This window comes from Corvus moneduloides, chromosome 10 (assembly GCF_009650955.1).
Source record: "Corvus moneduloides isolate bCorMon1 chromosome 10, bCorMon1.pri, whole genome shotgun sequence".
NCBI classification, from domain to species: Eukaryota; Metazoa; Chordata; class Aves; order Passeriformes; family Corvidae; genus Corvus; species Corvus moneduloides.
This window is the reverse complement of record NC_045485.1, coordinates 7,427,153-7,571,331: the sequence shown is the minus strand read 5'-3', so window position 1 is coordinate 7,571,331 and position 144,179 is coordinate 7,427,153. Positions and strand designations below refer to the sequence as shown.

Sequence of the window (144,179 nt, the reverse complement as noted above, 5' to 3'; positions counted from 1 at the left end):
AGCTACTTCCCATTAACATCAATTAATATGCTATTTACAACAAGCAATACATTTTACTTATAGAGCTAAAATAACTAAACCAAGTCATGTAAGGAGGCATTTTTTAACAAAGAATATACCCCTAAGGAGTTTTTAATTTCAATCCTAATTTATGTGTCTATCATGATGAAAAAACTTGAAAGAAGTTATTTTTCCGTATATAAAGCCTATCAGCTGTCTACTACTGACACAGTTTATGATTTTTAATACTGATATAGTTCATCAGGGAATAAAGTGTCTCAGAGATGGGAAGGGGACAGAGAACACTATATAATCAGTATTCTAAGTAAGTACCATTGTGTTAAATAGCCTTCTCACTCTCTTTGGTATAGAAAATTGAATTTGAAAAGCAAATACAGAGGCAGAGAGTAGCAAAAAATTGTTCTGCCTAGAATTCAGAATGCAATCATATCCAATTAAAGTCAATAAATATCATTTGCTGGTGGAAGCCTAGGAAAGAACAATTTGTACAACAAACATTTTGATAAATAATTTTTCATATAAATTTACCTTTTTCTTTAGCTATCGATTACCATTACAGAGCAGGGAATATTGACATGTGCATGAAACCATAACAAGCTAAAATCAAGTTTCAGATAGAGTGTCTTTGGCTTGTCTCCGTGCTTAGAATTAAACAGAAATGCTCAAGTTGTGCAATAGATTCTGTAACTGGCTCTACCACAGAGCTGTCAAGGTTGACTAACCATCCAAGACATCATTCTCCTGTAATCTCCCTGAGAAGCTGTGACAATGCAGAGATGCCAGTCCATGAAGGGGATTTACCTCCCAGCCAGGTTCTGCTGATTACTGGGCTTCTGGGCCACCCTGGCTTCACATACAAATAAAACAAAATCAGATTAGAAACTTTAAATCACACCAGCTCATTGGCAGAGATTGAGGGATCAAGTTTTCTTACTGCCAGAGTCCTGAGCTTTACTTCAGTTTCCCCATTTGCACCAGTGCCTGGGGGCTGTTCATCCTCCCAGGATGAAGGGCCTTACAATTCAAAATTAAGGTCATAATGTACCATTTAAGGTTATATTCTTTGTACACACAATCCAGATTCTCTGCCAATTCATCTGGGGGAAGGAGAGCATCTTTTCAATTGTGATTAAGAGTAAATTCACTACAAAATACTTTGAGACTCCTAAACTAAAACTGAGTAAATTGATACAAATTCTAAGAATTTTTAAAAAAACCTACTGATACATTGAGAATAATTTTTTTATAAAAATCTCATAAAAAATGATTCTTATGTCTGTTTTATAAACATTTTGAAGAAGCATTATGAAAATTCATCTGAGAATTTTGTTTCAAAGCAAAGTAATATTTTAACTCTGAAAAAACCTCCCTTTCTGATTCATGTGACCAGATGAACAGCTAAAAAGTCTAACACCAAGCTAGTCTTTATAGACTAAAGAAAAACCAAAGATAAAAATAAAATTTAAAAAGAAAAAACCAAACACACACAAAAAACAGAGGAAAGAAAACAGAAGGCATTACAGAAGTGGTGACTGCTAGAGGAACACACCACTACTCTGTTTAAGGAAAATCTGGTCAAAACATGGTTTACAGAAAACATTCTCGCTCTGTCAGTCTGATCCTCTCTGTGAAGAATAATATTCTCCAGCCCTACACATGGGTCCTTCTGCTCTTTCCAGCTCTTCTGTCCAGCTGGCCTGGTGAAGGAATTAGTAAAGGACTTTTGGCACCCTTTTGGCACCCTGTGCTATCAGAACAGAGGCCCAAAATTAATTTCATGGATGAACTAAAGCACAATGTATTCTCATCATACACCTCTCCCAAAGAAACCTTCCACCTCAACAATCATTTTGGCTGAGCCAAATAATATTCCTCTTGGGTTATCCATGCTGGTTTTACAGCAACAGAGGAAACTGAGGTGTAACACTGCTAACAGAGTTGGAAATCACAGAAAAACAGAATGGTTTGGGTTGGAAGGGACCTTTAAAGGACAGGCAGTACAACCCACCTGCAATGTGCAGGGACATCCTCAGCTAGGTCAGGTTGCTCAGAAATAAGTGACCCATTTCTGTTTGAAGACCCAGATTCTGAAGTCCCACCTCTATCACACTGGTAAAGAATTGCTATGCAGATTTGTGCTGTGTTTCTAAGCAGACCTAGAGACACCTAAATCTATGCCTCCAGCTGCCTGATGAGTCTATTTGGCAGGTGACAACATTTAAATAAATGCTTGGTGGTTTAATCTGCGCTTCACAGTGAACTTTCAGAGATGTAGTAACCAAGGGATAACCCCAGGCATTCACAAACCCTTGGATAGTTTACCATCCTACTTAAATTAAATATTCATTTATTCAAGTCTTAAGCTTTAAGAAAGCTCTTATTAAGAAGAGCAAACAATGCAAGTTCAAAATTGCACTGAGAAGTACTGATACAAGGGGGGCATTTTAAGCCCTGTGTCCCATTTAAATACAACCATTTCGTGACCAAACACTGGAGATTAATTTTGTCTCGGAGAACAACTTCAGCATTACACCTAAGTAAGGCAAATGTCTACCAATACAAAAATATGAGTTTTCAGGAACACATTAATTTCACTGATGTGGATGGAATTATAGTTCTGTAAGAATGGTTGGATTGCAGGCTGAGATAATTACGGGATGGGGAGGGGAATACCTTATAATTACTGTAAAAAAAAATCATTGTTTATTTCCAAGTTTTCCTCACTAATTCAGAAAATATGGATAATATTGTACACCTTAGGTGATCACACCACATCCTACAGCAAAAGACAAATGAGGAATTGCTGTGGGCTTAATACCCTGCACTGGCACACAGAGCTTGGCTCAGTTCCTGCAGTACAACAGACCTCTGACAAATTACTGAATCGTAACGCAGGAGAGTAATTGGGGAATTGGCTGGCTAGAAAACAATTCCATTGTTGGGGAAGGCAGGGGGAATAGTCACGATTTCACCCTTCTTTTGCTCTATCAAGACAGAACGGAGTTCCTTGCAAAATTGTGCTAAGAAAGACATACCTGTGTGCCCCTCAACAGCCCGAGGCCTTGGCACTCAGGCTCGGCTGGAAGACGGAAATTTAAACAATGTCTGATTTGAGCCTTGAAACTTGAGCTTAGCTTATGTCACATCTTAATTACCCAATTCTGGGTTCTTCTGACCTTCCCTTTCCCAACGCCAGCATCCTGCCTTGATATTGAGACACAGTTTTGTTTCAAAACAGCAATGAGAAAACACCAGGAGAAACCTTCTGTAACCAGTCACTGTGCCTTTTTCTGGTGTCTCTCCAAGGGCCCTCAGATGCCACAAGAGTACAAACAGGAAAAATGCCCAACTTCTTGGTAGCATTTAAAAACATTTAATTCTGAGGAATACTGTAAATATAGATACAGCAGCTGTAATTAGGATGAGGCCATGTAGGATTTTTCAACTGAACAAGTCAAATCCTTTGGCTCTTGTACAAATTATATACAATTTAATGAGAGCTATGCTGGGCCACATTAATTATCAGAAGGTACAAAACGTGATACAAGAAGGCTGTTACATGATTTTTAAGCCTCAACATCTGAGACTTCTCAAAAACATAAGGCCTCCTATTGAGTTCTTTTACAACTGTTTATTCAACAGCAACAGTCTTTTGGGATTCAAAAACTGGTTTCAGGACTGGGTTTTAAATTTTTGGCCCCTTTACAAGATTATTTCCCACAATGACACTTCATCTCTGTGAATCACAACTCTCAGTGAGGAAATCAAAATTAAACTCAGAGTTTTTGTCTAATTCTTTGTCAAATACTGACTAAAGTACTCTTGGTCCACATACTTAGGATTATGCTGTCCTTACCCATAAATAGACAGAAGCTGACCAAACCATGCTTCCTAAAGCTCTCCAGACCTCTTCAGAGAGAGCCGTGACATAAAACAGGCCAGTCACAGACAGTAGAAGGGACATTGGCTTTAAAACTCAGTGCCTCCCAAGGGAACATACAAGTTCCTAAGTGCTCAGATTTTCAATTAGTAGCTGCCCAATATCAAGTACATTTATTGTAAGCAGTGAATAAGCAGCATAAAACATACTAATCAAATATATCTTGTACCTCAATATTATTTCAAGGCCAAGCCTAGCAAAGGACATAAACTCTTGGGATTTTTGGTACCAATGTGACACATGACAGTTCCTCCTTGGAAAGTAATGTCCTGGAAGTAGAAAATTGCACAGAAAGCTGGTGTATGGTTTATCTGGGGACTAGTTTAGGCTTTGGGGGTTTAAATTCAGAAAATTTGTAAGGTTTACAGTATTGAACATGCTGGAAAACCCACCTTATAGGGAAATAGTCTCCTTTTTTTCTTGGAAAAGAAAAATAGAAAATTGGTTCATCCTTTTGAAGAAGCCTCATAACTTTGCAAGTGAAGAATTTACACTTGGAGAAATCCAAACTATTCCCAGAAAACAAAAGCTGAATGTGTACATGTGACACTGCCTCAGCTGTTCTAACATTTTCTTTATTTCCATAATTACACACCATTTTTCAAATAATACAACATGATCTGTGCCTTTCTATATCCTTAGATAAGAGTACAGTGTCTACTGCAGGGTACTGTGCTGCTTATTCAACACAAACAGAATTCATTAGAGCTGTTTAAACAAAAAGGACACTGAGATTAGTTTTTACCTACAGCTTAAACAAAACAAAAAGGGTGAAAATTTGCAGCCTTTTGTCACCTACCTAATTTTGAAGCCAAGCTAACTCTGCATTTTACATGAAGGTGGCTCTGCTGCTAGCGGAAAAAAAATTTCCCTCTGTGACTATTAAATTATTAAAAAAAATACCATAAAGTAAAGAGATCTTACCATACAAAGAATTTAACTTATTAAAAATATTCTGGACTATTATTATAATGTAAATGATATAAAAATACAGGATTTGGGAAAAAAATTACAAGATGTGGCATCTTAATGTCTATAAAATGGATATCACGTTGTATCTTCTATTGTTTAATTTTGCCTAGTCTTAATGTTTGACACTGTAATATGCAACTGAACATTTGCACAGCAAGTGAAACTTGTGGAATTTTCCTTTTCTTGATTTGAGGCAAGGCCAGACACCTGCGTATTGGAAGGCTCCTGAGGAGCAGGTAATGGTACAGGACTGCACTGCTGAGGACATCCTGAGGAGAATTTAGACAGAACAGAGAGGCTGTGCACCAGGCAGGGATGTCTAGCAGGGCTTCCCGTAATTCCATGATCATTACATTCTGCAGCAGCCCCCAGCACCTTCTGCCTGCAGCCCTGGTTATTAAACAAAGGCTCTGAAGCGAATGGTAGCTGTGATTCTTTCCATTTCCCATTCCAGGAACACTCAAGTGAAGAATTAAAGAGCCTTAATACCAGCACAAACCATTTCACCTCAGCATCCCTGGGCTTCTGCAAGGCCTGGTTCTTCTCTCCCTTTCTCCCTCCCTTTCTTTGCTTCTAATGCTTCACAATTGCTGCTACCTCATTCCTGCCAGAAGAGTTCATGGTCCCCTTTCCCCAGCTCAGCCCCACCTTTTGTTTTTTTCCACAAAACCCTGACAAAGACCAGAGCCTTCAGGGGCATCTGCCCACCTCTATGAAAGGACAAGACAGAAATATGGAAATATATCACGCATAACAAAACATTCAAATTTACTATTCATAACTACCTTTTGTTATTCTTGTTTCAACACATTTGCAATTGATATTTTTGAAATATTTAAATCAAGATGTTTATGGAAACAAATACGAAAACAGAATCCCTCCGTAACACAGAAATCAGTGCGAGATGAATTTCTGCAAATAAACTTAGCATGTGGCCTCCTCACACTACAACATCTGGAGAAAAACTCTTTTCTAAGCTCTTCTGAATTTCCTGATCTTTATTAAATATCCCTCTTCTTCCCACCATGACTCCCTCCCCAGTTCTTAAAAATTCTATTTGCTAAATTTTCCTTTTCTTTGGTCTGACAAACATTAGTCAAGGTGGATTATAGATTACTTTATTCTGTTCTTTTTTAAGAGGCTTTCCTGCTGGCACTTGACTGATGTAATAATGTTGTTGGTCTTAAAGCTTTAAGCCTCTAGAAAATACTGTAAAAAGAAACATCAACTTTCAAAAAGTTGTATTTGCTAAAAAAAAAAAAAAAAAAATAAAAGGAAGGACTACCTGAAGGGCTAAATTGAATGCTGAGATACAACCTCTGACAATCTACGAAGCTGGTGTCAATCAAACAGGAGAAGCCAGAATTGAAAAGAATCCATCTAGAATGTTAATGAAAACATATCTACTGCAATGAGAAAATACGGCAACCACAACTATTGTCCAACTCTGGAAGGAACAAGTTTTCTCCTGCTCACGCTCTGCTGAGGATCAAGGTGCTAATGGGCATGTCTGTGAAGTGCAGTCACTGCTGTACCCTGCCAAAGTGGGCAATGCCTTTCCCTTGGATTTGCAGTTATTAGCACTTAGCAGTAAACGGCCCAGGTGGTTAATCTTTGCCTTTCATTAGGTCTGTGTGATGTGACAAGAAGGAATGTTATCGTAATTTAAAGACAACAAGGATTATGTGAATGACAGTTGTTCAAAGGGCATTGAGAAACCTCTTTATGATGAAAAAATCTCCAAAGGCTCCTAAAATCTGCTACACCTATAGAGCCATCTCTCAGAATGGTAAGATACGACATTCTGTACTTACAAAGAGCTTTAGATGAGTCATAAGGAACAGAAAAAATTACATTGATTATCCCTCAGTTTATATGTTATGAAAGATGATTTTCTCTGCCAGTCCAAGAACTTTAGCCAGTTGTTAGACACAGTGAAATCCAAGACTTTAGTTCTCACTCTTTATAGCTTTAAACTCTGTTAAAAATACACAAACAGTGATTAGAAATTAATTCAAAATGCTTCAAACCATTCATTGTCATGTGACAGTCAATTGATCAGGCTCAGTTTTGAGCTCACTTCTGCTGTTTTACCCCAGAACAATATTATTGCCAATGGCGTTGGCTCTGGTCTTCAAGTTGGGAAACCAGTCACTTACACAATCACACACTTGCAAAAGTGTTCTTGGCTTCTGAATTGGTGATGTCCCTCATTTTCACTGAGAGCCCTCAAAAGTACAGGTCTGAATTGGTAAAAAGTAACTCAGTGCTCTTAACTATACAAAATCAGGCAATTTCCCCCCCCCCCCCCAGAATAACACTGGAAGTCTAAAGCATTCCTGCTAAGTTTGGCAATTTTTGGAACATGAGAAGTTCCAGAGAACGGGGAAGAAAATGGAAGGAGAGAAAGAAAGCAACCAAAAACATTTTGGAAGGCAAACAAATGGAGAATGAACAAATAATTTGATGCAGGTTGACATGACCCCTCAGCAAAATAATGGAAAAGCTTTTCATAGATACATATAGAAAATAAGATTAATAATGGCAGCCAACACAGCTTTATAGCCCCCTTCCTTGGTCAGGCCTGCCTATTCTTCATGAGAACACAATATGGACAATACTTTACCTTTATGTAAAGAAATTGTAGCTACCCTAAAGTGCTTCTCAACTTTCAGATAAAATTAATGGGACATGTAATGGTAATTTCTACTAAACTTACAATAAAATCAAGTTCACTTATTTTTGAGAGCATGTTGGGGATTACGGGGAGGTTAACTTAACAAAGAAAAAAACTAATTAGTAATATACCATCCCACAAGAGCATTTAGTTGGTTGAGTCCTTCACCAACACAACTGAACAACTGTCCCACTGTCACACACTCAGTAGTCTTGACTCAAATCTTTCCTTTCCCAGTCAAAATTTGTCAACTTTGTCTTTTTACTGGGAGGTCTTTCAGTAGTGTCTATGAGTCCATTTTCATTTTTTAGTTTAGGAACTTTCTTTTCACATTTTACCATGCTGAGATTGATCCATAACTGATGAAAAAGACAGTCTTTTGAAATTTCAGTGATTTTTTTTTTTTTTTAATTCTATTTAAAAGGCATCACTCCACATCAAATATGTGTGTAACACAGTATTCCAATGTCTCCCATATGGTTTCATAATTAGCCTACTCTACCAGAACGAGCAAAATATATTGCAGGTTTTCAGCTGCTTAAGAATCTGCTGTCATCGGAAGTTAGGTTAACCTCTGAATACCTCCTTTTTTCTGGTTAGTAGTGTTTATAAATTAAAATTGAAGCTGTATTTAAAATCTGATGAGACTTCTGACTATTTGATTCTTCCATTGAGAGGTTTTTTTTCTGTTTCCTTTACTCTTTTCAGTACATCATTCAGAGATTAACCAAGGAAATTTGGTAAAAGGCGTCAGCTTTCTCCAGTGTCTAAATTCTATATGGCTGCTGCTGCTTAGTAGGAACCTCCACAACACACATTTACAGCTTGCAAAGATACAGGTCCAGTGGTCCTGTGAACTCACCAAAGGGTGAGTCTTTTCAAGAAAAGGTTATGTCCACTCCTGTATTAATTTAATAAACATGACACTAAAAAAAATAAGAAGGCTTTACCTCACAGTGAGAAATTTGACAAATTCCATGTATCTCATTAATCAGGAGATACTGAAAAGCATTCAATAACAGGGAAAAGATTCTGATACCAGATGGTTCTTGAAGCACAAAATCTATGAAAAATGAAAGCTGAGAGGTGAAGTGAGACAAGTTACCCCAGAATTAAAACATTTCAAAGTAGCAGTTGGGAAAACTAGGCATTGGAATCATTTTCCTGGTGATGAGGGGGAATCTTTACTATTTCGAGTCTGTACAAAAAGAAAGGAGCAGCCTGGAAGATGCTCACTCTGTTACACTCAGTCACCACAACTTCATCACCGACTTCTGCTTATCCCTTGAATAAAATGGACGTCTAGTGCTATTCTCTATCACCTTTGAGGTGGAACTTTGAGACCCAAGATTTACAGATGGCTCTAAAATACTGAGACACAAACAGTTTGACAGCCAGGCTAAGGTTACAGGTAGGTTTTGTTACAAGCTTCTTAACCAAAGTTCTGTCTTTATGGAGAAGAAAAAGAAGAAAAAACACCAAAGAAACCTCTCTTTTCCTTTTCTTTTCCTCTTCTGAATTAAAAATTGATTTGAGGCCCAGATCAGAATTATTATTGCTCTTATGCCTTTGAATTTGTGCAGAATTCATTTAAAATATTGCAAATGAACATTGGGATAGCAAGGTTAAAGAGTGCACAAGAAACTGATTTTGGCAGGTTCCCCTTGGCTCTCAGGATGATGAAACAATCCTCTGAATGACAGATATGTGCACATGTATCAATAGACCCCTACATTATGTCATGTTCTTCAGTTGCTGCTGTTATCTTCACCTCTGTTCCTGATCCAGATAAAATTACTTTGAAATACACAAAAATCCAGATGAAAATGATGCTCCTGGTTTTTCACATCAGGGGTAGAACTGAGCCTTTTGTAAAACCTTTTATTGTAATCAGAATTTGACTATTCTTTATCATATATTAGTATCAGCCAGAATAGCATTTCCCTAGTGCCACTGTAACAGACTTACACTTCTGTCAAGACTTCCACTTTAGAAGCAATCACTGGAGTTTATATCTCAGCTCTTTTCCAGTCACACAGGGTTATGGTTGAAATAAAATTTGTCAGCCCACATGCATGTTCTGGGTGTAAAAAGGGGGGAAAAAAGAGTGGTGGGGGAGAAAAAAAACTGGTGGGAATTGAATTAACTGACAAAAATACTTTCTTGCTGTAGAACCCTGAAAAGCATTTTCAGGTAGCTGCAGTTATGTGAGTCATGACAAAACTTCAGTGTTAGCAGTTCTCAAAGTTCAACACAGATGTGCCTTCTGCAGTTAAAAACTAACAAACATTAAACAGCAATAGGTCCAAACCCAGCCTCTGAGTTCTGACATTCCTGACAGGCAGATGTGTGTGACTGTGGCTCAGATCCTGCAGCCAGAACCTGCCAGACCACCACAGCTTAAACAGGTCAAATCTGGAAGTAAGAATCCAAATATTTGACGATGTGGGAAAAACAAATCTAAGCTCATTGCTAGAATAAATGTTTGTCCTTATAGAGATATGCAGCAGAACACCCTTATCATTAAATCTGTTATTCTATCACACAATAAATTTACCCTAATTGAGAATTCCTTTGATACTAGGACTTGTTCTATATGGAAACAATTAAGCTACTAGCTGGAGTAATTTAAGGCAGTCCTGAGACTAATCTCAGCAGCATCAAGGGCTACAAGACTGTTCTTGCTCAAAAGTACATTAAGTCTATTTGACATATTTGAAAGATTAACCTACAAACTACTTTTATATGCACCAAGAATCTCCAAGAAGAAAAGAGTTAATTATTTGTGCCCACGTCACTATACTGATAACAGTGTTTTATTAGTAGTAATAGACCAAAATCATTTGTGACCTGTCCAAACTGCTTTTTAACTGAAAGGAGGAATGTTAGATGGGACACAAAGCTGCTCTATTGACTTCTGAATCTTTGCTTTCCTCCTACAGCTTCCAGAAGTCTATACAAACAGCATGGAATGAACCAGGAAAAAGACCACTGTAATGAGTACCATATTTAATTTATTTTTTCCTCCAGTATTTAAGTGGATAAATTATGAGAGTTCTCACAGACAAGAAGGTACTTTACCCATAAAAGCATCAAAATTGCTCATATTTTACTAAGAAAACAGAGAGTTCAGCATGAGTTAAAATAGAATTTGGAATTAGTTGAGCCTGTTACTGACTTTAAAAATTGCCTAAGTAATTAGATGCCATCTAGTGAGTAAATAATGGATTAAAAATACTGGTTTTTTCCATCTTTTATGAAAGCACAATTATGATGGATCCACTTCTATCAGTCTCCTCACTCTCACCTTTAATACTCAAATATTTATTATGCCAGCTCACATTTTCAGCAGCACAGTTCTCTTCAGCCTGTCTCTGATGCTCAGAATCAAGCTCACTCTCAGAAAAGGCAGCAATGAGCGGCTCAAACTGAGCTGTGTTTGTGCTTAAAGGGTCAGATGAACTCCCGGGCCTGTAAATGTCTTGGCATCTCCAAATACAAGTGAACTTTAGTCCAAAAATAACATCCTTCCTTGAGCATTTGGACACTAATCTGTGAAGTCAAGTTGCCATCTCCTAAATAAATACATTGGCAATCCAAAGCTACTAAGAAGAAGAAGAGAAGAAAAACATTTCAGTCTTGAAGAGGGAGCTGGGCTCTAATTGCCACCCAGCTATTAAGTGATCTTGGTGCCAGATCTTATGGTATCCATATGTTTTCCCACTGTCAAGACAATACAGTAATGCCAAACTTCTTTTCAAAAAGTGCTTTGAGAACTACTGATGAAAAAGGAAACATAAAAGCAAAATGTTTATTATTATTACAATTATTTGAAAGTAAATATGGTCCCTTAAGATATATTTGTTCCTGTTCAGGAATTTTAAATTCTTGCTGTCTACTGCCATATCTATGCCACCTGGGTTTTATTTGTTAAGGAAGAGTAGGTACAAGAGGATTTAAAATAAGACATTTTCCACAATAAATGACAAGCACAGTATAGTGCCTGATTTATAGAGACCTAAATTTCTGACACTTCTAGGAAACATTAGGGAGGCTTGGCACAAGAAGGAACTACTTCTAAAAAAGAGAAGCTGTTGGTCAGAAAACAGAGTGCTTTTCTTTGGTTGCTGGAAGTCATGCTCACAGCTCTCCTTCTACTGAAGTCCTGCTGCAGCACAACACGCTCCCCCAAAACACCAACATCCCACTGGAGTGCTGGGAACTCTTCCTAATGGCCCCAAAGAGGCAGCCAGCAATACACTTGTACGAGTTAAGCTGTGAGTGCTTTTTAATGGGAAGATTAACCCTCTTGGAGCAATTATTAGCACCATCTCACACAAGAACCCCTTTAAAAAAACCTTCTGCCTCTCCTAGAAAGCTGCCAAAACCAGCCACTGAATCTGGGGGCCTAAATCAAGACGGGGAGCCTGGTTTACAAATGCTTTCAAAATGTCCAAAATAATGATTATTTGAAATTATGTCTTTACAGATTTTGATCTTATGCGAACATTTCTGCAAAAAAAAGATCTGTTTCAAATGTATGCCACCAATCAGGTTCTTTGCCTTCACTGGTCTGCTGTGGCTGCGGTTTAACACAGGTTGGTTTGGAAACCTAGTTCCAATCACCTTTGCTTTAGAGAAAGCCAGGAAAAAATATAATGAAGTCAAAAGAGCTGTAACATATTTAAAATTACTAGGATGAGAATCCAGATAGTTTGTATATTTCTATAAGATCAAAGAAGATGAGATGAACATAATTCCAGCATGGAAATACAGATAAAGTCTGAAAGGAAATAAAGAAACAGCAAAGAAACCCATGATTCCCAACTTCAGGAAATAAGATGTAAGGAAGGACAGAAAAAAAATCTAAAAGTTGAAGTGAAGAAAACCAACAGCTCTGTTCAACAATACTTTGCGAAATAACCAGAGAATTTAGCATAGCTGGATTGTTTAGACAGCAAATCTATTGTTCAGTGCTAAGTTCAGGGCCATTAAATCCCCAAACCGAACGTGACTCTATTATAGCAGCAGATGTATTTCAATTAACTCATTCATTTCTCTTCCTGAGCTATTGTTCAGGGGAAAGTGAAGATGCTGGTATCCTCCCAGCACAACTCTGTTTCACACAGTTAAAAAAGTGGCTGAATTATTCATAGATGATCCTCAGAATTCTTCTCATGGCTCCAAAACCTCCGTGTTCTGTAAGTTATGATTTCTTAGAATATATCAAAAAAGCATAGCCACTAATTCTACATCTTCTTAAACCACATAAGCATATAGAATGATGAAACTGAAAATTTTAATTCAGTCACCTCAGCAGGAAAATAATTCCAAATGAGATTCCAAAAGGTATTTCATTCATTTTCACAAGTATTTTCCTGCTAAGGGAAGAGACTGTGCTCCTGGAGAATTTTCATCTAAATGCCCCCTTCTCCTACCTTCTCCTCACAGGTTTTTAGTCATTACAAGAAACAAAAAACTGGGCCATTCAGTGAAACAGCAGCTAATGCTGCCCAGAAAAAGCAAGGCCACCTATAATTTAGCAGAATGGGAATGCAGATAATGCCCAGAGACAATGACTATTCCACTCCAAGTCAAATCTTAAGGTTTGCATTATGCAAAGAAACTTGGTCAAAACAAGAACGTGTGTGGCCCCGTGAACACGGAAGGCTGCGAGTCTGCTCTGCCCAGCTCTTGGCAAGGTCTCTGTGCACAGGACCGAGTGACGTTACCCCAGCTGTCCCACATCCAAGGACAGTCCTCTACCAACAAGTTGTAAAGTATGAGTCAGTCTCTCCTTACGAAACACATGTCAAAGGGAACTAAGCTGAAATGGAAACATCTCCACAAGATTTCTCCTGCTGTAAGTACCTAGATCAGGGCTTTACCCAGAACACAAAGAAATTTCTATAGGTTTTACGTTAAAAAAAAAAAAAAATCATGTTAAAATGGCACCACACTCAAAATGGTCCAGAGATTTATGTATTCCTTTGGGATTGGTAAAACGTTAACAGTTTGAAAGGGAAGAACACACAGGGTGTGATGTCCTCGGGGATCAGTGCTTATACCACATAACAGGAAACATCTTGCTTATGCACAAAGACTGCAGTGGTGAATTAAGTTTATTTTTTACTTATTTTAAAGTGAAGTCTTCAGCTGTGCCTCAGCCAAGTCTTGCATGTACGTCACTGTCTTGGAAGGAGGAGGGAGAACAAGAAAAGAAGCAAGCAAGCACCTAGATGCAAGTCAGGCAACAAAATATGTCTACCTGCATTTTTGAACTGATGCCATTTTTTCAAGGGTTAATCTTAGCAGCTCACAGGATAACTGCCTCATTTGTGTGGTCTGAATAACTCTCTAGCTACCTCACTAATTGCAGTCAATCCATGGTGACAGAAAAAACATTGGATCAAAAACTGTATTTTTAAAATGAATTATCACATAGAAATTTTAGGGGAAAATGCCAAATAAATACCCTAATAATTGTTGCAGGCAACTATTTTTAATTCTTTGTACCACTGCGTGAATCCCTTATCTCTATAAAGACAGTGACTACTCATGGCTCTTGCATCTCCAGCTTTCCCCAAAAGACACCCCAAACCTTTCAAAATCAGTTCAAAATTAAATGTGATTCTGGACACGCCTGGTGATCTGTGTCAGGATGATATAAAAGTGACGAGTCTCCACAACAACTTCCACATTCTGTACAATGGGCTTTCTTAGTGATTCTTTCATGTTCTGCTAAGACTGCACAGTCACCAGAAGAACTTAGGCTGCAAAGATGGCTTCAGGCTCATCTTCCTGCCACACTGCCCTGTGTGAAGAGGGCCCAGCACACTAAGAGAACTTTCCTCTATAATTCTACCACACTAAATGCTTAAAAGACATCTCATCCCCTTAACAGAAGGGCCTTCCGTAAGAGTGTGCAGGGACACACAAAACAGTGGCTGAAGGAATAATACCTAAGCTCCTACTGCTTCTCACCTTCTCTAACAAAAGTCCTAAGCTGGTATTTTCTAGGCAAAGCTATAGATAGCCCATATGGCCCTTGGCCCTTGGCACAACACCTTGCAATAGTGAAACTGGCTGTTTCACAGTCCCACTTGCAGTACAAAGATAGGCAAAGCATTTCATAGGTGGTACTTTGTCCCTCACACTCATCCTCCATCATTCCTCTCATGCCTGAAGGCAGAACTACAGCTCTCCTACCCATTGCACATGTTTGTGTCCCATCTCTTCAGAACGCTTGTGTTTCCGTTAAACTTCAAGGAACTTAGCAAGTCTTTGAACTCTTCCCACTGCTTTTCCACCCTTTCAGCAGAGCAGAAAAAACACATTGTGTTCCACAAGTTATAAACAGATTCATAAGAGAACTCTTGGCTTAACATGGTAGAAGTGCTCAGACTTAGCAGCATTTTTTTCTTGCAGAAGAAACACACCCTTTCTTAAGCTCCCTCAGTGAGACTCTGCCTAATGTACAATCATTATCCAGAAAAAAAAAAAACAAAAACGGTGTTTTCATTTAAAATGTTACCTTATGGCTCTTAGAAGCTTGCCTAACTTCCGAATTACAAACACATCATTTCTCTCACAAGGGAAGCTTCTCAGGCTGTTTTGTGATGACTTTTGTGAGCAATCAGCAGCACAACATGCCACTGTATATCCAGGGCTAGAGCTTTGAGTCCATCTAAAATTACAAATAAAACAGAACTAGAGAATACAGCAATAACAAAATCTACAGACGTGATTACCACATGTTTCCAGTTTGCAGGACAGACAGAGGATACAGAATCCAGCATGAACACAGAGCACAGCTATGGCTGTCTCTATCCCATAGCTGTGCTCTCTTACCATGCTAAAGCTTTACTTATATCCACAGAAATTAAAAAACAAGTCTGTGTTCCATATGGTTAAAAGGTCTCCATATCTAAGGATTTAACCTAGTTATGCCACAATCTACTATTGTATTTCAACTGAGGAGAAACAATATAATCATTGTAGTAGAAAAAACACCTTGGTCCTGCAACCTGAAAATGTGCATTCCAAAGCTCGTGTTGCACTCCAAGAGATGGGGAGGAGAGCAAATGTAACAGTGGAAATGAACACATTCATGAAGCTTCTGCTGCTTTATGCAGGAAAAGCTGTAACACCAGCCACAAAGTACTTCATGAACCTTCTCCTACTGAAAGGACTTGTTTTGTTGTTGTTGGGTTTGGGTTTTTGTGGGTTTTTTTCAGAAAGAAGTAGTCTCATGGTTGTTTCATATTCTATTTTCTAGGTAATAATCTAATAAAAACATGCTGAATATCTGGTTAAAACAGTGCACTCAGCCATCTGCAAACACAGATCATTGCTGAAAAAGTCTGGTGCACATCCAAATATTATTAATGGCACCAACATACATCAGAGCTCCCATTTCTCCAACGATTAAAGGCAGATCTGGACTGTGGATATGGAGGGTTTTGTTCTCTGAAGAAAAATACAGCTTTTTTTCTGAACAACATAGAATGAAATGAAAACTAAAGAGATGAAGTGTTGAAATCTACAGAGCAGTACTTCTAGCTTTAGTCACTGACTTGTGACTCACAATCACAGCAGTTATTGGGAATAAAGCCATATTTTTCAATTTAAATGTTTTTCAATTATGCTGAAGCTACATTGACCCCTGTAGAAAGGGATGTGTGAGCACATGGGAAAGAAGAGCCACAATCCTTGAGACAGCTGCCTTATTAATCAGAATGACTTTTGAAGGGCAGTATGAATGCACATAAAATTGACACTTGTGTGAAAATAAGAACACATTCTTATTAGAAAGGAAAGACTAGCACAGAGAAAAAGACAAAATCACAGGAAAAAAAAAAAATCACTACAACTTTTTGCATTGGTCTAAGGCTTTAATTGAGGACCTGGAGTAGATTTTAATTAACATTTTTGCCATAATCTTTTTTTGCTTTTGATACCTGTTTATTTTCTGAGCTCTAAATAGGAACAAAGGACCTTAAATAGCAGAGTATTCCCACCCCATTTAAGAGCAGCTCCATCCACTTCTGGAAAATGGAGTGATTTGCAAAGTTAACAGAAAGGGTGACTAAAGCTAAACACCTAAGAGCTCAGTGCCTCAGGGAACTGTCCATCTCTAATTGCTACCAAAATACATTCCTCCATGGGCAAGGGCATGAGAAACAGCAGCAATTCCCTTCCAGTTAAGTACTAGATTACCAGAGAATAGCTGTATTTACAAAAAAAAAAAAAAAAAAAAGGTACATTTTATATAAAAAGCACATTCTTCCTTTGTTTTATATGGCTTAGATTGTAAAAAGGGTTGCTCAGAAATAAATCCTGTGGCTTGCATTTGTAGAATCTCTAAACAGGCAGAATCTCTAAAGCAGAATTAGGTGATTTTTTTTGAAGTAACTAAGAATCAGGTTTCAGAGACGCTATGAGTAGACCCTAACACCTAATGACAGTAATTGATGTCTTGAAGGGGTTCAAAAATACTTACATTACATATCTACAGTCAGGAATGTGAAACACTGGACTTCTAAAAATCCTGTTTGTGTGGTTTTTTTCAGGTGACTACATATTTTGAAAATCTGTCCCCAAATTACTAAAACTCCAGGTCCATTTAGAAACAAATGGAACATGATTCTTAGGAAGCTAAGCAGAATTTTCACTCAATTTTTAAACCAAGGCTTGAACTGTTAAAGTTATTTATGCTCTTCCAATCCTGTAGGCATTCATGCACTATTTCTTCATGGGCCTGCTTCTACAGTACAAGCATTTTGAAGTGCAAGCATTCTTACATATCTAAGCATTTAAAATTTCCTACATGACTGAAAAACTGAAAATCTGCATTTAAACACGGAAAGGGGAGTAACTGGAGTGTTTCTTTTTAAACTCAACTTAAAAGACCTAAACATCTCTCAGTAAGTGTTATTTAGCCTGTTTTACTAGAGGGTCAAGTATAAATCTGGAACAATTCACTGGTGTAGACTAATTTTGCATCTACAACTGTTACAGCATACTTCGCTGACTAAATTGTAATAGTAATAAGTTGCAACAAACTGTTCCTTTCACATACTGATAATCCCAAATGTGAGTTAGCTGAAGTCCTACTACACATTTGCATTCACCTTCTACAGTTTAGTTTTTTAAAAGTGGATGATAAACAGAAACATGTAACTTGTATTTCCTGTCATTCAAAATGCAGGGGAGAGGGAAAGAAAGAAGAAAACACATGAATTATTCTACTTTTGGATAATTACTTTGGAAACACTGAAAACCTGAATGTGTAAATACTTCTGATACTCAGTTTGGTCTATAGGAGGACAGCTAAGAGGCACCACACTTCCCAGTAAATTCCCCATATCACTGGGACTCTGAGCTTGCTGATCTCTAGGAAGGGTTGCTCTTGGCTATGTTGCTGCCACAAGGCTACACATCATCGTGTTAAGCTCTTTAATACAATTTCTGGCAACAGGACTCCAGGAGATCAATAGTGCTGCTTCCTAGGCTCTAAACCTGCTATTAGTGATTTACTGTACCATCAATGGCCAATAAAGCCAAATGCTGACGTGTCATCTCTTCCACATGAGATTTGTCTCTCTGTTTTCCTTTTTCCCTGTTGAGGAAAAATCTTTATGAATGGAAAACATGCATTGTGAGTAATTCAACCTGTCAATCTCAAAGCAGATAAGGAACATGAAGGACACTCATTCCGTTTGAAATGTATGCCCCTTACATTAAGAACTTCGAAGACTAACAGGCATGGGTGTAACTCAACATGCCACTGCCCATCCCATCATTCCCACCTTCTGACTGGGTGGTAATCATGGGCCATATTATTCTGTGTGTAGAAGTATAAGAAATAAAACAAAAATAAAAACAGACTAATACAGAAAGTGCATACGCTACATTGCCTTAGAATTCAGTCTCACTTCAGCATTTGTACCATAGCACAGAAATAAAAATATAATGATTTTTAATATTAAGTTTAGGAAGTGAAAAACATCACAAGATAGGATTTTTTTACAAATTACTTCTATGTAGTCATACATTCCCAAATTATTTTAGCAGAATTCTGAGAGAATGTAAAGCCTATGTGACATGAAAATACTTTTGGGACATAAAGCTCCCTGCAGAATTTAACCTAATCAGCTAACCAGGCAAGAGTCTGACAAAGAGGTTTGCTTTTAAAAAGCAGTGATGGGAAGCATGGAAAAAAGTAATTTTCTACCATTCCTGTTCTGCCTGCAGTGCTATTCTGCAGAGGGGGGAGTGACAAGCAAGTCTGATGACACTTTACATGATAGTTCTTAAACCTAGAGAAGACCATCATTCAAAGTCCCTGTATAACCTGCTTGTTCTTTACAAGTATTTATCCAATCATAGGTGAGTAGCTTTTAACAATGTGGTAGAAACATCCTCACTTCTTCTAATGAGGATGCATTTTGCTCTGACAGGGGTCAGCTGTAAAGCTTGTTTTGGTGCCCATGGCAGCTGCCAAGTATTAACAATCTTTCATCATGTCTTACTGATTATCACAAAATCACTTTGGAAAAGGTTTATATATAACAAAAACAAACAAACAAACAGTCCTGGCAGGAAAATAAGTACTCCCTGCAGAACCATGAGGTGGTACAATGGAATCACTCCATGAACACAAGTTAGATGAGGTCTGTGTTTCCTATACCGTTTTCGTAAGGCCAGAGTTTTGCTTGGATAAATGACACAGGGAGGAAGGAGAAACAGAATATCACACTGAAAGACAATAAAAGTAACCCCAATGTTCTGACTGTACCTGCAGCTGCTGGAGGATTTCACTTGCTCAGAGAAGCTGAGGTAATGCTGTGTATTGGACAGCTTGCACCAGTTTGCTTTGTTTCTACTAAAAATTATTTTCATCCCTATAGCACGTTTCTGCCTTTCCTTTATGACTTTGCAGGGTCTTCTGCAGAGACTGCAAGAAATAAGGAATGCTCCCCCAAGTTTTCTGGAAATGCAGAAGTTACTTATCCCTGCTTGCAGAATAAGTTAAACACTTTCCCTTAATCTTAAACAAAAACTAGGCATTTAATTTTTCCAAAATGGTAAACCCCAGCTTTATTCTGCTCCCACTGGAGAAATTTATTTCATTGTATTTACACAAGGCTCAGTATAAATAAATACCTTTAAAATCCAGCCCCCTGATTAATATAGACATGAAAAGAAATGTGGAAAATGGAAGTAATCTACGGAAGCAATACATGTGAATCAATAATGCCAACCAGTATTTATGGATCTCGTTATCTCAACATGTGCTTTTTAGGATCATTTTAAATTACTATTAAAAATAGCCATAGGTACATTTAAAATTAATATTTTAGAGTTCAAACGGTCTGCATTTGCCAGTGCAGATATGCATTTGTTATATAGCTCTATTAACTAAAGGAACAAAAGGTATTGCAGAATATAATAGCGTTCTGCGGAAGAAGAGATTTCTACAGGAAAATGATTCAATTATTCTAAATCAATTATTACAGGAACAGCTTCATAGCTCTATATCAATCTCCTTATGTGTTTCTAATTCTTTTGTCTGCTACCTGTGGATATTTAATTGGAATTAACATAGAAAAATATATCCCACTAGGAACAAGATTCAAATCGCTTAGATCATTTTTCTTGCTCTAACTTCTCTTTGTGAGACACACATGAGGGACAAGTCAAAGCCATCACACTTTGTGCAAGCAGCAGCAGTCAGCAACAAGTTTTAAACAAAGCTCCAGGCTCCTCTGTGTGGGACAGATGGATTGGCCATGGACATCATCAACGTGTGGAAGAAACCCACACTAAGCATAGCACCAGAGCTCTGTGTCCAACAAATCTGACAGCCATTATTTGATCAAGAGTCTTCAAAAACAATAGCAAAGCCCTTTCCAAAAGGAAAGCAGACTGTTCAACCCTGTCAGCAAGAGAAGTAAGAGGATTTTTCTTTAGCAGAAGAGATGCAGACCATATGATTAAGAGGCAAAAGGGACACCCCAGACAGAGTATTTTTGCCTCTGAAGCCAGCTTTGCAGGTTCCTGTCAGACTCACCAGCCACAGGGACATAACATGTTAATACAAAGTCTGTACTGAGAGAAACAAGATCCTACCATATCTGATAAGCATCTGCTAACAGACCACAAGAAGAGGAGCACAACAGTGAGCACTTCCTCTTTCTTTTATCAGAAGAGATTGTCTCCATGCCTCTCCCAGATCCTTCACTTCTCTGGAAGCATCAAAGGAGTTACGAAATGAATTACAGAGACAGCTGCTTCTTGGCTGAGAACATACCAAGGTCCTGCTGTACCTACCAGCCACATACAGCATGTGGGATGAGGAAAAGAAAAAGAAGAGAAAAAGCTTCACACAGCACCAGCTCATTCACTTCCATTTCCCTAAAGAGAACAAATTTTATTCCTGTTGGTCCTTCTGTCAGTCTCAAGGGGTGAAAAAGAGGCCTTGATATACCTCTGAGAGGCCTCATGATAAAAAGTCTCCGTGAAATCCCTCTCAGATTTAGGACATCCCCAGAGGGCTGTGCAGTAGCAGTTACAAGTGGTTAAGAGAAGAAACAGGGAAAGAAAAAGGGAAAAGAAGATGAGGAAGAGGAAGCACTAAGGAGACAAAAGTGCAGTTGAAACCAAGATTATATTAATCATTTGCATACTATGCTGGAAAAATCTCAATCTTACTCTGATGTCCTGAGGTAAGAATCAAAAAAAAAAAAAAAAATTACTGTCTTGGTTGAGGTTTGTTAATGAGGCTTGTTAATGAGGTTGCCTCATTAACACAACTGGTAACACTGAAAAAAAGCTTATGAGGAGGGAGAGAATTAGACACCAATAGGTCTCAGTCAAGCTGTGTCAATGCAAAAAATATTAGAAGTTACTACATGCCCCTAACAGCATTTTTAGTGGTCTCATTTGTCTTCTAAAGGGGCAGCTGACACTTTAAAACTAGCATCACCAATGGAATCAACAGGGTTGCAATCAGAGAGACAGGCTTTGGATGGAGATTATGATAAAAGGAGAGACTGGCATTTCTAATATCAATAGAGCCTTGATATTTTCCAGCCTGCAGCCCCCAGTGCCCTGGTGAGCTGAACACTGAGCTACTGCCACATGTACTGCTGTTTGCTGGCACTAATGGCTACATCCAGCACATACACTTCCAGCCTGTTTATTTTAATTTATGCTACAACACTTATTCTCATAAAAACAAACTTAACAACTTCATTTGCACCACACTGAAGGAAAGCAAACTTCCATGAATCTAAAAGATACCATGCTGGTGATCATATTAATGAAGTTATGAAATATTTCATTAGCACATCTTGGAGTATGAATAATTTCTCACAGAATTTCACTTGGCAGCCTCCTTCTCCCATGTGGCCCATCAAGAAAGTGCATTATCTTTTAACTTCTAGAAAATGGGACTTGCAAAGGATGATTAAAAGGCCAGAGCTGTTTATTCTAGAGGAGAGGGTGAAAGGGCTGTGTGACAATAACCTCCAAGTGTGCAAAGGGCTGGTGAACAGAAGGGAATGTGCTGCTTCCCATGTGTTTTGTGTATGAAACAGTAAGGAAAAGGATTAGACATAGGGCAAAGATTTCTAAACACAACGACAGAACAGCACATTGCTGCAGAAGTTTATGGAGTCTCCATCATGGGTAATCTTTAAAGATAGCTTAGACAAACAACTGAAGTGGTGCACAGTTCAGTGGGAGCCTCCTCGGACTGCATTGTTTCTTAAGTTCCCATCTTTTCACCAATATTCCTGTAGAATTCATACAACTAATTTTTACATAGCATGAAGTAGTTGGAAATGCAAAAAGCAGAGAAATGCAGTCTTGTAAAGATACAGAACCCCTCTGTGCAACAGAACCCCCAGCAAGAAGTTCAGGGACTGCATTTCTGCGTACTCAAATACATTCTTCAATGGTAAGATTGCAGTGTTGTTCTCCCCTTCTAGGCCATCACCAAAACAGGAATTGCAGTCACTTCTCTTTCAGAATGGTTGCATTTCCCATGTATATCACATATTCATCACCAGCTTCTCCACTGGCTTATCACGGCCTGATTCAGGAAGTAGATGAAAACCCTTTAGTGTTACTCTACTGATACCCAAATCATGGCACTGCACAGGATGGTGATAGTATGGCTCACTTTTCTTCAAAGTATGTGTCACTGCAGAGTTGCAAAACTCTTAGGTATGTGTGCATAACCACAGTCCTTATTTCCCTTTTGAACCAGTCTAGGTTTGCATTAATTCTCCTAAAAAAACTTCATTTAACAAAGGGGGGGGGGGGGGGGGGGAGAAGAGTCTGTATACAAATTATAATCTTTCTAAGAAAACTTTCTTCTCTTCAGCACAAGAATGAGTGGAAAATCCAGTCAGTTCCAGCCCACATCTTTATTTGACCCTACAGTCTTGTTTAACCTGAGTTATTAAAAGGGAATCCAAATTAGAGCATAAAGGCTAACCAGGGATGTGTTCATGACCTCGCAACTAAACTGTACAAATAATTGAAATTGGCACCACATATCCTACCCTTTAGAAGCAGAAAAATTATCTTTCAATTCTTTGGAGTCCATAATAGAGTCAAATACCAGAAGCATCCAATGGGACAGACAGGCATCATCCTGCCGTGTCCTTTCTTCTTTCCTCTGGCTATGAAATTTTAATGTGTAACCTCCATTTCATCATCACCTTTGTCTCCTCTGCATAAGGGAATGTCAAGAACAGCTTTCATTACTGCAAATTTATTTCCCTCTTGATAAGCTCTCAGCCAAGAGGCAAATCAACAATCTGAGTTTGATTTCCCTTCTTCACCCCAGACTAATAGTACCATAACTACAGCCAGGTCCACACCTCTATTAAAATTAAATCTACCCCTGTGCCAAATAAGTGCCTCCAGCAGGACAAAATAAATCTAGGTAACTATGAGTAATGAAATCATGCTGCAAAAAAATTGAAAATACCTGTCAGTCCACAAGAACAAGTGGTCTCTCTTTTGAGCCCAATTCATATACAGTCTATAGCCACAAGGATTTTTTTTTTTTTTTTTGCTTCCCTTCAAACCTACTTCAGCAGCAAAACAGACTACAATATTTCTGCACCCAGGAAAGCATTTTAAAGTCTTTTTTAACCTTCAAATCACAGTTCAGAGATGTTGTCTGACCTAACTCATTTCCTACAGCTTTGCAAGTTTAAGATGCCCCATGCACTGAGCACAATAAACACTGAGAGCTGCCGTGGCACCCAGCCACCCACCCTCCTTGCTATCAGAAGCAGGACCCCCTTGTTTGGGCAGAGGAGAATCCTGACCACATTCACACTGCTCTCACTGATTGCTAATAACAGTCAGGAATACCTCAGTTGCCCAGGGAAACTGCTACAAGTGAGAGGAAAATTACTGAGCTTTCTAACATCATCCAACAGGTCCTGAATCAAATATAATCTTTTCCATTGCTACAAAGGAGTTGATGTGAAATAGCTCAAATATGTCCTATAATTGCAAATGTTATTCTAACTAGAAAACTCACTATAAAGTCACTCATGATTTGTCATGACATTGTAATAATTTTTGTTACACTGCTAATGTAAACATATACAGAGAGAAAATTTAGCTCCTTTTCTTACATTTAAAATGTGCTTTACTAGTAAGTTTCCACCCCAAGATGTGTAACGTTCATTTTCCTGGAAAACATCAGGTTAATCCAGCTCTAGAACAGAACACAAAGAGGAGAAAACAGAAGAGGAAAACAGCCCTCTGTGACATGCAACTACATGGTATGAATAAGTGAGATCTGGGTTACTTAAAACAGCACAGTACTGCCTCTTTGACGCATTCACAAATCCTGAGCCAGATCCCTAGGAATTCCAAACACAGCTTAAGAACCATGAATTTTACAAAATTAAAATAGTGTGGATTTCCTGTTATTTCCCTATGTGTACTTAAGCCATCGGGATCACATTTCATGCTACATTTCCCCTATGACACTCTTGGCTAAAAAACATTTCTCCTTTATTTTACTTTCACACTGAAAGTGAGATGTTTCTGCACTCATTCTCAGGGCTGGCACCATGGCACAGATGTGTTTGAGAAGTGGAGGCTTGGGAAAAGACACCTCTGTTTAGGCTTTGACCACGTGCCTCAACTCTGCTGTATGCAAAAAAACCAAAATAATGAATGAAACAAAAATTAAGCGTTGAGGGAGTAAATCCTTACAAGAATAATCAAGTTCCTTGGTCCTCTGCCTTTGTGTTTCAGCATAAGTTTTAATTGTGTGAAATTGCTGCAGTACAATGGGTAGAACTGGTGAAATAAACAACTATGCCAGAGATAGCAACAGAGGTTTTGTGGAGTCCCCAGATGACTGGTGGTACCAGCTAAGTCCTAGAAAATTCCCTGTCTTGTATCATAGTAGGTTTCCTGGGAAAGATGTTACAAAGACCCCCAGAGGAAGCACCATGTGCATCTGCTCTGCTGATACCTCTTTGTTCCAAGCACTCACACAAAAGTAGTTTAATGGCAAAGAAGAGGTTAAGAAACAGCATAACTAAAGGCCCATAATTATTTCCATGAAACTCAATTTTTCTTAGTTAGTAAGAAAATAAACTCTTAATCAAAACCAGCATGCTTGTGCTTTTAATTATATCCCCTAACTGTGAGAAGAGCAATTTAGCATCATGCAATACAATATTAGACTGACCTTCAGAATCAAAATTATATTAAAATGTTATCAATTTTCTAAGACTAATTAAGGAGCACCGAGAAGGTGCTCCTTAGGTATGTTAATAAATCTTCTTGCCTCTCAGAGCCGGCCAGCAACTCCCAAGGTGCACAGACTTTATCCCCTTACTCACCTCTGAGTCTCTGCATTTACCTCCTGCCCTTGCCTTAGCCCTGCCTGCTCCAGTCCCACTGATGGGCCCCAGTCTGAGCTCCAGCGGGTTCCTTTTCTCACCATTTCCAGCTGCTCATAGCCTTTCCTTCTCTCTCCAGGAACAGTTCCACAGAAGTCCACACAGGCACCCCTTCTCCTCCTGTCCCAGTGCAGCAGACAAATACCCACAGAAAATCAGCTGTGAGCCACCAAACCCCGCATACTCCCTTGTCACTTTTATCAATACATGTCACAGATGGAATGACACCACAAAGCTGATGGGAATTGAACACCTGGTTCACAGCAGCTCTGCTGGTTCCTTAGGGACAGGGAACTGTGTCACCCTGCCTGTTTCACTTAGGAAAATGAACTTTGGGATACTTAGAGGTCATGAGCATAGGACAAAGTGCCTTATTGCCATAAAGGAAGAAAGTGGCATTGTGTATTTATTATAGAGGACAATCCAATGCATAAGAGCTAAATCTGAGAGCCTACACATTTCACGTCCTAAATCAAAAGGCCTACGGATTTCACATACCTAAAGCTCACCAGTGACTCTTGACGCTGTACAAGAACCAGCCTGAATCAGAATCAGTGCTGATACTTGCATGAGGAGCTCCAACCCACTTCTGAATCTCACATCTCCCAAATAATGACATCAACTTTGTGGGACATCACTTATGCTTTTCTCAACATCTTGAAACCCCATTTCTGTAATGAAATTACTAAGAAATTACATGTCTACTGAGATAGTGCCTTCTTCATCAGCAAAGTGATGATCAGAATTTTTAATTGATTAAATACTTGCAGTTGACTACTGTACTTCAATCCGGCCTTCAGAGATGATACTTGGTTAAAATCAGACATATTCTATATACTTTCAAAACACAACCAGGTATAATGTATGCACTGCTGCTCAGAACTCAAAAGAAACAAATGCAGTCACTAAGTAATGGCTAGAACAGACAGGTAGCTAAAATATTTTGTGATGGAAAAAATGGTTGGATTTCTCCGGAGCAGTTGCATCTCCTGGAGCCGTTATCACATATGGACATCCCTGTTACATCGAGTGCCTGGCGTCTTTGTATTTTGTGAGGACTTTATTTAACTGACATCTATGAAAATAAACTACATCACCACCAACCTGGATACCTGACTTTGAATTCTGTCTTTCCTTTTTCCCAGACCTGTTACAAAAGAGACTCTGAATGAGGTATCAAGAGGCACAATGAGATGGCGCAGCTCACAGAAAGTGCCTCTCAAAGAGGTGATGGCATTTCTGCTGTGCCAGACCACACCAAATTAAACCCATCATCCCTTCAAAGCTGTACCCCAAGGAGCAGGCACCTTGCCACTCCAGCAGATGGGCCAGGACTGCACACAGTCAACAGACATTGCTATGTGCATTAAATGTTTGTTGAGGGCAAGCTTCCCAACCTGAGATAATGAGTTAGCTATCAAGGATGCTCTGTCCATATGCAAAAGGTATCAAGTAGGCCTGTAACAGCTTAGCTTTTAAAAACAAAACCTCATAACATCTATGAAGCAAAGAGGAGGCTTAATCCATCCTGGCAGCAAAGCCCTATGAAGACACTTCTCTAACATCCTCATTCCCCTTAATCTGTCAGAAGCCAGGTATATTTGAGGAACATGTTAAAAGTCTGAAAGCCAGATCCACTTAGTCCAGAGAACAGTGACAAAAAAGCACTCAGTGAATAAATTTGGAGTCACCTGAAGAAATAAACAAGACTTTTTTTTTTTTCCTCAAGAGATTTATTTTCACTTTATTTAAGTAGTTGACCAAAACCCCTTCCTTTCATCAGTGATTTCAGTCTATTTGCACAAGACATTATAAAGTAGGCAGATATAATTACACCAACAAAATGAGGAGTCAATTTCAAGGAAAATGCAATTCTCCCATCTACTTATTGGAAGTTAGGGTCACACACTGATGGCCTGATTTTGCACCCTGACAAAACCAACGGCTTTAACCCATGTAAACTGCTCAAAAAAACCAAAGAAATCTGACACTTCCCCATTTATCATCTTAACTTCTTTTGTCCTGCTTTAGGGAGGACTTCAGGTGTTTATTTTCCTCTTCCTTGAATTTCCACTTGTTTAATTCCTCTGATTCTGTCACTTCAATTATGGTAACTGTACTGTGTTTAGAAAGCTCAAATGCAAGACTCATAAGACCATTCCTCTCATATGGACTTGACATCTGCATACCTGAATAGGTACTGAATTGTTCAAAGGATTTGTGACAGTAGGTATGGCTCTGTGTGTGCCTAGAAGCATTAGGAAAAAAAAAAACCCAATATATTATTTACAAACAAGGCATCCATGTTTTTCCTCAGAATTATCAGGATTCTTCTAATGGAAGTGCTGAGGTTAACTAAATTAGTACAATTTATCAAATGTTACAAACATGAAAGCTCTCCAGGCACTATATTTAGGCTCAACAAGCATCAGACTGAGATTAGCAAAAGTCACCAAACCTCATCACAGTGGAAACATGGATTGTACCCCATTCCAGATGTCATTAATGTTTTCTGGAGGCCTACTGCTGCCAGTCAAGCCAAAGCTATTCTCTGCAGTGGCTCAATCAGCTAACATGATATGGCTGCAGATGTTCCAAAACCGCTGTTGTTTTAAAAAAAAACTAACCTTGTGAAAACTACAGATGTTCTTCACCTTACTTTTAAACAGCTCTTGACTACAGAGTCCACTGTTAGTGACCAGTTATGCTGCATAGGAAATTACCCACCCCAAAAGAATAAAAGCTGAGTTGCAGCAAGCAAAACAAATTCTAGGTAGTCCCAAATTTACCCATCCAGCCTATTCCATCCTTAGATATAATAGCAAAAGGGATGGCCAAGGAACCAGAAAATACATTTGCTGAACTTATGGAACTCCCAAATCACAGTAAAAACCTCAAGGCAGCTCTCTTTTACTTCATGATTACTGACTGAAATCTGTGCTCAGGCTTCACTGCTCCTGTCTACAAAACGCCTCGTAGCTTTCAGCTGGCAGGGCTGGAATCCCGTGTTTGGACTTGAGAACATGCAAGGCTGACCTGCTTAGCATGGTCTCCAAAGTCTCCAATTCCTTTGGTTGCCCTGAACAATTTCAAGAGCAGACTTTTCAACCAGGATCTGCAGTGTGACAAGGTTTATGACCAGAAACTCTGATCAGACTGTCCTGCCTGCCCCATGTCACTAGATGTGGAAGAAATTGTGGAACAGCCCACATGTGGAAAAGATTACTTGCACTATTGAAAAAAAAAAGAGAGAGAACACACATCAGAGTTGCATCTTTGGCTAGTAGAAACCAATGTAATTCCATTAGCTGGGTATTTCACCCCCCAGGAGATCTATACCTCTAAAAATTTTCACCAAGTAACACCTCTCCACAGACAGTGACATTGCTCACAGATGACTGTCGCTATCTTACAGTAAGAAGACAGTAAAAAGCAGAAGAGCTGGCAACACTGAGGGACTGAGTCTGAAGGAGATTGAATGGGGTGTTTTTTTCTTTAAATAATGAAAAATATTGAGTTCTAACTTCAAAAAAATCTTTTTATTGATAAAAGCTGGAAGATGGGATGTAGCCTGAACTTTACCTCTACCCTAGCACTCTATGGGTTAGTGGTATTTGCCTAGGTGCTTTCACGTGTGTGATTTAAGAGCCCAGGTTAGGCTTCACTGCGCACGCAAGGGGGAAAGGCAGGTGCTCCTGGAGACCAAATCAGAACAGCTGAATTATTATCTCTGAAGTGATAGGGGTTCTGGAGACTTCCTTTGCTTTGTCCAGCATCCTGAGTACAACTTCCCTGTGTAAGGAGCAAGCACTTGTCCTTCCTCTACGACTCTTGAAGAAACAAAACCTGACTGACTGCCCCAAGCACCCTGCCACTTCCAAGTACTCTAGGGAGCCTCACATGGGCTGCTGATACTAGGATATTGGAAAGTAACTCACAGCAATTAGCAAAGGCTTAAAGAATACCTCTACCTATCTCTACTGCAGCTTTTGCCAAGCCTCATCGGCTATAATATTTGCCTATCTTTTGAAGATGTGCTCTGATAGCAATAGCAGAGAGAAAACACAAAATGTTATCACTAACCACTACTATTTATTTCTTATAGGCAGTAATTTGAGAAAAGCTGCTAACATGCAATCATTACACACAATTTTTAGACTTTATTTTAATTCATGAAAGATAACAGGATCCAGGAAGGAAGAACTTAGACCACAAGTCATTGTCTGCAACAGGTGGAAGAAAAGGTGTCAAGACACCCTCTCACCTCAGGCAGAACAGACAGGCAGATTTCCTCACCACTTTGGCAGAGCACAGTGGAAGAACAGAGACATAAAATGAATTTGAGTTTCTTTGTAAGGTTAAAGGTAAAATGCTGCTGTCATGAACTTTTGTAACTTTGATGGTGAAACAGAGTTTGTCTGAAAGGCTCCCAATAATTAAGATTGCTGGCCATCCATCTATAACCCATTTTAGACTTAGTACACTTTTCCCAATCCTGTTGGTCACGTTGGTCAGGCAGAACAGGTTTGAATGCTGGCAATATTTTCCTCTCAATGAAGACACAGCAGAATTCATGTTGGACATCAGCCAGAGAAATTACCAGGATGAGGTACTAGTGTTTTGTGAAATGAAGACAAGAGGTATCTTATTTCCCCCAAGACTATTCCATGTCAGTCTAAAAATTACAGAATTAGGGCTTAGCAGTAGAGCAATCCAAATGAAACACATGATGCAGCTGGTTTTGTGATTTCATTTCTTAGCCAGAAGCTTTTTTTGCAAAATCAGCCATTTCTTGATAATTAAAAATCTTCAACCAGTCATAGCAACAGATTAGATAATCCAGGTGCTTGACATTCCTGCAGGATTTCTTCTAAACCTTAGCAAAATACAATAAACTAACTTTTTTTTCTACCAAAACCCATTGCAGATCTGTCTTCCAAAAGGAACTTACTATTACTAGAGCTTAGGTTTGTCAGCAGCTGCATATTAAAAAATGCCTGTATTAGAGACAAAATATTTTCCGTCTCTTATTCCCATCTGCTCTGAAAGTGGAGGCTCTGCCAGTGGAGTAGAAGTCAGTGATTGGATGTGGTCTTCCCAGTCTTTGTGGCTAGGCCAGGGGAATGCACAAGCTGTTCTGACAAGTTCTATGCTGAAAGAAGGATTTAGCTTCTATATATTAATGTCTTGGGGTGACTTTATGATGTGTATCCCCTGTTGCTGCTTCATGCTCAGACAGAGGTGACAAGTAATGAGCTGTCCTCTCTTTCCAATACTTTCCTGTTTTAAGCTTTTCACGAGAAGAAACCAACGTATGTGTTGTACACATTCCCTGTGTTCATCCATGTCAGATAGAAAGATATGCTCTGAACCAAAATGAATTTTTCTTGAAAAAAAAAGAAATTTCCTAGGAACCTGAAGGTTTCATGGTCCTGTCTATGCCCCTCTTTTTTCCACTCCTCTTTTTCCTCTTCCTTTCTTTTCTAGCCAGCTCCCCCTCTTCTTCCCCTGCCCTGTTTGCCCTTGTGTTGGCATGAACAGGTTTGAGAAGGAAGAGCTCACTTGCATCCTTGCAGCAAACCAGCCATAATCAGACACTGTTGCAATCACAACATAAATCCTCAGAAGCCAAAATGAGTACAGCTCAGTCACCCAGAGCACACTGACCACATCCAGGAGTGACCGAGGGTCTGTGGCAGGCGCAGCACTTGGGCAGGCAGCAGGTCTGCAGAGGAAGGAGCCCACACATTCCCACGAGAAGAAAAGGTTACCAAAATGGTTGCCACGCTCACTCTGGTGACACCAGCCCCTGTCAGTCTTGCACCGTTCCCACCCACATCCTCAGTTTGCTCCCAAAAGCACTTCTGCCAAAACACTCCTGAGTACATACAATCTGCACCTCTTTCTGTCACAAATTTGGGCTTCAAAAATTAAACAGATTCGATCCTACTTCAAGAATTAAAACCCCTCCAGTGGGGTTCCTTCATTTTTGTCTTTATATTACCATGCACACTTCTGAGTTGTCTGTAATGTAATAAGGGGAAATTAATCCTAAATAGGCTGTCAAGTTCTCACATCTTTAACTGAAAATGTGTATTGCTTAAAGCAAAAGAGAGTTGGGGAGCAGGGTGGGAGCAAAGACTGACATACCTACTCTGAAAAATCCTTTGCCTCCTTTTACATACCTGCCAGAGCTAAGCTTACAGGGCTTTGTGTTTCCTATTGTATTTGATGACTTCCCTAACACCTAGAGTACTCAGAGGAATGCAGCTCAGGGCTGTTTCAGGTGTTATTTATGTTACCAGCTATTCTAGGGAAATCAGAGGAGCGTGAGGCCCTGAACTCAGGTCTTGCAAGGTAAGAAATTTTCAGTTCTCTCTCAAATAACAGTAACCTCAAACGACTCAGAACTCTATTGTTCAAGTCAGTGGGAGATTTGACACTGAATTTTTTGAGAACATGCCAAGGTCCTAGGAAGTAGTTAATTAACATCTCTCCAGGAAATCTGAAAATTTCCTCTCTCATGAATTTTGACAGAAGTTTGTTGAATAATTCTCAGATTTCACATCTGCATATGGAGTATTCTCCAGTCTTTGGCAAGACTGGATCTCCACTGCCATTGCTTTTCTTTTTTGGCCAGACATTTGTCTTGGTAAGCCTGGGAAAACTGTGTTTAGGAGTAAATATTGTGAGAGTAGAAAATTCTCTGAAGAAAAAGCTTCACTGAATAACTAGAAACAGCACTTTTTACTGTAGCTTTGTTTTCATAAATTAAGAATTAGGGCTTGGAAACCTGAATCAGAAGTGTTTGAACTCGGACATTCCCACCTCTCTTTCAGTCCCAGGCAATATTCTCACTTGGTTTATGTTTTCTTTGGATAAAACACTGGCCCCACTGAACTCAGTGGAAGCACTGCCATTTATTTCAGCAAGGCCAGCACTTCCATTCCCGTCTCTTGGAAGCTTCTGTGGGGTGCATGCAAGTTCACCTCAAACAGCAATTATCTGTACTTCTCTCTTTCTGTAATCATTGTGAATTCCCAGCATTACTGAAACAACAAATATGCTTCTGCTTTGTCTCTCTTTAAGCTGTATGAAGACCTTAACAAATAACCAACTGATACAGTGTTCCAGGAAACTCTCATGAACTTCTGATGAAATAGAAGATATGCCTTTAAATAGCACTAAACAAACCATCCAGTGCTTCCAACAGCCACATCAACTTGAAAACAGCCTTTTTTCCAGACCACCTGAGAAATAGATGGATTTTCCTTGCCACCTATGATCAGCTACTCTCTTCCATGGCAGCAAAGGCTTTTTAAAGGGAGCACCTGGGTCAGAGGCTCCGAGGCCACTGAGCAGATGCAGCCACACCAGAGACTTTGGCAGGGAGGCTCCACACACACAATCCCATGGAACCAGCCTCCACTTCCAGGGAGCTAAAAGCCTGTTTTGCTGATCGAACCCAGAAAATAGAAAAGCCTGAGACTGAAATGGACTAAGTTGTGGATGTGGCTGGTTCAGCACAGCTCACCAGGCACCAAGTTGATGTTGTTACGATCTACCACAAGGGTGACTCATAGTGGACAATATTTGCTTTATCCCAGTGTCCAAAGCATCAGGATAGTTGTGTCACATCTCACTTATCTAGCAGGGAAAAAAAGCCTACAATGACTTTTGTTGAGTTCTGGTACCTACTGTGTCATCATCCAAAAACACCTTTACCAGAAGCCGCACTTAACTCAGTCACCCCAAAAACTGGGTAAACACTGAGCTTCCAATGTTGCTTGCCTCATCCTCAGCCACAGCAACCATCTATTCACACTGCCAAATTATAGTATTTTTGTAGCAAGTGATTCCTCCCCACTGAAAAGGGGAATACACAGCCCCTTATTTTTACAAGCAATTACCTTCTTCAGTGGCATTTTCATAGGGCTCAGTGCATTTAATGAGTAAAACTTCAGCAGTATAAATAAAAAAGAAATTGAAATAAAACAGTATTATTTTGCAACTCTTCTCTGTCTCTTCACACTGTTCATCAGGCCTGATGCTTCAGGCATAAAATTTACAGTTTGGAGTTATCTCTGAACTGGCAGGCTCAGTTTAGTTCCTGCTTCTTGAAAGGAGAGTAGGTATACAAGACACAAGAAGATGTTGTTAACACTTTTGAAAACTTCTCCTCTCCAAGTAGAGCTTACTGAATCCAAGGACACTACAGCAGGTGTACAAAATACAACTCGTGTTTTACATCTAACTCCGTGCAGAGTTTGAGTCTTGGGTCAAATGATCCCATACTATGGAGAGACTGGTGGGAACTTTGCCCCAGAGATTTACTCACTGAACACCCTATTGGGAAAAGAGACTGGCAAGGAAGGGTAAGACAACAAATTTCTTTTATGTGGTGAAGCTCAATATGTACTTACATCATTCATTCCCAACTCAAGAAGAATATATTCAGATGCCCTCACAGGAAAAAGTGCTTCTCCTTGAATTTTCCAAAAGGACTATGTACTAACCTCTTCCTAGAAGCAACAGGCAGGAACCTAATCACTACCTTAATCCGTCTGAAGTCAGCCTAAATCAGAAATAAGCCTGAGTTAGCCAAAATAGTACAGTAATTATTTTGCAACATTTCCTGTCAAAGTCCTCAACAAAATGACTTTCCTTACCTAGTCACTAGCTGCTCCCTAGAGTTACTCCTTCTTCTAAATAACTTTAAGTATTTGAGGAAATTTGTCTCTCTCAAACATGGAACAATATAAGAAGTTTGCAAATCTTAAAGCAACCGGTTGCCACATAACTATTTTGGGGTTGCTTTTGAATGGCAGTCAATAGCAAGAGTCAGAAGTAGCATGAGGAAATTGTTCTGTCACTGCAAGAAACATCTGAAATAGCCCTCCAAGACTCACCATCTTGGATTTATTTCTATGCAGTCCTATCTAGAACAAAGATGTACATGTATTATTCCACCTATTAAATATATGACATTTTTTCTACCAAATTCATGCTCTGAGATATTCACAAGCTGACGCTTCCTTAGAAGGACCACACTGTCACTGAAATACCTACTGATTCAATAAAAATATGCCTGGCCTATATACTGCAAGTTTAGTTGAAACCACAGAAGTCAGAAGTTCAGGTATTCCATGGACCAGTGCAGAAATATGATGCCTATTTTGTTGGACTGTGAGCTTTCTAGTATTACCTGATTAAAATTTGGGTTCAACTATGTGTATTCAATTATCTGACTGAAATCTAGTTGAGGACAATAGAATTTAATGAATTTCATATTTGTTTCCTCATTCCACATACAGCACCTGCATCTTCAATCTTTTCTATGTTAATTCAACATCTAGAGAGGTAGGACATCTGCTGGGAAGCAGAAGTTAATAATGCTCTGGCATAAAAGATCAAAATTTGAGCAATGACATTTAGTTTTAGAAACAGAATTAGAAAAGTTTTTCTGCCCCTTCCCCCCCCCCTTTTACCTACCTAAATAATTTCTACAGTAACAGGATCGACTGAAGTCTGAAACTCAGTCACAAAGTCAAAAATCAGACTTTTTTGTCAATAACCCAACAGACAAAAAAATAAAAAGAATACATATTTTTCAGGCAAAAAAAAGGTTGCTGCTCCTCTTTTATGGCAGAGGAACAATATTCTCTAGGTGAAGAAAGTTCCTGGTCTTTGTACCAAGAGCAAGACCAGTGAATTTGACACTATCAACTTCAGAACCACAGTGACAGAGAATGTTAAATCTGAGTTACGATTTAGGCATAAAAACTTGCAGAGATAGATGGGATTCAAACAGAATTACAGTTGCAAGAGATTTCCCCTGAAATTTTACTCCTACTCCAAAATAGTATCTTTCATAGAACATCCACTTCTCCTGTACCACAGGCACTTCTACCACCCAGGCAAAGGCTACAGAAGAAGAGGATGTCCAGATCTCTCTCCCCTGCCCACACATATTTTCTGTGAGTTTGTAGTTCTTAAGTCCACATTATACTGTGAAGAAAAAAGGCGAGATGCTCACAAGCTCAAATTCTGAAATACAGCCTTTGAAATACCCTAGGAAAATTATCATTGTAGTGTTCATATATTCCAAAGCTCTCATTTCCAATATCATTTAACTTCCAAGCACCAGTAGTGGCTGAGGGAGAAGTTCATTAGTATTGCAAAGTGGTTATTTTTTCTGAAAAGCCATGAAAAATGGCACACCTTTATGATATATGCATGTGTTATGTGAACACATGCTTTTTCACAGGTTTGAAGCAGCGTACACCAGTGTGTCATAGAATACAAAATTCCTTAGCACTGACTGTGAGCATCATATAACAGCTTTTCAAAATCTGTCTGGACAAAACACTGGAGAATTAACTGCACAAAACAATCCTGCTTTGGCACATGTGTTCAAATGATCCTTCACAGTGCCTTTCCATCTGTAATTTCTAGGATTTTGCAACTGTTTAGGGATTCTGGATTCATAAATGCCTTGGCCAAATTGGCAACAGGCTGCAACAATTTCCCACCCTTAAATCAATTGCAGACCACAGACTCCCCCCTTGGAAAAGTACAGAGGAATTAGTGAGAGCTAAACCTACGAGAGGATAAGGTGCAGAGTCCAGGTCTCAATACCTCCCATATCCCTCCAGTGAGGTCAGCACAGGAACATGGGGTGTGACAGCACAGCTTGGGTTCAGCATGTCAGTCACTGCTTCAACACAAGTGGTTTGGCTTTTCAAGAACAAAAGCATTTTACAAAGAAAGGAAGTGGTGTTTCTGTGATATAAACTCAGGCACTGTTCTTGTGCTGCACTGATACATTAATTGACCATTATTAATGAAATACTTAGCTAACATAATTGAAGGATTTGATTTGTTTTATGACAACTTTTATGCCAATAAAAGCTGTGCATTCAGAGGTACAAAGGAAATTAAGACATTCAACAGAACTCATTATGGAATTATGATCATCCTCAAGGTTAACTCTTTGCTGTGTGGACTTCTGCTCATCTCACGAAAGGGGTATTAGAAAGGACAATTCAGCCCCTTTATGCAGAAGGCTTTCCCCAGCCCTAATGCCCAAGAGGGGGTAGTTTAACATTGTTTATGGGTTACAGGGGATTGTTACATTCCTTATGTGTCCTATTCACTCTCCAAAACAATCTCCTCATAACAGGTCCCACATTAACACACGCTGCATGTCAGGGGCAAAGAGCACATCTGTAGGGTCCACAGTTGCAGAAGTCTCTCCCCAAATCCCCTGCTTGGGGCTTTGTACGTAACTCCACTCACATTAATATTACTTCATGAGCAGAAACTTCACCCCCAAATACTTTATTCAATCTCCTCAGGGCTTCATTACTGAGGTCTAGAGCATATGTCATCAATTATATTGGAGCAAGCGAGCACAGACCACAAAAACCTTCAAGTAATTGCACTTCATTCTGGCCTGTATAGTGGCCTCTGGAAGAAGGGTAAGCAAGGCCTGAACCAGGTTTTAGAGGGCCTTTGAACTAGGAAGGGAAAGAACTATCAGTTTCAGTAGTCACCAAAGAAGCTTGATTCATTTTGAACTAAATACATTTCACACATTTTCCCTCTTCAGTCTAGCTACATAATAAAAAATGTAAGATCATAGGAGCTGAGAGATCAAATCAGTCCAAAACACAGTAGATGCCCACAAAACAGTACAGAAAAAGGGAAAACATGCATTGAAATATCCACTAACTCACAGAAATTTGTGCAGTAAGACTCTCCTGTCTGAAGCACTTTCTTTGCATTTGGTTTTTCTTGAGAGACTTTTCTTTCATGAATGACGTGAATCTCCTTTTTAAACCATGTAAGTTTTTTTCACTTAATCTTTCAGTAGGGAAGGCCACAGTTTAACATCACATTATGGGAATAACTCGCACTGTTTGCTTTGAACTTCTCACTTCAGTTATATAAGTTCCTGTTAGTATCAGCTACTCAATTTAAGTCACAGCACAGAAAGGGATCTATTCCAGCATATTGAAGTTACAGAAAAGTGACTTCTGTTCCTTAGTTAAAGAAGAAAAACCAAAACAAAACCATACATACAAATTAGGGTGCCTACACAAAATCAAACAGGCAGAAGGTACTTGTGATATGGAAAATCACTGTATGGAAATAAAATTAAATTATATGACACAGTAGAGCACATGTCCTTGGCACATGGGTGTAGGCAGTAAAACACTAGACTGTAAAGGGTGCAGACAAGTTATTTCCTTTCCCTACCACATTTTGATGCCATAAAATAAAATAAAATGAAAGGTACTTTGTCATTGCTATAAATACCAAGGAGAGAAACAAACAATAGGATTAGTATAAGAATCATCTTTAGAACTAATGCATCACTTAAATACATGTGTAGTACTCTGTATGTCAAATATTAAGAGGGAACAGAATTTAAATCAAACTGAACTCCATCAAGATGATAAAAGAAACTGTCTCAAGAGAGTCCACAGTTTGTTGCTTAAAATGGTGACATTAAGGTGTCCCACACATTAATCCATCATATCTTAGTGTTTTTCCTGGAACTTAAATAAAAAGGCCTGAGACAGTGAACAAAATTAGAACATAACCAGAACATGTAAATGCAGGATCTCTTAGCTAGCCTACCATGCAATTCAGCCCACCTCATAAACCATAGTTAAATAATACTTCTGTATATGGTGATATGGGTTATTGGTCATAGAGTATTAACACAATGATGCCTGTAAATGGGAATTTTACGATCTCTTAAAATGCACTTGTCACTTCACTTGGTCCAATTCATTGTTCCTTGCTGTTATGGATAATTATGGGTGCTGTCTTATATTAGGCAAAATTACAATTGATGTGAGCAGGGATTTTGATCAAAATGAGCCTATTCTGTTGTTCTGTGTTACTTCATATAAATTGATGTCAGAATTATTTAAAAGGAAAAAGCAGCCCAAAAAACAAACAAACAAAAAAACCTAAACACCTGTTCCCATTCCTGGTCCCAAAGCATTCACATCACCAGCAATGTTTTCAGTCACTGTCAGTGAGTTTTGGGTTGAGCCCTTATACATGGTACCTGCTACTGAGCAACACTAACAGACACAAGTAAAGGAGCCAATCTTTTATTCAAGGATGTTCTCCTGAAATCTGAGCTCACTACTTACTTAAGATATCTACTGGTATGAAGTCATTACACAAATACTGTGAGATTGCAACAGTCTGCACCATCCTGAGCTTGAGCCTAGGTGATCTAATACTTCATGTTCAGTGTGGAAAGCTTTGGTTGGTTCTAACCTGCCATTAGATTTGGCTTTGTTGAGAGGACTTGTCCCCCACTGTCCCACCCCCTTTGTAACCCAAGCACCATTTGCTGGAGGTAACAAGAGCAGGAGGATGAATGTATTTACTTACAGTCCCTCAAAAGTTATCTTCTAGAATCTGGTTTTTATGCAGCTTGGTAGTCTTCCAAGTGCAAAGGATTAAATCATCAGGAAGTGCTATCTTCCCATTTTCAATTCCTGTTTAAAATGTGTTATTTTGTGATGCCATCGGATATCAGTAGTGATGCTTGGCAACATTACATATTGCTGTTTAATTGCCTTAAAAACTATTTCCCTGGTAGTATCGTTAATAATACCAAGTCTAAATTGGATTAAGCACTACACTGCTATAAAGTTAATTCACTGTGATACTAATGAAATGTCATGCGAGGCTTCCTGTAAATCCAGCTAAACAGTCACTGCCAAGGATCATTAAATCAATGGCACATTCAGCTATTCTGCTTAGAAAGTATTGTTTTAATTGCTAGCAGGTGATTTTCATTAATGCAAGCATCTTCCATTTTACTGACTTTTTAGGTCTGATGGCAATAAGGCCTTTTGTAGTTCAGTAATGACAATACTTTGCTATTTCTACGACAGGAATGAAGCTCACTTGGGAAAGTGGTTGAACAGGAATGGGAAAATTTCAGCCACAATATTCTACTGCGTATTTATGGAGCACCCAAGTAAAAGACCTGCTGTAATGCTCCAGCAAGCCAGGAGGCTTTGGCATGATCATCTGAAGTAATCTGAAACGTTACATATCTGCAGCTCCTGCAGGAGATTTCCCACTGGACAGCCAAGTTTGAAAACCTTCAGCCTTCACCTCCTCTGCATGAGCTTACTCATGTAGAAAACAGCAGTAACACTTCCCTGCCTTTGTGAAATATTTCTAATTCACTGGAGGAAGGAGTGCAGCTGACACTGGAAGTGCTGGGCTCAAACACTGCTAAAAATGTTTGCTGAGTGGTTAAAAGTATGTCATAACCTTGACCTGCATATCCCATTGTTTTAATTTTATTGTTCATATTCTCAGACAGGACTATCTTTAAATTTAGTTTTGCCCCTGATTCTCATTGGGTTTTTGCTATTTTCTCTCTCTTATTTTTCCAAAATTACAAGCATGTGAAAAACAGCCTTTCCAGAGTATCCTTCGGCTCTGAGCTTTGTTCATAGCAACAATTCAGAATCTGAAGATCTTGGCTCCAATCTTAAACAGATTCTCAGACTGCAAACAATTGGGGCAGGGGTGAGAAGGAAAACTGCTTACTTAAACAGAGAGAAAAGGTAAACAGGAATGCCCAGAGGAGCTCAAGACACACACACCCGCACACCAGCGGTTACACTTTTCAGATATATAAGATAAGAGATGATACAGGCCAATTTACCGTGCAGAGGATAAGTGGGGAAGGTAGGTGTAAAGACAAAAGTGAAGCTGTTTCACCCATCTCAGACTGCTGGAAGTTACACAACAACTCCCACTACTAAAGCTACCTCTCAGCAGCCTCTTATTACCTTAATAGCAGGCACAGGCTGATGCAGTTAAGGGGGCTCTTGACAGAGTAACCTTGCATCTGTCCTGAGAAGATTGTGCACACCTATGATTTAGCATTGGCTGGTCCAGAAGCTGATGAGACTCTTGTAGCCTTCAGTTCCAGCAGCCTCTTTTGAATGTCCAGGAAAGGAACATTTCCCAGAATCTCAGCATTGCTTGCTCCTGTGTAAGTTAGAACTTCTGGAGCAAGCGCTCTCTCTCTCTCTGCACAGTACTCTGGGCAAGGCAAGACATCTCTTGGAACACAGCCATGCTCTGTTCTGCAGCGTCTGCATGAACTTGGGCAGGTCTGAGGTTTACAGAGCCCCTCTTTCCTACCAGCCATGATAAAAACAGCCAAAGGTACCAGGATAATCATTACCCATTTACTACCCTCAAAAATCTCTGACTTCTGATCTGTGCTCAGCCACATATACCTTCAGATCTGAGGGAAACACTCAATAATGGAGTGTAGAATTTAAGAATGTACTCATTACCACTTAGTTTTTTGGGTCCATGTATTCTATATTTTTGGTTCTACATTAGATAAAAAGGATGTAATTCAGTCTGAGTATTTTGCAAGGATTGGTGGAAGAAAGCAGGATTTCACCCACTTCAGTGAGATTACACAGTCCATGTCTCTAAAGGGGAGGCCAACAGGGCAGAAGTCTTACTGCCACTAAACTTCAGTTGTAAACCCTCCTTTCTTCTTAACAGCTCTTCTATATAATAATTTTCATCCAACTCAAGGCAAGAACAGAACCTCATTTCAAAGAAACTCAATTCAGGGTCACTTTTAATAATGACATCACTTTAAATCTTGCTAATTTGACACATAAAATCATTGCTAAAAACCTCCCTCTTCTCTCCAAGATATTCTTCAGCAATACTTACTCTACTTGGCAGCAGTCTTTCTCTTCTCTATGGCCCTGCCTGCCCAAAGCACAGATAATATAGACAAGCTGTAAATCAAAGCATTTACCAGTCAGATCTCATTCCACCCCTCTGATTTGTAGCCAGATTTCCCAGTGGGGGGTCAGAGCCATTGGGCAATTCTTAGGAACAGGTGAAGCATCCCTGAATTACCTGTAAGGGATTTACAATTAAGAATTAATATCTTTACCAGTGAAAATCCAACTCTTCTGTTAAGCAACAGGACTCAGACCTGGTTTTCTATCCCCACATCCACTCGATGACTTTCAGGGATATTTTAATTTTATGCATAATACTTAATTTTTAAATAATATTTTTAAGGATTCCCCTACAAAAATGCAGATTAGCCCAGAACACCACAGTGAAATCCTCTCATACCATTTTTTTAATAACAACACTCCTTCTGGTTAAACACCTGCCCTCTGATATTATAAATCAACTGAAGAAGGTCACAGGTTTCCTACAGCTGTAGTCCAGTTTGTGTCAAGTACAGCAAAAGTGTCTCAGGGACTGCTGTGGCTGGTGTTACAATTACTGCAAGCTCTCTGCTGGCCTGCGGATGTTTAGCTTGTCTCCCGAGCAGTCAGCATAGCCTCTTGTTTTGAAGAGGGCAAACTGAATAACAAGGAAGTCAAGGACGCTACAAAGGAGACTGAAAACAAGTTGCTTGGCCCTGATTTTGACATCAATACTGCTGGAAGCAGAGGATGGCTTTAGTGCAGATGTAACATCTTTGCCTTAGCTTTCACTTTATGAAGCTGTTAGGTTTAGCTCATGCCTATAATAGGCTATGCAAATGCTGATTCTCTTTATTGATTTGTATACACAAATATATGCTTGCTCACACTAGGAAAGTTAATTCTTAAGATTCTAAGCATTCAATTTCAGCACAGTGCTTTGACCTAAAAGTCCAGATAAGCTGAGTTTCCTTTTGACAAAATCTATACAATGGCAGTGATGTTTTTATTCCCTCATTCTTTTCACCATGTACCCCTAGATCAGACTTAAAAGGCAGTTAGAGCACTCAGAATAAACACATCTGTTTGTGTCCTGTGCTGCCTCCTCTTCATTTCTCTGTAGCAGTTATTCTTTTATCGTGAATGGCTTATCAAACGTCAACTCCACATCTCGCCAGACAATTAAAGGCTGTAGATCATATAGTAAACTACTCCACTGTCAGCTGGCATCATAAACCACAAGGAGCCAGTTGTTCAGGATGTCATCCAGCCTCTGACCAGAGGCAAGATGAAAGCTGAACTCTGACCTGAGGGAGTGATTGAGAATACACTATTTGTCACTGTCTAAAGAAAACATGAACCGCCTCCACTGGCATCCAGACTTTCTAAATTTAGTTCCATGCTGAAGTCCTGAGATTATTGAAACCTTTCAAAGACGAGATGATAATGCTTTGTTTTACCCAAGCACAAAGTTCAGTCATGTCCCTCCCAAGAGGACCTTACAGCACATTTCTAAAATAATAAAATTCCGGCTGTGTAAATTTGGACAGGAGACAGTCATTCAGATTTTTTGCTCCTATAAATGGGATCAGCAACCTAAGTGTGTCAGCTCAGAAATTCATCCTGCTAAAACACTCCATCACAATATCTGGCAGTTTACCTTCAGATAATTATGGTGCTCTCTGTATGTGTTTTCAAACACTGACCTTCCATGCATATATTTCACACATTTCTCATGACTCAGGAGGAGCTGCCATTATGAAAACATTCGAGTCAGAACTGAAAGCTTGGTGGTGCTGCTGCTGCAAGTGACTGGCAATACACATCAGTCTGTGCTGGGCTTTGACATAATTTCCAAATGCCCTACCAAGAGGATGAAAACACAGCACCTCCTGTAAAACAACAATCCTTGGCAGTCTCTCTTCCCTCATCTTCTTCATTTTCCCTCCCCAGCACACACTGGGAATTCAACAGTGTGGTGCTCTCCACCCCAAATTTCACTACCTTTTCAGAGGGGAGCCTGCAATCATTCTACACCAAAGCTTCTCCTCCTAGCACCTGCCTATGATCAGTTTCTTGCACCTCCCTCTCTGAAATAACTGGTGTAACTTTTAGCTCAAGATCCACTGCTGTAAAATGTAGAAGTCAGAGATGGAAGTTTAGTGCAGTTGTTCCATTTCCTCCCACACAGACAGGTCTACAAGGTCTAAGTCAATGGTGAAACAGCAAGACTTAAGGATTCAGGAGCTTGATGTTTATTCATCCGCCCCTAAAGCTATCCCACAAGTTGCATATGGGGCTCCAGCCCTCACCACTGAATGCAAAGGGAAGACTGAACTCTTCAAAAATCCTGGACATGCAGCTTTAGAGGGCATCTTCTCTGTGAGGCAATCCTTGTGAAGCTTTCCAAAGATGACAGAAGAAATGTCATTGATATTTTTTCTTCCCAGTTGAGCCCAGTGTTTTCAGCTCAACCCAGAAACTAGGAAACATGTATATAAGAAAATCTAAATTACGTAAATTTTAGGGCATTAAACCCATTATAACTGAGTATTAATGTTTTCTTATCCTTGCCTGTTGCTGCCTGCTTGTTTGAGTGCATACTGCTGACAGTGTAATGTCAGCCTGGGCAGCACTGACTCACAGCAGTGTCACAGCAAGAAAGCCTACAAAACACACATCTTTCTATACATTTATGCCATGAGGACTAACATCTGCATGGCCCTGCGTGACTGCAGAGGTCAGTCAATATGTGTGAACTTGAAGGAGTAGAGTCTCCAAATGGCATGAACCAAACAAATGGCCGAAGGTCAGAGACAAAGTCACTTCACTCTGCAATGGAGGTTAAAGAGTCCTGACTAAATTCTTTGAGCTGACCACTCAACCATGTTTCATTTCACGTCCCTCTCAGGAGTCATTAAATATTTCTTCAAGTGCAGCATAATGTATTTAGTGCTTAGTTTTTATTCTCATAGCAAATTTATCAATTCTGTAAACCAAGTTTGATAAGCACTCCTCCCCCCCCAAAAAAGAAGTCGCTTTTCCCCCCATTTTATTGGGAAAAAAGCTGAGGATATCTTCTTCCCCATAAGACATCCATTACTTATATATCCTCCTAATTTAAAACATAGATAGAAATATTTTTTTGAAATCACCACAATAAAAGATGACCTGGCCAGATTTAAGTTTGTGTTTGGAACTCCAAAATTGGTTTGGTGAACTCTTAAAAGATACTTCTGATAGAAAAAGCTATTGCAGTGATATGACACTGTGCATAAGAAACTACTACGTTGCCTAGCAATTCCCAGCTGCTTCACCATTAAGGTTTTAAACGTCATTTCTCTCTGTTTGACAAGCTCAGCAAAATCCACAAGTAACAAAACTGAGTCAGTTCAAAGTGACTTACACTGTGAAACATCTCTAGTCTCCCACACATCTGCAGAATTACAATATTTTGCTTTCTCTCCTTCCAGTTTTAATTACAACACTAAACTGTTCCACAAAAATACCAACAAAAACAACAAATAAAGTAGATTATGTGCTTCACAGCTTATTGTAATGCAATTACACCTAGGTGACAGGAGCTGATATTCCCTCTGCTAATAGCATAACCAAAATAGGGAAAGAATGTGTGTATATTTACTTTACTGACTAAATCAGAGCCACAGTATTGATCAGGCACTATTTGCTATTTCCAGGCTTCAGCACTGAGACTGCTATTCTGCATATCACAGAGCTGTCTGCTCTACAAGGCAACAGAGTCTAAATACCTGGGGTACTAAACCTCACAGATCACACCTCCCATGCAAGCTCAAAAGACCAATCCCTTCCCATCTCTGTTTTCACCCTGATGTCCTATTCCTCATACTAGCACCATCCTATTATGTCATGATGCAGCTTGTATCCAGTGCAAATTCCAGATCCACCACTCATTATTTCCCCTGTGGGGCTTCAAAGGGCAGTAGATGCTGCATAAACCACAGGGGAAAAGAAAAATTATTAAGATAGCAAGGGTTTGGAATCCAGGCTGCTGCTTCCCATCAATAAAGTAACACCATTTGCGCCAATTTTAGTTTTCTCCTTTTTGCCCCATTGTGGGGTGAGTGACAGTATTGTACTAGCACAGAATGTGCAGCTTGATAAATAAAGGAATGAGAAGAATTTCATCTTATGATGAGAGGTGGTCAGAGCTAACTGTCTTAAACTGATGGTTGACTTCCTGATGAAAGATACAGCCCCCTGGTTCAAGCAGTATGTTCATTTATAAATGTTTACTAAGTTTTCATGAAAATTCATTAATGGGAGCTACATGATCAAGAAAATAAGGTTAGAGCAGGGCAAACATTAGCAGCAATCAATTTATCTGACATGTTTAGCCACTTTTGTGCAAGCAGTGTCCCTTTTTAAAGACAGATTGACCCACTTCATTTTGAAACAGCATTTTAGCTTTCTGAGTTCTCATACATGGGTTGCTGTGTTGCCACAGGAATTGTTTTTTTGTACATGACATGCAACTGGTTAGATAATTTGTTCTCTGCATTTGTATGACATCTGCATGAACACTTCATACAAATTACTTCACCTCTCCACAAGTGTTGTGCATGACCATTCCCACGGACAAGAAATAAAATGGGACAAAAAAATCATCCAAGGAAAGTGATCCTCATGCAAGTACATGGTCACAACTACATCTTTGAAGAAAGTACACAGTTGTGCATCAAAAAGCTGGATGCATCTTGCAGTAACATAATCATCTTCCTCTTTCATGCCTGTGTCAGAGGAAAACACTGTTCTGTTCCACAGCCAAACACCACAGATGCTCCAGAGCTGCAGTGACAGTGACTGAAAGATAGATCACGTATGGGTAGCACCCAAACCAAATCCATAATATCTACAAGCAGCCCCCAAAGCCATGCCAGTCAAGCATCAAAGAGGGAGGAGTTTTGAGCAAGAGACCTTAAATGACTCAACCTCCTGAAATTCCGTAAAATGCCAAATTAAAATATTTCCCTCACCTTTAAATTCCCGTTCCCTTCTAAAATATTAACTAACCCAAACAATGGAGACCAAGGCATCATGGATTCAATTGGAAAAGAAGTATTTGTAATTAAGAGGAAATTGCTTTCAGATTAAATGAAGGGGGAATAACAAAAGGAGAGGAGAAAGAGGAGGAATGAGGAAAGATGCTCTAATTGCTCTCCTGTATTGAGAACATATATCCTCACAAAAGGATTTCCTGCTCTTCAAGAAAGAGCTCTTTGATTCATTTAATTAGTAACAAAGCATGAATATGACCACAATATTTTCACTCCTATATGTCCCTGCCATAATTACAAACCCACCAGGTTTACTGACCTTAGCAAGAAAGATATTGAAAGGATGGGAAAAAAGCCTTCACATTTTATTGCTTCCACTCTAGTACATTACAGTAAATTACAGCCAGGTATTATTTTTAAAAACGTCACAGCAGAAACCAAGAATATCTGTCGATGCCTGAATTTATCTTTATACCCATGAAATAATTTCTATTTAGAAAATTGTATTATTTGTCCTAGGCATCATATAATTTACAGGTCTGCTATTAAGCTCCTGACATTTTTGTGCTAACCTCCAACAATGCTGCTAACCCTACAAATCTGTAATTATTCACAACTTTTAAAGAACGGATTGACTTTGGGGAATCAGGACAGCAAACAAAAGCCTATTTTCACCCGTAGAGAAAATAAGAAAGTCTCAAAATAAATTTCTTAAAATAAGAAATCATTTGGGTTCCCCCTTAGCTGTTCAACATGCAAGGCACCAAACTGCATCCACTTCTCTCGTAACTCATCAGTTTTTGTGGGCTACTGCCCTTTGTAGAGGCTGGTGGCTGATCTACAAATGTATTTGAGCCCTGAGGGTGTGAGCTACTCCTGACCTTTCACAGCTGATATAAGAGAGCAGAGCTGCCTCTCTTCTCTTAGTCACACACGAACTCTCCTACAGAAGCATACACATATATTATACCTCTTTTTTCAGCATGAAAACATTCCTAAAAAATCATTTTCTTACTCTAGTAAGTAAGCATTCCATCCTTTGCTAGCAAAACCTTGATCACCAAAATTTTATAGAGACAGAGCTCTCCTGTGGCAGTGGATGAGGCCTGCCATACTTCTGTACCCGCTACTACAGCCTTTTATACTGTATTTTATGCAAAGCAGACTTAGACCATTTCTGTATCTTATATCAACAGAAACATTCTGTGGTATGCACCATCCACAAATGCTCTGTCCTAGCCTTTAGCCTATTGAGAATAGCTGCTACGGAGCTAGAAAACTACTCCAAGTAACCCAAAACACACTTCCAGAAGGTTTCACTTCCAAGTCCAAAAAAGAGAAAAATACCATTCAACATTATTAAAAAAGAAACAGTTGAAATTGGTTTTGCTTCTAGTTTGAGTCACACCAGGCTGTGCCCTAGAGCAGCAAGTCACAGTGAAAGGTTCATTCATTAGTATTCAAAAGGCACCAAGGAAGACCCTTTTTTTTCTGGCCTCTATCAACATAAAACAGGAAGGGAAAGAGGTATCAATATTGGGAACGTGCTTATCAGCAGGAGAGAAACAAACTTATTCTAATATTTTCCTTACCTTTACTCCAGAGGTATCACAGCAGTTCCAACACTAGCTTTGAAATGCTACCTGGCTTTATATTCCCCTGACATCCTGTGGCCAACAGGCAGAAGATGGCATTAAAGAGTGGGGTAGGTGAGAATCATCCTCATTAAATGCAAAGCCAACAGTTAGAGATAATAAGGCACCAAACAGCAGTAATTAGCAATAATAGCAAGCACCTTGTTTCTACCCTTGCTGCTTCTTTAGCCAAAACCACCTCCTGCGGGGAGAATTAAGAACAAAAAGCTGTGGGGCTGGGATTGAGGATTTAACAGTAAGGCCAGTAAAGCAAATGCTGTAAGTCTTATGGTCCTCTTCCCTCACTGTTGTAGAAAGCATCTAAACGATCTATTTATTGATAAATCAGACACAGATGTGGGCAGGCCCCCGGCAGCCAGAAACCCACTGCTTGCTTTTGCAGAGATTCCAGGGACACCTCACAGCCCCCTTAAGATCTAACTTTTGTTCCAGCTGGTTCCTTAAGGCCAGGTCTTCAGCACGCATAAATCATTCCAAGCTCCAGCGAATCCCTTGTAAAACCACCATCAACAGAGAAACCAGCCTCTTTTACCTCTCCTTGCAATCCCAGGTGTTTGTTTCCTTTTCATCCAGCACTTGTGCTGCTGAATGCTAATGAGATGAGAGGTGATTCATTCCCAATCAACCATCTCCAGCATAATTAGCATGAGCATCTAACCTTCACTCCCCCTGCTTTTTTAGGTACTACACATCCTCTGCTATCCACAGACACTGGGATACGGTGTGGAGTATTTCAGCTGTATCCCAGCTGCAATTATTTTCTCAAGTATTCAAGACATTTTGAAGAATCACAACCACCCCTTAGTGTTCTGATGGAAATGAAGTTGTTATTTTTCTATGTAATTATTTCATCATATTTATTACTTAAACCATCTCTAAGAACAAAAGCTACACAGCTAAAGCAAAGCTTCATTTCACCAGGTGCTCTCCTGACAGTTTGAGGAAAGCTATTTAGGAAAAAAAAAAAAGAAAAAGAAACCCTTTTCTTTTAACATCACTGCTCTGACAACCACAAAGGCTGCCTGACATTCTTGATAGCTCTATTTATGATGTTACATTATCCTGCAACTGTGAGGAATGCTGTTTCTACTAACCAGGCTTAGGTCTAAATAGAGCTGTGAGACAAACTCTCTTTCCAGCCGTGTGACCTCCTGGAGAGTGAACAAAAAGGGAATCAGAAACTACTGAAGGGTTGCAAAGATGGAAACAGTCAGTGTCCCACTTGGTCCCCCACCTGGAGGCCAGTGTGCCTCAGGAAGCCTCAGACAGGGAAGTTTCCCTGGTGGGGAAACAGCAAATCTATCACCCAGCTGTGAACAATGGCAACATACACCAGATTAAGAAAGCCATTTCAGCAGCTTGGATCCTTTCTTTTATATTCCTTCAAGTAGAAGAGATCTTGATGGATTGTGGCCTTTTGGAACTTTAAGACAGAAAAAGTAAGGCAGTAGATTCCAGAACAAGAGAATCAGAGCCTGTAAAACCCCAGGTGGCCAGCTGTCTGCAGTTACCAGATTTGCTCTCTCTTTTAGGCTTTTTACCCTGCCTCACACCCCTATCAAATCACAAAATCATACACAGAAACTTCAGAAGGATGTTCGTATTGTCTCAGTGCCCGCACTCACACAACATGTTTCTTACCTCTCAGAAAATACAGATACAGTTGGATGGAGCTCCATCCTACAACCAGTACAATAATATTTGGTGTTTATAAAGGATTTGTCATAAATAAAATATTTTCAAAGGACATCACAACCATTACAATCATTCTACAAATAGAAAAAGTGACGTAAAGTGGTAAAAGAGGTAAAGCAGGGGGGAGCTGGAACCAAATATTCCATGTTCCTGCTTGATCATGCTGCCAAATACATCCCAGCAGAGATAACTTTTTGTTAGTCTCTAGGGGAAGTTATAAGAAGTTGTATTAGGAAATAAATTGGATAAATAGAGCAAGTGAAAAGGACTAAGATTTTAAATCCTCTGATTTTAAGGACTATGAACTGGGGGTTTTGGCCCCATTATTTAACTGGTTTCAGTCAATTTGTAAGGTTTTTTAGCTCAACTTCTTAAAAGAAAATACACAAAACAGAGCTGGTGTGATTGTGCTTTCTATTCCCACTAATATTCTTTGAATCTGCTAGTTAATTTAAACCAAGTATAGAAAAGGTGTGGAAGTTTCAAAGGTAATTATATTCCCATAGATCTTAAGACTGGAACCAGATTAGTCCTGTCACTCAAAGACCCTGACAGATATGGCAGCTGACAGAACTTACAGAAGAAAGATGACAAAACCATTTTTTAAATCTATTTTTGGTGTTCATTTGTTAATTTATCTTCAATTTCCTGTTGTCACTGTATGCATGAGTTTGCATTTCAGAGTACTGGACAATTTGAACACTGAGAGTCTGTCTAAAAGTGTAGCAGGTTCTCAGTCCAGAGCTATGCTTCCAACCACATTGAAATCCATGTAGATGAGTAGCAGTAAAAATAACGGCTTTAAAAAGCTGTTAACTGGGTTTCTGGATGATTATTATCATTAAACAACTAGTTCATCAAATTAAAATAATTAATTGATCCAATCAAATTTCCAAATAAGCGAACTTTTAAAGCTTTTACTATTTCATAATTACAAGACAAAATTTTCACAATTTCTATTCCATTAAGTTCAGAACTTCAGGGACTAAGCCTCCTCTGTTTTATAAACATTTGGTCTTAATTTGACCAAGAATTTCCAAAATTAGCCCAGAAAGCCACCCATGTCCTGGGCTACAGCACAAGCAGCATGGCCAGCAGGGTAAGGGAGGGGATTCTGCCCCTCTGCTCTTCCCTTGTGGGACCCCACCTCCAGTGCTGCATCCCAACATACGAGGGACCACTGACCTGTTGGAGCAGATCCAGAGGAGGCCATGAAGATGAATCAGAGAGCTGGGGCACCTCTGCAATGGAGACAGGTTGAGAGAGCTGGGGTTGTTCAGCCTGGAGAAGAGAAGGCTCCAGGGAGGCCTTAGAGCAGCTTCCAGTACCCAAAGGGGCTACAAGAGAAAAGGAGAGGACTTCTGACAAGGGCATATAGTGACAGAAGAAGAGGGAATGGATCCACACTGACAGAGGATAGATTTAGATCAGATATAAGGAAGAAATCCTTCCCTGTGAGGGTGGTGAGGCCCTGGCACAGACTGCCCAGAGGAGCTGTGGTTGTCCCATCCCTGAAAGTGTTTCAATGCCAGGTTGGATGGGGCTTTGAGCAGCCTGGGATAGTGGAATGTTACCCTGCACATGAAAAGGGGGATGGTAGGAGATGACATTTAAGGTCCCTTCCAACACAAACTGTTTTACAATTCTGTGATTTCTGTGGAAATCTTGTGAAGCAGCAAATTTTCCAGTTTCAAAATCCAAAGACATTCAGTCTAATACCATCATCTGAGGCTGAGGCTGTGTGCTCTGGTACATTTTGCAGTACTGATACGGGTAAGCTATTTGCTGTTCAGACAGTTGAGATCTCTGAGCAGTTCTGATAACAAGGTGAAGAGTGGAATACAGATGCAATGGTGTGTTCACACACTGAGAGTTAAAGACATGGCTTGCAGAATGCACATTTTGCTGATTCTTGCTTCTGGAGTGAAGTCACAGACATTCTCTTTGTCTGGTGACTACTATTCCAGAGGAAGTGGCAGAAAATGAGTTGTTCAGTCCCATCTCAGCTATGCCAGACAAATAGCTTGGAAATTCACTCCAGGAAATGATTCTCTATTGACAAGGGAATGAACTGTATTACACAATGGGGTAGATTCTGCTTACTCTTACTGTGGATTAACACCAGTGTTGCTGAGATAAAAATATGACCCCAAGGGCCATTTCCATCTCTCCTTCTCATGATCCATTTTCTTGCAACAGAGCCATAAGGTTATGAATCGAGTGACTTATCTGAAAGAGGAGCTCCTAGAGACAATGAAGAAAGTTCTTATTCAAACACATGGATCTTCACTAAAAACAGACAAGGATAAATTACTGTCAAGCTATTTGCTTTATAATGTGCTCCATTGTCTCTCAGAACTAAAGACTCCACTTTTCCACACTTGCATGTGCAATTTAGCCATTACTGTATTGTACTTGTTGGAATGTCAATTTAAGAATCTAAATTTGTTATTTTTCTTTTCTTTTTTTTTTTTTTTTAATCACGGGCAAACAAACTTTCTGTCTCTCTTTCAGTTTCTTTTTCCCTTTTATTGCTAGTTGTTCAATTTCTTCGTAACTCCAGTTTTTGCTTCAGTCCCTGGAAATTCCCTGTTCTTCAAGGTTATCTTGTCCTGCCATCTAGCGAGCCCTGTGCAGGATAACACGCTGTTCACTGAGCCTAGGGACAGCTGAAGAGCTAAAAAACAGGGCGGGGGGCTTGAAAACCTTTATCTCCTCTACATTTGTTCTTTCACAAAACCTACAGATAAAAGGCTCCATCATGTTGTAGATTAATGTATCTTTTCCCTAAACAGCTAAACCTATTACTGTAATTTACCGTTTGATTTTGAAGAGGTTTAACAGGTTCCATCCTGTGACAGGCAGTAATTTAAGCGTTACCCACCGATGTATTCTAGACGTTTTGATGCAGGCACAAGTGTCTCCTTTCAATAGGAGTGTTCCTGGGATGGGGACCTGGGGAGAAAGATTCTGTTGTGCCAAGGTAATGAAACTGCCAGGATGATGTTTCGATGGGAAGCAGGCTACATAGATATTAACGAGAAAATCTTTTGCTGTTTGAGGATAAAAAACCAAAAATATTTCCTGCAAGCAGCTGAACTTCCCTTTGGTTAATAAAGCAGATTTCAGTCTCATTTGGACCAGGTAGCCACTGGTTTTACTGTGTTAGATGACTGTGCTATACACACAACCCACTAATAAGTATTTCTTAATACACTTGCTGTCAGATCCAAAGCCCATTGCAGTCCATGAAAAGACTTTCAATGGCTTTAAACTGGCTTTAGTCCAGGTCCTTATTCACCACAGAATTCTTAATTGAAAATTAAAAGATGCAAGTAAAAAAAACAATCAGGCCTGAAAAGGTAAGAGCATTTTACAACCAAAGTGCTACTCAGGTACGTGTTGGGATTAGATTGGAATTAAAGCCCCATGAATAAGATCGTCACCCACAAGAAGCAGGGTCAGCACACAGCTTAAAACAAATACTAACAGGGTGAAATATCCTATTAGTGCTACTATTGCAGAAACCTTCTTTAAACAACACAAAGTATCTAAGAGAACACCACAGGAAAAGAAAACTATACCAGAAGGATCTCATATTTTCTACCTCCTAGAACTGAATTAACTTGCATAGAATGTACATGGCCTTGGTCAAGATTAGCAGTTTCATTTTTCTATCTGCGTGGGACTTTCTGAAACATACCAGGCAATGTTTGAATGCACACACATGAAAAAGAAAAAAAACAGCAAACTGATCACTTCAATCTTTCATTATTACTATTTGTTTGGGTGATAGGTGGAAAACAAGCACTACTCTCAAATCAAAAGGTTTGGTAATTTCAGAGCTGCATTGCCAAGTTAGCATAATGCCTTTAGGGTCTGCCATGAAAAATTTGTTCAGTTGAAAGTATTTTCTGCCTTGAAAAAGATTTTATAAGCAAAATCACATTTTCACTTGCTGCAAAGGGCATAAAGGTTTTTATCTACATGGATATATACTTTCCCAAGTCCTAAGAGACATGATGTAAAAAGTACTTGAAAATGTACTTCTAAGCTACTTCCAGAAATGTAATATCCTTAAACTGACTGCCACAGTTCAGTGCAGTGCAAAAACATAAACCAAATCCAGAAGCAAACATCAATTTACACAGCAGAAAAGTGCTTTACATTACACCTATTGAAAGCCATTCAGAAAAGCAAGTTTAATCTCAAATCACCTTCCATGTAATCGTGCTCTTTGTAATAATGCAACATACAAACAGGAGTAAAAATTACTTTGTGGAAATGACAGCTACAGCCAGTAATAAATGGGGCTCTTTTCTTTCTCCAGTTTGAGTTTATGAATTTCAACATCATGCTCTTTCATAATGACATCCAAGACAGACCCCACTGAAAATTTTCCCGCATCAAGGAGTTCTGGTTTATTCAAAGCACAATGTTCTAAAAAACTTGAGGTTCCTATGATCATATTCTAGATATATTTGTCTACCTGTGTCTCCATTAGTAAGTTTTGAACTTACTGGTCTGTTTGCAATTTGACAAAAAGGTTGGAATCCAAATGATGTTAATTTCCTAAATCACCAGCTGGAATGAGGAGAGAGATTGATTTAGCATTCTGGAGAGAAAAAGACAGCAAAAGGGATTTTAGCCTGCTATTAGATATCAGCTACTCCACCCCATGCAGGGTATAATCCTCCCATGCAGGACATAAATCTTGAGAAAATCAAGTCTCATCAGCTCTGCTGTTGACAGGAGCTGTTTTGCCTGCACTCTTGCTTGTTGTGTTAACAACTCTCTCACACTTTGGACGTGCCAGTTTATTCGGCGGCAGACTTGGGGTGCAGCTGCCTGAGCCAGGCACTGGGGCAAGCCTGCAGGCCCAGCATCTGGGCTGGGATGCTGTGTGCAAACCCCAGCCAAGATCTGAATCAAACACTAACTGACACGACTTCAGGAGCAATGACTTGTAGTAGATTGCACATCTATCCACAGAAAATCTCTGAGCTCCATCAGCCAGCAGCTGTGCCTTAAGTCACTCCAGTTGACTCAGGGAGCCTGGTAGATGGAGCACAGTAGGAACAGATGCAGGCAGAATCTTTCAAGGAACAAATTCCTGCTTGCTCCAAGAGGAAGATATTAAACACAGAACTTTGCAGCAAAACTAAACCAAGACTCTCCTGAACTTCCAAACCACAAGGATTTTTCCTCAAAGTTTATTAACTGCTAGAGAGGTTGGACTTGGGTGTCAGAGACCTCAAACACGGAGGCAGAGAGATAATGCTTTGTGTATCAGTATTCATTTTAAATGTGGTATTGTATAATTTTAACTAACAATTTCAGGATGCAGGTTTTTACTAATGTGCAGGGGATTTGCTTTGTTTCCATGTGTTTGCTGAAGAGTCTCAGATCTAGTCAGAAATATTTTCAAGGTGTTTAATTTCTAGAATTTAGCCATTTATTTCTTCAAGTTTATGGAATTCAAGGGAAATCCTGGCTTTACTGAATTCACTGAGGAAACATCCTCATACTTCAAACTATCGAATAAATAAGAAAAGTATCTTGATAGGACGAATAAATCTAGCTGAAAAAGATTTTGTACATAGGCAAATTTCCAAGCAGATGTTATATATAGGAAATCCATAAATGTGAAGAAGTCTACTTTGGAAAAGAATTCCCTCATCAGGTAGAAATAAAGATGTATTCATTTTACCATCTCCCTTCACTTTCTTGCAGAGGGCAAGAGAGAAACATTTGTCTCCTGTCTTCTTCAAAGTTTAACATCACATAATGTCAGGACCATGCCAAGGTGAAATTTGGCATAAATAGTGCAACACATCAATCATTTTCTAAAAATCACAGTACATTTTCTCTGTTTTTTCTCTATTTCAGTATTTGTATCAAGAAGTCAAAATATATGGAACCTGTGCTTAAGGGCACTGTCACACATTACATTAGTGCTGTTGCAGACAAATTTTCATTGATTTTCTACTTCTTTTTATGTACATATATATATATATACTTTTATATATTCTTTCAATTAAGCTAGAAAAGATTCAGTCATTTTGTAGTTGGGACCAGAACAGCATGATTACATAGGCTTAAAAGTTCTACTGCAACTTCTGAGTTTGTTTTCTGCTGTTGCCAACATTACCAACAGCAGCAAAAGACCTTCTGAAACTCCCTGGTCCACACTCACATCTTCACACCTGTCTACTGACAAGTGGCACAGAGCATATAAAACTTAGCCAGGGATTGTTGGCAGGTTATGTCCTATGAGAAGCACCCCAGGTCAATTTCAGGACATGACAGAACTCAAGGCATGTCCAGAGGTATCAGAAATTACTGCGTCAAGCATAGCTGTTGAATAAAGAAAAATCAGTGCTAATCACAATATTTTTAGGAGGGGGGAACAGGGAGAACAAAACCATCTGTATTTTAACCCAGCACAAATGCTGGGTTCTATTTCTTCCCACACTCAGAACACGAGACTGGTCAGAGCTGATGACAGAGAGCAAAGAAGGAATTTTTTTCCTTACAAGCCCTTGTAGCAGGAGGGCACAGCTGCAGTCCTGGTACCCTTCTAAAAGAGGTGCTAGAAATCCTGCCCTGACCCAGCTGCCTCCCAGGCACTGAGTGTGGCTGTGGTCTTCAGATGAGCACCAGACTTATGCTGGACAACATTTTAGGCTGGAGATTCCATTGTGGTTTCACGATCTTCCCCCAAGATGAGGGGACACTTCTAAAAGATGTTTGGATGTTTTGCTACCAGATTGTTCAGATAAAAGAGCTCCTTTGTGCAGTGCTGGAGCTGCTGTGGGTATTAAAGTTTTCTGAAAATGCTGTTGTAATAATTCCAACTTGGTGGTACCAGGAACTTCTGCCTTGTAGAGATCAAGGCACTGCTAACTGGTGATACCGTGTCTTTACACACAACCCACTTCACTGAGTTCAGAATCAAGCCTTCACTGTCCAGGAAGACCTAGTTCTACACTTCAGATATGGGGTACTCTGTATCTTGCCTCTGGCAAATTTTTGAACCTTTTGTTTTGCCAAAAGGTTAAAAAAACCTCAAAACAAAACAGAATCAACAAAAAAACCACACAACATAAGAAACCCCTGTACATTTTAATCCAGTAAGTGGTTGAAAACCATGCACCACCTGACAAAGGCACAAGACAGAGTGTGGAATGCATCCTCAAATCAGAAAGAGCTGCTGACCCAGCACATGAAGTCATTGCTGCCTGAAGAGATCCTGGCCAGACTCCCACCGAGAAGCTGAGAGAGCTCCAGTTTCATTCTGATTGCTCTTAGCAGGAACGTAAATCAGGGTGGGTCAAGAAAGGTAAGTGAAGTCTCAACATAGAGATCACACTCAACTCTTGCTTGCCTGTCCTCACCCAGAACTGTGAAACACTCCACAGTGTTGTGCTCTCAGGGTGTCTCCTGGCTACACTTCCTCCCAGGCAGGCAATTTGGCAATACAATGTGAACTTTAGCTAGGAATTGGGATTTAAATAAGACACAACCGCACTGTAAGTCCCATGGAGTATCATGATGGATCTGAGCCTGTAGCTCCTCTAGGATTGCATCAGTTCAGTGTGTTTGCAGGGGTATCAATGTACTACCATAGCAGTGCAAAAGGAAAAGAGAGGTAGGTGGGAAAGGAGTGCGGTGAATTGTGAAATAATGTTTTACAGATCAAAATACTGATACTTCAAACTGGGGGCTTCCATGCAGTGGCAGATTTCACCCTACCAGCTCCATATTTTAGGAAACCTAAACACTTAGCGTTCATCCTTTCTATGCCACCAACACATTATAGCTTCTGTGCCCTTACTCTGCATTCCTGAAAATGCAATCTAAATCCTGAGCAGGCTCCTGTAACAGATTCCTAACTTTGCTCCCTAGAAGCTGGACAGCAGCACGAGGGAAGTGATTATTTCCCTTTTCTCTGCCCTCATGAGACTTCCCCCTGCAGTGAGCATCCTGTTTTGGGGTCCTCAGCACAGGAAATACATGGAATGGTTGGGGCAGGTCCAGAGGAGGCCACAAAGATGATCAGAGGGCTGGAGCACCTCTCCTGTGAGAACAGGCTGAGAGAGTTGGGGCTGTTCAGGCTGGAGAAGAGAAGGCTCTGGGGAGAACTCATTGCAGATTTCAGTACTTAAAGGGGGCTTGTAAGAAAGATGAGGGAACACTGTTTTAGCTGGGCCTGTTGCAACAGGACAAAGGGTAATGGTTTTAAACTAAAAGAGGGAGGATTCAGACTAAGCATAAGGAAGTTTTTTACAATTAGGGAAATGAAACACTGGAACAGGTCACACAGAGAGGTGCCAGATGCCCCATTCTGGAAACCTTCAAGGCCAGGCTGAATGAAGCTCTGAGGCATCTGACCTGGCTGAAGATGTCTCTGCTCATTGCAGGAGCATTGGACTAAACAGCCTTTAAAGAACCCTTCCAACCCAAACTGTTCTATGATTCTAGTTTAGGATTCTATTAGGCTTTTCATGTTCCATGTATGCTTGATTATTCTCTTACATATAATCTACAAAACCAACTTGAAAGCTGGCAAGCAGGCACAAAAATGTTCCTTGGGTTGAGACAGAGATGGTCTAAGAGTGGGCAGAAAGGAACAGCAGGAGTGTTTATGCAATGTTCACTTACACAGAACATGCCATAACAGATAACTGTGCTGAAGCCAGGTGGTTCTTAACAAACAAAACAAACACCTTCGGCAGACTGGCCTTACATGTGATTTCCACACAGGTGTTCACATTTCTTTCCTTTTACTTTTTTTTGTCAAAAGTAAAGCTTAACAAGAGCACAATGCCCCTTTGACTTCACAACAAAATGAAGCGCATCGGAGCTTGAAGTGGGGAAGCAGACTGGTGTACACTACAGTTGAACAAAGTAGCAGAGCCTTCCCCCAGCATGCAAGCTACAATGTCTCTGCTGGCCCGTAAAGCACTTTGATGACTTCCTGAACCATGTCCATACTCAAATGTGTTTTCAGAAATTTGAGCTTGCAACTACTACTCCAGGAAGATGCCTCCTGAAGCTGCAGTCATGAGCTCTGAGGTAGCAGTTTGATCAGCAACTTGCGAGAACAATAAGCACAGAGAGAACCCTGCACAGCCATGACACTCCATGCAGGGAAATTGATGGGGTTTATGCTGAACCAAACAGCTGGCAGCTTCTCCACTACACAGTGTGGCTTCAGGGAAAACAATCAAAACCAGAGTCCCAAAAGAAAACAGAACTGTGCAAGTTCAGCTTTACTGTTATTTTGGAAGCCAACATTATAATTTTAACAGTGCTGTTGAGGAAAGAAGAGAAGAAATCTTAAAGCTCTAAAATATGGTATTTCTCCTGTTTGTTGCAGGGCAACACCTGCTCGAATGGGACACTATTGGTACGGTTTTTATGGGTAAGGACATCAGGCCCTTCTGAGCTCATCAGTTGCAAGCCACTACGCACACTGTGCATTCTCCACTGATTGTATCTTCAGCTTTGTTTTGTTTGAAATCCTAATGTTACCACATTATCTACAGCCTTAGACAGCTTCTTGGCCCAGGCTCTGAGACTTTTAGAGGGTCAGGGCAGAGCAGTAGAGCTCTTTATGATTTCATGACAGACCACAAAAAGCACTGCATGGCTCCCCGCTGGTTCTGTTTACACATTCTTTTAAAAATGCATAACAGCTCCCGTCTGCTCCGCTGCCTGTGCTGCCAAAGGTGTGGCTGGTGTCATCCCACAGAGGCCAGGAATCCCAGCTGGGACGTCTGAAGTGCTCTCTCTCATGCTGGCAGAGACTGTCACAACTGGAATTGCAGAAGTACAAAACAGGATTACAAAATACCAGTTTTGTGGATGATTATTCTAATATAATTCCAAATAAAAAACAGGATGAAAGCCTGGATCCATTGAGATTACTAAAGGTTTTTGTCAGACTCTGAGAAGGGCCAGGCTTTCACAGGCAGCATTACTTTAGCTCACCAATGCAAAAGGGTATCTATCCTATAGGAAATCAATACCATGGAAGATTTAAGACAGCAATAGCTTTGAAAATCCAGTATACCAATGTCTCATGTCCTTCCTGCTCTGAAAACATGTTGCTGGGCTGGTTTACTGGAGTAACCATACCCTTTAGTTTAGGGCTGGGCTCCTCGCAGCATGGCACACAACTCAGAATGGCTAATGGCATCAGAAATGGCCGCCCAGCCTTAATGAAAGCAACAGAATGCCAGAACACTGTGACAGAAAAAAACCCTTGCAGTGTAGAGGAGAAAGTATAGCAAATGTCATTCAGAAGAGCAACAGGAAGGAGAAATAAGTAGTATCTGAGAATGCTCACAAGCTGTGCTGCTGTAGTAACTCTGCTGTGAGGAACTTGGAAGGAACCAGCTGGCTCCTTGCTCCTCTGCACTATTGATGGGCAGTTCTACTGATCGCCATCCCAAAAGGATGGTGGGTGTCCATTGTCCCCCATCCTACACAGGCAGCAAGGCTTGCCACTGAGGCCACTTCTAGCCATGGGTTGTGCTGATCTGGACAATTGTCCAGCAGGCAGCAGAGTGAGGGGGACCAATCAACATGGAGAAAGGAAGAACCAGGAAAACATAAATAAAAATTAGCTGATGAAAGAGAGAGCTGCAGCCAGACAAAACTAGACCAACAGCACACATTGCTGAAAACGCACAAGGAGGCTTGGCTGTGCCAGAAAGGGCTCTGTGTCTGAACAGCCTGGAACACCACACTGTGCCAGGGGCGAGGGAACCACCATGGAACAAGATACCTCAGCTGTAACACTAAACAACCTTCCCCTTGCTATGTAAGGTTTATTTGATAGTTCTTAGATCCAGACTGCAGCTCAGTTAATATCACACAGGTTAGCAATTCTAGCACTGCCACAGTTATTAAAGGCAGAGCTAACCAAAAGATGAAAAAAAATCATTCTTGCGGAAGGTTTTGATTATTTAAATTTTTGTGAAGTTATTTTATAACCAGAAAAAGAAAAAGCCCATTTAAACATCAAAACTTGGCTGTTTGATTCAGAAAATACAAGGATGTAGCATGCATGTCTTACTGCAAGAATGAAATCAGAGAGAGGACAAAATTCAATGACACTGGGGCTGATAGTAATCTTTTATGGAAGATCAGGCCCTAAGAACCTCCTAGTATTGACTTGAGGCGGGGGAAATCAATGCAACTGGGATGTGCTTACAGGAATGAAAGCACATCCAGAGATCCCCAAAGTGGTGGGGGCCCATTCTGCTGCACCAGTTTACTAACAAATACAAACCCCAGGTGAAAGGGTCCTTCCTGGCTCAGGTTGGCTGGGGCACTGCAGGGGGGAAAAGAAAAATTAGGGCCCAGAGTAGTGACAAGAAAATGGGATTTGCTTGAGGTTGTGTACTAAGCAAAAGCAAAATTCCTATTCTCTGTGTTCCACACACATGCTTGCAGGAAGCTGGTTGAATATACTGAGAATTAATTTTTAGAAACAATAAAAAATTCTATTTAAAATGATACTTTTTCACTTTTGATCTTTCAAAGAGATACAAAACCAGGCAACATGTTAAGTATTCTCAGGTACTCTTATATTACCTCTGTGCCCTTTGAAACAACATACTAAAATATTTCACAATTTTTAATGTCAAGCAGGATGTTCACATTCTAACAGCTTTTTCTGAGAGGCCACATTAATGACTGAGAAGCATGGAAGATTTACTACTTATTGCCTTTCTTTATGTTCCAAGAATTAATTGGGTGGGGGTGTCTTGCCCATTTTCAAATGTTCCTTTTCTGGTTTATGCTATTTGCCTCCCTTGTTTCAGGAGATCTTTTGAATATGGGATCTCATCAACCTCGTGTGTTCAAAGCTGTAATTCTAGTTAAGCTTCTGCAAACGTAGATGTTAACTTTTACACTAGCTATAAACTAGAACATGAGAAAAATACATTAAAAAAAAAACAGATGAAACTATAAGAAAAAGAGTACCTCAAGCAATTCTGGAGGATGTGCCCATTCCCACACTTTGCTTCTCTTAATTTGACAACTTCCTTCATGCAGTGAGAAGAACTGCTTATGCCAGACAGCTCTTCCTTGTGCAGTTTCATGGAACAAGGCTACCCAGCACTGGATGTCTCTTCCATTTCATCTGGAGTTTTTTCTACACACTTGGAGCTGATTTCTATGCTTTCCTTCTGACATTTTTTTGTGGCTGACAGCTCAGAATTCAAAGCGGAGCCATTCCTGGGTGGTAATGTGGAACTCACACTTGCAAGGAAGAATCACCAAAAGATTACAACCTGGTCAAGGAGTGGAGCTATCAGAAACCTTCTGTAAACATCAAAAGATGCTTACAGGACACACACAGCTTTTGTTTAAATACAAACAAACAAACAAACAAACTGCAATTTCTTCAAAACAGAACAAAAAGTAAAAAACACAGGGAGGGGTATTCTCAGCCACTCTGTCTCCTGAAGCAATACTGTCTGGTAACTTAATACAGGTCTGGTAACTTAACTTATGAAAATGAATCACTCTCTAGCTTTGAGTCTTGTTTGCTTGTTTTGTTGTGGGGTTATTTGGTTGGGGTTTTTTTCTTTGTTAGCAGAAATGGCGTCAATACTTACAGTTGGGGCCTCCAAGCTCTTCCCATGCTTCAATTTCATTTTCACATCAGTTTCTGAATCTCATTGAGGGATAAGATATTTTCTGCCCTTGTTCTGGCACATTTGCTTTGTTTAAAGTATCCAGATTGAGTTCAGTGCTTACTGCATCATTTAGAAACTCCTCCTTGGAGGCTGACAGACAACACACTCTTGCTTTTGCACTCATCCATCAGCTTCATATTTAGGACCTGTGAATATTGCCAGTTTATCCCCAAAGCTTGAAAAAGATGTGAAAAAAAGAAATGGAAGAGTCTTATGTCTTTTTCAGAGCTTATTTAAAGCACAATAATTACAAAGTTCACCCTCAAGCCTCACTCTAGAATCAAAGTATATTTTTCGGCTCCTTTCTTTTCAACCAGCTATGCACATCAATGTATGATGATGTTACTTTGATACATGAGATCCAAAAAACAAGTAGAAATTGCCTTCAGAAACATTCTTTGGGAACATTCCTTTTCTGGATACTTCCACCAAATGTGTACTTCTTCACATAAGTCTCACAAAATAATTCCAATAAATATTGTCTACAGATGTATCAGAAACTCCCTAAAATGGATGAATGGACCATACATCAACTGCATGAATCAGAGATGGAATTTGTCCAAAAGGTCCAGTTTTTACTCTTACAACTCAGTCTCACCATGCTACAGAAAACACTACATGCTTTTACCTGTCTGGATCCTGGATCAAGCTCAGTGTGACGGGTACTTGTTAAGATTCTGTAAAACACAGTGAGGAAACAACTAGGTGAACCAAGTAGTCTATGAGTAATTTCTGATTTTTCAGCCCACCTGATGGCACTGCCACCTCCTGTGTTTGTGTCAGGCCTTGCCCATAGCACAGCACTAACCCAGAGCAAACTGAGGCGCTCAGAGAAGCCTTCACTAACTGGCTGCCCCTGCTCTTGTGTCAGGCCAACAGCTGAAAGACATGAGAATGGAGTCATAGAGAAAAAAAAAATAAAAGGAAAACAACTCCACCACAATAAAAAAATGCTGGAAAAGCCTTTAAAGGAAAAAATGGAACATCAACATCCTTCATTTCTTTGATTGTTTTTTCACTTGAAAGCAAGTCTGTATGGAGTTCACCTCCTCAGCACACAAGGATCAGCAGGCCTGAAGTTAAAAAAGGGAAAATAATTAATTTACTGCATACTGGGATGGCACTTCCACTTATGATGATAGTAAGTCATCTGCTCTCTAGATGACTGTGCATATCCTGTTGTGTTGATAACTTTAATCAGGACACTTTATTTTTTAATAATATTTGCATTTATTTTTAGCAATGTTTCCTCTCCTTTTGTGCACTTCTCTGGACCCTATGGAAAATGTTACCAGGCATGATATATCCTTGAGATTTGCGTTTAGATATGACCAGCCACCTTTTTTATGGCCAAGGGACTGCAGAAAGGCCACTTTGGGAATTGGGGTGCATTAGACAGACTTGCAGCATGTGCAGCCACCAATTTCCAGCTCAATCTCCAGCAGACAGCGTCAAGCAAGTAGGGAGCAGAGCCAGAATAACCAGCTCATGCTCCTCACAGAAATCTCCAGGTACCTCTAATTCCTGTGGTACTACACCTGGATTTTCAAGCCCTTTCCTCCCCAGAAGAGTAAGAAAAAAGTAAGGTATTTCTATCCAGTTACCTGCCCATTTGCAGGGGTAGAAGAGGTGAGAACGGCCCAAGTTTCACAGCGGATACTCAGGCACAGTCAAGCATTCAGTAGGAACCAGCTACAGAATCCTGCAAACACACTGCCAAATGGGAACAACACACAGAGAAGCAAGGAAACAAAAGCTTTTAAACATATTTCCTTTTCCCAAGGACCACAGAGGTGTGTAATAAGGCAGATCTACCAGTCCTCTTGAACCATGCTACCCCACAGGCAGGTTACAGCTCAAAGAAGCGTCAATCTTGACAGCCTGACTAAAACTTACTTTGTTTAGAGGCTAGATTGGCAAGGGAAAAAAAATGGCAATTTAGTCTTCTAAACCCTGTGAGAAAGGTTTAAGATGTAAATAATACCTTTTCCTGAGGGAGACCTAGAAAAACATTGCTCTTATAGTAGAAAATCTTTCTATTTCAGCTTCAGAATGATTCTTGGGTCCATAATTATTCTGAACTCCTTCCAGGGATGGACACTTACAGAGCAGAAGGACTGGATGTAATGAGTGCTGATGTAACACCTTGGTAATTAAAGGATCCAGCAGCTGACCTGTGCTGCTATTTCTTGACAAGTATGGATTAACTACAGCACACAGCATTTTGCCCCCTATCTCACATACGAATTTTAGACCCCCAGCAAGGTATGTCTGAAGATCTGGAAATCCGTCATGAAACTCATCCATCAGATCCAAATTGTTGCTCATCTCCAGTAAAATAAATTTGCTTAAAACAAGCATTTTCTTTTTTGCCTGCATCAGTCTTTGTGCAGAAAAGAAAATATGAGAGTAATTGCAAGCCTTGGGAGATCAAACAGAAATATATTTTACAGTAACTTCCAGAACATATAAGCTTTGATAGAACAAAGAATCAGCCTAGGGCCTGTCTAAAAATACAAGCCAAGTCATCATTGTCCCCCTGGTGTATTCATGAAGTCAAATTTATTAGCTGAAGTTTGGAATTTCAAAGGCTGCAAGAGAAGCCCCTTACAATGACCCTCAGAAGACAGATGCACTGAGGCTTTTGAACATCTTACTGGTAGCCTGGTGTAAAGGCATTTTCAAGCTGCTTCTTCTGACAGACAGTACCAGTGCGCCAGGATAAAAGCCCACTCACTGTCCACTAGTGGAAAACTGTTTGAATTTACTTTAGTAGAATTATGAAACCTAGCTTGGTTTCTGGGGTTTTTTTCGTTTCTTCTTAAATATCCTCACAGACAACTATGAGTTGTTTCAATATTTACCGGAATGTGCAGATAAACTGAAGAGACCAGTTGACCAAAACTCACAGTAGCCCTTCAGAAATTCAGGTCCATAACCAGTTTTCATCAGGGGAGAGGGATGACAAAAAAAAAAAAAAGAAAAAAAGCACCACCTGAAAGCTTTCCACACATTAGAAAATACTCTTTAAGAAATAATCTTCTCCTTCCCTCCGCAATTTTCTCAACGGGCATCCAATTCTTTTTTAATAAATTACTCTGCTCTGGTGACACAGCAGGCACAAATTTCAGATGGCTTCCAAACCTCCTTGTTTTTAATGACTCATTAGCAACATGGATTCCTCTACATCAGCTTGTCCCTGTGGCCACTAAGCCAAAATGTAAATGTTAAGGTCGGTCGTATTTACATGTCACCACTTATGCTAATCACAATCACAATACCTCGCTCTTTAAGGGATGTTATCAATCATCTTGAATATGATTAAGCAATAAAGTGAGCAAACAGCTCACAAGGTGATCTCCCCTACTCCTCAGTCAATTAATGCTGCCTTGTACTCCATCTGTTTGGAGAAATGCTTCCTATTGAGTATTCCATGCCTCCCCTCAACACACAAAGAAGTAAACATGAATAGCACCATTTTATCATTATTCTTGATAGCACAGACATGCACCTCCAGCAAGCTGCAGCTCCCTGAGTGTGTGCTTTCCCAGATGTAGTCCAGATGCCTCCTAAATGCATATGGCAGGAAATTCTTTGCAATCTTTTCTGCTTCCCGTATATTATTGGTTTATAATTGCTGCTATCCATCATAATTTTTTTTTTAGCTACTGACTACTGCCCTGCTCTGCAGGTGTGTAGAAGAAACACAGGCCTAGCACGTGAGCTACTTTCGCGTCTGTCTTGGTGGGGAGCAGAATAGCCAGTCTTTAGTGTTAAAGGAAGCCTTTTTGGCAAAATCTAACATAAACAAGATATAATATTGCACAGAGTCCAGAAGAGAAATACATAGTACCTAGCAGACAATTAGGCTGTTTTCTTGATAGCTGAATTTATTTGACTGTTGTTTGGCTGGAATTGTGCTAACCAAAGCTCATACCCAGTGCCTGACAGGGAATTACAGTACAGCAGAATGCCACTGCACAGATCCACATCCCAGCTCCACAAGAGCGCGCTTGTCTGTGGTACAACACACAGATTTCATTTCTGCTCCCAGCAGCAGGATGGCTGTATCAACATGGTGCTGTGCTCTGACTGATTAGCCTGGCTCTAGGGCTGACTCAAGGATTCTCAGCAGATACTGGAGAGTGATATCTGTCCCCAGAGAACAAGGCTGGGTTGTTCTTATGGCTGCAAGGGGCAGGGGGGAAGACAAGAAGGACAGACGTACTGGACAGGTACACCCTGAATGTAGAGTCTTGGAGAGCAAGGCTGGGCAGCACCGGAATTGGGAGACACAGAGGCAGAGTTTACTGATAAACCCAGCACAGCTTCTGAAAAAGGAGGGATGTGTGTCGAGCTGGACATTCCCAGCAGAGTACACTGAGTGTTGTCCTAACTTACCTTGGGCCCATTTGCTTTTAAGAGACTGACCCTGTGGTTTCTAACATTTAGTGCTTTGTCTTGCAGCCCACGGTACAGACACACCATGGGAGTTACAATGTGTGGTGTCATCAGCCTGGAGTCCCTGGTTTCCTCAGGTTATTCTATGACCTGCAAAGTTTCCAGTGATTTCTGCAGAGCTTTGCCCTGAAAGGGTAAATTTAGTGCATTTCTTATGCTTGGAATCTGAAAAAACATCTCAGACAACAATTTTACCGTGGTTTTCTCTGGAACGTTCCACTAGATACCTCACCAATCATTAAAACTTGTAACTATGAATTAAGGAGCAGCTTGTTCAGTTTTAATTGATCAAAAAAGGGATGAAAGTCTCACCAGGTTACTCTAAAATTCTCGGTAACTGACACTGCTAAGAACAAGAGGCCAGCACCAATAAACCATGACAGAGAAATATTCAGAAAATAAGTGGCAAGAATAAATAGTAAGAAATCCACGTCTCCCTGCCTTTTTATTTTGTATAAAATCCTAAACTAGTTCCAGCAGATAGTTTTGGCTTACTATCTCTGAGAAAAATAGTAGATCATAAGGGTTTGGAGTGTTGGAGTTTATACTCCTTTTCCCCATCACATAACTATGAAGTTCAGCACACTACTGACTTGTAATTGTGTCTGTACCCCTTAAAAATCCTTCTCAGGCAACAGATTGGATAAAAAATGAGTGAGGACATGGGACCATTATCAGCCTTGCCCAGACCTTTAATCTTGCATGACCACAAAGGTTTGGATGACTAGTGAAGATACATAGATTATTACTCAGTGCCTCTAACATCTTCCCACCCCCACCATCAGATCAGCAAGGAGAACTAGTTAGCACTGAACTTTTTCTAATCTATTTCAGCTATTTACAGACACTTCAGAAAGTCACAGAAGGTATGACAATACCTTTTCTAAATTGGAAAGAAATCTTAGAGTTTATTGAAATAAAATTCCTATCCTTTCTACTTAGAAGTGTATTAAGAACCGCACCAGAAAAAAAACCCCTTCACTACCATATCTCACGTGTGACCTCTACAGCACTTCCATAATTCAAGCTGTGCATGTCCCTGGAGCACAATTTGTTCACCGTACTTATTCTGAGCCAAGATCAGACATTTGTTGATCACCAGCTTCAGTTCCTGGGTGAAATTATCAAATCCTACTTTATCTCCTGACTATGCAAAGTTTAACAAAATAGCATGGAGTTTTATTTGTACCTCTTTTCTACCTGGATTCTTTTGAAGACTATTAATCCAGGAAAATTAAAAGATTCTAAAAAAATCCTCTCACTCTGTAGAAAATGAAGCCCTGAAACCTTCACAGAGTCCTCAATAGAAACATTGAACATCTTAGTCTGTCTCCCAGTGGTGCAGATCTGGATGTCTGTACTCAGGCACAGGGTGAAGAGGAAGCAGTTCTGCTTCACAAAGCCCTTGGCAGAACACAGATAGTAAATTCAGGTAAGAGATTAATGGAATTTTTAGGAATATGTTTCAAAAAACATTTTCTTGGAAGAGAATTCTTGTAGTTTGAATTTATTTGCACACTACAGTTTGCTTAAAAAGTGCAACAACCTCTAAGCTCTGCTGCCTACCAGAACAATACCTGCAGAAAATAGGCCTTTATGAATGATCACTGTCATAGTTTATGTTTTTAGTGATATTGATTCATTTCAGCAATCAGATAGGATGGCTTCAGAACTCAAAAAAAGATCATTTAGTCTGTCAAAACAATGCTCATGAATTATAAAGAGAAACAAATGCGCATTGATTACAAATCTTCATGTATTGTGGATGTGTTTTGTTACAATGAGTTTGCTCCATGTTGAGTTACGTAGGAACGTTCTCCCTTCAGGGATCAGAGAGTAAGAATGACTTAGATCCTGCTCCTACCATGCCTAAAAGATAATGAAGCCAGACAGTAGTCCCTCACCAGCACATATCCCTTGCTCTTGGTGGTTTATGATGTCACATGGGACCTGTTGCATGACAGCAGTCCAAGAAAGCTCTACTCTCCTCTTTTGCCCCATGGTGAACTCTATTACATCATCAGTTTGAAAAAAAATTTAAAAATCATTATAGGTAAGAAGCATCTTTGTCTATAGATTCACACACTCTTTTAAGGTACCACTGCCCTCACAAAAAGCAGATTTACTCGGCAGCTGCCTCTTTCTGACCCTAACAACCTCATTTCTCATCCCAGCAAAAGCATTTGTGCAGCACCATGGCATAAGAGATTATGTAGCAGATGGAGAATAAAATCTGACCAGTCAAAAATAGCACTTAATTTTAACTCAGACTAGTTTCCAGTAGTAAATTCCAGCTAAGACTGCATAAAAAGTGACAGCCTCAGTCTTCCAGCCAAAACATACAAAGACAACACAGACAGTTCTTACCAGCATTTCCCATGAGTTAAGGCTTTCTAAGGGAAAGAAGTAGACATGGAAAAGAGAAAAAAAAAACCTCTTATGATTCTCACTGTTCATTAGAGTGATCCCAGTCCCCTCTACTGAAATCTAAGTAATCTCCCTAAAGCTGTGCAGAAGAGAACACTTCCAGTTCCATGCTCTGAGGATGCTGCATCTCATGACCTGGGAGGTTTACATTGTCTAATCTAAGTGAATTGATTTCAGTGCCAGGATTAAGAGCTTACACCTCTCAAGCTGTTCCTTAGACTCCCAAAGTTATTTCAGGAAACATGAATATATGAGTATACCACAAGCTCTGGAAATTCTGCACCCACATGCCATAGGTGGGCTCTCAGTCCAGGCCACAAAGTAAGATTATAAGAAATATGCTTGCACATCCATCCAAGTTAACATGCACAGAACAGAGATGGTATATGGCCTAAAAACCTCCCTGGACAATCCCAGAGGAAAAGCCAGCTTCTTCAGAGGGCAATTCAAAGCACTGCTAGATCTGCCCCGCCACACTGGTGTCACTTAGAGCTTTCCCCCAAGCCTTTTCATGTCAGCCAGTGCTGCCTTTCTCCTTCCCTTAATTGCTCAGCAACGTTCTCCTGGTCATGCCACTGTAATGTCTGCCAGCCTGGCTGTGAATGTCCTCATCTTTTGAGCCCTTTATTTAATCTTTATATCCCCTCAGTCTCTTCTCCTCTTTATAGCTCTTTGGAACATTTATTCATGCCCCAAAATGGATTTGGTTCTGCTGTCTGCTTGCCCAATCTCCCATCTATCAGCTCACACATTCTTTAATTCAGCTGCACATTCTTTCATCATTCATCAGTCCATTTACACATTCTTCTATCCATCCTCACGTGTCTCCCTCTCTGTTCTTCTCACTTGCTGTTCTGTCACTTCTCTCATTTTCACAGAGCTCTCCTGCCTGTCTCCTGTGGGCCCTGCGGGCCTGGCTGTCCCAGAGTACCAAACAGTGTGTCATTGTATACCATCCTGCACTCAAAATTGCCATGAAACATTTCACAGCTAATCAGACCTGCAAACCCAAGTATGTTTTATACATTCAGTGGTCCTGATTCTGATTTCATTCACTTCACAGTAAATTAAGTCAATGCTAGTGGGAATATACAGGTGTAAAATTAGTTTAAGTAAGATGAAAAAGAACTCATATTTTCTACCAATAACATAAGTATTAAAGAGCTAAAAAGGAAGTTGGATAAGTCAAAATCCAGCAACTGATCTTTTGAGGAGACTGAAAGACAGTGGAAGATTGGACAACTGTTGTTTTCTTAGCAGAAGTGTAACAAAGGAACACTCCCTGAGCTCATGTTATTTAGTCCCAGAGATTGTAATACAATGGAATATGTCTTTCTGACTACAAAAGGCATGAGAAAGAAACACTAAAACTGGTACAAAATCCAGTACAAATACAATTCACTCCACAGAGGTCCCTCTCAAGGTTCACGTGCAAGACCTCTAAGTAATGGAACTAACAGACAGAAACAGAGCTTGTAACAAACAGGAGAATCCATGGAAACAATGGAAAAACAACAGCAACATGGACATGTTCAGCCATCTGCACAGACCTTGCTCTGTTAACACGCAAGGCATGAAAATGTGAGGCAGATTCTCCCGACACACACAGGTAAGAGCTCTTGCAATTGCGTTCATGGTCTAGACATCCACAAGGTATAAGAGACCAGATGAAGATTTAATTTGGTCCTAAGGAATCAGATCTGAAATGGGCTGATCTAATGGTCTTCAACAAAGAGATAGCCACGGAATTCCATTAGCACCAATAAAATTAATCAGGGACAAGAATATTCACTGGAAAGGTGCAAAGAAAAGAGAGGTTCTGTGTCCAACCCTCAGACAGAAGGAGGAAGAAAGATCTTTTGAGGAAGCTGCTAGAGGTGTAGCTGGAGTGAGAAAACAACAATCATCAGCCAAATGGGACTGATGGGAAATGAAAGTCCAAGGAGGAAGAGAATGCAATACCAACATCCAGAGAGTAATAACACACAGGAGAAGAAATGAGAGATGAAAAACCAGAACAGAGTCTTAGTCTAAGAATGATCAAGGAATAATGCAAGAGAAAGGCGTTGAGAACACATTCAGTTCCACCTCCCAAGTGCAGAAAAGAAACAAAAAACTCAAACTACCAAGAAACAAAAAACTGCTCACTAAAAAACATAGACAATGCCACATGATCATGGAAAAATCAGATAGGTCCAGAGTCAACACTACACAATCACTTACCATCAGGTTAAGAAAAGAGACAAGAAAGGACATTGCAGATTAAACTCCAAACACTGATCATAGCATTATACAGAAGTTCTGTCCTCCCATTTTACGCATCTCAACAGTTTCACTGAATTGAGCAGAGTTTGGTGAGGCAAAAGAATTAAATTCAAGCAGTTCTTTCATAAAGAATAGGGAAAAGAAAGCCATCAATACCAGGAACACAGAATGAGGAAAATCAAGACCTGAGAGAAAACACTTGAGAAACCAGCCATCCTCACAAAAGAAGAAATGACAGGATTTTGCTTTCACAAATAGCTACCACACCTTGGAGAGCTTGAAATGCAGTTAAGTGGAACCCAGTGGAGGCCACAGAGAGGAAGAGAGGGCAGTGGAGGTTATTTGAACCCAGGAATATGCATCTTAACTGACATAGAATCATGTTCAGCAAATGTTTTAGAGGTAATGGAATGCAGATTTAAAGATTATGGAAGAATTAAGGGGCAAATGAGTTCAAAGAGACCTCATTGACTCTGCCATTCATTCCTGACCTCTGAAATACTTGCAGCATATGATGAAAGCAGTGACATAGGCTTTGCCATAGCCTTGTTTATTAACTAATTATCTAAGGCCGCAATCATAATGAGAACTACACAAACAGCATTCAGAACATATTGTCATTCACCAGATCAAGTTACAGTCACAGAAAACTATTTTTGTGGCTTCTTTCCCGCTTCCAAACTCCTACAGTATTATGATGATGTGTTAATGGCTTAAAAGTAACTTTAGCAAGTTGGTACAAGGCTCAGCTTTCTCTGACAATCAGCAGCTTGAATGAGCCCATAATGATGCTTTAAATTCAGTTCTGGGCTTTTCCCCTCTCCAGAGCATCCATATGGTTTTGATCTCATTTCCTTCTCCAGAGGAGACTACCCACAGTGTGCAGGAATGGGGAAGAAGGAGCTTAAGATGTAATTTGCATTTCCAGGTGGAAGTTTTCTGGGCTGAATGTTTCCTAAGCCTGCACTCGTCTAATGCAGTTCAACATTTGAATAACGGAAGCTGATGGGTTTTGAAGTAACTGCAACCACTTGGAAGGAAAAAAAAAAAACCCAAACAAATCCAACCAACCCCAAAACTCTCTATATCAATTCATACCTCTGTTCAATATGCATGAGTGTTTAACAAAGTAAATCTGAGGCTGGCTAAGGGACAGTAGCAATATGAATATTAAAAATATTGCAATTGCATCAATTACAACTTACTCTTACTGAGAAACACTCGTTCTGATTATGCTACGGAACAAACAAAAATAACAGTATTGCAAAGCCAGTGATGGGTGTAACCACAGAGATGAACAGGTTTCTAAACACAGATCAAAACATCCAGAGCTACTCGCATCCATGTCTCCAGTGCAGCTCTTCCCTACCACCGTGCTAGACAGAGCTGCACAAGGGCCCATGGGGTGGGAGTCACTCCTCCCTCAGCATCCCAGCAGCTCAGTCAGCACAGCACAACAGCAACTGTGCCACGGCGTCGGGACTTCTGAGTGAAAAAGCCACAGCCCAAAGCAAAAAGCTGAAACTCAAACAGGGAGCAAACAAATGCACACTGAAAGAAATGGAGAAATAATTAATAAACCATCTGAGAGACTGGGGGGCACTGCTAGAGGCTTTTGCAGTCCACAAAACAACTGAAATGAGTTAAACTAAGCACAGAAGCAAGGATCTACCTTCCACCACTATGACAGAACTGGGAAGGGATGGGGAGTGAGAAGTTTATTTAAACTCTTTGTTTTACATCCTGACTGACTTGGACATTGTGAATTTTGTGTATTTATACATTATTCTGGCTTACGTTGTAACAGAATTTGTTTGTTGTTAGCTAAAGCCTTTGAGAAGGGATTATGACAGAAGGTTCTGGCATCTTTCTCACAAACTTTTACCAACTTGGGTTCTTGTCACTTCCCTTTACAACAGGAAAGACGTCTGCAAGCCTCCTCCATAAGGTCTATGGCATGCCACTTTTTTGCATATATTCTATAATTGATGCCATTTTAAATGTTCTTCTCTGCTGTATTTCATGGCAGAGGCTAAAGGGGGGGGACACCTTCCTAGAACTATGTTTGAAAACCAGTCTCAGATTTCTACTGCTGCACGTGACAGATGAAATAGCAGACATGAAAGGAAGGTATGGAAATTTTGACTAATGAGGAGAACATGAAATGTAGTTAGACTCTGGAAATACCTTAAAGCAGCATGTCTATATATTACCCTATGCTCTTTCCTGGTTACACATGGTTTTTATACAGGATTTACCACTGCATTAGCTAAGCATTTAAATACATCACTTCCACAGCATTTTTCCGGGGCACATCTCACTTTACTTGTCTGTGCACACCTGGGACATGGAAGCATTCTAGAAACAGAGTCTGGACAGCGTTTCTGAAGAGAAGTACAAACTGTTCCATTGGGCCCCACTGGGGCACCCCAAGGGTGCTACAGAGCACTGCTTACAACACCTCTCTTCAAGAGACACGAGTACTTGCCTTGAGACATTCAGCAAGCACAATGCAAGGCCAGAAATAAATTTCCAACAGATTTAATTAGAGGCTGGTGTTTAAACTCTCATTTCCCTATCATCTTCCTGACCAATGGCTGAAATCAGGCATGGACAAAAAGAGCTTGAAACTGGTTTCAGGAGATAATTTAAAAACTCTGCTATCTCTCAGCATGGCTAAGGAGGCATATCAGCAACATAAATCTATCCAGTCCTCAGGTTCTGTTTATCATAACTTGTTTGATGCTACTCAAATCATCTTGGGAAGAAGGCATATTAAAAAAAAAAAAAAAATCTAGCATAGGTATTTTCTGCGAGCTGCATCTTTTGTGCATGACCAAAAGAATTCAGCCTCCTATATAAGCTGTCAATGCAGAGGTTTAAAATAAATGTTTGTGTTATTAAATTCACATATGAGGCTAAAACTTCTGGACTGAAATTCTAAATTTAAACCTGAAGTGGTACACTACTAATCACTGTATTTCTGACATCTCATTTTCAGTGGTTGTTAACAAACTCAGTTTTTGTTCTCTCTAAAAGTCAGACCTCTCAAAAGTGCCAAAACATCTTGGTTAGCCAAAGTGCTCTGCTCCTTTCTACACTCTACATCCAAGAACATCTGTACTAGATTTCACATTTCTTCTTGCACAGGCCACTGCTCACATGACTGTCAGCATGACAAGCAAGCCAAGGAGTAACTTACAATTCTCTAAAAGGAAGCAAAACTTTCATCAGCTTTTTCTCACACTTCTGGTAGAGACTTAATGGAATAGCTAGAATTTTCTCACCAAGATGGAAACTCCTTCAGGAGAATCAGTAAAAATATGGACTGTTTGAGAGGGACAAGCAGTTTCTCACTCCATTGCTTCACTCTCTTAACCAACTTCCAGAATCTCTCTCATAATGACTGTTCTTTTAGGCCACCAAAATTTGCATCTCTGTCACTGGAAGAGAGCACTGCACTGTCCACTCTGGGCTGCCATGATTAGACATTAAATTTCCACATCTGGACACTTGTGCTGTAACACCAAATCTTTGCCACACCACCCAAGAATACAGAGCCAAAATTATACAAAAATACGGAGCATGCAGACAGTGACAGAGAGCAGTCACAGCGTGAGTGTAAGACAACACCAGTTGGTCTCTATGAGCATTTTTTTTCATTTGTTCTATTGCAAAGTTTGTATTTTTGTCACTCCACTTCCTTTACAGACTTGGGGACTGCATACCAGTTGTACTGAATTTCCAGCTGCCGCAGCCCAAACCAGGGCTGTTGCATGTCAGAGTTTAGAATTAAACATGCAGAATGCAGAGAACAGTCACAATACCTCCTTTATGATGCTAATGAAAACATAAATAAGGAAATTAAAAAGCCCCTGTCTAAAGTAAAAATAGCAGTCACTGCCATAGAGACTGTATGAGGCAAAATGAGAACTACATTTCAGCAAAAATGCACACACTCCTGTAGCCAGACAAGAAAATCCTTCTCCTTTGCTCAGTGGGATATTAAACTTTCTAGCTGTACTTCTTATTTTTAGATAGTTCTTTGAATGCATAGCTTTTGACTTCCTTAATTTCTTTTGTATGAAGTAAGTTTTGATTTTTTTTTTTTTTTTTTTTTTTTAGGAGCTGCACTGCCATAAATCAGTCCAGTCTGTGGAGGTCTTAAAAAATGTAACAGTTATGACTGTAACATTCATAAATACTTTTATTATCCCTTCTAGGCTTTGTGGAATGCCTTGACATTCATGTATCTGACTTGGCACAATAACCACCGTGTCTTTGGGCATGTGCAAGCCCACACTCACACACACACAGTCTCTCTCCTGCAGGCTGTTCAACCAAGAGCCTGTGCACGCTCCTGGTGTGCAGCAAGCGCCGCCAGCGCTACGGTGTGTGTGTGACACAAAGCAGAAAGGGACTCTCAGGCTCGCTTCTCACAGGGAAGAGCCAGAATTGCTAAAGATGGATTCCGTGTCGCTGGCAGAGCTCTCCTACACCTCCACACAGCCTCCCTGCTCTTTCCAGAGAGAGCAGGCACGCTGGGGAGCCCCGCCGAGCGAGCGCTAATGAGCCTCGGGAAGAGAGACATCATCACGCTTCCCATAACGAGTTGGCTGATGATCTTTCAGCTCCACCAGCCGAAGAAATGAAAATGAGCCTGAGTGCAGGAGCTGTGATCCATGGCCAAGGAGCCAAGCAGGGGGCTGAGGGAATGACCACTTGGCTTAAGATGTAGAGTGATAATTGATGGGTCGGTTCGTAGCTGTGAAAGAGGATCTGAATCGCTGCAGTACACAGGATTTGCAAGTCATTCTCAGGAGACTGGAACCACGTCCCTGTAGGAAATTACAGTGAATGCAGTCAAGTGTTGGCTTTCCTCAAATGTAATCTTTTCCACTGGACACATGTAAGCACAGGAATGTGTGTGATACCACTGCAAGGTGAGTCTCTCAGTCACACATTCTATTAAATGTTAAGCTTCAGACATAAAACAGGTTCATGTCACAAAACCACATCTAGTTCTAATCCTTTTACTGCTACTAAACCAGACATTTCCCTAGTTTTCAAAAGTTCTCTTGGTTCTAATGAATGCTTTGCAGCTGTGGAAAGCATCTGAAAGAATTAGTGGTTGTTTAGTAGGGATCTCAGACGAAACATTCCACACGTGATCCTTTGAGACTGCCACACAGCAAAGGCTGGGAAAGCCAAAACACAAAAGGAAATTCCATGAGGGGCTGTGCATATGCTCACATGGGATGCAAGGGCTGTTACAAGGCTCAGGAAGGGCAAGGATCAGGTCTAGCAAACAGAGCTGGAATAAGCTGGAGAAAAACCCAAATACGACATACAGCATTTGGAGAAACAACTGAACCCCAGCTACCAAGGACACAATGCACAAATTGAACACCACACACACACTACCATCAGCTATCCCTTTAAATCAGAAGAGTTGAGGATGTGAGCCTGGATTTGATTGCCACCACAATTCATGAGCCAAGTCAGGACCAGTGCTTTGATTCAGGTCTAATAATATCAATTTAAGTTACTTCCGTGACATCTGAGCACCACAGAGCAGAAGTCTTGAGATTATTTGTTCTTATGAAGTGAGTCAATGGAGTAGAGAAGACTTCCTTGGACTTACGTGTATTCCCCCAAAATTAACATTTACCACTGCGAAAAATTAACTGCAAATTCCGTTGAGGAGGCATGAGATCCTTCTAACTACATTGAGAATGCTTTTGCAGTATAATATGGATTCTATTAAGCCTCCTATGACACAAACAGTGTTAGCACATATAAGACTATCTGTAGAAGAATTACATAGAATCAGGGGAAAAAAGTATGAGATTAGGGTTCCCAGACTCTGCTGCATTTGCAATTCATGCTGAATGTGTTCACTGTCAAGCTGTCATTTTACATTAGGAGTTAATTTTCCTGCTATCGATCCTCTCTCTGCTTATTCTCTTTCTCATTCTTCAGCTGCCAGGGTTTTGGAAAACAATAACAACCAAAACTATAACAAAGAACTTGAAGTCCCAAACAAATTTTGCACACATTCATTCCACAACCATCAGCCAGCCTGACTTCTACAGCCCCATTCAAGTCTCCATTAAAGTTGCCATGTATTTGAATAATGAGTCACTGTTTAAAGAGAAAAGAGGAAAAGAGGCACAATGCATTCGTGTTGAAGAGGAGTTAAAATCAAATAAAAGTACTTCACAGCGTAGGTGTTTGTAATATTGTACTTGCTGTACAGAACACACCTTGTTTCTGAAAACAAAATCTGACAAGGACAGAAATATGGCCCACAAATTAGGTGTTGCATTTTGGTAAGGATTGGATGAAATATAGGATAGACTGTTACAGAAACAGAAAAGGAAGGAGTGTGGTAGGTACAATTCCCCCAGGACATTTGAACTACATTCTATACTCAACAGAAGGATTTGTCAATAGCAATAATCCTGAAAGTGAAAGAGACATATGCAGAGTCTTTCCATCAGCCTTTTCTAACACATTATTCTTTCTATTTACTCTCTCTGCATTTCTCCCAGCTGGTTTTGGCGGAGCAAGGGAAAAGCAGACCAAAGTGCGCATAAGCCTACATGTGAGATCTTTCTGGCACACAGTGATGGGACACCCTCTCCTGGAGAAACAGACACACTTCCTCTGCTCCAGCAGTGAAAGAATAGGAAATTAGTGATATTCCTGGGATCTAGAGACAAACTACCACAACAAATCTTGACATAATGACAACAAGTAGGAATATACACAAGACTCTTCTCTGGACTGACAAAGACACTGTTAAGACACAGCACCCTTGAGAAAAATCACTCATTCACATTCAAGCAATTGACAGCTCTATTAGAATCATAAAGAGAGGAACCTCTAGATGAAATAAGTCATGATTTTTGACTCAAATTCAGGTCTTCCACAAGAGAGATCCTGTTGGTTGACTGACTCCCTGCATCACTTTGAACCTGGCAGAATATCCCCATTCAGGTGGTTACTTCCTAAAGTTAAAAATTAAAATAGCTCAGATGGAAACAAAGGGTCATCTTGCTTGGCTAAAAGTCCAAGTATTACACATTTCCTCCACTCATTTCTCTAAGATGTCATAGTTTCATATCATTATGGATTATGGCAGTTCTAACTAATCCACTCATATTTGCTTAGGATGTTATCTGCAAAATTTATAAAAGGTAAGGCTACGAAACTTCTCATAGGAATGCCTCCAAGAGGCAAAATAATAACCAAAGTGCTACTGCCTGTGGATAAATAGGAAAGCAGTGAATAGAGCAGGGTTTTGTGGTGCCAATGACCAGGCTACAGGTGACAATGTGTTAAGTTCCTGACTGACTGCAGCCTTTAAAAATGAAAGAACTTTACAAGTACAGGGCTCCCAGATGAGCAGCCTGGATTCCAACATGGCATATTTACAGTGGCAGCAATATCTCAGACACTACAGTGGAACAAACACCTGGGGGATTCCTTTCCCCCCTGAGGTGGCTGGCAGCTCTGCTGTGTGCAGAAAGCAGGACAGCTTCTGAGCAGGACACTGCTGACTTGTATCTTGATTAGATGCAAAAAAGAATGGGAGGAGAGAGACAATCACAATTCAGTGTGGTCACTGATGTGAATTTTCAACTTCATTTGACATTGCTAACGTTGCTCTCATTTGGAGAGCTTCTAACCACGGTCTCCTGTCCTATGACAAGTTTGTAATAAATTACAAATTATCGAACTGCAGGTACGTCTCTCAGTTTGCAGCCCAATTTAGAAAAAATCAGTGGAAGAACAGCATCAGCACACGGCTCAGGCTATGCCTGATCAAAGGGGAATTATTCCTCACAGCTCCAGGAGCGTTCAGGCACTGTTTACCTCAAGGCAGGAATGAATAGCAAGGGTAAGGCACTGAAGCCCCTAGGAAGTCCTCACAGCCTTAAAAAGTCTGCAGAGAAAATTTCTAAAATGCATTAAGCACAAAGGTTCTCAGTGCCCAAGGCAAACTGGAAAATATTCCTTCCCTCAAGTTACTTGAACGCTAAATCATCACCTGCAGGCTCAAGCTGTCATTTCACACTGAGTCGCATCTCACAGTGTCAGGAGTTCTCCTCAAATCATTTACTCTCCCCCTCTCCACCCCAACACACACAGTGGTTTCTTACACAAGCACTAGCAGAATATTAATTACTTCTAGGAAGGAGTGAGACTTACATTCATATATAACATACATTAAATCTCTGATTAAATTCAGTCACAGCCTTCCAGTCACTTCAAACAGTTCTACATACAATTATAGTTTGGGATTTATAAAGGAAAAGAAAATTCTCAGCATTTCCTGGTGTAAGGGTTAGCCTGAGAATGTGAGGTTTAGCCTATAAACAATAAGAATGGACTTTCAAGAACCAGAGACAAGATGCAAATTAAGCACAACCACTTCAAAGAGGCTCCTGTAGTGAAGGCTTTATAGCACCCAACTGGCTCCAGGGGAACAGCCAAGGTTCTGGTGAGGATCAGGGAGACAAGACTTTTTTCTTTCACTGTCTAGTCAAAGCATTTTGTCCAGTTCTTTTCAGTAAAAGGGTCATCTCTTGGTGTACACACACGTGCATTATGGCAGTGAGATCTAATCTCAGCTGGCAGTCTCATGAGTAAAATTACGAACACATTGAAGATGGTGGTCATAAGTAAGGAATTAAAACATCATGTGAGCCGGATTAATGGAGAAGAACCAGAGGAAATCATTATCAGTCTAGGGAATCAAGAAAATCTGAGTTGCATGCAAGAATTTAATGCAGTCTGTAATGTTTCACATCCAGTATAAAGCCAAAATTCAGGCTATAGATGTTGGAGGTCCTGCACTGCTGTGTTAGGAGTAGTGTGCAAGTCACAAATCCACAGAACAGGGAACAATTCCTTAAAGAGAAAGCAATGCAAACCTCTTAACTCTGCTGCCCCATTAATTACGAGCTGCCTTCCTGAAGAGAAATCCTTTTAAAATTGTTAAAAAATGGTAAAGCCAAAGAGCCTTCCAGCAAGCCACCATGCAGAGCAGCCCTTAACCACAACCTACACAATGACAGACTCTGGGTAATGCCTGCATTTACAAAAACACAGGTGAAGGATGGCGCACACTCTTGACATCAGCCAGCTGCAGATTACCTCTTTCTTCCCTGCCTCTTCCCAAAACAGATGAAAAGCTTTCCACTGAAGGTAACTATGCGCTGGGAGCACATTTTTCAGAGTCCATACACACCCGACCAGCAAACAGGACTCAGCAATTGCTCCTAAATGAGTAGCACAGACTCTCTATTCGATCAATAGGACCTTTCTGCTGATCTACTTTTACAAGGAAAGCTGACCTATGTTTCAGGACACCTGATTGATGTATGTATACACGGATCTAGTGCATTTAGGTTTTAAGTTTTGGCAAAACACACAATTAAGTATAAAAATTTAGCATCCCCAAAAAGTTAAATAATAAGCCAGGCTGATAGAAAAAATCGCTTCAAGCAGTATCTCATTTCTGTTGTGCATTTTATCCAGAGGAATCCTAAAGGGACTTTAAAATATGCAGCAAAGCACAGTATAAATTATATAAATTATATTATCATTTCCCTCTCAGATGAGCTCTAGCACCTGTTTGACACTGAGCAGCATCGCTGCACAGCAGGCTGCAGCTGGAAGCAGAGCAGTTTTTTATAAGGAAACTGCAGGTGGAGTTCAAAGTCAATATAATTACAGAGTCTGGAATTTCATCAGAATGCTAAGGATGACATTCCTTTCATTGCTTCTTTTGAAAGTCTGTAAAACTTAAATTATTGAAAAGGTCTTCCTCCAGCCATTTTTATTTTGGATTGACATTTCTTCACTCAACTCTCAATTTCAGTGGTCAGTAAAATCACAAAGGAATTGTGCTCTGGTAGAGCTTCCCAACAGATACTGCATGTTGGAATGAGGTCAGGGTTTTCAATGAGGGTGCAGGGGAGCCTTTCCAAAGTTTGGTTCGAATCTGCGAAGGGACCATGCTCATTACAAGTAACACCCACCAGGGAGGTACATGTATCATTTCTTAATGCAAATAGCATGCTAACATTTCCACCAGTTTCATTTGAAATTGCTTCTTCTCTTGACATCAAGAAAGCAGAATCCCATGGCAAAAAAATAATTTGGAACTTACCTTCCTTCTCTCCTCACAGAGACCTCTCCCTTCAGGCCAGCTGTATGAGAGTATTAGCAGAACCTGGAAGTGGTGCTTTACCTGCACAACATTTATGGACAAGTGTCTATTGATGGAAAACAACAAAGAAAAAAGTAGGCTCAGGATTTTAGAAGCCTGGTGTCTCTGCATTTTTATCTTACCTCTGATCAATTCAGTGTCTTCAGAACATTCTCTAACTTCCCCTGGAGAACCTCTTTACTCTGCCTGGTCACATATTTTCACAAAATCTGTAGAGTTTGGTGACTTCCTCATTCCTGACAAAGGTTGTTGAAATCCACCTAGGTTCAAAATTTACCAAGGGGGAAGCTCTCCCCAAACTAGTACCCGGTGTGATTACAAAAACCCTTCTCTCCTGTGTTAAGAGGCTGCCAATAGACCAGATTGACTCAAGCACCACATTAAAGAACCAAAGCTTTGTGCTTTTTTCTCCCATACGTGCAAAAAATCAGTGATTTACAGAGCAGGCCCAACAGGGTAACAGCAGATATTGGCGTTCTGTCAGCCTGAGAAAAACTCAACAGAGAAGACCTCTGCTGAGAGTGTTTGATAAGGACACTTCACTCTCTTCCACTGGCAAAGTCATTTTCTGTTCCTAACGTCTGAAGGAGGCAACAACCAATGTCTTTGCCTATCTCTGTCCAGATGAACTGTACCAATCCCAGAAGTTTTGATAGAAACTGGATTGATAAATGCTGTAACAAGCTTGAAAATTTTGATCAATATTTAACAGGACTGTAATCTCCTCTCGCAGGGAAGTGTTCTCTTTACAAATACTACATTCCATACAGGGAACCTTGCTGGAAAATCACATAAAGAAATTTTGAAAATTCACATTTAGGAGGGCCTGAGGAAAGAAAACAGTTCACACAGAGCAAAGTGTTCTGTTCAATCCCAATTCTGACTTGACAGATTTGAAACCTGGGCATAAATAAGAAACAGCGAAAAAAGCTTTATGAGAAACCCCTGTAAAATACTGTATTTATATGCAGGCCCACAAACAAATGCACGTGAACTTATAGGCACCATTTGGATTCTGGAAAAGCCAAGCTTTGCAACAAGATTAAATAAGAAGTTAAAAATCATAACTTTATAAGATTTCTAAACAGAGGGATCAGAGATGCAATAAGCCCTTCTCACTTCTGTGTCTGGAAAAGAATCGCCCCCACACACATATCAATATTTTAGAGTTGTCTCAGTGGCCACTGATTTAAGAGAAAAACTTTATCAGCTTCTTTAGAAAGAGAGAAAATTGTGAGGGGAGGGGATAGGTTCAAAGGAAGTAATGAAAGGTAGAAGATTAAGATGATACAGGTTTTTCCCTGAGAAGATTTTTGGCAGCAATGAAATCTACATTTGCACACTCCAGTGGGAACTGAGAGAAACCCCAGCCCTGCCAAACTCTGTAGCTTCAGTTTGATGGATGAAAAGGCTTTAGACAACTCACTGTACATGGCTGGAAGACTTGGGAGAAATGCACAGCTTCCAAATACCCAAATTCATGAGTACTTTGCCAGGAGGCTACCACAAATACATGCCAGAAGTCGTGGACATTAGGAAAGTATTTCCATACAATCAAAGAAAAATAAGGATGAGCAAAACTTAGTAGTCACCTCTTCATCTCCTAGTTACAAAACAAAATAAATGGTCAGGGAGGTGTTTGTATCTCCTGTTCATAAAGACACTGAAGGACTGTGACTTCACACCTCTCCCATCAGTTCATCCCACCATTCTGCTAGGCTTACTCCTACAATTTCTTTCTTAAGTGTCCAACTTCAGTATTTTTAACTACAATTACTTCTAGCCCTAACCATAAGGACATGAGGAAGAAGAGATTCAAATCCTTCTTTTTTTTCCTCATAATAACCATATTTGCATTTGATTACACGCTTCTCCCTTTCCAGATTTCTCTCTGAGATCTGTCTCCCTCCAGGTTGTTCAGTCATAGTTTTGAGCTTTCTCACTGTTCTGGATGTTCAAAAGTGGACATGGCACTTGAGGCAAGTCCTTCACCAGCACTGAGAGAGTGGGAGAATTGCTCCATGCATTCTGTAGGGCAAAACACTTCCTTAGTGCACCATCCTCTCCTCCCTGGGATCTCCCTCATGCAGTCCCCAGACAGCAACATCACTTGGCTCCAGTTCTCTCTCACACAGCCCTCAGGAACACAGCCCCATCCAGGCTCTGAGAAAGACCCCCACTTCCTCCCTTGTCAGTGTTATTGCTACATAGATGTATTTTGTCTTAATTAGTACAGCCTGCAGGGAACTTATTCTTTGAGTTATCCTGAGAGTTATTTTTAATAAATATAGAGGAGAGAAATCTTCAAAGATTGCACCAGGTATTTTAACACCATTTCATACTGGTGAAATAATGTTTCAATGTGCTTGAGAGCTCCAAGAAGCAAAAGGAATTGTGACTGCTGCCATGATAAATTGAAAGCTTAAGAGAATGAGGATGAAACATGTTTCATCCTCAATCCATATTCATTATTTAAAAGCACATAGGATTGAGAAAACATGACCTGGATTCTGTACTGACGAAACAATGCCATTTTAAAAAAGAAATGCAATACTGCATTTCCTATTCCAGAGCAGTAAGTGAATTGCTCATGGTTTGTTTAGAGCTGGAAGTGTGCACAATGAACCATTTACTAATCTATCATCTTTTCATCCACAAATTAACCACACAGGATTACAGAACAGTCTGAGCTGAAGGATCATCAATCCAACTTCATATTTTCAGTGCCACTTTCAGAAATATTCAAAGGGATTTAATAACATATTTCAATTTTGAGCTTTAATGCAAACTGTTCCCCGCACCTGCTGTTACCAGTGGTTAATATTTGACATTCTGTAGCTTTCTCATCTCATTCACATACTTTTAATATTTATGTTCTCTGATCAGACAGCTTCCAAGTCCAACATACAACTACCAAAATATCTTTACAACAGCCAAAGGTGGACGAAATCTATACCATATTTATAAGGAAATAAATACTTGCACAACAGCTGATGACTGTGGAGTGTGCCAGTGCTGGTTTACTCCCCCTACAGATACATGAGAGCATAAGTACTTACAGGAAATAAATCATTTAAAGCTGGGATACAACATCAGCACAGGGCATGAACTCAACCTGCATCCAGAATTTCTGGATGAAGCAAAAGGCTGACTAAGGTGGCATTCCAGTTATTTGAAGGAAATGCTTTCTGAGGATTTACTTCAGGGAGAGGAGATCCTATCTCCGAGGAAAGCCCCGCCTTACACCTTCCATCGGACTTTGCTGCTGCTCAGACCTGCTCCCACAGACACAAGCACACACGGGGCTGCACGCACCAGGGAGAGAGAGCAGCGTGGGCCTCGGCTCACTCACACGGTCACACCCCACGATTCCTGTGCTGTCACAACTTGAACACGAGCGACTTTGCAATGTCCCCTATGAAGCGATTTTCAAAGCCCAGATTAACCCCCGGGTGACCGTAGTCTTCCTGCTGGTCACGTTTTGGGGAAGCCGTGCGGGTTCCTGCAGTGGGGCTCGGTCCTGGGCCCGTCTCCGGGAGACGCTGCCCGAGGAGAGGCGGGGGCGGCCCGGGGGTCTCTCAGCTCCAGCTTCACTCCCCGGCGATTCAGCAACAGCTCCCCGCGTTCCCCGCTTCGGGACCGCATGCCGTCAGTCCATCCCCGAACCGAGCCGCAGCAGCGGCCAGGGCACGGTCCCGGTCCCCTCATGCTCCCACCTCCGGCACCGCGGGGCAGCTCCGGCTCACCGGGGCAGCCTCCGCCCTCCTTCCCCTCCTCCTCCTCCTCAGCCCAGCGCTGCCCGGCCGGCACCCGCAGCCCCGTGCGCCCCTCACTGCCCCCCGCCCAGGGTATGAGACAACCTTACGGGTGGAATTGCGGGATTGAGAATCTGGACCACTTGCAGAAAATTCGACTTTTTGTATCCAATGAAGGAGTTAGAAGACAGTAAACCAGTCTCTTTCCCCGACAAAAAAGGAGGTGTAACATTTGCGTTGTCATCTGATGTTGAGGAAGTAACGCTACAACCCCTAATTAAAATTGCAACCATCAATGACGGCCAAGGTCAGCAAGCTGCTATTAAAACTCTGTGCGCACCGACCGAGCTGCTGGCAAGGCCACAGGCAGCGTTCTTCAGCGTTGGTCCACGAACATGAGAGGATGGCAGCAGTGAAAGGGGAGCAGCTCCAGAACAGGGGCAGAGCCGCGGGATTTAACCTGCAGCGGGGAGGCGGTGGGGCAGCGGGGAAGGTGCAGGGCCCGGGCCGCAGCAGCTGCGGCACATCACGGCTCCAGCAAGAAGCTATCAAGGACACAGAAATGCTGGTTTTTTCTGTCCTGCCACGGGCTTCCAGGATTTGCAGGAAATTTTCTTCCAGGCCAAGCAGGAAAAGCATCCCAACAAAGCATTTTACAAAAATTAAGGATGGCAAACCTTTGTGAAACGGTGAGATTCAGTCAAATCCAGTGGTTTCACATGGATACCGGGATGCATGGGTCCTGCTGTGGCAATTACCTTCCATTCTATGCCAATCAGAACAAGCACTGCCAGAAGCAGCCCAGACTCACAACAAGCCCGTACAGCTAATGAGCCCCTGTCTATCTGTGTTTAAGCTGGCTGCCTTCCTCCTTATAAACACCACTTCAGAGCAGCACTGCCTGCTTCTAGTCCCCTATTAAAAGCAAAAGTATTTTTATCACTCTTCAGCAAGATGCAGTGCTCTTTCTTACCAAAACCCCAATTACCATATCGCAGACTCCAGTTAAATATTAACAGGTAAAACTCCCCCTAAACCTGCTTAACTCTGGGTTCACATCTAAAGGGTTAGGAACACAGCTGAGAGCACACTAATTGCTGACAAATGTCATCTTAGACCAGTCCTATTACATAGTCATGGACACCATTTAATCCCCCTTGGAAGAGGTTTAAGCAAAAAGACACCTCTCTGGGCTTGAGATAGGACTCAAGCCATTATTGTTGTCCACTTGACAGCTAAAAATGACAGTAGCTATTAATCATCCTTCAAGATAAGCCTGAGTTATGCATATATGAGTGTAGCAGAAAAGCACTGTAGCCTGTTACTTATAAAGGTTTGGTTGTCAAAGTTGTTTTTAAAAGGCACTGAATTGGTCAAAAGGCTGTTGATAATAACTGACCAATAACTGGCATTGCTAAAGAAGAACATTACGTATGTGATCAGTTCAAAAAGGAAAATGAAATTAGCAACGAGTGGGTCAATACTGATTCATCTGAAACGAGGCTTGATTCAATCTCTGTTACTCACCACTTTTGGGGACAGACAGACTTTTAAAAAGACGAAACAGTATTACAGCCATCTCTCTCATCATCTAAACCTGCAGAATCCCTTCTTGGATCACTCTGCTTCTGATGACAAAATTGTTTGGGCCTATGCAGTAGCTGCAGCTGTGCCTACCCAGGACCAGCCAGGAGTAAGACAGCATGCAGTGTGTTCAGCAGTTGGCCCTGGACCCTTCAGCCTTCCAGTTACCTCAGGCATTGCTGCATACACCCCAGCATTCACACATACAGCCTGCAGATACCCCTGCAGCTGCCCTCAGACATTCCTTCTGTCCTGTAGCTGGCCTTGGGTCCTCAGCCTCCTGGTAGGAACAGCTTCAAACAGCTGCCTCTGTACCTGCTCCAGGAAAGATGCATGCAAGAATTTGCAACTGAGGCCACATTTTACATTCGTTATCTATTTTTCATCTTGTGTATCCTGTTTTGCAAAGACCTACAGCAACAATTTCAGCTCAAACTTTCCCCTCCTATATCCTCCAATGACCATTCTACAATGTCATCTTAAATACTGGCACAGATGACTTTTTTTCACTCTACCTGTTTCTAGAATGAGATCTGGACTGCTTTGCATTTCAAATGCCATCAGTTTTATTCACCCTACCTTTTTACTTTCAACAGAAGAAAAGCTTAATGATGATTTTGGCCAGGGGATCCTAAAGGAATATCTTAAGTGTAATTCTAAATCACTTTTGAAAATGGTTCTCCAGGATATTTGAAAATAAAGAGCTTAATGGTATTTGACTTTAGTTTGAAGGAACTTTACAAAGTTCAGACTCTATCACATCTCAACTGCTTGAATAAGGACATAGCACTCACATGCAGCATAGCTCCTCTCATGTGAAAAAGGGGCAAGGAACAAAACCGCAAGGCAAGCAAACTGAGACCAAGCCAGAAAACTGACAGGAAAAAAAATACTCTGCTTTATATTTCCATATAGAATAAGCTTTACTAATTTTAAAAATAGCTCTGCTGAAAATTGTAGGGCTGAGTTTAGTACACGGGGTAGCAAAGCTGTAGAATACCTGCAGAATACAGCAACATGAAGTATTCACTTCAAAATACTCATCACAGCTGTCATCTTTATTCCTCCTTCGGTCCACAAGGGTTTGAGCATCTCACATAGACACCTACTCACTTAAACCACAGGGAAGGAGGCCTCTTGCTCAGACTGCAGGACGAAATCCATCTACAACTCTCCCGGTTTTAACTCCTGCTTTTCCGGAGCCGCTCTGCCGCGGTAATTCCCGCAGTGCCGGGCTGCGCCGCAGGGAGCGGCCACGCGAGGGCGCCGCAGCCCCGGCCGCGCTCCCGCGTGTCCCGGGGGATCCGCCTCCCGCAGCCCACCGGCACCGGGAATCTCGCGTTTACACGCCTTCCCTCCCTTTTTTATACACGCGTAACACACGGCAGCTCAAGCCAAGCCATTTGGCACTCGCAGGGTGCAAGGAGCGTTTGAAGCTAAAGCTGTTACGCCTTCCTAGGAATGGCACAAACAGAAGCGAGGAGCGGGTGGGGAGAGACGGGACATCAGCACTGCTCTGGGAAATGAGCTGGATTGGGTGAGGAAGCACTGACAGATTTCATTCACAGTACAAGTACTCAACATGTATAAACATCAGTTTCTGAATACCGTGTTTAGCACACAACAGAACAGCCCGCTCCTACGTCGGTTTCAAGCCAACAGTAAGATCTCAAGCAGCATTCCTTAAAGCAGCAGCTTTTAGTCCTGCTCTATCACCTGATTAAACTGTGCAACTGCTCAAGTCAATGCTTCCCAGCTGGTAGGGCTAATTCATCACTGCACCCCTATAGAAAGGCTATTCATCAATTCCAGGATAAATAAATTCCCACCGATTCCTCTTTTCATTGTTCAGGTAGTTACATCTGTTACCTTAATCCAAATACAAATCCACTTGAAATTGCAAATTGAATCATAAATCAGGTCAAACTTCAAAAGGTAATGATTAATCAACTTCAGTAATGCAGTTTGCTTATTACTTTATCTCCACAGCCAGGTCCAAGATTTGTGAGAATGATCTCAGTCCTGCAGTTCTTTCCTTTAGCACTTCTGGTGGCACTGGAGATGGATCGAGTTTTTCACTGCTGCAGATCCTCTGTGTGTGTGTTTTAGAAGAGATGAGTGTATCTTAATGAACTATGCATACACACTAGAATAATTAGATTTTGCCTTTTTTTTTTTATTAGTATTATTATTATTATTTCTACATTAGAGATTTTGTTCTGCTCACCCAGTGACCCTCAAACATATATAAGCGAGCAGGTGCTGACAACCTGAAGCTGTAACTGAAACTTTAGTTCCAGATTTCCTTAAATTGCCCAATACAAGTTTCTTGTCACTGCCCTGGCCACAGTGGAGGCTGTTTTGCCTGAAACAGCTATCAGTGCTCTTCATCACAGCAGGGCAAGAGAGGTGGAGCTACCAGAGAGCCCCCACTGACAGCCAAGACGACCAAGGGACTGGAACACCTGACATGATGATAGAGCTGGGTCTGCTTAGAGCAGAGAAGAGAAGGCTCAGGGGAATCTCACCAATGTACTCACCTGAAGGGAACTATAAGAGAGATCCTTACAGTCTTGCCCAGGAGAAGAGGCAGTGGGGGCAAAAACACAAGAGGTTCCACCTCAACATAAAGGAAAAGTTATGGGGTCTCTACCTTTGCTACTTATATTAGGCAAAAGGTCCCCTTCCCCTGATTTCCACAGTGAGCTCGCCTTTCAGATTCTCTCCCCCTTCTCCCACCAGCACACAAACAGGGATGACGACAAGCAGATCCAGTCTCTTGGGTAGAAAGGTTATCACTCCAATGTGGTACAAAAGCCCCAAATACTCCATCAGGATTTCTAGTTTAGCATTCATGAAATGTTTAGCTGCTCCTGCCCAGACTGGGGCCCAGGACAGATGCAGTGCAGAAGTTACAAATGCAACAAGCAGCTTAACAACACCCACCTTGTTCCTGCAAACAGCTGAGGAAGTCACAACGCACGTAACACACAAATATACAAAGAGACCCCAGAATTTTATTAAAAGAAACGTGTTCAAATGCAGCATTGAAAACAGAGAGAGCGGAATGCCAACAGTCAGAGAACTTATGCCGAGTTATGTTTTCTTTGACAAACTAGCACCATTGAATCACAAGTCACAGACTAATTTATTTCTAGAGGTTAAAAAACCTCCACCATTATAAAATTTCTATGAATTCTATTAAAAATTGGTTCTCAATTTACTACTCCTACAGAGATGAAAGCAGTCTGAAGTACAAGTTTTCATATCTACTCCTTGTTCAAATTACCCATAAAAGACAGTTTATTCTTAAGTCTAAACATCCTGATCAAGGGAAAAAAAAGTCTAAAAAGTGACCTCCACAAGTCTTTACAAACTAAACAAGTAAGAAAGACCTACTGTGTTATAAATATACACAGTACAATATGTACAAGTCTGGTCTTACAAAAGAAGAGCTCCCTAGTCCATAAAAATACTAACTCAACTATAAAATTTTCTCAGTATTTAGTCAAGCTGTCTCAAGCAGTCACCATAGCAAATTCCTAAAACACTTATTTGTTCCACAGCACAACAGCTTGAACGTGTTCACAATGAGAAAGAGCCCAACACTTCACCATAAAACTGATTTCTAACCCTAATTTCCCACTCAGGTTTAGTGGTGCTGTTAGTGTTATATATTTTAATGCCACAAGACCTTTACATGTTTCTAGACTGTGTTTCAACTATTCAAAGTGCTGAAAGTGCGATCAAAGAGTAGAGTTTTGTATCCCTTTTCCAGTACACCCTTCTCTGGCACTGGCAACAATAGCCAAGGGTTTCTAGGTCTGTGAGGGCCAAAAGGCACACACTCATTTGTACATGCTCGGGCAAGTATTCACACACAAATACACGCACTTTGCTTTACGGACCTGCCCCACAACATCAGAAGGCTTCCTCCAAGTAAGGAAATTCAAAATTTCCTTAAAAATGCATTAATGTAGACACCTAGAATTCATGACCCTGACATGAACTGCTTAAAATGGCAGTGAGATGGTGGTGAAAAAAAAAAAAAGTACTTTTGGCTTTAAACTTATGCTGTCCAAGTATTGTTCTGGAACAGAGAAACACAAAGTCTATGCTCTCTCACTCTATCAAGCAAGCGGCAGGTTACATTCACCCACGTGATTTATCACAACAGTTAACAGCATTTTTGAGCATACACATACACATAACCCTTGGCATTTGTTCTTCTACTTAAGGCCATCTGCAGCCTGAATGAAAATAAAACTATTTGAAGAATGCTTCAACCATTACCCTTCTGTACTTACACATACAAGTACAAGAAGTAACAAAACTGAGTTGTGCCTCCACCAGAAAACAGATCACTGACACAAGTTAACACTGCCTCCTTTCCTCCTCCCTTCTCTACAGTGCTCTCCTACGACATGCATCATAGTAGCTAGTACTGTTAAAAATCAAGAACATATCCCTCTTGACAAAGTTGACAAATTTTTCTAGTGGGCACATTGGCTTGCTGGACCGTTTATAATGATCCTTGCAAAATGAGGTCTGGAATGTGACATCAGCACCGTTGTACAGGATGCGGATAAAGTGTTCTTTGGGCCTCTTCCCATCCTGCCACAGCTCAAAAACTAATCTGGCAGCAAATCTGGGAAATCTGGCCTCTGTAATGCCCAAGGCACTGAGAACAGGGGACAAGGTGACATCATGCGCAGAGTAGAGAACAAACACTTCTTCCTTCTTGCCTTCTGCAATACGCTGCAGTCGATTGACAGTCTGGTTGAGGAGAGGATGAGTAGCCAATAGTGCATACAAGAAGTAAAGTTTCTTTTCCTGTCTTTCTCTCTCATCCTCCAGCTGATGTCTCTTGATTACTTTGAAGTGCTCCATACCAATGCAGCCAGTTTTGGTACATGGAAATGAGACATTATGACAAAAATAGCACAAGAGAGAATCTATTGGGTTAGAAGCTCTCAGCTGCCTGGTGGGAATGCCCACAATCTTTGCCATATCCACATATATTTTCTCCAAATCGTTGTTTTTCACCCGTAAGCTGTACTGCCTGCGCTGCTCCTCTTCTAGGTAGTGGTTTCTCATGGGACAGTCGCAGCTTCCCGAGCAGAAAATGGTGCTCCACTGGTGCCTCATGTTGATTTTCTTCCAGTCAAAATCTGGCAAAAAGGTGTAGAGCAGCGCCAAAGCACTCTGCAGGGTTCGGCTTTTCCCTGTGGTCTCCAAGTAGAGCTGCTTGGCTGTCCAGTCACCAGGGAGCAGTTTGTGTTTGTTGATATAAATTTCTCGGAGCAGTTGTCCATTTCGCAAATGTTGTACAACCCCTGAATTTAGAAACAAATTCACATGATTAGAATCTTTGCAGTTTTGAGAAAAAGAATTACAGCTAGAAGCCTTACTGATAAATGAACAGTAAGTTAAAAGGTTATAAACTTACAAAACTGAACTTCACTTGTGACTGACTATTAGGAAAACTGTCTGAAACATGAGAAACCTGCTATTCTTCAGTATCTCTCAGATTCTAGGAACTAACCTGAAATATAGAAAAGAAGTTGGTTCTATCAGATTTGTTTAAAACCTTAAGTGGTTTAATATTTATTCCTTGGACAGACTGATTGTGTCTAACATGACTATAAAAGTAAGGTGTTTTTGAAGACTGCACCTGAGTCAGGTTTTCAGGCAGGCAGAGAATGCTGTGTCCCTGAAAATTTATGGCAGCCAATAAAACCACCAGCAGTCAGGAAACAAATACACAGAATGTAAACTAGTGTGTAAACTCAAAGAACAGTGGTGAGGTGCAGTAATTGCATCGAACTTCCTTCTCCATCTTCCTTTGGGGAGTATTTAAACTGCTTGGTAATTTATGCTAAGCTCTGCCTTTATCCAGTTGGAAAGGGAGAGTGTATCCTTCTCATGTACCAAAAACCTCTACTCCAGTATTCGCATTTCTTGCACTAACCTCTCACAGCAGCAAAGCAATGGGCATGAACCCTTTATGCACTAGAACACCTTTACATAACTTGCTACAGGCCACAGGAGTCTCTAGATGCCAGCTCAGTTACACAATCCATGTACTGCGTGCAATTTCACACACAACATTATATTGTTAGGAAGCGTTCTGTGATGTCCTGCCTTGCTTTCTCCTCCTGGTATCACTTTGCAAGACTTGACAGTGACCAAGGATATCTCCCAAAGGGATCCCAGAACACACAAGGATCTGACAAGGGAAGAGATGTATAAAGCATTTCCACAGACCAAGCATCAGGTTTGTCTGCTACATCAGCATCTCTTGTAGGGGACAGAGGGTCCCTCTGAATCACAACCCTGTCAGTAACAGAGCACCAGATCTTCCTCAGGAGGGAGTGAACACTGCTGTTTGTCACAAGGGTAACAGTGCAACTGTGTGGTGTGTAGTAACCTGAAGGAAAGGTGCTCTGCCTTGCTACAAAGAAAGTTAAAAGAGATGCCAAGATTGACCAGTGTGTAACAGAGTTGTCAAGCTACAGGACAAAGCATGGTTTCTTGTGTTGGGTTGACCCTGAGTTGATGGACAGTCTTTAAGACCAATTACGCTTCTCACAATTTACATATTTAAACCGCACAGAAAGGCGGGACTTCCCCTTTTGGTCGGAGCTCGCCTGCTGGAAGGTGGGGGGGCTCCGAGCCTCCCGGCCCCGCTGGGCCGGGCCGGGGCCACTGCCCCTTTCCCCCTTTCTCAGCACCACGGCACGGACCCTGGGTCGCTGGGGGGGACTGTCCCAGAGCCGCAGGCAGCTAAAACCAGCCATGGACTGCTCACAGCTAAACCCATCCAGCGCAGCTTCTGGGGACAGGCGGGTCCCTCTCCTCTCCATGCGGAGCCGGCGGAGCCAGCGGGAGCCGGCGGAGCCTCCTGTCTGCAGCCAGCACACTTCGTGCTGAACTGAAGAGGACACCGTGCAGCCAGCAGCACAGAGGGAGCGAGGCTTTCCCCACCGTCAAGCCCGAACAAGAACACCCTTCAACATGGCGGTTTCAGAGTCAGAGAGAAAGAGAAGTGAGTCACGTGGGACGGAGCTGGAAATGGCGACAGGAGAGAAGAGGGCGGTGCCGCGATTCTGGCGCGCAGCTTAAAAGAAACCTTCTTGCATGCCGTGGTAAGAAACCGTAATACCACAAACTGTTTGTCTCTTTAATCCATTTGAAGAACATGGGGGGATGGAGTATCCTCGTGTGCCTATGAAGTTTGTGAAGAGTGCCTATGCCAGGCTATATAGAAGTAGTGAGAGGCTGTTAGAGACTTGTGGCGAAGAAAAGCCTCTGTGTGCAGGCCAAAATAACTTATCCTTAAAAAGATGAATAACCCCATGTGATGGCCCATGTTTTGTAGTATGAAAGAACTGTGAAATTCTTCATGGGAGAGATGTTCTACACACAGCAGACTGTTTGTTTCCGGGCGGGTGTGCTGTTGGTGGCAGTTTGGGAACCACGTGCAACTGAAGGAAAACCTTTTCTTCCTTAAGCATAAGAGAAAGACTTTTCAAGAACTGCAACACTGACTAACATCCCATGTTCTGTTATCCCTTGTGTGAGCTGGATAAAAGGAGAGAAGTGCTGGAAAGGGGGGGGGGGGGGAATTTACTTTAATTTTGTTTTGTTGTTTTCTCTTTACTATTAATTCTGTTAGTAATAAAGCTCTTTCATTGTACTGCAACTGTTTAAGGTTTGTGCCTGCTTTGCTTTTTCTCCTAATTCTTATCTCACAGAAGAAAAATAAGTAAATAATGGATATTTTGAATCAAAACCACTACATTTAATTGGTGTTTCCGCCCGGTTTCGAACTCAACCCGCTACATCAATGGTGGAGAATGCGGGCAATTAATGAGCGCTGTGAGATGAAGATTAATTAGGAGAAAATAATAAGCAGAGCAAGTAGAAAGTTATAACATTAAGTAGAATAATAGAAGAAATTTGCTTTGTAATAGTGGTAAAAATTCTAGGGGTGGAGGTTTATGGAATTTGTTTTCTTTTAGCTCTGGTTTTGCTATTTTAAGTAACTTTTGGATATGTAAATTTTAAGAAGCGAGGGGTGGAATGTGTTGGGTTGACCCTGAGTTGATGGACAGTCTTTAAGACCAATTACGCTTCTCACAATTTACATATTTAAACCGCACAGAAAGGCGGGACTTCCCCTTTTGGTCGGAGCTCGCCTGCTGGAAGGTGGGGGGGCTCCGAGCCTCCCGGCCCCGCTGGGCCGGGCCGGGGCCACTGCCCCTTTCCCCCTTTCTCAGCACCACGGCACGGACCCTGGGTCGCTGGGGGGGACTGTCCCAGAGCCGCAGGCAGCTAAAACCAGCCATGGACTGCTCACAGCTAAACCCATCCAGCGCAGCTTCTGGGGACAGGCGGGTCCCTCTCCTCTCCATGCGGAGCCGGCGGAGCCAGCGGGAGCCGGCGGAGCCTCCTGTCTGCAGCCAGCACACTTCGTGCTGAACTGAAGAGGACACCGTGCAGCCAGCAGCACAGAGGGAGCGAGGCTTTCCCCACCGTCAAGCCCGAACAAGAACACCCTTCAACATGGCGGTTTCAGAGTCAGAGAGAAAGAGAAGTGAGTCACGTGGGACGGAGCTGGAAATGGCGACAGGAGAGAAGAGGGCGGTGCCGCGATTCTGGCGCGCAGCTTAAAAGAAACCTTCTTGCATGCCGTGGTAAGAAACCGTAATACCACAAACTGTTTGTCTCTTTAATCCATTTGAAGAACATGGGGGGATGGAGTATCCTCGTGTGCCTATGAAGTTTGTGAAGAGTGCCTATGCCAGGCTATATAGAAGTAGTGAGAGGCTGTTAGAGACTTGTGGCGAAGAAAAGCCTCTGTGTGCAGGCCAAAATAACTTATCCTTAAAAAGATGAATAACCCCATGTGATGGCCCATGTTTTGTAGTATGAAAGAACTGTGAAATTCTTCATGGGAGAGATGTTCTACACACAGCAGACTGTTTGTTTCCGGGCGGGTGTGCTGTTGGTGGCAGTTTGGGAACCACGTGCAACTGAAGGAAAACCTTTTCTTCCTTAAGCATAAGAGAAAGACTTTTCAAGAACTGCAACACTGACTAACATCCCATGTTCTGTTATCCCTTGTGTGAGCTGGATAAAAGGAGAGAAGTGCTGGAAAGGGGGGGGGGGGGGGAATTTACTTTAATTTTGTTTTGTTGTTTTCTCTTTACTATTAATTCTGTTAGTAATAAAGCTCTTTCATTGTACTGCAACTGTTTAAGGTTTGTGCCTGCTTTGCTTTTTCTCCTAATTCTTATCTCACAGAAGAAAAATAAGTAAATAATGGATATTTTGAATCAAAACCACTACATTTAATTGGTGTTTCCGCCCGGTTTCGAACTCAACCCGCTACATTTCTACAACTGCTGCCACTTTTACAGTAGAGAGTCTAATACTTTATCCATATCCCAGCATAGCATAGGATAGGACCAACATGATAAGTTTACATAAACAAGCATTTATTTCAATATAAAGAGAATCAGAAGATCCCTCTTCAAGCAGACTGTGTTTTACAGAGCAGAGGATGAGACAGAGCTGCTATGGGAACTCACCTATCTGCGTAAGCTCTCCCATTTCACATAGAGAATGACTGGGGAAGCGAGGCAGGCTGCTCAGGGAACCATCCATTTGGGCTGCAGACCCTTTGGACATATGCTTAATGAAGGCTTCAAGCTGAGGATGAGAAGGTTTCCTAGAGAGGTAAAAAACCAAAATGTGAAAACTTCCAAAAGTGTATGGGAAAGCAACTCGAGAGAGTCAAGTATTCCAAATATGTCAGCTCAGAAATTTCATGGTGTGAGGTTATTTCCCACTGAGACAACATCTGCTCTTAGTCAGGACTTTTCCAAGTATGGAAAAGAAATCTAACCACTTACTACCAACCAAAGAACTATAGGAAAACAGATGTCATGTTAAAATTATGATACCTTTCAGTAAGCAATTTAGAACAATATCTGGGGGTTGCTTTGAATTCAGTCACTAATACTGTTATGAATTAAAATGAAGAAGAAAAGGGATTTAAAATTCCTTTAAAAACCCTGCAAACCTCTCTCCAGTTTCTGAAGTACCAACGCTCTTTAACAGTGCAGCCAAAGGCAGTAACATTCTAAAGGGGTTCAAATAACCAGTATTTTAAATAGATGATCTTGACGGAATTCTCAGATTTTGTAATGTACAAAGCTGATTACAATCTCAGCTTTTATTTCTACTTCCTTCAGCCTCAAATCAATTAGAATGTGTAGTCTCAATTACATGGGACAGGAAAGTACCATTAAAACTGGAATAATTGGGGTACTGCACTTTTATCCAGGAAGAAAGAGGCCAACACTGCTGGACACTTACACAGGTAAGATACCCCCACCATGCAAGTGATGAATGCAGCTGGAAAAGAGATATTCACAAAAATGTCTGAGTTAACTCACTGAAACAGAGTTCAAGTCAGTGAAAGAATGCTTAGATCTCCCAAACTGTGCTGAAAATTTCAAATACACTACAGACTCAGCTCACTGTGGTACTGCTGTGCAGAAAGCTACAGATACAAAAAAAAGCCCACAATGTAACCCAAAGGTAATCTGAACCTTTAAAAAATAAACCTGTGATCATGTTCCTACAGCAGAAATGCATTACATGAGTGGGGTCTTCTTTGTAAAATGTCAACAGTTACCAAAGGTCACACAGTCACCTCTCTAATTTTGTGCAAAACTAAATCAGAAACTGTTTGGCAACCCAACTCTGCCCTAGACGGTTCTTGTCTTAATAGGATGTTCAGCTTGAATACAGTTAATATATATTCATGGTGCTTAAAAAAATAAAATATATATAGAAAATAAATTTTGTCAGGGATCTTTTACGGAAGTCTGGGACTTGTGTTTACTGTTCATATTTACATTTTTTAGAATGATAAACTACTTTTGATATAAAAACCTCAGGTCTTAAAAAGAAACCCAAGTTGCAGGACCCACCAGAGGGAGCAGTAACACCACTAAAGCAAGACTGAGTGTGTGGAATCAAAGTTTACTGAGACAAAGACATGCGTGCTTACTTAGAAGAGCCAGCTGAGAAACTATCATACATGAGAGGACCTCTTGCAGAGCTATGCTCACAGCCTGCATAGACATGAGGGCTCGTAAGAATCTGTCTGTCAACAGAAAGGTAGCTCATATCATCTTATAAAATTGGAATTTTCCAGTATTTTATTTACATTCAGGAAAAAAACCATCCTGGCAGGAAAATGCTACAATTATGCCACAACTGCCAGTAAGAAAAAGAAAGGAAATGAGACAAAAAGCATAATGAGATTAAAAATCAGACTAATTTTTTCATTTTTACTTCAAATTAAAGGAAAACCAGCCAATTTATGATATTCTAAATCCACAGCTTCTTCTGTACATTGTAATTTTAGCAGGGCAAATAAAGATTAGTATTTGCAAAGCAGAAAAAGGAACGAAGCCTGGTTTACGTTTCTCAAGCAGCAGAGGCTTCCTGTTGTACAATCGTACATCAGAAGCTCACTCCAGCTCCAGAAGAAAATTTCCAAGAGAACATTTTGTACATCGCACTATTTTCACAGCCCAGCAGTGAAATCTAAAAATGGAAGAATTAAGTTGAGAAAATTAAATTACACCCATTAGCAAATGGCCTTTTAAGCTTATTACAGAGGTAGCAGGCTGAACCACCAATTTTCTAAATCTTCAACTTCACAAAACTCTACACATGAATAAACTGACAATCAAAATTTTCCTTAAATGCTGTTCACTTAATTAACAAGTTCTGCAAATACATATGATAGAAAACTAGAACAACTGCATTATCCATTCTGCTTCTTTTTCTGCTTTGCTCACAAAAGCCTGAAAGAATTCTAACAGAATCCAACCTGTGCTGATAAAACTGCCAGCAATCACTTGTGGGAAGAAAGAAAGGAAAGAAGAAAGCAAAGTATTTATCTGTACTTTGCAAAAGGCATTTTCTGAAAAAATAGCACGCAAAATAAATTAACTTTCAAGACAAAATTTAAAAAGGGATGATAATTGACAAATTTATATTCCAGTGTATTAATACAGCGTATTAATAATATTAGATATGGAGATTCAAGTTACTTAACTTTGGATTACACTGTATTTAAAGTGAGCACAAAATAAGCACATGCCTGCAGAAGTGCATTGTGAAATATGACTGTTGGACATCTTTCTGAATAGAAATTCAAAGCTTACTTCTTGTTCAGTACATATCCCTGTACAACTGGGCAAACAAACACCCATTTTTCTCAGCAGCAGGATTTGCAGCAGCACTCAGGCTCCCAGCTGACAAAGCAATCCCCCTCCCACACCACGACTTGGCTTTTATTTAGAATATGAATCCTCCTGTTGAATTGGCCAATTTACAGATGCTGCAGGAGATGGAGTATCCAAGGCAACACGGCTGAGGCTGCTGGGGCTGTTGGAGCAGGAAGCAAAGGAAATTGCTCAGTTGTACAGTTGAAAAGACTGAATTACCCTTAAAATTTTATTTCCACTAAAATAATCACAAAATAAAAACGGGCTAAAGAGATATCCTTCTGTAATTTTCCTGGCATTACAATGGCAAGCTACCACATTTACAAAAGGTATTAGTATAAAAAAAAATTCATATTTTGTCAGAAAATGGAACAGCTTTTCACTTAAACCCACTAACAATAGCCACACTTCCCAATTTTAACATTTGGTTCCTTTATTTAAAATCTGTTAATATGCCTTTTAATGATTTTATTTATGTACAATAGAATAAATTTTATCTGTAACAAAACTGAGGATGCTTCTTTTCCCTCAAATAATTAATTCAGGCGACCTTTTTGTTATTTACGAACTAAACACTGGGATAATAGATCCCAGATTTAATACTCTGTAATGCACTAGCATTAAGATGGACCAACATTTAAATCCTTAATCAACATTTAAATATCTTATTTGCAAAGGTCTTAAAATGCTTTAATACTGAAATATCACCTCTTTATTGCTACAGTGTACATGGAAAGAAATATTGCACAACTATTTGAACTATATTATGTATTTCTGCCAGGAACAGAGCTGGCATCCTTCAATAAAATTTCCTTTTTCCTTAAGGAGTTGAGATGCATGGCAAAAGCTGAAAGGACCAGGCTTCTCACAAGGAGTTGCAGAGCCCTCAGTGCATCACTCAGTGAGTAAATGTGACCACACCAGGCTTCAGACACACAAACATGACCTTTCTGTGATTGTACAACGCAAGATTCTCCCTGCAAACTGTACCAAAAGCAAGTCCCTTTCTCTTTACTTAAAATGCAAAAAATCATTTTAGAACTTCAAGCAAAAATAACATGTGTTTTCTGTGAAGTTCAAGTAGGCAAAAAGAAAAAAAAAGTGTGAGATCAAAGGACTACACAGTTTCCTTTTTAGAAGGAAAATGAATGGAAAGAGTCACTAAACCCAACAATAGATCACTGTAGTCTACAAGAGAGATCCTAAGGCAGCAGTAGTACTGTTGGGGATTATTTATTCACAAAGGTCTCGCAGTTTTTACATTTTTATAACAAACTCCAGAGTGCTCCCCTGGCAGGGGCTTGGAATGAGAGGATCTGTGAGGTCCCTTCCAGCCCAAATTATTCCATGGCTCTGTAATTCCATCTACTTCACTGCTCTGAGTCTTCAAAGTCAGCAGAGGCCTCAGGAGACCTTTCTTCAGCTGATGCTGGTCTGGATCCTACTTTGACCTCACCCCAAGTCAAACCCACAGCCCCTTTAGCTCACAGTATGATGGTTGTCTCATCTCCCACCTCCCAGCTCATTTTTGTGGCAGTTTCAAAACATGTGCATACTGAACCTAAAATTTCAGTATTTGTTACTAAGCTTCTTATGATTAACATCAACACCTCTCAAAATGCCTTCAAGTATATGCTAATTAACACAGCTTACTATCAAATTATAGCAGTCTTCTGAAATCATTTCAGCATCTTCCAAAAAGCATTTCTTCTCTCTCATATACAAACTCAGTGAAGAAACTGTATATTTTTTTACATTTGACACTATAAATGTGAGCTACATAAGGAAAAAAAACGTGTGGGATTAATTTATTTCCCCCATAAGCGAACACTATAATGAAAGGATTTTCATAACATCATTCAAGTCATTTTCTTGAGGAAAAAGTATGTGTTATTTGGTTCCCTCTGGAAATTTGCATCCAGAACAATAAAAATGATAATAATAATATTAATTGAAGTTTTAGATGGAAGAATCTCCAAAGCATTTAATCCATTTGCTTATATTCATTCCACATTTGTATGTCACAATCCATAATTCACAAAACCCAAGCGTGACCTCAAGGCTATTTTGCATATCCATTAGAAGTCCATGGGGCTGTGGCATAATCTGCTTAATTAATGAATTCCATCAGCCGAATGCCAAGTCAAATAAAGAGCAGCCTGCATATGAGCAGCTTGCTTATCTGATGTTGTGAGTCCAGAAAGCTTAAACAAGCCAGACTTTCCATCAGGCATCTCAACTCAACTGCACAGCAGCAAGAAACCCTCAGTTCAAAGGCAGCGATTACAGACCCTGCCACACTCCCCATATAAATACACTGACAATCGAGCACCCAATTTACATCACAAAGGAATATAAGCCTGACAGCCAAACACAGCAAATAGCTTCCTGATGCTGAAGTAATAAATGTTCCATTCAAAACAATGGCTGAATTCTAGATTTATTCAGTAAGGTCAGCTTTAACACATCTGGACAGAATGGTGCAGAGCCAACTCTTTTAATCTTTCTGATACCTTAAATTAGGAGAGGAGATGCTATTTTACATACATTCTGTTCTTGAGGAGACAAGGTCGTTCAGGGGCTGTGAGTGGTAAGGGCTGTGTCATCTACACACTGATGCTCTAATGCTTCATAAATCAGTGAGAGCCACAGGCATTCCCCCTCTGGCCTCCTCAGAGCCTGGCTGTGCCCTCTTAACTGCTCCATTTGGTCATTCTGTGTCAAAGCCACACTACTCCCTTGCCTTTTATGGATAGTTTTTCTGACTCCAGGGCCTTCATGTTGTAGTCCTTGCCTGAAACTGAAGTGGAAACAGCTATAAAAGCTTCTCTGACAAATACAAAACTGAGGTCTCCTGTGGCACACTGAGAAACACAGCTACTCATCCAACACTGTCACTTGCAGTTAACATCTTTTCAATAAAGCTCTCTCACATACATTCTAACATGACAGATATAAAGAAAGATCAGACGATCAGAGCCTTTAGGAACTCCAATAGAAATCTGGATCATATTTCTCTACTTAGTATTTCATGCTGGAAATAATCTCACCCTTTACAGGCAGGTCATTAAAAATGTTATCACAGCTATTAGCACACGATTCATTTTCCATCTTGTTAGAAAAATTAATTTCCCACTCCACTCTATGGCTGGACTCCAGATAACTGGAGTTTGGTCTCCTCTCTGCAATCTCAGGAATGCACATCTCATTTCAGGAAGCCACTCAGTTTGCAGCAGACACAGAGTGCTTCTGGGTTTAGGTACCGCTCAAGGAAATCCAACTTCTCTTGGAGGATGTTGGATCAGACCACTGAATAACACCTCTTGACAGAACAGGCACTTTGGTGGAAGCTGAAGTGTGAACACAGAAAAGCAGCAGCCAATGTCTGGCCTCCTGGGCTGCCAGTGCACACATGTTCAGTTTTTCATCCACCAGAATGCCCAAGTCTTCTGCAAGTCTGTTCTCAGTGATTTCTCCCAGTCTGTCCCCATGTCTGGGATTGCCCTGACCCAGGGGAACTCCTTGACCCTCTGGAGTTTCTCATGGACCCATTTCTCAAGCTGGACACAAATTTCTTGTCACTGCAAAGTTACCAAGGATGCACTTGCTTCCACTGTCCGTGTTAGTAATGAAGGTATCGAAGAGCACCAGTCCCAGAGCCCTGAGGGACACCACTCGTCACTGGCCTCCACCTGAACATAGAGCTACTGATCACCTCTGCATCCATTCAGTCAATTCCTCACCCACTGAACAGTCCACCCTTCCAATCCACATCTCTCCAATTTGGAGTTAAGGATGCCATGTGGGACCACACTGAAAGCCTTACAGAACTCCAGGTAGATGACACTGGTCAGTCTTCCCTTGACCACTGTCTCAGTCACCCCATCATAGAAGGCCACCAGACTGGTCAGGCATATGTGCCTTGAGTAAAGCTGTGCTGGCTGCCTTGGATCATCTCCTTGTCTTGCACATGCCTAAAAACTCCTTCCATGAAGATCTGCTCCATGATCCTCCCAGGCACTGAGGTGAAATGCACTTTCAGTGTGGCATTAACACCTCCAGCACAAGAGTAAAGCCATTTGTGAATAAAGAAATAATGTTCTTGCTTTTCTGGTGTGGAATTAAAGACAGAGGAGACTTCATGCCATTCTGGAAAAAGGTAGTTATGGTCCATCTACACTGCTTTGTGTACCTCCTGTGCCTCTTTTCCTGAGCGATGTAGGCAGGAACACAACACACAGCCCTCAGCCACTGAAATCTCCACACCTGACACTGCTGAGGAGACAGCAGCATGAAGGGGTAGATTTGTCCAGAGGTTTTGCTAACATATCTTGGTTATTTTTCTTTTAAGTATTCAGTAGGTTCACTTGCAAGTCCTCTGTTGGAAAAGTCATCATCATCATCATCCTACTTAAAAGTACTTACATGTAATCAAAGAAGCCATGTTGGGAAATTACATCATCACTGGTTTTTTCTATTGCTGTACACTATAATTTATCTGTATCAGTGAATAAAATCTAAACAAAAAGGAAGATTCTGCCACAAAGAAGCAGTTCAGATCATATCTGCACTCAGAGTGATTCAGGTGTGATAAGAGTTTTCAGCAACCTACAAAGACATGATGTTAGACAGAAGCACTATACTGAAACAGAAAGGAAAATGATGTTTTAGTGGCAGTTAGACACAACTTACATGTGACAGTTCTAAACAGTGAGAGGTAACTACAGGAAAGGGGTAGTTTTCAAGTAACAAACAGTAGCACTTTCTGTTAATTTTTATTTTAATAGTTAAATGTACAACTCCCATTTTTTCCCGAATTTTGACCCAAGTCATTAAGGGAAAACTCTGATAGCCTAGATTTCTGAAGAGTAAAAGAAAAAATAATATAAAATACAAATATAAATTTTCTTATGGTAGTGCTGAACTGCCTGAGAGCTTTTCGTATTCAGATGAAGGGAAGCATGCTGGGCTGAAATGGAAGAGACCACCTCAAACAACGCACTTACATTTTCAAAACGTAGAAACTTTTCTAAGAGGAATGGCAACCTAAATATCCAACTAAATAGCTTTTGCTTTTTAAAAAAACATGAAGAACTTACTCTGGTCTGAACTGGTAACATGTAATAGTTGTTTCACAGAAAATACTGTGCACCACTGATACAGGGGTTGTTTTTTTAAACCACGGTAATACACAATGGTCAGAAGTCACAATGTGCTTCAGGCTGCACAACTTGTTTCCTGAAGAGGAAAAAAATTATTCTCAAGCAAAAAAAGAGCTTAGTAAAGACAAACTCCAAGAATTTTACCTGCTGGGCACCAACATACAGTCGATGTCAGGTCTCTTTGTCTTGGGAATGGCATATAGAGGATACCTATCACCATGTCGAATCAGCACGTGAACTGACACCAGCTTAAAATAATGAGGGGCATGACCTAAAGTGAAGAAAGGGAGAACAAAAACAAAAAAAAAAGAGAGAGAGAAAAAAGTTGCTACCTGCATACACTTTCTTTAATAAAAAAAGCAGGTATAATTAGCTTGATAGCTGTGGTATTGCAGTGAAAGAAAACATCCCTAGGAAAATACAACTTACCAACCCAAGAAAGATTTCACTTCAGATCGCAAGACACGTTATAGAAGACTGAGGTTCTTAGCACATCTCCACAGTACATCTGAAGTCCACCAACCACACAAAACATTATTCAAGCACTGAACTCTGTCAACACAATAAGTTTATTCCACTTTCATAATGCCTCTCTTCCAGTCCCCATCATAATGATGGATTTTGCAGCATGTCTAATCTGGATCTTTTTGATATACTAGTTTGTGATTTATTTGATAAGCATTAGTAGGATATGCTAATGAAAGACTTCATTCAGACTCGCTGCAGCCGCTGTGGGATAAAGAATGCAAATATGCCTTCTAGCTGACCATGTCTAATGGCTTGGAATTCCAAAATTAATTGCTTCTGTGGGGGGTTTCTTCCAGAATTCCAAGTCAACTGTTTGAAATGCAGCCGACTTGCACCAGGAATTACAATTCAAACATTAAATATCTACACCTCTCCCAACCCTTTCAATCCTAGGCCTATAGCTGACCATTGGCTGGAGACAGAACCATTTCCAAAAATCAAGACAACGGAGAGGATACAAAGGGAAGGAAAGAGCAGGAGCATGTTTTGAATGATTTAACATAATTCGGCAACCAGCTGGCATTTGCTGCACCTTCTCCAAGCACCAATGAACTGACAATACACAGTTATCACTTCTAATAACAGCACATAGAAACAAGCAGCTTGGCTGAGGTCTGCCCTCCCAAAGCTTACCTTCCATGCTGCGCTCAGCAATGGTGGGAATATTGCAGTAAACATGAGCTTCGTAAACGGGGTCTATGGCAGGAGGCTCTGTCAGCAAATCGGGCATTATTCTCTTCCGGCTCTTAGGATTCAACCCATCTTCCCTGACAGGGTTTACTGGGATTAAATGCACTGAAAGATACAAAACATACACCATGCATCTTCAGGAGAGTTTAGGGACATACAGGATTATGACTTTTTAATCATTATTTTAAAGTAATTATGGATAAAGACTATGGTTTCCATGAAAGGATGTCTCTTGATAGTATACAACAACTTTGTTGTGACTTTTTTCCTGATTTACATAGCCCAGAAGAGCTTTTTGGCAAAGTCAATGCCAATGGCTTCAGAAGCAGATCTGGATGTGAAACAACTCTGGGTTTTGCACTTTTCTTGAAGCTGCTTTTTCTATCAGTCTCTGAGCATGAATCACAGAAAAAGGGCCACATAGGTCCAGCTGTCTCTCATCCTTTTAACCTAAAAACTGACACTGAAGGACATCAGCAAAAGACACAGCACAGCTATGATGAGGGTAGTACAAGCCACTGGGAAAATAAAGTGGTCACAACTGAAGGAGCTGGATTATTCATCATTTTCTGCACTAATCCCTGCCCTTACATTGCTGCCTTGTCAACCTTAAACAGTCTGGCTTATCTAAAAAAAAAAAAAAAAAAGCACACGAAATGTATTTCTTGAAATGAAATTGATATTACCCAAAAGCTGTGGAACACAAAGAAATGCAGTAAACACACACAGAGGAGAAACTAACGGAAATACCACCACCAAGTCTTCTGACATGAAGATGAAAGTTGAAGCATATCTAAATGTAAGGCCAGAGTTGTAATGACCCTGCCTTGATGCAAAAGCCTCAGTCAATTTATGAGCCTGACCAGACTACACTTGTAGTAACAAATGCCTCTATTCTATTCTCTTTTCCGGTATTTTAATCAGAAGCTTTAGAGGCGAAAAAGAGGAGGAAAAGCATTCACATTTTTACCCCATTAGTCTTCCATCTTGAGAGAAAAAGAAAAAAGAAAGAAAAGATGAGAGAACGAATTTGAAAGCAAAACTTTACTAATTCTTCGGCATCAGTTCCTCAGCTCCATCTTGACCTCCAGTTCCCATTTCAGAGGTGAATTTGTTCCCCAAAACAGAGTTGTGCTGACCAAGAAAACCAATGAAGACAGCAAATTAAAGCAAAACGCACATAGATTTTAAGAACATGTAGCCAGTAATAAAACACAGGCTCTTCATTCTTACACTACAATACACTACACTTGAAACGTTTTTATGTGGTTATTCTTTGTCTGCCAAAACCAGAACCCAAGCACCTTCCACAGCCTCGCTAGTGCTGTTGACCAGGCCAGTACCTGCCAAGTGCAGCAACTTCAAACTTTTCATTAAGCTGTTTCAGATTTTGCTTTCAACTCCGTTTGGTGAGAATATTAAACCATAATTTTGACTTTGGACACTTAAATTGCGGAGCTCAGCTGCCATCCCAGCATTTACCTAACAGATTCATTTTTTTAGCTCCTTGCTTAGACTCACATTGTTTTGAGACATTGCAAATCCATGCCCAAGAAACTGGCAGTAACACAGAGCCTTGGTAATATCTATCAGAGGCTGGGAACTCTGGGGCTTGCAGCACATTTGTATTTGGGGTATAAATCCCAAACCCAAGAATGTGTTACAACAGTGACTGGACTCTGCAAATAAACACCACTACAGCCAGCAGTTGTCCACAGTACAAATGGAAAATTACAGGTACATTCTATCGGCCAAGTTTCCAAACCAGAAAGTTACAGGCAACTACTCCCAGCTTTCTGCAACAATTCTCTCTAGAGCAACCCACAAACTACATTGCTTCTGCTCCCTTAATATCACAGACACAGAGTTGGCTGAAATACTCAAGAGGTCACGTAGCTCAAGCCAGCTTAGACACAGGAGTGTTTCAGCAGACAGGGGAAACCATACCCCAACAGCAAAAACTCCAAGTTAACTCTGGGTCCTCAATTTTGGTGGGGAGATTTAAAAGCAAAATAAAGATTCTAATTTTTTTTTATCTAAGGCAGCTTTAGCCACAAAAAACCCTGAACAGATCCCATTTTTGTACTGAGACTATTAAGGGCAGAAGCCAACAGATGCATACATCAGCTTATTAAAATCAAGTGCCTATGATTCCTAGGGCCAAATACATTGTCTGCAGAACGCAAGTCTCATTTCTAATCAAACTAATTTAATAAATCCCATAACACTGACAGACAAATTTAAGAATAAGGAAAAGCACTAAATCTTACAGAGAAGCATCTACTCTAAAATATTAAAAATAAAACTGAATATTAAGAACAACATTGAATACTAAGAATAAAGTTGAATATTAAAAGTAACACCTGCAGGACTGCCAGAATACATGCTTGCAGTTTAAAAAGCAACTGAAAGAACACTCTTAAAGCAGACTCTTAAGTCAGTACAGCAGCTATGGGTACAACTTAAAAATATTTTGTGGACTGAAAATGGACTCACAGATTAGAAACAACAATAGTTCATGTACTAGCTGGTAAATATTGTCGTTATTGTACAATGAATATGCTTGGCTTATGCCTGGGAAGAGGAAAGGACACATGATCGGCAGGATTTTCCTTTAACACACTGGAAATAACAAATGTTGGGTGAAAATAATAATGACAAAATCAGTCAAACCACCTATACAAACACCTTCTATTTAACATAGCTAAATAGAAAAAATAGCTAAATAGAAAAAAGAATTACATGAACTGGGCATCAGTCTCTACAGTCTCCTGGAAATCTCCATCAAGTGCATATACATGAAAATAACAAGTATTTCAGAGTTGGGAGAATGGGGACGGCCAGGATGAGGGGGACAACAGGGAAGAATGACAACGTAAGACCAAGGAGAGATGAATGCCAGCTGGAGCTGCCTTCTCTTTGCTCAGCATGGTCACCCTGAAGAGCCCACCCAGCCACACTGGTCCTCCTCACCCCTTGTTACAACTACTCAGAAGCTGGAACATCCCTGCAGTTTCAGAGCTTTGGGATGAGGATCCCAAGCAACACATCCTCTCTTTGTATTCTGGCTGCTGAAACAACAGAGGTATTTTCCATGCCCTTAGTTGTTTCTCAAATATTTCCTCATCTCCTACCATTCCCTGGACGTTGTTTGTGCCTCATGTACTTACGATGTTCTCCCCTTTCTCCCTCCCTTCTCATTTCAAGTATTTGGCCTTCATGCTCCCTTGCTGTCTTCATTTATCCCACTTCCTGGCTATCCAGTCCTGCTTTGCACACCTCATCTTCTCCAGCTCCTTTTGCACAGAAGGCTCAGTTTGTTCCTTCATTTTTGTACTCCCTGTACCACACAGAGCAGTTCTCTAAAGCTCTTTGAAGAGCTGACTCTCTGTATCCAAGTATTTCCCTGCTGAAGTCCCCCTCTGAAGTGTCAATCCCACCTCTGTCTCCCACGTGGGTTTTCTGGTCCGTTTGTAATGGGCAAACCTACAAACAGTATTGGACTGATACAGCTCAGAGAGGAAAGTGAAAAAATAAATAAAAATAAATTTTAGAAAGCCCCTCACAGGAAGCTGAAATTCATCTTTTTTTCCAAACTCAGTTGCTCTTCCAGATGTACAGCATTACAAGGTCAGAATAGTGCTACACAGTTTTCACATTGTTTTTTACAGCTTAGCACTATTTTATATGAATTTCTCTATTAGTTCACAGTAACATGAACTTGCCCAAAACAGAAGTCTGACAGTGTGCACATAGGCATACTTAAATCTATGATTAAGAGAGGTTTTGAACAGGATTTTTCCACTGCTGTGCCTTTCAAAGCTCATGTTTTACTATGACAGAAATACAACAATGTAAACCAGAAATGGAACAGATGATTTTGATGTGCATTTGCCTCAGCCAGAGCAGTTAATAAAACAGATCTGTAACATATTTCATCATCTAACTGGAAGCTTTGCCAACATGGGAACTATAAAGAATATGGACATATTATTACCGAGGTAGCTTGACAACAAAAAGGGAGAGACCATATTTTATTTCCCAATATTCATAAACTTATTTTTATAACTAAAGAAGCTACATAAAAACTACTTTGAAACAGTAATTCTGAAAAAGTTATAGCGAGGAAAAAAAGTAGAAAGTTACAGAAACAATAAAAGGAAAGAGAGCTCAACGCAACTCTTCCCAGGGTGCCACCAGGCTAAAATTGTGTGAAACATGAAATAAAACTAAACACGTAGGCTGGTATCAGACAAAAGTAAGACCTGATGGAACAGTCAAACAGCAACTGCTGCCCTGTGAGACAGAGAGGCACTGGTCACACAGTATTACACCTAAATACTGCTGCAGAATCACTCCTTCAAGAATCCTTGCCGCTCCAAACGGAGATTATTTTTTTAAGTCAACACAATTCAAAAGAAGTAAAATGCAAATTCTGATACTAAGTTTAATTAAACAAAAAACCTCCAGGAACCTTTATTTTAAATCACACCACAGAACCTGAAGACCACATTCTAAAATGAAGTCAATAGCTTGTCTAAGAAACATCTTTAAGAAACCCAGTGGCATCTCAAACATTATGAGCGTGGTTTTATTTCCAGTGTACATTAAGTATGACCTATTTAAAGAGCAACAAGTTGATTGTCTGACTTCCATACTCTCCCCAACCAAGTTCCTGAATGCCATGAAATATATAAAATCCCCCAAATATCAGACAAGTAGCTTCCAAGCAAGAGAGACAATCATTCAGAAGTGCTTTCAGTGGAACGATCGTAACAATTCCTACATAGCAACTAATCCCCTCTGGAAAAATGTCGAGTTTACCAAATCAGCTATTGTGCTCAGAAGCCAGCAGGGAGCCAGATACACATTAGGGCTACAAAACTGACATGAATTTGACAGAATTCAGTACAGCAGAAAACCAAACACAAAGCAAAGTGAAATTCTTGTAGAAAGAACACCAAATTAAATGCTAAATCACTTAATTATCAATTTTTCTCCCTCCTGTAGTCCTACTTTCATCTTGAGATACAAAAGGTAGCAGCACTGTTCACCAAGAAGAACACATTCATCCATGAAAAAGAATCAACATTTACCTAAAACCAGAAAGATGGGCAATAAAACCAGTTTCCACTGCTGTTTTTCCTTGTAGCTCCAACCAGCCTGAGAAGCAGCAGCACAAGTAGCCATGTTAGTCCTGATCTTCTGACTTAACAGAGAGCTGAAATTTTCATCTTTTATAATACAGAAGGTTCTTTCAGCCCCATGCAAACATACTATTTAAAACAGTCAAATAGAAATGCAGCCACACAGCAGAAATGAAAAACAGCAACCCCACTGTAAGTAACCTTATGCTGATGGGTAAAGAAAAGCAAACACGCATGTCAGAGAGCACAAAAAGTTATTTATACACTTCCACCTTTCCCCCCACCCCTTTCTGCTCCTACCAGGCTGCCTAGCACAGAGCAGAACGCTCAGGCTTCTGAAAGCCTGGTGATGAATGTGGACTTCATAGATTCATAGGATCATTAAGGCTGGAAAAGACTTTTAAGACCACTGAATCCAGTTGTTAACCCCACTAAAACCTGTCCCCAAGTGCCACATCCACATATTTTTCCTCATATCCAATCTACACCTCCCCCAGCACAACTTTAGGAAATTTCCTCCTGTTCTGTCACTTGATACCTGGGAGAAGAGACTGATCCCCACCTGGCTACAACCTCCTTTCAGGTGGTTGTAGAGAGAGATAAGGTCCCTCTGAGCCTCCTTTCATCCAGGTTAAACACCCCAGCTCTTCTTCTAGTTGCTCTCTCCCTGAAAAAACAGTAGTGTATGGAAGAACAACCCAAAAGAGGCAGGAATTCTTGAAAGCAATTGAGGTGGGGAGAAAAGGTAAAGAAAAACAATCTGGAAAAAGCAGCTAAGGCACACCAACGCTGAAGGTACGCTGCCAGTGGGGAAATGAAGCAGCATGAGCACAGCACTGCCAGAGCTCTGACATCCTGTAATCCTGGGTATGATCCCTGCAAGTCCCAGGTCAGGTCCCTGAAAAGCCCCAGGTGTGGTCCTGGCAAACCCCACCCTCGTGCCCGACCAGCACACCCCCAGGATCAGTTTTAGAGCTCTGCCTTGGATTGCAAATGCACATCTGGGTATCAATGAAGTTCAAATGCACCTGTGTGACACACAACAGCACCTTTCTCATTTTCTTCTTTTGTACAGCTAAATAAAGGCTTTGACTGGCTCAAAGGTAAGATCTGTATTAACAGCAAGGGCTTTCATCCATAATGCATAAGGCCACAGTCACTAATGTGCTGTATTTGAATGCTGAGTAATCACACAAAAAAAGGCTTATTAACCTACCACTGGTCAAACTATCAAGTATTACTATGAAAAATAACCATAAAAGTCTTTAAAAAGGCTTTCTAAGCCTGTGAACATAAGCTTCTAAGCTTTATATTTTATATTTATATAAAATATAAATGGAGCTACTAAACTTTTACAGTCTTAAATTTTCACTGGCTTTTAGTATATTAAGAACATGTAGTTTAATTAAGCAAAAAAAGCCAGTAATTTTTATTTTAAATCAAACCTCTTGCCCTATAGAACCTGAGGAGGAATTTTTTTTATATGTGAGACCTGTCCACACTGAACCTAAGAAGAAGTGACAGTCGAAGAAGTGACAGTCACAGAATCACAGTCATCAGTGTCTTTGCAGTCTCTATCCCTTAACCACTTCTTTCACCACAACTCTGCTTCCCCAAGGATTTGCCCTTCCATTTTCTCCACTTTGGCTGAGTGTCCTGCCTGTTAAGGAGCAAGTGGAGCAAGGGGCCCTAAAGCACAGATGTGTTCACAGGCATCCACAGCCCTCTCTACTACAGAACAGGCTCTGAGCTTCAAGGTCTTCTTCCCACAGAGCTGCTAAATTCTCTGAGCACAACTACAAAGGAGAAAAAAAAGAGTGAAGGGAGCTATGGGGGAGGTGGGTAACAGAGAGAAGAACAGTGGGGGACGGAGGAGGGCACACACTTAAATTGAACCTGGAATAGTAACAACAAAATGCTTTGCCTTGACAAACCCCTGAGAATATAAAGAAGGTTCCTTGGAGTGTAATTTCTCCACAATATTTCAACCTAACAATTGTGTGTGTTCCAAGGTGACACAGGTACAGCCTTCAGAATGCAGCTGTGTCAGGGCAGCAGAGGTAAGTGCTCCCCTCCTTACACACTTGAAATGTTACCTACCCAAACTCCGAAAATGGATGATTCAAACACAGATTGATCAACCCCAGTACGAAAGAGGGCAGGAACTTCCAAGCTTGTGGCATTCACTAAACAGCCAAATGGGAGCAGACAGAAAACAGAGACTACAGATCCCATCCTCTGAGTTTCCAACAGTTTGCAAACACTCAGCACCAGCGGTGAGTTATGGGCTGACACATGCCCAGACACATACACCTATTTAACCCACTCAATTTTGTGACTGCAGCTGCTGTTTTTCCTTCTGTAAAAGAGATCATAGTAATTTAGAGACTTTTAAAGCAGTCTTACAGCACAGTCATATTGCCAACACCCTACATGTCAAGTTCTAGGACAAACTTTAAAAAAATATTCAGGAAGACTATTTAGGTGCAGCAAGCAAGTAGCAGATGTCATTGAATAAATATTCTTTTCATGCCAGAGTTTCTAATCAAAAGTGCTGAAAAATGCTTGCTACAGCAACCTTGAATACCTGCATTTTCATACTGCAGAGCCACAGTTCTGCCGTGGCCTTCAGCACACCATATTCTGACACCAGAAATTAAAGCCCACTAGAACAGTTCAATCGATCCTATCAAATGAACATAGACATCTCCCTTCCTACAGCAAAAAAAACAATTACTTTGGAAGACCATGAGGAATGCTGCCACAGACTTGTGAAACAGAACATCGTATTTCAAATTCTTACAGAGAAACTTTAACCTGTCAAGAGAAATTGATTAAATTCACATAGCCAGGGATTTTTTTTTTTTTTTGGGGGGGGGGTCCATTTCCATTTCAGTGCACTTATCTTTGTTGGGTAAATTTCTGCATTACTTGGGTCACTATTAGAAAAATGCTGCTTTTAAAATTCTGTTAAGTGCTATGTTTGTCTTTCCTCATGTGGTTCCTTAAACTACATCTTCATAGTGACAACACAGAAGTCACAGCCCCATTTCCAACCCCAATTACTTCTTGTGACTTAATAAAGAAAAAAGGCGGATTTCCCTTTTCTTTTAGCCTTGCAGACTCAGTCACCACAGAGCCTGAAGCATCAGGTCCCTTCCTGCCCTTCTCCACCTGGAGAAGTCAGCTACAGTCAGTCTCCACCCAAAACATGTTGGAGATGAGAGCGGGGCAGCCAACAGGAAGAACCATTCTCCTCCAACTGGAAAAATACCCAGGGGAAATTTGCAATGAAAATGCCGTTCCTCTGTTTAACGTGTAGGAAATGTAAGTTTTCTGAAGCCTCCTGTATATCACAGGTTCACTGACAGAAAATGGGAACTCAGGGAGACTAGGAGGCTGCAGGTGTCCTCAGCTAACCCAGTGGAAGTCAGATCTGATTGAGGGGGAACAAGTGTGAGCTCTAGAGTATTTAAATTTTTAATGCACATGTTTTGAAGAAAATCACAGACATTAGGACATAAGGAAAAAAACCCTAAAGACTTAACAATGGTCTCCTGCCATGCACAAGAGAAATGGAAGTCCACACATGCACCCCAGTATGAGCTTTCTCACCACAGTCCCTGCTTTCTCCCCAGAACATCATAACACAATTGCAGCTACAACTTGTAGGTGCATCTTACTTTTTCTAATCAATCCTGGTGTCATTTTCTCACATGAAAGGCAACCAAAAGCTTATTCTTTAGTCTAATGCCATCTGAGTTTTCAGCCTTCTTAGTTTTCAGATCCCTAAAGTTTTTCCCTGAAGATGAAAATGTCCCTATGGACAACTGAGAACTACTATAAATAGGCTGCTCTCCTTAGCTGTTTTTTCACAGAGTTAGACAGAAATAGCCAACCCTCCCACCTCTTTCCAGGAGTGGGGCAAGGCCTATTTTTCTGCCTTTTTTTCGGCTCACAAGTTGTGAACTTCTTTAAAGGTTTTCCTCATTTTGGGGCAATTGCCAAAAGCAGCCCTTGCCCACAGAGTCATAGCTCGCAGGTACTGAGCCAGGGCCTTATTCCATACCAGAGTCAGGGCAAAAGACCAGATTTCAGTACTTGTGTATTCATGTTCAAAGATAAAATAGAACAGCTACACACAACCACCATGCCTGGTAGCTTACCAGGTTTAAACCACTCACACCAGTATTGCAGAGAACAGGTTTCTTATTTCCAGCCGCATTAGCTGCATGGCTAGCAGATTTTTTTACAAGGTCATAATCGGACTTACATGAGGAAAATAAATATGTTGAGAAAATCCTTTTTGCACCAAACACAGCATGGCAGGCCTTGCACTCTTGTGTTCGAGACCTAATTTAAGCAGATACATTAAATTATACACTGTGTGCTTGCATTTATTAAGTCCAGATGTGGCTCTGAAAAGAGCTTTATAGTTTTAAGGGTTTTCCTCCGCCCCCCCATTGTTTTTCACTGGACAATTCAGAGGAGCATATGGCATTGCTTAAATAGCTTCCAGGATTGCCTGACAGCAGTAACACAGCAATGCTGACTGCAAATCTGAGCCTTTTCAAGCTCTAGAGATGACAATCGCTTTCCACTTCTCCGCCCAAAGTGAAAAATTACTTGTTGTACTTCATCGTATTTTCCTACTGCACTGAAACTCTGCAATGTTCACCACAGAATAGATTTATATTTTCATCAATTTAATGTACTACTTTCTTTAAAATAAATACACATGCATACCAAATCTTTTCCTTTCCAGCATGTCACTAATTACCCCATTGCTTGGCTCCACACTCAGACTGGAGGGGGTGGGCGAGGTTCCTACAGGACATCCAGACAAGCACAGATTTGCTGCTCTATAAACACATTGCTCAAGTCACATCTTGCTCATTCTCCAGGTTTAGCGACAAGATGCAACAGGAGCCTCAGCAGTGCTTACAGTGACACAGTTATGTTGGTCCCTGGCCTACCACAGGCTCACTGGGATTCCCAAATGAGAAGGGCAACAAACACCACACTCTGAAGGAAGTCCCTCCTACTGCTGAGAGCTGCCATGTCTCATCAGGCTGTGAGATGACTTCAACTACGTCAAATCAGTGTCCTGAGGGCCACCAAACAAGGCTTAAGTATGCAGACTAAACAGGGGGGAATTATGGCCTGAGCACATGATTTTTATAAATACAGTCGATCCAGCCACTGCTGCTTATCCAACAAGACTCATGAGCATTGCAATAAGATTTTAAAGCACTGTCCTGCTTCTGTCTACAGAACACAGCAACTGCTAAATGAACTAATCCAGCTGAATTGTCCTGGAACAGATTTTCAAAACAGCTTTTATCAGCTGTGTTCAGAAACTGTTGGCAACTGTTCCCATTTCCATAGCATTGTCTCAAAATAAAGATCAAATGCTTTACACTGATATACACTATAGTGAATGCTCTGCCATCCTTTTCCAGGGGGTGAGGACCTTTGCTTTTAGTTTGGGGTTGGCTTGTTTGTGTTTGTTTGTTTTTCCTTTTGTCCTGCATGATTCTCACAACTAGTGGAGTGGGAAGCTGTGCAGCAGTGATTGCAATATGACTGAAAAAAAGATGCTTGGCAGATTTCACATGTGAACTGAACACCAACATCGCAGCCAAGAAGATTCAGCACAGCAGAAGAAAATGCAGGAAAAAGTACTCTCAGGAACACGGACTGCAAATCCTCTGGCTTCAGTGACCCTTTCATCTACAGCAGCAGGGAATGATACAGAAATATGCCCCATAAAGCAGAGTTCAAGATAGCTCAAGAGTTGCTCCTGTTCTGTTATCCAGCAATCTGTTGCTGACACTTCACATCTCTGACATGGACTCTCTGCAGCTGAAGCCCTATGAATGCTCCCTGCACACAGGGGAAGTGTGCACTACTGTTTTCTATCATCCTAGATGCCTCTTTGCCTTAGGGTTCTCCTCAGACAGCATTCCAAAATACTCAGAATGTCTTCTGACATTCAAGTCAACTGTTATTAGGGCATGTACTAGAACATCCAGCTATTGGAACAGGAATCCCAAAATACACAGGAAAAACAAATAAATAAAGGGAGTTAAAAACACACCTTAGCTCTGCCCACATCTTCACCAGTATTGCTCCCCTGGTGTCAAAACACCAAAGCAGCAGCTTTTGGGCTGCAACAAACTACATCTGCTCACTGGTAAAGGCAGCTTCTGATCACCTCTCCCGAGCTGTTTCCTGCACTTCCCTGCAGCACCTCTGCCTGCACACCTGGGCCGGGGGCAGAGATGTCTGTCCCTCAAAGGGCTACCACCCCAAAGGCAGGGACACACACAGCCTCTGCAGCTCAGCCACAGCCTCTGCAAAGGCACACGGCACCAACTGCTTAATATGTTAATGTCATCAGTCAGACACAATCCACACGATCCACAGACATCTGGCACTTCTCTACAGCACTGTCCTTCCAAGGTAAAAAGCCTTACAAATTCAAATCAATATTTTCACTACTGCATTAAATTAGCACTTTTCTGTTTCGCATCTAATCCCAACTGCTTTCTGTCCACAAACTGACCTGCTCAGGGAAGTGATCTCAACACCATATGCCACTGCTTACCCAAGCCAAGCCAGCTCACTTGTTTGTCCTTGTCAACACCAGGACAGGACACAGAAAGCTGCCATGGATTTGCCAGCAGCAAACCTCAAAACAACATATTTAATACAGTACAACCTGACAGGTTTTTGTGCTGGGGAAGCCTTCCATGACAGACCTAGTCATTAATCTCAGGAATTCAGAACAGTGCTCTCTGGATTAGAGAATTACTGGTATCTTTGGGATCCTTGCCATAAACAGCTTAGAGGAAGACAGTGAATCTTATTTCTTGTCTTCATTTAGCATTAATGCACACAGTTGGTAAACCCAAAATTACACCACATACGTTTCCAGCTCTTTTAATCCAACCATCTCACAAAAATCATGAAGGGAGATCACTTCCACTTTGTAAGACTTCATATTTTACTGCAGCAAGTCCACAAAAGCCCCAGTCTTTTAAATACAAACCAGACCCTGCCTCATTTAAAATAATCCACAATGCCATTAATTATGTACAAGCACTGCATTTCTCTCAGAAAATGAGTTTTGAAAAGCTAAAAGGGAACTGATTTTGGGAACAGAGATTACTCTTACTAGGAAAAAAAACCCCAGCCTGTACACATTAAAATCTTCAAAATCAGTTTGAGACCCCTTATTAATCACAGAAACTCCACATGCCCAAGAACACACAGTAAATTTTTCAAAAACCCTCACAGTCAAGTGACAAGACACTTTGGATTAAGTCAGTCGCTATATCATTTCAGCAATGAGAGCCCAGCAAAAGCACAGATAAAAGAACAAAACTCCCTGACAGAAAACCCACAAGAGAAAAATTAAAAGGACTAAGAAGAAACATGAACAACTATATGAAGCATATTAAGCATCTCTCTTTCAGATACACACAGTGGAACCAGCACATCCATAAACCTGATGGTTTTCAACTCAATTTGCAGCAGCACAGTGGGGATTAAGGCAGGCACAAAGCACAGCTCAGAGAAACAAACCTATCATCAAACATGAAGTTTAAGTAGCCCTCCATGCTTTTCAGAAGACTGTACATGGCCTAGAAACAGGGTAAGTACAACTGCATTATACCCACTGACATTACAAGTATTTCTCGTAGTGCTCTCCAGTTCAAACTCTGCTCACTGAACAAGGAGGCAAGAGAAATTTGGGTCAGAACATCCTCTGAGGAAGATGCAGAACCCAAATCTCAAACAATGGACAGCAAATGATTAAAGTATGATGAGTCCATTATAACATTGTCCTAAAAGCTCTGCTAAAAGTAAGAGGGATAAAGCTAATGAAGTGTGAATTGATTGTGAATTCTCAGAAAACTGGTCTAACATCAGCGTGGACAGCAAAAGATTAACAAAAGGCTCCTACTAAAAAAAAACCAGAGTGACAAGGCTGTATTTACTTTCTTAGCTTAAGACATCCAGGTTTTGGCTTGATGTCATCATCTCTGCAACATGAGAAAAAGAGAAGTACAAGGGAAGGCAGCCCTGTAAGCAAGGGGAGGAGCAGCTGAGAAATTGCTTATGGAAAGAGTAAACCTTTAGGGATGAGAATCGCTGCCAGTGCCCAGCCAGCCCCAACAGGAACACTCAGCAAGGAGGGCAGAACCAGACACAGGTGAGCTCTGCCTTTGCTGGCTCACCCACAGGTGAGCAAAGCCCAGGACCCATCTCCCAGAGAGCCCCGGCAGTCAGGGCTGGGGGACTGGGCCCTACACTGGCATCAGCTATCCTGAAAACCCCACACAAGAGCTACAATGCAAACCCCACACAGAGGGGCCATGCTCTTGTGAGAATCGAGGCTTTACATTGTGCCGATTTCACCTGTGTGAACTAACCCTGACTCACCAAACATTGATAAAGAATGGAACAGCCGCACATTAGGAACAATATTCTCTCTTTGTTACTTCTACAAACAAAATAGGGTGAATTTCCAAGCTTAAGAACAATGTTTCAGTTGTTAAAACACAGTTTGGCCCAGTATACAAGTAATGTATGGAAAAATCCTAGGAACAATTTTATTGGCTTTAAAAGACAGCCGTGCCATTCCAAAACACGCCTGCAGCGACCCGTAAGGCAGCCTGACTCGGCTTTTGAGAGCTGTGAAAAAGGAAGGGCAGAGAACTGGTTTCATGACAAAACAGAATTTGCTAAGACAAAACTAAACAAATCACATGACCTACTGCTACAGAATCAACTGTACAGCAGCCTTCAAACGTGTGCTGTAACAGTTCATATCAATTCTGCTTAAATACAGTCCAACTAATCACCACAGATGAAGTCAGAATGTATATTTAAAGAGGAATTATGAAGTTCTGTAGCCTGACAAGTAACTTTCATTAGTCAAATCCCGTCTCAAGCAACTAACCCTGACCTATATTTGAAGCAACTATTTTGAAATGATTGCTTTATTTTTTGTAGAAGAAAGTAAGACTGTCTCATAGTATAATTTTCAAGCGACTGTCTCATAGTATAATTTTCAAGCATTCATCACATCTCCTCTCCCTTCAAGGGTTCATTTGGTGTACTGATGCATTATACCACCACTTTTGAAAATCACAAAAAAGTTATTTACATCTCCAGTTACAACATAAAAAGGATCCTTAACAAAAATCTCTATATTTACAGTTAACTCTCTTCACTCACTATTAAAATGCACAAAGCCTTGGACTTATTATTTGTGGGTCATTTTTCTCTTTAATCTTAAATTCAGATTAAATTAGCACTCGCAAAAATAAAACCCAGAGAGACTTCTCATGAGTGGAAAATTTGCCATGCTTATGAGCTTGAAGGCAAAATTCATGAAGGGAGATATCTGCTCTCCTTTTAATTTCGTATGCTGGTAACACATGACAAAATCAAGTTCTCTACATCAAGGATTCTAAAGCTGTGGCTTTTTAAATACAGTTGCTTGTCTACACCAGCAAAATGCAATACCCACCCAAGCAGCCACTGCCCCACGGCTCTGGTTCCCAGCAGGGGCTGAAGGAAGCCGTGGTGAGGATCTCAGGCTAAGCCCCAAACACCTCAATGTTGGATATGATGCCCACACTGTCCTTGTAAGTAAGAGCTGCCTGCAAAGCTCAAGCCAAGAAAATAAAACTCTGCTGGGCTTTTTTTTGTGGAGGATCTCAATTTCTGTTTCCTGTGACTCATCTTTAAAACCAAAAGCTCCAGTGCAAAATCAAATGACAGAAAGTAGAGAAAAATTATTACTGGAACAACAAAATGTCATTTCCAGACATGCTGATACACCAACACCCAAGCCTGAACCATCAAGGCAGGGAAAGTATTTTCAAAAAACTGTAAAAAGCATAAAACAGCTCTCCACACTTTAGACGGGAACCAGCACCCTGCCTGAGCAGTGGCTGACATCCTAAAAAGCACTGGCAGATAGCAAAATTCTTTTTATCAAAAGGCAAGCCTAAGCCACTGATCAAAGTATCAAAGTATGCAGGAAAACAAACTCTAAACCAGAGGAGAAGCTCCCTGGGAAAGAGCTGCCCAAGAGCCAGGGCCTTCAGAAGGACAGTCTGGAACTGATACTGGGCACAGGGTTATAAAAAGCATCCCTGTAAAAAGGGATGCTTTCCCACTATAGTTTTAGTCCTCTTCTCTTGACTGTTACTTTCCTTAGACTTTCAGTAAATAGAAAAAAAAAAAACAAAAACAAGCAACAAAATAAAACAAAAATATTTATTTCATGGAAAAAATTAATTTTCATGCCTTTGATTACAGAGTAAAAAATCACTGTCGAGCAAACTCTACAGAGTTTACACATGGCATCCTAACAGCCAGCTTTTAAATTGCCTTTCAGTTTGGTTTATTCAAGGTAACTCATGGATAAATAGTTGAAACATCCTGAGGACACCCACTGTGAGGCTCCCTCAGCCATTCACTGATGTTCTAATGTCGTGGAAGGCCTGTGTTTGCCCAGTAATTGGGTTCTCAGGTACCTATCTTCAGGAGAAAAAGAGAGCAGCTCCTCGGGCATACTTGCAACCTCCTGTTGCTCAGCTGACCTAACGGCTAACCAATGCAATTAACATTGACAGGGTCCTAAATTCTGTCTTTTCCCCTTAGAGTGAGGCTGCAGGACCACAGCTGGATTCTGATACATCCTTTGAATGCAGCTGCCATCCTCTGTCTCTGAAACACAGGGACACTGCATTTACCTGCCCTTTGCACTGCTCCGAGCATGTTACACAGCACGGAGAAGGAAGAAAGACCTCAGCCACTGCAACCTCTTCTTCTGGCAAAAAAAGAATAAAGTATCCCTACATATATTCTTTGTGTTTGTACCCAAGGAAACTGCCCATTTTTAGTCAACAGCATTATGGATAATATTTACAGAGACAAAAATACAGCCCACAGCCCAGCACAGGCCATTTTTTCATTCTGCAGTTTTTCTGACAAAGAAAAACACTGAAAACTTCAGATAAAAACAACATAATTACATTTTAGTACAGCCTTAACTGACAAGTCTATCAAAACCAGCTCTCCTTTTGTCTCTAATGCTGAAGTTTTAAACTGTTTTACAGCCATGACCATTTACATAAACAAAGAGGAGAATAATAAAAACACATGTGGAATGATAAACACTGTAAGAAAAATACTTCACCCTTTTATGTAGAACTGGCCCCAAACATAAAACAAGAAGGGAAACAATGACAATTCCTAATAAAACGTTAATCTGCCAGTCATATTTGGTTTGAAAGTCAACCAGTTTCCCTATCCAATGGGTTTCCCAAACACAAACTCTCCATTGATATAATTATCCATCACAGACATCAGAGTATGCTTTTAGCCAGCAGTGGAACACATTTTTAGTGTTAACTTTTAACACCGTCATTTTCCTACACTATTTAAAAATTCAAACACTTAGAAAATCCAGTGGGATTTGCCATTCAAGAGAGGTTCCCTCTACTGCTGAGTGCTCCAGGTTTCACTCTGTGCAATGCATTAAGAGCCAAACCAAACTTGAGGGCACATCTGGTCCCCAGTTTTTGCTTCTTAGTCCAGGCCACACAACTATATTAAAAATGCCTAGAACTCCTCAGGTTTGTATGTTCTCAGCAAGTATAAACTCCCTTTTAAAAGTGTCCTATGTGCCTACTAGAAATGGTAACCAAACCTGGCAAAACTATGAATAGGTATTAGAATATTTTAGTAAATTTTCAAATGTGTCTCAAATGCATTTCTGCCATCATCTACCAGGTATGTGCAGAAAAAAAAACTTGTGGCATTATTTATCTAAATAAATACATGGCACTTGAAAACAGTAGGACTTCCTGAAGAAAGTTTCCTTACTCCACTCCTCCAAGTAAAATTCCCAGGAAAGCAGCCAGGCCCTCAAAGATCGTACAGAGACCCTGTGCCTTTTGCTCCTGTACAAGGACATAAAGAGCAGAACCAGTCAGGTGCCCCACTGCCCAAAAGGTACAGGACAGAGGACCCTGGCAGGAAGGAGGGTGTCTTACAGGATCCACAGCATCACATCACCTTGCAGAATGACTATTACAGTTTAAAAAGAGTCTCCAGCTGCACAGCAAAGTGCAGTCTGCTTATATGTCTCCTTCTTCCCAGGATAAGGAGACGAAGATGATGCAGCTGGCATTTGATCAGCCATCCAAGCCAGCACCCAACATGTGACGAACATGAACTGACTGCTCCAAGAGCCGCCTGCTGTACTCCTGGGACAGAGCTCTGAGGGCAGCTTCTGACCTGCATCCTTGCCAACTGCTCCATGTCCATCCACTGAAACTGTTGGTGGGAGAGAATACTTAGAGCACAGAGCTGTTGTTTGCTGTCGAGAGAGACACTGGGGGAAATTTTCTCCATGATTTACCCTGTAAGTTAAACTGTTAGTATCCATGTATAGCACCCGCCTCGTAGTGAAAACAACACAGGAAAGCAGACTACAGAACTCATAAACCACAACAGAAGATAAAAGGACCAAGAACAAACAAACATCAAAACGGGACAGAGTTTTCTATCAATCCTGGGTCCATCCCCAGCCTACCAACACTGAAGATTGTGAGGTCCTACACTGGTTGTTTTCCCCAGCATTTCACTCCCTGTGTCTAAACTCAAGACATGACAACTACTAGCTCTGAAACAATTGCCTCAGGAGTTTGTCTTACAAGCAAGGACAGACTTAATAGGACTACTGACACGATACCCATCACCTCCACTTCATCATGGCTGCAGGAATCACTGCTCATAAAGCAGTTCCAGACCCTTCCCAGCACAGTCTATTAAAGTAAACCAGCATCGTTTTCTTTTTGACTGGATGGCAAACTGCTGCAAGCAATTCCTGAACCCTCACAGCTCAAGCATGAGCCAGACTGTGACCTTGTCAGCCATCCCAGTGTGGGCTGTTTGTAATATTGAGTCAGAACTTGTGGTAAATCAGCTGAGCTTGGCCTTTACTACTCCCTTCACTTCAGAGTTAGCTACAACTCACAAGTCTGGCTTCAAATGTTACAGTTTCACATGTGGACAAGAGGGATAAAATATCAAACATTTACAGGAGTTATGCCCTGCCCTAATGCACAATTTTAAAAAAGGAAGATATGTACCACTTGTATAATCACACATTTAGTGTTACTGTTTTTCTTTTATAAACAAATTTATCACAGAAAGGAAGAGACATTTTGAACATTCCATGCTTAGAAAGGCAGTAGCATGTTTTAAAATTACCTGCCCTCCTCCACAAAGCTGTGCACTGCTTGCTAACAGAGATTCACAATCTCACAACAGTATAAAACATCCATTTCTACTCCAAATGCTTCAAGGAGGTACCTCCCTTCAAGCAAAATAAAATAAAACAGTGGCTTCGACATTTTCCTGAGTCTAAATGTATAAACACTCATTTTCATTCCATGAACATAAATCATATTCTCATAGAACCATCTAGGTTGGAAAAGGCCTCTAAGATCAACTCCAACCATTAACCATGTTCACCACTAAACTATGACCCCAAGTGCCACGTCTACGTCTTTGAAATCCCTCCAGGGATGGTGGCTCCACCACTGCCCTGAGCAGCATGTTCCAATGCCAGACCACCCTTTTGGTGAAGACATTTTTCCTAGTATCCAATCTAAACCTCCCCTGGCACAGCTTGAGACTATTTCCTCTTGTCCTATCACTTGTTACCTGGGAGAAGAGACCAATCCCCACCTTGTACAAACTCCTCTCTTTAATTGTAGAGAGTGGTAACATCCCCCTGAGCCCTCTTTTCTCCAGGATAAACACCCCCAGATACCTCAACTGCTCCTTATGAGATTTGGGCTCCAGACCCTGCACCAGCTCCACTGGGGAACTGCTCCAGATCTCAGTATCTGCCTTGTCATGACGGGCCTGTAGCAGGATGCTCTGCCTAAGTGTGGGTAAAACAGCTCAAATTTTACTCCATTTGCAAAAGTTATCAGTGATGAAAGGACAGAGAAGCAGGGGGTCATGCTGATTTTGGTGCTGAAGAATGCTGAGACCAGCCTGACTCAACAACCCCAAAGTTAAACATTCTGAGGATGTGAAAAAACAGTGTTTCCTGACAGAAACAGACACTGGTGAGGATGTGACAAAGTTCCTGATGAAGATAGCACTGGTAACTCACCTCAAGCTGCTGAGCTGCAGGCTGCCCAGCTGGCACAGCTCACCCAGAAGCACATGGTGATCAAAGACAGTTTTGGTTTTGCTGTGGAGATGGTCTTTACTCCAAGTTTGGACTAACTGCTCTACATCCTGAAGCCGGAAGAAGTTAAAAGTATCAGGCTACCTGAATGTCTTGGTTCCCACCGGACTGTATTGCAGTTCTCATTATGTAAAAGTTTCTGTATCAGTGTTGGTATTGGCACTGGCTTCATGGTGGCTGCCTGCTGCAGTTTACATGCTTTTTAAAGCACCCCTCAAACATCCTTATCTCTAGCAGAAATGTTACGGTCTAATTAAGTAGAAAATAATTTTATCTTTAGATGAAATGTGATTCACTCTCCTAAATGTCTACCTCTTCATCTCTAAATAAAACTCACTTTAGTTAACAATTCAGTTTCATGTTTCAGCTGCAGCTCCTCTAGGACCTTCGCCCTATGCACAATTCATAACCAACCCTACAAAATCAAGGGCAGAGCCGTAACGAGCCTAAGGGGCAAAACAAGCTGCAGTCTGACCCTCTGGCTTGTGCCCAGAGGAGGCTCAAAAAGCAATTCAGAGCCACAGGTCCCTTTACTACATGCAGATGAGTTTAGGCACACAAAAATAATAGCAGAAACCCACGAAGTTTCTTTCATCTTCTTTCTCCCCCTTTTTTGAAGTTGTCGGTCATATGCAAAAGACACATTCTAAATGTAACGTTTTTTTTACTCTATGCAAAAAAAGCATAGCCCAGAAGGACTGTGCTCATTAAAACACGATGAAAGATGACAACAACGAAGAATATTATCCTATGCTATGGACATGCACTTTTACTTGCCCTCTAAAAGCAACTCATTACATTGCTGGGCATTAGTACAGACCACATTATCACAAAACATGGCTTTACCCAGGAAATGTTCTCTCTCATGAAACAGGGGGTAATCAGCCACAGGGCACAGTGCCCCCCCACTGCCCTGCCTTCAGCACCACCTCCTGCTCACTCATCAGGACAGCAAAGCCCTCTGCAGTGACCCACGATAAATTCATCTGAAGCACAACACAATTTATCTGTTCTTAAACAAACCAACCACTTGTGATGAACCAATTCAACTGTGTGAAGTTTCCTGATGTGAGGGTACAAATCAGGAGAGGTTCCAGCACTCAAACCTCTCACAGCAGTTTCCTCAATCCCATCTGGTCTGATGCAATGTAAAATAGGAATTGCAGCAGTTTTCACTCCAATGTGGTTTGCCTGCTTTCATGGAGGGATTCAATCGCATTAAATTACTTAACTGCACTACAAAATGCAGAATTTTTTAAAGTAAAATAGCCTGATTTGAACTCTCTAGATCGTATAGATTCCTATATGGCACACAAAACTATGTTTCTTATTTTTTTGGAAAACAAACAAACAAAAATCCTTACAAACAAACAAAAAAACCCTGAAACAAACCCCATGTATTTCAATACAGGAAGAATGCTTAAACAACATGAAATCATGGGCATTTTTAAACACACCTATAGACCACTATATGTGGAAAACAAAACATGAGGACACTTACAGAATTGTAGACTGAGGCTCAAAAAGGCTAATAAGGCTGCCAAGGCCAGCAAGAACAGAAAACGGTTTCGGAAAAGCATTATTATTCACTCTGCTTGCTCTTCATGGTTTCATCTTCAGATATCTGTGGTTCCTGCAAACAACAAAACATTGGCAAATATATATTTCAGATGTGGAAGCATCAGCTATAGCAAAGAAAATTTAAATATGCCTTTGACAAGAGTCAAGTTGCTCCTCAAAGGCAAGCACATAAGGCAATTCAAATTGGCAACAACAGAATGGATAAGTTGCCTTCACCTTAATTTCACCCTAATAATAGGATTGACTGTATTTCCAGAACAAAACTTTCAGGTAGATAAAAAGATTCCCATTTCCCATAAAATTAACCTTCCTCCTGCTAAAACAAGGTTAATACTTACATCCACAATTCTTATTTAAGATAATAAACAGTAAGAAAAGGTGTCAATACCACAAACAAAAAAAGTAATAAAACCTCAGAACTCATTACTTGCTTCAAAAATAAAAAAAAAAAAAAACCACCCCTCTCCTGAAAACATCCAAACACACTTTTCCTTGCAAAATGACATTCCGAAGAGTATGGAATTTGCTGAATTGCCCTGTTTTCACAGATGTACGTTTTCCTGTGGAAAATTGCTCTATATAAGGGCTGAGGGGGGGGGGTTGCTCTCCCCCCTACATGCCTTTTTTTCTTTTTTAAACAACCAGCTGCTCTTATGTGCAAGAGATGCCTCTCCCTAGCACTGACAGCGTGTTGCAGGAAATTGGTTAGTCTTGAAAGAAATCTTCTGAGATTCCCAGATCCTTTGAACTGAGCTCTGTTTATGACAGAACATTCAAGCATGTTGACAGAAAGTAACTTTTTCCCCCCATCACTGTTTCTTTTTGACCCAGCACTTATTTCCACACAGAAAGAGGCCTCTCTTTATTTTTCCTGCTTTTGAAAATGACAGGTCTTACATACACATGTAATTAATATATATTTGCTTACCAAAGCTCTTCTGGATTCCAAAACCTGCCCATTTCAGCAAGATATTAATCTCTGAGTGCTGATAAAATCACAACCTCAAAATTCTCATTTTTTCTACTCCCTCATTCCCCCTCATCCCCCCCTCCCTCCCCCCAATTAATTTTCTTACTAGTATTTGAAAAGGTCTCAGGAATCATTGAACTTATTTTATCTGCTGGGGTTGCTCTTGAAAAGAGTTGTGGGATGTATGAGGTGCCCCAAGGGGGCTTTAGCAACATGAAGCCATGGCACCCACGAGCACAAGTGGTGATCACAGAAATTAAGGCAGTGGGGCTTGCTGTAAGTGGAATCCATTATACTCATACATTTTGTAGGATTGAGCTCTTTCCATCTCATTTTATTTGGACAGCTACCTTTGCAGCTTTTGGAAACTGGAAAAATGGAAAGATCTGGAGATTCTGAGAACGAAGAAACCAGAGTCATTACAGTATTTTTTCCAAATGCCAACAGCACCATAAATGGCATGCGCAAGCAGTAATAAAAATAAAGTAAAAAGAGAGGGAGAGAGAAAGTTGGAAGGAACAATTTTAACAGTTCTCAATTTCAAAAAATCATAGCTCATCCTGGAACATCCTAGTGAAAGGCAGGCAGAAGCAAAACTGAACTACACCACTGCAACTCAACAAAGCTGTGAAGGATAGAAGGTAAAAGGATTAGTGTATGCCAAACAATAGGAGAGAATAAAGCAGTTCAACCAAACAGATGGGAGAACAGAAGGGGAACCACAGGAAAAAGCAAAAAATAGACTTAGCGGGGAGGAGAAGGTAAAATCTATTAAAAAGCTCTCGGAACAAGAGGTCTTGTGCACAGTCTATACTCATTAATACTGCTGTTGCATAAAATAAAGCTGCCACAAAAAAGGAAAAAATACAAGACTGGAAAATAGGAGATATTACACATCTCATATTAGCAAAATGTTTTAGTGACTAAGCTTAATGAGCTTTAAGCCTTAATTGCAAGATCAGAAGTTCTAAAACACTGAGTGTGAAATGCATCATTCAAGACATTACAAACAAGGTGGAAAGATTTTTCTTTTAAATATACTTTGGCTTGCTAACAAAAGTTGCTGTGTTGTGACTTGTGAGGAAAAGGAACAGCTCCTGCTGAGAAGCTGTAAATTAAAAGCCTGCCAATACAATTTGCCAATAGCTCCTCCTTGGTAAGAAGCTGCTGGGAATCAGCTGAAGGTACATAAGACTGAGTCCTGAGCCTCTGCCCCTCCAGGCTGGCACACAAGGTACTCCCAGGGCACAGCAACGCTTGGCCAGCACATGTTAAATGAAAGCAGTACAGTAAGTACTGTAAGCACTCACTGAAGTGAGCATTTTTAAACTAAAAAAGATAAAATGAAGCCTGGAGGGGGGAGAAATAAAAGCAAACCAACCTCATCTTCCCACAAAACTATTCCTACATGCACATGAAACAAATCAACAAACAACAGATCAAAAAACATTTGGGGTGTTCAGGCCAGACTACCACAGAGCAAGAGCACTGCAGAGCATCCGCTGCTAACCTGGTATTTAGGCACTGCTGATCTTTATCTGTTTACCCAGGCCAGAGTGCAGGTCCTGCCCCTGGACAGGGGCACATCTCCACACTGAGAGCTCCCAACGGGCAATTCCATCAACAACTGACAGCACCACCTCGCTGGGCTGCAGGAATGGGCCTGGTTTGTACCCTCTGGGGTTTGGAGCCAAGGAAGTACTTACTACTTTTAAAGGGGAATAAGCACCACACTGAGGTGGAACAGCAGCATCAGGAGCAGCAGCTTCTGACGTGTGCCCAAAGTGCAGTGGTTGATGCTCATACCTGAGACAGGGAGGTTTAGATTGGATATTAGGAAAAATTTCTTCACAGAAAGGGCTGTCAAGCATTGGAACAGGCTGCCCAGGGCACTGGTGAAGGCAGCATCGCTGGAGGGATTTAACAGACCTGTGGATGCAGTGCTCAGGGACAGAGTTTGTGGTGGGTTTGGCAGTGCTGGGGGAATGGTTGGACTCAACCTTTTCCAACCTAAACAATTCTGTTTCTATGAATGCAGTACTTGATAAAGATGACCTATAGAACTCCAAAAATCAGTCACACTAATTTTAAATGTGACACACTTCAGTTTAGAAATTCATAGGGATAGTCATTAACGAAGCATCCTACGTCGAAATAGGGGTAAGTAAAAGGCTACTTCTGAGTCACCTTTTGCAGCATACCTACCTACAGAATTTAGCATACCTACCTACATACCTACCCACAGAATGTAACTTTTCCTTTTAAACATGATCCAAAATCTCAACTCATCAAAACAAGACAGAATGACTCACAGCATTTAGAGCACCCTCGGTTCTTACCTAATCTCACACAAGTGCTGGTGTAAGGTGTTATTGCATGCTCCCACAAAGGTAAAACCAGACTTATGGTTGAAGGCCGGGTCAGGGAGTCAGGAAAAATTAGTAACTACCTAGAAATGCTGGGAGAGAGGCAGCCAGCCCAGAGCCCAGGCGAGGCACGAAGCTGGAGCAGAGCAGCTGGCAGCACTAACCTACTTTCTGTTCAGCACTGCAGGGGCACTGCCAGCCAGGGCATCACACAGAACCTCTCCCTGGCAGCACCAGCTCCTCAGCAAACCAGAGAGAAGACATTTCTTGCACGGCTGACCAGCTAAACTATTTCTTTTGCTTGTTTAAGTCAGCCCCTGAAGATAACTTTACATCAATGCTTTCCAAGCACTTGTGAGATTAGATGTGACACTAAACCAGCACTGCCAAACTCCTGTGCCAATTGACTGATGCTGTTATATTCTCCAAATCACCAGCATCCATCTATAATACAAACCTACTCTCCAGCATGAAGCGTAAACACAGAATTATACTGACTCACCATGACAGCTTAAATGAATCTACTTGATTAAAACAGCATGTCTCCATAAATAATCAATAGTACTCCTCAAAGTCTGCCTTAATAAAATTAATGTATTTATGTGATGTGCTGCATCAAAATGACATTGTCTACTGAAACACAAGTGAGCAAAAGCGGTCATAATGAAAAAAACAGCAGACAAATGGTGACTTTGCCCCAAATGGAAGGTAGTGCTCAGTCTGTACATAACTATGTGCCAAAGACAGAGAAAAGTATATTTTGGAGCAAGCTTATAGAGTGTAGGAGGGAGAACAAAAAGCCCAGAGATAACATAAGGTCGATCTGGAGTAACATTCATAGATAGTTTTAGAAAAGGTCACAGAAGAACACAGGGACCCACCCATTAGTCTGATATCTCTACACTACATAAGAGATTTAAACTATCACTTCTTTTTGATATATCTTTTGCTATTTATCTCCATCTGTAGGCTTATTTTCTGACAAAGCCTGTTTTGAAGGCATCTGAAATGAAGGTGACAGCTCCTGATACAATTACAATGAAAAGTTCTGCCTTGACTTTCACTTTAACTCGTGATGCCCCACCAATCACTCCCCAGCCATTGGGCAGCAGCCCACCGGGGACATTTTTCATCCACTCACAAGTCCAGCCCCCAGACAACTTCAGACAGTGAGTTCATAGCCTTGAATTGGCAACTAGAGAAAACAGCTGTGTCAGCAAATGACACAAGTCAAACTTTTTCTTTGGCACTTCAAGGGATTTGCTTTTTTTCCTGCATGAATACAAAATAGTGGCTGGGATTTTCTGGTCATGACCAAATCAACCGGTGCTATGAAGAGCCTTGGCAAGCACCAGAACAGAGTGGAAATGGGAATACGCAGCAGAACCAATTCCCTGGTCAGCATGACCTGCTTAGTTACTGATGCTTGTAATTGTCACAGTGAGGAAGCCCTCACAAAACCCCTGCAGCCACTGTAGCAGCAGCAATTTAAATTGGACATACGATCCCTGCAACACTGAGGGTGCATTTTGCATGGCGTCACAAAATAAGACAGCATCTGTGATGCTGTTCAGCACAATTCTCAATTTTCCCATTGGAAAAAAACAAGAAGCATATATTTTTTTAATAGCATTTAAGAAAAATAGGTCACAACACTTGGTGTAAATAAATGCTTTTCTAAAAAGAGTAAAACTGGCTCATCATCGGAAATATTAAATAAAACCTGCTCAGGAGTGTTACTCATGTTAGCCCACCCACCCAGTGGGTCAGTAACCACGGGACATGCAAAACTCAACTGAAAATACAAATAGGTCAGCAGCCTCATGAAACAAAAACAAAACAAAAAACCACACACACAAAAAAACCCCTGTAGTGGTTTGGTCCAAAATACTCATTACTATTTACCCTCTGTGAGATAAGAATTAGGAGAAAAGCAAAGCAGGCACCAAACTTGAAAGAATATAAAGTTTATTAACAGACCTAAAAGAGGGAAAAAGAAAAAATAAAATCATACCACACCTTCAGAACTCTTCTCCTCCCCCTACCTTTTCTCCCTTCTCCCACTGACAATGTAAAAAGACAACCCTTGAGATGTTCAGTCTGTTTACCACTTCCATAATAACCTTGTTCAGTTCATTTAGGAAGAGGAGTCTCTCTTGCCCATGCTATGAAAACATTATCACAACGAGACAGCTGCCCAGGTTGGTTCTCTGCTTGCATGTGAGTCCCTTCCCACAACTTGCAGCTTTTCCCACAACAGCTTTCGAGGGTCCAATCTTGAGTTACTGGGGTACAATTTTAAGGTTGAGCCGTTCAGGAACAAAAGTTCTCTTCACCCATCTCTGGGAGCATTTCATCTCTAAGAACAGAGGCCCTACTCCTTCCCTGGGAGCAAAGGGTCTTCCTCATCTTCATCTCTAGGACTATCTCCGGGAGCATCTCTAGGAACTGAGGTCTTCTCCTTTCCATTTGGAACAACAGTCCTCATCACTTCCATCTCTCCCTGTTCAAACTTCTCATCAAATTACAGCTGCTTCAGCATCTGCTTATCTCACCACAGGTGCTTTTGCTCACAAGTACAAGCTGAATGGTCCACCCCCCATGCCTTCATGAAATTACAACGGGTACTCTGATACATCATAGCTTTACAACAGAATTTCAGCTTTAAGCATCTCCTCTTTCTTCTCCCTCAGGTTTTCAGCTCTTCACAGCAATAAAAGGGTTAATCTCACCCAGGCCTTGCAGCTGGAATGTGGCTTATCGCTGTTGGTTACATGATCTTTTGCCGGACAGCAGTGCAGCTTTCAGCCGGATCTTGGCCGCACTGGAGAGGGGGAGCTGAGCCGCTCCAGCTGCCCACAGCAGGGATGTGGGGGGGTTCCGCAGGTGGAACAGGGCCCATCGGCTCCAGGATGGCCGTGGCCTGGCCCGGCCGGAGCAGGGCCTGGGCTGGGCCCGCCGGCCCCCACACGGGGCCCGCAGCCACCTGTCCCAGCACTGGAAACGAGAGAGCGCTCTGCCTGGGGTTTGTCTATTCTCAAGTGTGTTAAAGAATTGTCCATATTCAAACTGGCCAGCTGATAGGTTCTGTCAGGTCACAGAGGAAGCTGTAAGCACCCCTTTGCAAAAACATCACTTCCGAGACTATGCTTGCTAACCCATGACAACCCCCAACACCCAAGTGAAGAAAAAGAAAGCCATGATAAAAAAGGCAGCGTGCACCATTCCACAAGTAAGGCATGGAAAGAGCAGGAAGCAGTGCCTGTCCAATAGAGCATGGCTACATGTTAATATGTAAAAACTAATAGTTCCTTATAAGATAATTTTATTTTTTAATTACTTAACATTTCACCAACAAGTATCTGATCAAAAAAAAAAAAAAAACCCAAAACACTAAGATGCTGAAGTTTAATATATTTTAGCACATTAAAATGTCCACATCTAAATTTTTCTTGTCTTCTGTTTGCAAGTTTCTTCCTTACCTAGCCAGTTCTAAAATCCTCACACTGGCACAGCTGGTCCTACAAAGGGCAAAAGCTCCTGGCAATGGCCCAGCAGTACTGCCCAGTATTTCAAGCAACCAGCATAAGCTCCCTCTTCATGCAAGCCAAGGGATCGAAAAGATCTTACTTGAACAATTCTGCCCCTCTGTACAGAACTCACTTTCCCTGCGCAGCAGATTTATCCCTGAATTTAATAAGCCTGGACAGTGACGAGTGCTGAGCACACAGAAGTGGTGAAGGGACCCTCAGCCAGGCTGAATATTGACACACCTTGAAGATAATCCCCTGCTCTCAAAATACAAGGTTCCCTTGACTCCAAAATCTGAGCTTTTAAGCCTCAAGGTGCACAAGCAGAGGAACTGGTGAACATTTTAAACACCCCTTTGTCCTAAGCAGCTTTCAAGTTTGAGCAGGACTCTCGTGAAGTTTTATGCTGGAAATGCTGGAAAAGCTGTCTTCAGCTTACATCTTTTAGAGGGGTTGTTTCCTTCTTTTCAATTCTGTCCTACTCAGTCACCATTAGGAGCTGCCTTCTTTCATGTACCAGATGCTAAGAGATGAGAGCAGAACAAGTGTTTGCACAGTTTACATTTGCATCTGATTTTGCCAGTCTAAGTCCTTTGGAACGTATTTGTTTTATTGAACTTAGAACCTACCAGTCTATGAATGCCCTCCTGAACCTGGGCAATAAACACAGTCATGCAGAGACACCTATGTTTGAGTTTTGTGCATTAATGTTATAGTTAATGCAAAGTAACATTAGAACACTACAACTATTCTTTATGAGTTTCACAGCATTGGGATTATTTTGCAGTCAGAAATCTCTCCAGCTTCTGGAATTTCCTTAGACTTACATCAATTTTCTGACAAAATGATGCCCATGTTATCTTGAACAGACATAAATGAGTAAAAAAAACAATTGCAGGAACTGTTAAAAAGCATGAAAAGATCATTAAGTGTTGGATTTTAATCGGTTTTTTTCAACCTTGCACAGTAAAACATTTAGGTGTGTGAGCTTACCTCCCCTGACCACTAATGATCATGCAAGAAAAGACTTCCAAAACCAAATGCTTCTGAAAACTCAAACAAAAACTTTTGGAAGAAATACCATACTTGTGACTTGTAAATATCCTTTTTGATTCAGTAATGTTTCAAAATCACACTTACAAACACATGAATACCAAAACATGGTTTTTCTAAGATCAAGCACAATTTCTGACAGCATTCACTAAAAGGGATCAGTACTGCAGTTATTTCTACATAATCAATGGTTCCTAGAACTATTAATAAGAAAAATATAAGTAAATACATTAACTAACTCAGAGATGAAGAAAATTATAGTTCCAAAATATAAGGTGCTGTAAATATCTATTTCTTTTGGGATTAAGTCATTGCCCTAGATCACTCTTTTCCTTCTCCATGCTTTCTTCTTTTCCTAAAATTATCAGTATATGTGAGAGAAGTTCTGAACAGTTGAATTCAAATATTATGTCTATGTCCGGCATATCTTTCTGTTAAAAATAAGTAAATAAAACCACTTTAACATTAGTCTCCTTTTCTCCCAGAACACTTCCCCTTTAGAGACTCAGCCTGGAGACAGCTTGCTGCCTTCATGCCCAGGCTCTGGCAGCACCCTGACAGCACAGGCATTTTTGCTCCTACCAGCTTCACTGGTCTATTTATACAGAATAGCCAGTGTTCCCATCAGCCAGGACACAGGGATGACATGTCCCTGCCTGCAGGAACTTAACAAGAGTCTAAATTAGCTGTGACTGTAAACAAAGAGAAAAAGCAGGGCTACACATAGAAACAATTATGGAATGTTTATTCCAACCTTTATGTTCTACTTTCTCAGATTTTGACATCTGTTTAGATCAGAGGACAAAAGAGTGGTCAGCAGCAAAATTCATGCCTGCCAGCTCATGCATTCTCTCCTTTTGATTTGTGCCTTTAGTCACTGATGCTGTGTCTCACTTCACTCTGGGGGCTCAGAGCCCAGGCAGGCACCTCTGCCCCTGAGTTCTGCTCCACATCATGGAAAACACACAGGGAAAGCTCCACTTGGCACCCACAGAAACCTCTGAACTCCAGTCCTTCAGCAGAGATGTCTGTTTGGCACAACCAATGCTGCTCTAACGACTCAGAGTGCAGCACAGTCCCTGAAGATGGATGTGGGTTTGAATCTGAAGCTGCATTTCAGGCAGAACATGATACAGCAAGGACTGCTTCCCTCAAACCACAGAGAAGCTTCACTGTGTTACAGTCTACCAATAAAATCCAGTCTGTAATAAAATCTGTCAAATTACAAAGCTGAAGTATTGAAGAAACCACTGCAGTTCCTTTCCTAGCTTAAAACCTCTTCTCTTATTTTGATATTTTTTTCATGAATTGTTGAAAGTTCCATGCTTTGGCCTTTGGTTTTCCAACTATGATTTTATAGGTCTCATGTGGATTACTCATTTGAACAGCAAATGTATGAGATCATGAAATATTTCCAGGAGTAGGTGTCCTTAACTTCGGTTTCTTTTGGTCCACATAAACCCTTAGTTCAAGAGATTCTTCCATTCAGACAAACTTCTCAGTAAGTGCTTTGATCTGGCTTTGATTACCTCTTTTTGGTTGGAAGTAAGATCAATGTCTTACACTACCGTGTAGAAATCTTAAAGAACTTGAAGTCAATACCAACCCACCAGTCCAGCATATCACTTTGGAGACTCTAGGTGAACCAAATTTTAGTATCTAGAAAAATCTGTCACAAGCCCAACTCTCTGTTATCCATTTCAGTAATGTCCCCATAGTCCTACTCCTTCTCCTATGCAATAATAGGTCGTATAAGCCTCTGAACTGGAGAGAAAGTAAAAACAAAACCAAAGGAAATTCTTTTACTTCCTTAAAGGAAACTGAGCAACTCTTTTTAAACAGTATTATGAAACTTGAAAGAAACCTTATGATTTTGATGGCTCCAGGCCAGAAATGGCAGCAAAACCATTCTAGAACATACAGATAATTAAATAATTCTTAAAAAACAGCACCAGAATGTAATTATTTTAAACGTACAACTTTAAAACCATATACCATATGCTCATAACTATGAGCATAGATCCTATTCACCCCCAGATCACAGCCAGTGGTTGATCAGGTAACATCACAGCTCCAAAACGGCAGTGCAACAACCTGATGTTAGAGGAGTTTGTGCAAGAGGGATGGAAGGGATGACACTGATTTCATTACCCATCACATTTCTACTCTATCCTATCCTTGTGCTCCAGCTGTATTTTGACCCTCATCCCAAAAGATTTTTCTTCTGCCTATAGCCCTGCATGAGATCTGTTCCATCCTATATGGAATATATATGATGATGTCAGGTCACCCAAAACTTCCATATTCAACCACTTCCACACAATCTCAAAGATTCAAAATTACAGGGTAGATAATACACTTCTGTTCCAAATGGAAAAGTTGTGCTTCTCCACAGATTCTACTATTACCCATTGCAGCTCATGGGGAGGAAAAAAAAAGATTAAACATACTTTGTTCAGCAGTTTTGTCATCTTCCTGCAATCTAACCCCAGAATGGTGACTACACAGATGCATTAGCACACAGTCAGCATTTTCTGCTGCCCTTTCTTCCCCACAACACTCTGCACAACTGCCAACTTGCCTGGCTGCTGAAGAGCTGAATGGGGAATAACATAGGCAACATACTGGGAAAACTGCCATACTGCTGGCAAAAGGGCAGGCCTGGCTTTCCACTGGATCCTCATGGCAGCAGCACAAGCTAACCACTAGGAACACATCATCTTACAGCTACAGACAGCTGAATACACAGGGACAGGCCAGGGAATTATTGCTTCAAAAGGGAAAATAAAAATAGGTTTAAGTAAACAGTGCTGGCATTAAACACCATGTCCCAGCATTTCCTCAGAAAGGCCCTTTGGCTACAGTTTTGTTGCTTTAGTTGCTTAGCTGGTTTTACATTTTATCAGCCCTCACAGAAGCTCCTCGTGAAGGTACCCAAAGGTCTTCAAAGTCAGAAACACAAGCCTGTGTTCAGACTCAGGAGCAATCAACAAACCGACACCACAACCACCACGCAGGGAAGATGAGTAAAGCATGAGAAATACATGGCAAAGTGCAGGAAGCAGCACCAGCATTGCTTTGTCCTTTTAAACAATGATTAACCACAGAGGGTACCAGCTGTCTGCAGGGTCCCCAACCAGCCACTGCCAGCACTAGGAAGGCACAGAACAGCATCTTCCCCCGACTCAAGTAACCGTGACATTTCTCATTGCAGACACTGACACAAAGTTGTGGTGTTTATTTTTTTATTTTCACAAGGGAAACCATGAATCCTGTGACAATTTCTGTGGGAAACTGACTTCATTCTTGGTTCACACTAAAGTTTCAGGTGGCTGTAGAAACGATTAATGGATCAGCTGAAAACAGCCACTGATTAGTATTTCCAGACAGAGTTCTGAACATGTTTACCATGTGGCCCAAACAAATAAGCCTAATTATTTCAGCTTCCAAAAATCAGTTACTTTCAAGAAATATGCCAGCTGTCTAGTTTTTCAAAGCCCAGTTTACTCCTCTAATCAATATGAAATAGCCTGTCAATCACGCTCTGAATCCTCTGCCTGTCATCAGAACCACTTAGTGCCTAATCACACAGTTATCATCTACCTTTGTAGCCCTCCTAGAAAATGTTTCTATTATCAGCTTGCACAGTGCAAAAAAATGCTCTTTCTTGCTGCTTACGATGAACCATTACATTGATGATTCAGGCATTATCTGATTTTTTAAAAAGAATTGTAAATGCCATTCACCACAGTATACCTTCCCACTCTTTTATTTCTTCACTGAACAAGAGAATGCCTTACCCAGCTGTAATCAGAGAACATCTAGTATTTACAAGATAAACAAGAACATGAATTTTGAATTCTAACCTAAACCCAATGGCACATAACAAGCCACATGGGCAAAGCTCATATGCTCCTACATTGACAAGACTCATGTATCCTCCCCTACAAATTTTAGACAATAAAATTTCCCAAATTTTTCTACCCTAAATAGTGTGCAAAGCCAAATGCTTGCTTCAGGGGACTCTCTTTGGGATTCACCAAAGAGCAGCCTGATTTTAACAGAATATGAAGCATGTTACAGTCTGTACAGCATCCCTTGTATCGTCCTGGAAAACTGCTACAGAAACCTTCAGTCGTCATCATCCTTTACATAGCTTTATGATCAACTGTTTCCAACTCTGTTTCTGTGTAATTTATGCCATACAGTGGCCTGCATTTCCATTCCCTGTTATGGAAAGCATTTTCAAAAGCTTTTCAAAGAAAATAAGAACTTTGAAGCACAATATTTTATCAGTACTGCAATATTTTAATACAAATCCAGTAAAACTACGATGACACTCAAACCCATGCAAGTAGAAATCTTGCATGAAACCTACATTTAAAGTCTCCTCCCAAGCATTTGACATTTCTTCCCTTTTTGCAGCAAAATTTAAATTTTCATTTTTGTATATAATTTACCACCCAAGCCAGAGTATTTTTAAATACACCCTTCTGAACGTGAATCAATGCATCGCTCGCTTGCCTCTCCCAGAAAAGTCAAGATTAAAAGCGATGTTCAAACACTACCCGAATGTGATGCACTGCTGGGACATTTTCGACCCAAACTACACTGTTTGTCCAACATTTGGACCACTAAGGTTCTTTTTAAGCAGCGCTTGAGGCTGCTGTCTACCAGTGTTTGTGTGTGTGCTGCTCCAGTGCCTGTCAGTGTGGCTGGGATGCCATGCTGCCTTTTCCTGCATCTTATCTGTTACCATCTACCAGTAACTCCCAAAACTTTCCTGTATTCCCTGTAACAAACTCCATCTTCTTTAATCTTCTCATATTTCCTTCACCAAATGATTCTTTTAACAGTCAAAGCAATAGCTGTGTATTTTCTGCACACTCCCAAGCTCCTTGGGAGAGCACCTTCATCCTTTTGGCAGAGGCAGGCTCGAAGACTCCACCCTCTTGAACAATTAAAGTACCACCACCTCCTTTGTAGCATCCATCATAAACCATAAATCTAAATCATAAAGCATATGTTAGTAGGTGGCTTAACATTTAATTCCTACGCTCGTGTGAGGTATGTTTGTGAGCACCACGTATCTCGCAGTGGTTTTCCACTTAATTAATTGCCAACACGTTTTTGTAAGTCAAAAGATAAAATCATGGGGAGATGAATTTGCAACTAGAACTGACCATAAATCCAGATAAAAGCCACACTCAGGACCACATGAATCCACCATTCATCTTTTGGGCAATAACATGCAGACACACTTACAATACAAAGCCTCTGTAAGTAAAAGAAAATTTTTTTCTGTATCTGCAACTTCATCAGAAAAAGCATCCAAAAAAATTCAACCAAAATCTAATTTCAAAGGTCTCTTGCAAGATTGTGAACATAAACAAAGACCTACGTAAGGAACCTCACAGAACACTTGAGGTTTCATTCGTCTAAGGAGGTTATGGTAAGTATGTAAGAATATACAGCCCCTTGTAAAACCACTGGAGGAAGCACACTTCACCGGCAACAGTGGTTTTGCACACCCTGAAGCATTGCTTTTTGTGTTTCTTCACTCCAAGATGCCCACCTCTAAAACTAGACAAAAAAAGCTCAGAAGACAAAAGAAAGCTGTTACAGAAAATGAAGTTCCCAATCATAAAAGTGAAACAATTTAAGTAAATGCCTGCAGCCTAACCCGAGGCACACCTCTACACCGGTACAGACACAGCCTCAGTTACACCAAAGCCAATTCACAGCTCTTGTTGTTGTCAGACCTTCCTATGACACCCTGCTATCCCCCAATGCTTCCTCTGCCCCGGAACAGGGAGCTTGTTCACCATGGATTGAATCTCATAGAAAGTAGTATTTCAGCACTACTGAGTTTACATAAAATATTTCAGATACTACAATTAAAAGCCATTAGAGAGAGGAGCATATGTGTTTTAACCATGTGCACTACTTGTAGTTACCTTTTTGAGAAGATTAAAATTAAGCAGCTTTTGCTTTTCATCCCACTCACACCCTCCCACTACAAATTCTGTCTGAGCTAATCCTCCTTCTAGAGACGTCAAAACAGGGCATAAGTATTACAGCTACTTACTGCCAAAATGTGCTGGTTTAATATCCCATTACTATTGTAATACTGGCACAATAACTTATTATATGTGACAGCTTTTGCAGTTAGTCAAGGATAGAGCCACTTACTCAGTACAGGATTTTTCACCACATAAAAATATCTTCGTAAAATTTGTAGAAGAGAAAATTTAAGGTCTGTACTCAGATGCTCATCTCAGACTATCAAGCCAGACAAAATAAAAAGGCTTATAAGGTTATTACACATGCTTTTCTCACCCTGTGATTTCCACAGTCAAAGACTTTACATAAAGTGATCCGTCCAGAAATTCTGGTTACAGTGTTTACAAATGCATTCTTTAACCCCTTACTTCCCGGCATTGTAAAATACACTTTCACAGCTTTATTTGGTTTTTTTAAGGGCCACACTCTGTGTTAAGGCCAAGACAATGTTCACCTCAGAACACACTTCCAATGAGAAGTCCATGCTTGTCAAAACGTTCAGGGTTGTTCTTCGGTAACCTGCAGCACAGAAATAGACTAAGAAGTCTGTTCAAGGCTCTGAAAATATTTAGGTTAAGTATGTGCGATGAAAAGGATGCTATGGGACACGCTAAAGACAAGAGGCATCAGGAAATACGTGAATTCACGAAGTTACTCCACTCCGGCCACAGCGTACCCGCCGACAATGGATGACAAGTGCCGGTGCCCGGAGCGCCGCAGCAGCTCCGCTCCAGCCGCGCTGCCCCTGCCAGCCGAGGCGGGCACACGAGCCAGGCTGCGGGCGCGGGGACTCCCAGAGGGACGAGCCCCTGCCAGACCCTGCGCTGCACCGCTCCCACACACCGGGTCATACACACACCGAGTAACACACGGCTCGCACACAGTGGGTCTCGCACACCCCGGCTCCAGCCCGCGGTCCCGTCCGGCCGCAGAGTGCAGGGCTGACCCGCCCCGAGGCCCCGCGGAGGGGCCGCCGGCCGAGCCCCCGCCGGTCCGGTCCGGTCCGGCCGAGGCTCCGCGCCCGCAGCGCTCCCGCCGCCCCTCTCGGAGCCGGGCGCGGGCCGCACCCCCGCTGTCCCCGCTCGTCGGCAGCGACCGCCCGCCGGCGCCGCCGAACCCTTACCGGGGGAACGGAGCACCGCGGGCACAGCCGGGGCGTACTGGGGCACCGGCCCCAGCGCTCCCTGGAGCCGCGCCCCGGGCGCTGTCCCAGCTGCCCGGCGGGCACAGCCCCGCCCGTAGCCACCCCTTACCTGCCCCGCCGCGCTCGGCGCCTTCTCCCGGGGCCAGAGCTGGAGCCACCAGAGCCGCCACGCCACGGCCGCGGCTCCGCGCCCGCCGAGCGCCCAGCCCGCCCGAGCGCCGCCCCCCCGGCCACGCCGCCCGCCCACGCCCCCTGCCGGCCGCCGCCGCCGCCACCGCCCGGGCAGCTCCGCACGGCCCGGCCCGGCCCGGCACGGTAACGAGACGGGCGGGTCCCACAGCCGGCGTGGGACAGGGCGCCCGCCGCCGCCCGCCCCATAGGCGGCCCGCCCGCGAAGGAGCCGGGAAGTGTCAGCCCTCTGAAGCAGCCTCCTTTCACAGGCACGGCTGCGGAGAGCACCGAGAGGCTCCGGGGCCAACAGCGGACGCCCAGCCCGAGTTCCCCACGCCCCAGCCCTGTTTTTCAACTTCCCGCTGCTTTCAGCTTGCAGCGTTGGAGTGGATGGCCGTCAGTTCCCCGGAGATGCGGCACGACCATCTCCCGCAGCTGGGTGAGGTGGTTACTGCCGCTGACTCCGCTGGCAAGTTCTTCTCATACTTGACTCGCCGGGAGTACGGCTCGAAGTTGTCACGACCCTTCGGAAAAAATGCCACAAATTTCAATACAAAGATAAAACATGCACATTCTCTTGTGCAGCTGATAAAAGTGAATTCATTCCATAACTTGCGCTGTACTCACCAGGTTTTGCTCCAAACAAAGCATCTCCCAGCTAACCAGTCTGTGCCCTCACAGGAGCCAATTCCAAGCTCCGCCAGCAGGAGTGCTTGTTCAATCCTACAAGCTGATCACCTTTCAAATACACCAGTTTTTCATGGATCCCTAAACCAGACTCAAATCAATTCTACAGATTTGGGGAATGCCCTAATTCCCTTTACACACCTACTCTGGTATGTGGATGCAGATACTTTGTGAATGCTGGGTGATGAAAAGCAATGCACTAAGTATTCGGCACCAGTGTCTATAGCAAGTGGCTGTCGGGGTTTTTGTGGCAGTCGGGCGGCACCTCAAAGAATGTCTGCGGTTCTCATACTCCCGTGGTTCCACTTGCAGCCCTGCATAATTCTGCCAGCTTCCAACTGTGCTGTCGCACTGCTCTGCCAGACCAGCAGACACACTTATCTCCGTGGCCTCTGCCCTTGGGTCACGGTGACTGGTGGTCACAGTCCTGCAAACAGCAGCATGGAGCCAAATTGTCTTCCTTTGATGTTGCACATCCACAGAGTCAACATACCCCGGAAAAAGATTGGGCATGGTTTCCTGGCTAAACTCTTACTTTTGAATGACTGGTATGATTCCACCTGGAAATGTGCTGAGGTTCTGCAACTTTCTGTTTGGGTTAAGAAGTAGAAATTAATCTAGTTTTAACCAACAGACTGCAGAGCAGTGTGGGAAGGGGTTGTCCAGCTGCAGATCAGAAGAATGGAGCCTTTACCCACTGGTGCTCTCCAAAAGCCTTCCCCAGAGCTGCTCAGCATCCTGCAAGCAACTGCTGCACATCAAACGCAGGCGCAGCTGTTCTTCCCTGCTACCAGCATCACATCAGATTAGAGCTAATTGATCATAATGATTTTCTTATTTAGTATAAAACCAGTGCCTACCATCTGAAAAATAATGGCTTTGCAGAAAAGCAGAAGACAAACTATGGGCCCCTAGGTGTGGAGAGTGAGTTCTGACTGCAGTTCACCAGATCACTTTAGGGCATGTTAGGATTGCAAAATGCCCAACAATTGCACAGAGAAATCTGGCCTTCCCCTACCCAGAAAGCGGAAGACATACTTTACGGAACAGTCATCTCCATACGGGAGCAGTGATTTACCATGATGGCAAATGCCTGCCAGGGCAGTCACATTTCCATGTCCCTCCAGAACAAAGTGCAGTTCAAAAAGGATTTAGGATTCAGAAACTGTCAATCTGTTCTCCATGGAATAAAAGGATTTAATTTTCGTTACAAGATGGTTTTGCTTTGGAGAATAAACTATGCTTGCTTATACACACAAAAGAAATCTACTTCCTTAGAGATAGTCGTTATGATATTATACAACAAATTACTGTT

General features: G+C 41.1%; 1 protein-coding gene across 3 annotated transcripts; it reads right to left on the bottom strand.

Annotated features, from left to right (window-relative positions):
- Positions 1 to 90,153: 90,153 nt before the first annotated feature.
- PXYLP1 (2-phosphoxylose phosphatase 1) lies at positions 90,154 to 142,221 on the bottom strand. 3 transcript variants are annotated; one of them, XM_032119726.1, is made up of 6 exons: positions 142,116 to 142,221; positions 126,801 to 126,932; positions 105,797 to 105,958; positions 104,780 to 104,906; positions 96,753 to 96,892; positions 90,154 to 92,492 (listed from the first exon to the last, which is right to left on the bottom strand). In XM_032119726.1, the coding sequence occupies exons 2-6, from the start codon at positions 126,877 to 126,879 to the stop codon at positions 91,561 to 91,563; spliced, it is 1,440 nt and encodes a 479-aa protein (XP_031975617.1). In that variant the 5' UTR covers positions 126,880 to 126,932; positions 142,116 to 142,221; the 3' UTR covers positions 90,154 to 91,560. The 3 variants fall into 3 exon arrangements, with proteins under 3 accessions (XP_031975617.1, XP_031975616.1, XP_031975618.1); XM_032119725.1 differs by lacking the exons at positions 126,801 to 126,932; positions 142,116 to 142,221 and adding an exon at positions 110,950 to 111,128; XM_032119727.1 differs by lacking the exons at positions 105,797 to 105,958; positions 126,801 to 126,932; positions 142,116 to 142,221 and adding an exon at positions 98,243 to 99,633 and having other exon boundaries at positions 104,780 to 104,868.
- Positions 142,222 to 144,179: the final 1,958 nt, after the last annotated feature.

Bases quoted from the DNA above. Each gene is read 5' to 3' on its own strand.
- PXYLP1 (XM_032119725.1), bottom strand. From the start codon at position 111,043: ATGGCTACTTGTGCTGCTGCTTCTCAGGCTGGTTGGAGCTACAAGGAA. The intron at 104,907-105,796 runs GTAAGCTTTGGG...TCTTCACTTTAG, and splicing joins TGCTGAGCGCAGCATGGAAG to GTCATGCCCCTCATTATTTT. The intron at 92,493-96,752 runs GTGAGTTCCCAT...TTCTAAATTCAG, and splicing joins GGGAGAGCTTACGCAGATAG to GGGTTGTACAACATTTGCGA.